This window comes from Micropterus salmoides, unplaced genomic scaffold (assembly GCF_014851395.1).
Source record: "Micropterus salmoides isolate LMB-PRFRI ecotype aquatic unplaced genomic scaffold, ASM1485139v1 Ms_hic_scaffold_3, whole genome shotgun sequence".
Taxonomy (NCBI): domain Eukaryota; kingdom Metazoa; phylum Chordata; class Actinopteri; order Centrarchiformes; family Centrarchidae; genus Micropterus; species Micropterus salmoides.
Window position 1 is genome coordinate 26,794,263 of NW_024042261.1, and position 121,896 is coordinate 26,916,158.

Below are 121,896 nucleotides of genomic sequence, written 5' to 3' on the forward strand. Positions count from 1 at the left end.
TCTTGTCTGCAAATCTAGATTTTATGTTTTTTGTTGTGGTGGCAGCCCGGCTGACGGTGAGTGTCCTCTGTTTTTTTGTACTTTTTATCAGTTTTTCTGCTTTTTTCCTTGGTTTTCTGTTCTTTGCCTGCCTCCCTGTGTTTTCTCCCCTGTGTGCTCTCTCTCCCTCTGCTCCTGAGCCCAGCCAACTACCTGTACCTGCATCCCATCAGCCACCTCGTCAGCCTGCCACACCTGCCAATAATCACCTCATGACTGCCTGTATTTCAACCCCGGTTCTCCACACCATCCTCGCTTGATCGTCGTTGCTCCATACCTGGTGCCACTTCCGTGTTCAGGCTTCCATGTTTCTTGTTTTTTCACATTTACCCTGTGCCTTGTAACTGTCTTCCCTAACCTTGTCTCTCTGTCTGTTTCCCTCCCAGGTATGCTCACCCTCGTCCTCCGTTCGGCTGGGCTCATCCACTGGCCCACTCGTCCTCGGACTTCCCTCACGGCGTCCTCCCTGTTCCCCCGCCTCTCCTCGCTTCCTCGGCCCCTGTGTTCCCTGGCCCCCTGTCTCCTTGGTTCCCCGTGCCTGTGCTTCCCCGACTTCCACCTCTCCCTCCACTCCAGTCCCTCTCACCCTTTTTCCCTCAATAAACCTCCTTCCCTCAGAGTGCTGCATTTGGGTCCTCTCTGTCCACACACCACACCTCGTAACAGTTTTTAACTGAATCATGGTTGCAAATGAATGACTATAGCCAGCTAGCTGAACTGTGTCCGCCTCAATATGATTGTTTTAGTCAACCGAGGGTCAGTGGTCATGGTGGTGGGCTAGTGAGCGTGTATAGGAAAAATTTAAAATGTCATCAAGCACGCTGTGATGAATTTAACTCCTTTGAAGTTCTCACTCTTAAACTTGGAGGGCTGCAACCTATCATATTTGTTATAATTTATCAGAACTTCCTGAATTTTTATCTACTCTGGTTTTAAATTATGACTCTACCACTATGTTCTTTGTGGCGATTTTAATATTCATGTTGACCCCACCAATGTTAATGCAACTGACTTTTTAAATATGGCCACTTCTTTTAACTTCAAACAACATGTCAAAGGGAAACCCATAACCGTGGTCATACACTGGACTTACTTTTTACCCTGGGTGTCAGCATTTCCTCGGTGAAATTAGTGGACATGACCATATCTGACCACAGATGTATTGTTTTTAGCTGCGATTCACCTGTTACTCATGCTGCCTCACCAAGCTCCGTGTGTTCTTGCATCTTTAATGAACAAAGTGTTTCAAAGTTTTGCGCATTCTTTCAGAGCCAAAGCCAACACCTGTCTGATTCCAACACCAACAATCTGGTCGATCACATCAATCATATCTGCTTGTCGTCACTAAATATTACTGCTCCTCTAAAGGTTAGGCCTACGTCTAAACCTAGTAAGCAACCCTGGATAAATGACAGCATTCGCAGCCTAAAAACGGAATGCAGGAAAGCAGAGTGCAGATGGAAAAAATCTAGTGTCCAAGTCCATTACCTCAGTCTGAAGGATTTATTAATTAACTACAATAACATGGTTAAAGATGCGAGAACAAACTATTTTTCTGAACTCATTACTACACATAAACACAATCCCAGGTGGATCAGCTGGTAAACCCAACCCCTCCTTGGGCCTCAACTGGAAGTAATGATGACTGTGAATTGTTTTTATCTTATTTTACCAATTAGGTGGTGTCAATCAGAGCCTCTATTACCCCCGCGGCCTCTTACTCAGAGGTTCCTCACCAGCAACAAGAGAGTTTTAACCAGTTTTATCCCATCGACTTGTCTGAGCTTTTAAAAACAGTACAAATGAGAGTTATAAAGTTTTTACTGAAAGTAATAGATTCTGTTGGGCCCCATTTGATCTTTATTTTCAACAGCTCCCTATCTACTGGTTGTGTCCCTGATTATTTTAAAACGGCTTGCGTGAACCCACTTTTAAAGAAACCTGGTTTAGATCCCTCCCTCCCACATAATTTTAGACCAATTTCAAAACTGCCTTTTATTGCAAAGATTCTAGAAAGAATTGTGTCCAAACAGCTGTTCACTGTACTGGAAAATAACAAAATATTTGAAAAGTTTCAATCTGGTTTCAGGAAGTACCACAGCACTGAGACTGCCCTGCTTAAAGTCACCAATGACCTTTTAATGTCTGCTGATGAAGGTATGTGCTCAGTCCTGATACTCCTGGACCTTAGCGCTGCTTTTGTCACCATTGATCACAACATCATGTTAGACAGACTGAGGCACTGGGTGGGGATCTCTGGTACTGCCCTAGAATGGTTTTCATCCTACCTTTCAAATAGGAAGTTTTGCGTGTCTGTAAACAACTATGTCTCTTCGTTCTGTCCAGTTAAATATGGGGTGCCTCAGGGATCGGTCTTAGGACCCATTTTGTTTTCCTTGTATCTGCTTCCCCTTGGACATATTATCCATAAACATGGCATTTCTTTTCATATTTATGCTGATGACACACAAATATACTTGCCCGTCAGATCCACAGACCCTGGAATGCTGAGTTCACTTAACAACTGCCTTTGTGAAGTTAAAAAATGGATGTCAAATAATTTCCTCCAGCTGAACTCAGACAAAACGGAAATCCTGGTCACTGGGTCCCAGCAGATGGCAAAACAAATACTGCCATCTGGTAATTTCAATTTCGAGCAGCACACCACAAAGATCAATCATGTTTTTATCAACTTAGAAATATATTAACTTTTAAGGACACCGAGACCATTTTACACGCCTTCATCTCATCACGCCTGGATTATTGCAACAGCCTTTTCACCTGTTTAACCCCAAAAATCTATTGATCGACTCCAGACTGTCCAGAACTCAGCTGCCAGGCTTTTAACCAGAACAAAGAAATATGACCACATTACTCCTATTTTAGCTTCATTACACTGGCTCCCAGTATGTTTTAGAATTGACTTTAAAATTCTATTGATCACTATTAAAGCTCTTCATGGCCTCTCGCCTTGTTATATTTCTGAACTTTTAGTCCCCTACACACCAGCACGTACCTTGAGATCCTCGGGCAGAGGTGTGTTGTCTGTTCCAGAGTCTCGACTGAAAACTAAAGGGGACAGAGCGTTTGCTTTCAGGGCCCCGAGGCTCTGGAACAGCCTGCCCGAGGATATCAGGTCAGCTGAGTCAGTGAACTCTTTTAAGTCCCTTCTTAAAACATACTTTTATAGGAGAGCCTTTCCCGATCTTATTTGACTTTATTTTATCCCTTTTATTTTATTCTATTTTACTAATTTTATATTTATCTTAAACGTGTATTTTAGTCTTTTCAATGTTTTCATGCTTTTATCTTGTATTATTTTTGTATTATTGTCTTTTGGGTATTATTGTCTTTACACTTGTTAAAGCACTTTGTAACTTGTTTTTGAAAAGTGCTCTACAAATAAAGATTATTATTATTATTAATCATGATTCATTCAATTCAAAGAGAATAAATTTGCACTGTTGTGATTTAGCCTACCAGTTTTTATGTAATTTTCATGTGGAACTTTGCTAACACGTCAGCCAATACGTGAGTGACTTGTGAGTTTTCAGTTAACTGCGTGTCCATGGCATGGCGCCAAAGTTCTATGCTTTGGTGTGACACAGGAAGTTGTTGTAACTTGACTGTACATGCTCAAATCTGTACCAAATTTGAGACATTTGATAAGAGTCCAGCCCTGAAAACATCTATATGCCAATATTCACTCAAAGTCATAGCGCCAGCTACTAAACCACCTCTTATATGTTGGCCATATCTACTTCAAAACTATCTCAGAAATCCCTTATAACTGTTATGTTATAAAGTTTCTGAGTTTTCTTTCAATGGCATGTCTGTGGCGAGGCTGCGAAGTTCCATGCTTCGCCATGAAACAGGAAGTTGTCATAACTTTACTGTACATGCTCAGATCTGTACCAAACTTTACGTGCACACCTTGACGTGCTACATGTGTGAGGGCCCACCCAACGTTGATTGTAGCTTTAACTTATTACACTTATCATAGTGGTTATATAATATTAAAAATGTGTACTGTACATAATACAGTACAGTACATGATGTCCCCACAATGCATACTGATTTAAAAGTACTTGTGTTGATTCTCAGAGAAAAGCTAAATCAGGCCATTTGTCTTCTTGCAAAATCAGTTTCTTGAAAGTGCAGTGAAAAACAAAAGAAGCTTCTGAAAATTGGGAGTGTGCTATGATTGGCTGATGATGTTTCTCTTATGGTAGATAAAGCTATAAAGGTCAGCTCCCCAATAAGAATTGCTTCAGTGAATGGGAGGGTGTCTCATGATGGGTTGGATCACCATTATCTTATTCATTCTGTTGGCAAGGACAAAGTCAGATAACCAAACATGCAAAGTGATCGGGCAGACAGGGTTCATGGAATTTTCAAAAGAAGGTGATCTTATTATAGGAGGAGTTTTCTCTATGAGTAATACACACACACTGATAGATAATGGCTACCAGGCGTTTCCATATACGTACTGCAAAAGGTGAGTGACTGTGCTTAAATATGTAAAAATGGTATGCTATGATAGAGGAAAATAGCTTTTTTTATGTACCGATCTGATGTGCTGCAACATAATCAGCTGTAATAACTTCATTTTAGTAATACATCAGAATGTATCACTGTGCATTTATCACTTTGCAGTTGGAATGACAGGGAATTGAAGTTTGCCCGGACAGTGATTTTCACTGTGGAGGAGATCAACAGAGATACTAGGCTCCTTCCTGGAGTGAGTTTGGGTTATAGGTTGTATGATGGCTGTGGTGATGAAAACATTATACGGGCAGCTGTAGAAGCTGTAAATGGAGAGGATTCAAAGGGCTGCAGTCATCAAGTCCAGGCTCTCTTAGGCCATTCATCCTCTGGACTGAGTAAAGACATAAACATCATACTAAGTCCACTATCCATTCCACAGGTGATAAGAAATGATTGGTGTCCAATAATCATTGTCCTTTTTGTGTATTTGTATATCTATCTTTAAAAAGTAGATAGATTTATTGAATTTAAAATGTTTTGTTTTTTTTAAGGTTAGTCATCTTTCAACCTGTGCTTGTTTAAGTGACAAAAGACTATACCCCACGTTCTTCAGAACTGTGCCAAGTGACCACTTCCAAATCATCGGCTTGGTGCAGTTTATGAAATACTTTGACTGGCGATGGGTGGGGATTATTCATGCTGAAGAATTGTACTCAAAGGAAAGTACAGCTGACTTCACTAAGGCAGCACTGAAAGAGAGCATATGTGTTGAATACACAATACCTTACTCTAAGACATCTGAAACAATCTCAAGAATGGATGCTATTGTAAAGAAACTAAGGAAATCCTCGTCAAAGGTGGTCCTGTTGTTTATGTCCCTGTCTTTAACTAAATCGTTTCTGTCAAAAATGGAGACTTATAACATAACTGGAAAGCAGTGGGTTGGCAGTGAGTCTTGGATCACTCAAGTAGACCTGGCTTCCATCAAGAGGAAGAGCATTTTACAGGGGGCAATGGGCTTTGCCCTTCCTCAGGCATCCATACCAGGTCTTGATGAATTCTTACTCAGCTTGAAACCTTCTGATGAGCCACAGAGTGCTATAGTTAAAGATTTCTGGGAGAAGGTATTTCACTGCAGCTTCTCGCCATCCAGTACCTCGACTATGTGTTCTGGCACAGAGGATCTCAGGACAGTCTCAAGTGCCTACACAGATGTAACACATTTCAGGGCTGAGAATAATGTGTACAAAGCTGTGTACTTGGTGGCAAATGCCATTCATGCACTATTGCAATGTAAAAATGGCTCAAATCCCACCACAGGAAAGCCCTGTGTGAACAAGAATGAAGTTCAGCCTAAGCTGGTTAATTCTGGTAAATTTATTCAGACACAATATAATTAGTGTTTCCATTTTGTGTGGTTAATGCAAAAAATAAAACATGAGTTATTAATTTAGGGTACCATTTTAATACTTAATGTCTTGATTGTTTCTCCATTGCTTGCAAGTTATGTCAATGTTAAAATGTGCCAATTATCTCTCAATAGGTGTTGGAACACATTAAGTATGTGAACACCCCAAGACAGAATGGGGCGAAGGTTTTCTTTGATGAAAATAGAGACTCAGTTGCCCAGTATGACTTAGTTAACTGGCAGATGAGAGAAGATGGCTCTGTTGAGATTGTGAATATCGGACAATATGATACATCTTTTCCAGAGGGGGAAAAATTCAAACTAAAAGACAACACCAAAATAGTTTGGGGAGGAAACAGTAATGAGGTAAAGTGAACAGAAGGTTGTATTTGTAACTCAGGTTCTTTGAGTGGAGAGACGGCACACTACCTATTACTATGTCCACAGGTAATATTTCTTAAAGAGTGTCAGTTGGCGCACATATGGAATATATAGGTTGGACAGGTAGTCTCAGCACACTACAGATTGTTATTTCATATGAACATTGTAAACATTGCAGTGTCAGTGACATAGATAACATTTTGTTGCATTGACCTTTTACATGCTGTGCTTTGCCTAATCAGGTGCCAAGGTCTGTCTGCAGAGAGCCGTGCCCACCAGGGACTCGTATGGCCATGAACAAGTTTAAGCCTGTGTGCTGCTTTGACTGCTTTGACTGCCCCGAGGGAACAATAAGTAATCAGTCAAGTGAGTAAGAATTTCCTAAATAAATAAATGTGTGTAGTGTAGTAAGGATACATGGAAAGAGTGACAAAATGATTAAAACTTCTATTTTACTTTAATGTAAAGATTGTATTTCTGTATGACTTCCTTTCTTTTGCAGATTCTCCTGACTGTTTGATCTGTCCCCCTGAATTTTGGCCAAATAAAAATAAAAATAAGTGTCTTCCAAAACCTACTGAATACCTTTCCTACAAAGAGATCATGGGGGCACTTTTAACTGGATTTTGCTGTGTTGGCGTATTTTTATCTCTTCTGACATCAATCATTTTTTTGACTCATAAGGAGACTCCCATTGTAAAAGCCAACAACTCTGAGCTGAGCTTCCTGCTGCTCTTCTCCTTGACTCTGTGTTTCCTGTGTTCTCTGACCTTCATAGGCCAGCCCTCTGAGTGGTCCTGCATGCTGAGACACACAGCATTTGGGATTACCTTTGTCCTCTGCATCTCTTGTGTTCTTGGGAAAACTATTGTGGTTTTAATGGCCTTCAGAGCCACACTTCCAGGCAGTAATATCATGAAATGGTTTGGTCCTATACAGCAGAGACTCAGTGTTCTGATTTTCACCCTCATTCAGGTTGTTATTTGCATACTTTGGCTAACAATCAATCCTCCATTCCCAAAGAAGAACATGAAGTACTATAAAGACAAGATAATCTTAGAATGTGCCCTGGGTTCAGCTGTTGGATTCTGGGCTGTGATGGGTTATATCGGACTTCTTGCTCTCTTGTGTTTTATGCTTGCTTTCCTTGCTAGGAAGCTGCCAGACAGGTTTAATGAAGCCAGACTGATCACCTTCAGCATGCTGATATTCTGTGCAGTCTGGATCACATTTATTCCAGCATATGTCAGCACTCCTGGAAAGTTCACTGTAGCTGTGGAGATATTTGCTATTCTGGCTTCCAGTTTTGGTTTGCTGGTATGCATTTTTGTCCCAAAATGCTATATTATTATCTTCAAGCCAAAACAAAACTCAAAAATTCATTTGATGAGGAAAATACCAGGGAGAACTCTTTAATCTGTAATTCAGTTTCCAAGTGTCCAACAAATTGGCTTAGAGTGACAACAAACTTTACTTTGTAGAACCATAAACATTGTAGAAACAAACCATTGTTGTAATTCATGACATTTTACTTGCTGTAACTTGTTGAATAGATTGAATATACGGACTCAGGTTTTTGTTTTTATTTTATCATAAATACTGTAGAGTATACTGTACAGTAGAATTTGTAACTGCATTATATAAATGTTGGAAAATGTTCTGTATTAGATGATATTAATGATTGTTTAGTGGATAACAGCACAGACTAGGACATAAGTAAAGAAGATAGGGAACACAAAACATTCTCCACCTTATCACCAACAGCCATTAAAGTGTCCTTTTGCAAGACAGTGGACCAGTATAGAAGATGTGCATAAGGTGCAAATATAAGAAAAAAAGATTGTAGAGGGAGAGAACATTTCTACAGAGCACCTCAAAAAAACACGTTTCCCTGTATATGTGTAGTTAGTCTTTACACTTCCGCATCCATCCACCCATCCATCGTCAACCGCTTATCCTGCATACAGGGGGCTGGAGCCAATCCCAGCTGACATCGGGCCAGTCCATTGCAGGGCCTGCACTTCCACAATTGTCAAAATATTACAGTTTATATTTATAGTGCAGTTTTCCATCCATCTATCCAACGTCAACCGCTTATCCTGTGTACAGGGTCGCGGGGAGGCTAGAGCCAATCCCAGCTGACATCGGGCGAAAGGCAGGGTACACCCTTGACAGGTCGTCCATTGCAGGGCCTGCACTTCCGCAATTGTCAAAATATTACAGTTTATATTTATAGTACAGTTTTCTTGATATTTAAGTGTATCAAAAATAATTGAAGGAGTGGGATGGTACATATGGTTCGCTGTATAATCTCATCAAACCACTCATGACCAGCCGTTTGAAGAGTTAAACAATTATACTGTACTAGGCCACAGTCAACCAAACCAAGATGTGTGTTTTTTGCCACATGTTTTTGGACATGTATGCACTGATGTCATGAAATCTTTTTTCTTTTTTTGATTATTGGCTAAAACATCAAAGATGACAGATGTTTTGAATCACTGTTTCACAAGGTGTCTGTTTTAATCTTTTCATAAATGTAGAATCAAGTATTGCCCTGCAGATGTCACCGTAACTGATAACTGTATCAAAGACATCAAAACAATGAACCTGTTTTAGTACAGTTCCTTCAGAATGACTCGGTAGTCTGGAAAGCTTTGTTTTGCCATCACTGCTGGATACATACAGTGTACAGGCAGCTGAAGCAGCCAACTGCTGTAAATGGGTTTGAATGAAAAGAGGAATTGTTTTGTTCATCTCTTGAGAAGTTAAACGTGAGTTACTGCTGACCAATCAGACAGCCTTGTCAGACTGTTGTTGGCCATTCACAACTGCTTTAGAACATTTAATATTACTCAAAAATATTTACTATAATTAATAAAGGCCATACACTAGTCATTTTAGCATGAACCCTCCTAAATGAATCGTACTTTATGCATTGGTTCATATTTTGATTAGTCATTAGTGCATGTGGGGTCCGGCATTAATGAATGCATTAAATGATAAGTCATTACCCTTCTAATAAAGCTGGTTGTTACCTCTCACTCTACCAGCTAACCTAACATTCACTGTTCTCAGGCCTCTTCCTTATAATCTATAAAACATATATATATATATATATATATATATATATATATATATATATATATATATATATATATATATCCGCCTCTAACCCCTTGCGGGGTGGTATGTCTCATCCTCAAGCTCGGGTCCTACCCCAAGGATGGACAGTCCTGATCATGAAGGATCCCCAGAAGGGAACAATCCCATCCAACTACCAGCCAATAACCTGCCTCTGCAAAACATGGAAGCTCCTGTCAGGCATCATAGCGGCTAAGATGAGTAGGCACATGGCTCAGTACATGGACAGGGCCCAGAAGGGAATGGGCAGTAACACCAGGGGAGCAAAGCACCAGCTACTGGTTGATAGAGCAGTCACTCAAGACTGCAAGATTGACTACAAGAAAGCCTATAAATGCCACTCAATGCCACATAAATGGATACTGGAATGCTTGGAAATGTACAAGATCAACAGGACACTAATAGCCTTCATCAAGAACTCAATGGGGCTGTGGAAAACAAGTCTGAAAGCCAACTCAAAGCTAATTGCACAAGTCACAATCAAGTGCGGCATATACCAAGGTGATGCACCATCCCCGCTGCTGTTCTGCATAGGCCTGAACCCCCTCAGCCAGATCATCACAAAGACTGGCTACAGATACCGGTTCTGAAGTGGAACAACCATCAGTCACCTCCTCTACATGGATGACATCAAGCTGTATGCCAGAAATGAGCAAGACATCGACTCACCGATCCCCACTACCAGGATCTACAGCAACGACAGTGGAATGTCGGACGGAATGGACAAGTGTGGCCACATTGTATCAAAAAGAGGGAAAATGATCAGAACTGAGGGGGTTGAACTACCAGAAGGCCACATTGCAGATGTTCAAGACAGCTACAAATACCTTGGGGTGGAAACCATGAGGAGGCAGCAAGGAAGTCCGCCACAGCCAAATATTGCACCTACAGAGAGTAAGGCTGGTCCTTAAAAGTCAGCTGAGTGGGAAGAACAAGATCAGAGCCATCAACACATACTGCCAGTCATCAGATACCCCGCTGGTATAGTAAACTGGCCAAAGGAGGAGATAGAGGCCACTGACATCAAGACAAGAAAGCTTCTCACAATGCATGGAGGGTTTCTCCCCAAATCCAGCGCCCTGAGACTGTACAATAAGCATAGCCAAGGTCTTGTGAGTGTCAAGACCACTGTCCAGGATGAAACGACAAAGATCCATGAGTACATCAGGAAGACGGCCATGAGTACATCAGGAAGACGGCCCCCAAAGATGAAGAGCTTAGTGAATACCTCAGGCAGCAGAAACCCGAGGGTGAGGACAAGGAAGACGAAGAACGTTCATGGAGAGACAAGCTGCTGCATGGCATGTACCACAGGCAAATTGAAGAAGTGGCTGATATCAAGAAATCCTACCAGTGGCTGGAAAAGGCTGGACTAAAGGACAGCACAGAAGCACTGATCATGGCGGCACAAAAACAGGCACTCAGTACAAGATCAATAGAGGCTGGGATTTACCACACCAGGCAGGACCCCAGGTGCAAACCCTGAGACAGTACAGCAGGGTGTAAGATGCAGGAAGGAAGAGCGTACATGGAATGCCATAACCACGTAGCTGGCATAGTGTACAGGAACATCTGCCATGAGTATGGGCTGGAAGTCCCAAGGTCAAAATGGAAGACACCTCCTAAGGTAGTTGAGAATGACCGAGCTAAGATCCTGTGGGACTTCAAGATCCAGACTGACAAGCTGGTGACGGCTAACCAACCAGACATCGTGTTGATCGACAAACAGCAGAAGAAGGCTGCAGTTATAGATGTGGCAATCCCAAGCGTCAGCGACATCAAGAAGAAGGAACACGAGAAGCTTGAGAAATACCAAGGGCTGAAAGAAGAGCTAGAAAAGATGTGGAAAGTAAGAGCAACAGTGGTGCCAGTGGTAATCGGAGCCCTGGGGGCTGTGACCCCCAAACTGGGAGAGTGGCTACAGCAGATTCCAGGTAAAACGTCAGAGGTCTCTGTCCAGAAGAGTGCAGTCCTAAGAACAGCTACGGTACTGCGCAGAACCCTCAAAGTCCCAAGCCTCTGGTAGAGGACCCGAGTTTGAGGATGAAACACACCATCCTGCAAGAGGTGAAAGGAGGATTTCAAAAAAAAAAATTATATAAATATAAAATATTTTTTGTCATTATGGCTTTTTAAACAATTTCACATTTAATAAAAGTACATAAAACAAGTACACACAAATAAACACTCAATGGGGTCTGTGGCTCAGGAGGAAGAGCAGGTTGACAGTTCGATCCCCGGCTCCGAAGTGTCGAAGTGTCCTTGGGTAAGATACTGAACCCCGATTTGCCCCCGATGTCGGATGTTCCATCTGTGTTATGAATGTGCGTGAATGGGTCAATACGATATAGTGTACAAGCGCTTTGAGTGGTTGGAAGATTAAAAAGGCACTATACATACAAAAAGGATCATTTACATTTCAATTAAAATGAACAAATCATCGCAAAAAGGTACTTGAACAGAAAATGAAGGAGCAAGATATGGGGACACCTCACCTGATGAGTGAGTGTTGGTGAACTGAATAACAGTGGTAAACCTCAAACAGTCAGTTTTATAGTTGAAACGTTTCCAGCATCACAGAATCAAAAATATGTCCAACTGATGAATTTGTTAGTGAATGCATCATTTTATCAGGACAATCCTGTCAGCAGCAGTTTGAGCAGCACAGAGCTGCCGGCTGTTAGGTGAGCTCTGATATTACAAGGAAACTGCTGGCAATAAAACTCTTTTAGATGGTTTCAAGTTAATGGGAATGCGTGAGCATTGCTGTGTTTCTGTCATTAATCACCATGTTATTAGCTGCAGAAGTGTCTTGAGTTGTGTAGTCCAAAACAGCACACTGAAAGAAGTGCAAAGCTACATAATCTTAGCTTTGAAAATACTTGACAGCAAACAGTTTGTTCAAACAGGGAAGCACGTTACCTAACACATCCATACCCACCCATCTAAGATTGCTGTGCCCTGTGGGAAATAAATCACCTTTTTAGGAAGAGAGCTTGTATACCTGTGTCTGATGCAGTTGCTATAAGAACTGTGGCCTCATCAAGAAATGCTTAGCAAACATGTATGACCTGCAGGGAGGTATTATCTTATCTCTGTTTGTTCTCTACCTGAGCACAGTTTCTGGCTGTGAGCTATTTGGTAAGTTTGACATGCCAAGTTTGTTTAAGCAGGGAGACATAATGATCGGGGGAATTTTCCCTGTTTTCAACAAAGAGATAAGTAGCACTTCTACATTCAAGACAAAGCCGCCTGGAGTGAAGTGTGCAAAGTAAGTATTAATATAGCTGACTTTTCTATACTTCATACATGTTTCTCTACTCTTGTCTTAGAAACTTACTATTGTATGTACATGTACAACCGCAGTTCTTTAATCTTACAACCTATTTCTATCACCAAAAACTTTTAGATTTGACCTGCGAGCTTTTCGGTGGACCCAAGTGATGATATTTGCAATTGAGGAAATCAACAAAGATCCTACTCTCCTGCCAAACATATCTCTTGGCTATAAGATCCTGAACTCTTGTTCATCTCCTACAAATACTTTACGTGCTGCACTCACACTGGCAAGTAGACCAGAGGAGATTGAATTGACATCCCCTTGTCCTCCAGCTATTTCTGCCCTTATTGCTGAGGCAGGATCATCTCAGTCTTTAGCTGTGGCTGGAACTTTTGGACCATTTCAACTGCCAATAGTAAGATATTGAATTAGTGTGGTGTGAAATTTGATGCTTTCATAAGGCTTTTTTCAAAGTTTTTTCTGTGTTCTTTTTATAGGTAAGTTACTTCTCAACATGTGCCTGCCTGAGTGATAGAACTAAATATCCTACATTTTTTCGGACAATCCCCAGCGACTACTTCCAGGCAAAAGCTTTGGCAGCTCTGGTCAAACGTTTCGGTTGGCAGTGGATTGGGGTCATACAGTCAGACAATGACTATGGACGGAATGGGATCCTGGCTTTTACTAATGAGGTGAAAAGGTTTGGGGTTTGTATTGCATTTGTTGGGACAGTTCTGCGTACATACACTATGGATAAAATACTGGATGTTGTGGAAATGATCAAACAGTCAACTGTCAAAGTCATTCTGGCTTTTGCTCCAGAGGGTGACTTTTACCCTTTGATGAAAGAGGTTGTGAAACAGAACATTACAGGAATTCAGTGGATTGCCAGTGAGGCCTGGATAACAGCAACTCAACCCTCCACACCTGAAATCTACCAAGCATTTGGTGGAGCCCTAGGATTTGTTGTGCAGAAGATGGCTATTCCAAATCTAAAACCATTTCTTTTGGGCATTAGCCCTTACACTGATCCAAGAGCAGCCTTTGTGAGGGATTTCTGGGAGATTATGGTCGGCTGTATACCTGTTTTACCTGGGGAACAGACAGGTACTGAGGCAACAAATAAAATATGCACAGGCAATGAGACATTAATGAATTCCCAGGATGAGTTCTTCAATGTCACACAGCTGAGAGAGGCCTATAATGTCTACAAAGCCGTTTATGCCATTGCCCATGCCCTACATCAGCTGGTATTTTGCCAACCGGTTGTAAAGAAAACAGTGAGGCCATGTTTGAATATATCAGATATTCAGCTCAAAGAGGTGAGAAATTGTTCAAGTAATATCCCTGTCTGCAAATATATTATGAACATATCTGTATATAAGTTATCCTGTTAATCTGCTCCTTTCTCAGGTCAGTGATTACCTACAAAGAGTGAATTTTAGGAATCAGTTTGGGGATGATGTGTTTTTTGATGTCAATGGTGACCCTCCTGCATCTTATGATATTATTAACTGGCAGCTCATAGATGGGCAGGTGCAACATGTCACACTGGGTCATTTTGCCTCTGCTGCTAACAGTGATTCTAAGCTCAGCATCCAGGAGAAAGAAGTTGTGTGGAGGACAGGGAAAATGGTAATTATGAGGACTTTTAACTGTTTACTGTTGGAACATAAAATCAACTGAATGTGCCTGCTCTATTATTTCATAGTTATTATTATTACATAGTTTACATAGTTTTTTAATTCTCAGGTTCCGACATCGGTGTGCTCTAATATTTGTCCAGTAGGAACCAGGAAAGCTCAAATAAAAGGAAAACCCACCTGCTGTTTTGACTGTATCCCATGTGCTGATGGAACTATAGCCAACTCCACAGGTATCAAAAGCATGTAGGCCATAGTAAACAACCATACACAATCCAATATCATATCATGTATTTAGTCTTCCATATAATTCTTGTTTAAAGTATTACTGCACCATATTGAATTTCCTTGCTTTACACTTCATTGCATTTTCTGCAGGCGTAACATCCAGACACAGAACATTTTTTCTGTCCATGTTTAACAGGTGCAGTAGACTGCACACCCTGTCCACAGGAATACTGGCCAAATGAGAGGAAAGATGAGTGCATCCCTAAAACAATTGAGTTCCTGACATATCACGAGCCAATGGGAATAGCTTTCACAGTTGTATCCCTGCTAGGGGTCTCCCTATCCCTGGCCACAATGATGGTCTTTATCCGCTACAGTGAAACTCCTGTGATAAAGGCCAGCAACTCGGAGCTGAGCTGTTTCCTGTTGATTTCTCTTGTTTTGTGTTTTCTCTGTCCCCTCACTTTCATGGGCAAGCCCACAATCTGGACATGCATGCTACGGCACACAGCTTTTGGTGTGACATTTGCACTTTGTATTTCCTGTGTCTTGGGAAAAACTATTGTTGTTGTTACAGCTTTCAAAGCTACATTTCCTGGCAGCAAATTTGCAGGAAAATTTGGCCCTGCTCAGCAAAGGATCATAGTTTGCTCCTGCACTTTGATTCAGATAGTGATATGTGTGCTGTGGCTCAAGTTAAAGCCACCTTTCCCAGACATGGTTTTCAAATACAGCAATAAAAAGATTGTTTTAGAATGTAACACAGGCTCTGAGGCTGCGTTCTATGCAGTGCTGGGGTACATAGGGTTCCTTGCAATAATATGTTTGGTCCTGGCATTTCTAGCAAGAAAGTTGCCTGATAACTTTAACGAAGCTAAATTGATTACATTCAGCATGCTGATTTTCTGTGCTGTCTGGATCACCTTCATTCCAGCATATGTAAGCTCTCCTGGAAAGTTCACTGTAGCTGTGGAAATTTTTGCAATTTTGTCTTCAGTATTTGGCTTATTCATTAGCATTTTTGCACCTAAATGTTATATAATATTGATCAAGCCAGAGAAAAATACAAAGAAACATGTCATGGGAAAAACTGTGAGTGCCGGTTAAAATCTTTACTGATAAGAAAATGAGTTAGCCTATATATTGGGACACTATTTAATGAATTAAATGTGCATATGAGTTTAACATACATAAGGGATAATGCTCTCTGCTGCATGTCAGACAGTTCTGGCCTCCCTGTTGTCCATTAATTCCTGATAATGGACACCTGGTTGGGCATTATCCCAATTATAGCATGGTCACTTGCCATAAGGAAAAACGATAAGAGAATATATTTGCAATTCAATTCTCAAGTTTTTCACAAGCCATAACCATTTCCCTGGTAACACATGAGGGTGTGAGTAATATCTGGTAATTATTACCATCCTTATACAATGAGAACGTTGTTCAGATCTACAGTTAATAGGACAAACATAGGACTGGAAATATTTCTAGTCTAATCAGCTCATATAATAGCCAGAAAGCTAACATTATCCTAGCAAGATTCAAAGTCAATAACACTACGAACGTTTGACAAGCAGGTAATATAATTTGACGGTATGTTCAACAATATGACTAGCTAGCTATCTAGCCATGTCATTGCCCTCAAATCAATATCATGATTTTCACAAACAAATGCGTACTGTTGGCCGCATCCAGAAGTAGCGATCTGAAGTATCAGTAAGAAACACAGCGATTTTCTCGGAGCCCATACAAGTCTGATATGCCAAACTACCTCAGCACATACAGTCCAACAGTACTTAACAGAACCGACAAAAATCAGGTGGATACGTCACACTTTCACAGAGTTATACAAAAGAAGCTGTTTTCAATCACGGAAAGTAAATTCACTCAAGCGATCATTTTTTTTGAATGACGAGTTGTGCTTATTGTTCCATGTGTCATGGTCATAATCACATGAAAGATTAGTTAGTACTTTAACACATCCTGAAGTTTTAAATGTCAAAGTTTTACAGTTTAGAAGCTAGTGAAGTTTAAACGTCAGGAGTCACTGTCGAGATGATTGAAACACCTGTTTCAATAGCCATGCTACCTTATTTAGATACAGCGGGAGGGGGGCAGAGTCCAATAGGCTGCAGACCATAAAGCCAAATAATAGGGTCTTCACAGTAGACCAGGAAAACAGGCTGCAGATGTACATAAAAAGGGCAGCCAATATCTAATCCAAACATGCATTAGCTGTTGGATATTCTAGTTTGCTAGCTAAGTTATATTTATACTATTTTTTATTAAGAAAAAGGACATAATGAGTTTGCAATTACGTATTAAGAAGGGCAATGTCAAGCTTTCTAAATAAAAACAAGAATAACATAAACTATTTAAATGTATATCGTTGTGTTTCTTACGTCCCACCCCTGTCTTTCATCCGTCCCGCACAGTAGGGACGAATGAAACTGCGCACCTTTCGTTCGCTCTTCAAAGTGAAATTATACTGAAGTTGTTCCACTTTTTAAGACAGCACCTAGTACTGATAGAACACACACATGAGTTGTTGATGACATCAACAAATGATTTCTGTCTGTAATGTTATATTTTACAATGACGTAAGTGTTTCAATCATCCAGGCTCTCCCCTACTTATTGCAGCTTCTGTCTTACATTCACCATACTATGGTGCACAAAAGATGAGACATTGAAGGACTACACTCAGACTGATACTATGTAGCCAGCACATTAATTTTTGAATGATAAACAGACAGTGTCATTGGAGTGACTTAGTAGGTGTCCTTAATCAGGAATTATTAGACAACCTGCAGCCAATCAGAACCGAGTATTCACCCAGACCATGGTATAGATACAAATAGTGGAAAATTCAATATAAAGTAATATTCATTAGTACAAAGACTTTTTGTCTAAAGTATGCTTGCTGAATAAAAGAAAAAATCCAATGTCTGGATCTGATAACGCTATTTATTTCCACATACATTTTAATTAAAAGTCTAATTATATGTGTACAGTTTTTGACTATTAAGTTTCAACATATTGTCATTAGTCCATTATTAGACAAACATTTTAAAGTGAGTATTTCAACACAACATACAGATATTTCATTAAAGTCACTTTCTTATACATTACATCTCTTCAACATTTGTTTATCTTTGCATCATGTTTTTCTTGCTGTTTTTTTCCGGTTTCAGAATTATGATATAGCACTTTGGAGCAAAAATGCAAAAAAGAAGACCAAAAGCTGAGGCTAAAATAGCAAAAATATGGACAGCCACTGTGTATTTCCCAGCTGTGCTCACATAAACTGGGATAAAAGTAATCCACACTGCAAAGAATATCAGCATGCTGAAGGTGATGAACTTTGCCTCGTTAAAATTATCAGGTAGCTTCCGGGCAAAAAAAGCCATTAGGAAGCACATGCAGGCCAAGAGGCCGATGTATCCAAGAACACACCAGAAGCCAACCTCCGAACCAGTAACACACTCGATGATGATGGTAGCACTGTGGAAATCTCTGTTGTTGTTGGCATGAGGTGGACTGGTGAGCAGCCAGATTAGACAGATTATTACCTGAACAGAGGGGCAAAACAGGATGTTAATTTTTAATGGGACACTGTTAGAGCTGACTTATAGACAGTGTTCTTACCTGGACAGCTGTTCCTAAAAGTGCACTGGCTCTCTGCTGGTTGGGTCCAAACCACTTCATGACATTACTTCCTGGCAGTGTGGACCTAAAAGCCATTAGGACCACTACTGTCTTGGCCAGGAGGCATGAAATGCAGAGGGCAAAACTAATCCCAAATGCTGGGTACCTGATACGGCAAAGCCAGTCTGAAGGCTCACCAATGAACAAAAGGCCCACAAGGAAACAGATAGCGAGAAACACCAAGAGGAGGAAGCTTAATTCCATGTTGTTGGCCCGAACCAGTGCTGTGTCTTTGTATGTGAAGAATATAGTGAGGAATGAGAGTGAAATACAAGCTCCGAGAACAGACACCACACACAGCACAATACCCATTAAGTCATGGTATGACAGGAACTCAATAATCTTTGGATTGCAGAGATTTCTGGCTTTATTGGGCCATGTGTCCTCTGAGCAGCGAGAGCACTCTAAAGAATCTGGAGATGGGGAGGGAGGAGAGCTTATTAGTTTAGAGGAGGTGCACTTAGATTTAAGCAGGTCAGTTTACATTACGAGAACACACCAAAGACAGAACACAACACACCATTCTTATTACTAACTTCTCCCTCAGCACAGGGGACACAGTCAAAACAGCAGATGGGTTCCCCCTTTCTCCTGGCGATGCGGGAACCCGGTGGACAGCTGTCGCTGCATACAGACCGGGAAGCCTGAGAGGCAAAGTTCACCCGCTGAGAAAGGCACTGATTTCAATCAATTGTGATTATCTATGGTTTTCTATTTCTGCTTTGTTATGCAGTGTTGACCTTGGTAGCCTCAGTTTCAGTGTATTACAACTAAAACAAAACACAGTTCTCCAAACAAGCCATTAGTGTGATAAATAATGGCTTATGGCAGGCAGAATTATGGAGGAGTAATAGTTTAACAATTCTATAACATGCATTTAATATTTATTTGAAGTTGACATTTTCTTCTGCTTCTTAAAATATAAAGCATATTGCATACTAATAAGAACAGATTAGCTGATCTGTTGATCAATAGTACTTCAAACAATGTAAGAGCTGAACATTGTCTCAAGCCTGTTTGCAGAGAACACACCTGGTTCCCAACAGGCCACTGAATCACTGAGCCATTTATGACTAGGCTTCGACCACCAGACGAGGAGGCGTCATAGAAACCTACTTTTACCAAATGTAGTGAACTGTCAGGCATCCTTTGCCAGTTCAAGAGATCGTAATAAGCATTGGGGTCACCGTTTTGATCAAAGTTGACTATCTCCCCCAGCGAAGAAAAATATGCACGCTTCATGTAGTGTATTAGCTGAGAGAGAAAGGAAAACAGGTTATTTGAACACAAACTATGGTGCATTTCTTTTTTTCTATTTTTACTTAAAGTGAAAATATTTAACCTGCAGTTACTCTCACCTGCCAAGGTTTAAAATTCTTTGGGTCTGCACAGGTGCCATTCAGGAAAGGCCCCAGTCCGACTGTGCAGTTACTCATATCTTGCAAGGCATGGGCCACCAGATACACTGCCTTGTAGACATTATAGGACACTCTTAGCTGTGTCACATCAGAATAAGGAGAGTAAATATCATTTAAATCCTCCGTCCCTTTACATGGCAGTCTGTCAAAGTTGCTATCAACCCTGTGAGAGTGCCTGTTCACTGACCCGTTCAGTTGGCAGTTAAACATTTCTTCCCAAAATTCTGCCAAGAAAGCAGATTCATGAATATAGGATGGTCTGAGACTAGTGAGGTGTTGTTTCAGCCCTGGAATCACGTCAGCTCTCCGGATTGCAAATCCTAGTGTTCCCATCAGGAGATCTCCAAACTTTTCCCAGAGTGATTTAGCAGTGGCCCAAGCCTCACTGGCGATCCACTGCAGGCCAGTTATATTCCTGTGTCGGATCTCTCTTAGAATACTCTGCATCTCTGACTCACTACAAAAGTTAATGATGACCTTTGAGGACGCCATCTAAACAGTGGAAATGTATATTTGGTTAATATTTAATACAATTTAAACAGTTTTATGAACCATAATTAATTAATTAACTAATGATCTAATACAAAAATACAACCACTGAACATCCACCATAGATTTTTACTGACTAAAACTATATTTCCTGTATGCGTTTTTTAAATTAATTTGAATGTATATTTTTCTTGTCCGTGGTTAGATGTAAATACAGCATTAATACTATTAATGAAACAAACTATTTTCAATGCAAACAAAGATTTAACATTGTAAGCTTCACAAAGGTAATATTCATTCGCAGGTGTTGATGTTAGTTTGTCTACCCTCTATATCTGTGAAAAATTCATATTCATCCATAGGTACCTGAATAACATCCAGAAGCTCATCTAGAGCCTGCTGATTTAAGACTACTGGGTAGAAGTGAGTGTAGGCAGCACACACACCGTATTGCACAGACTCCTGCAGAAAGAGCTGGATGGCAAAGCGAGCGTAATCTGACTCCAACCCAATGACTCCAACCCAGGTCCAGCCAAAATAGCTAACCAGCTGGGCTAGGGCTTTGATCTGGAAGGCATCACTAGGCATGGTTCGCATGAATGTGGGGAACTCCCTTTGGTTACTCAGACAGCTGCAGGATGCAAAATAACTCACCTGGTATTATAGAAAACAATAGTTAAATGTCTGCACACAATTAAAAGGCTGCTGAACAAGCAGGAAATTTCACCCAATAATACCACCGTCCTTACAAGCATTCAGTGGTGCAGACATTTCCCTGAACTTGAAATGACAAAGGGAGTTGCAGAGACTTAACTACTTAGTTGTAAAGATAGAAAATGAATTAATACTTATTTCAAAAGTTTAAATGTTTTACTTCTCAGGCTAAAAAACCATTACAAGTAAACCTCAATCCAAAAATGCATTATCAGAAAGCTGTAATGCAGTGGTTGACGTCAAACGTTGACTGAAGAAAAGTAGTTTTCACAGGACAGCAATGATTTGCAACTGTATGGCATCCCATTAACATGACTAAACCATAAAAGACTGAGTCAACATAGCAAGAATAAATATTAATAACATAGCAGCAGTGCTCAGACAGTCAAGTAGTCTCACCATGGGGATATGGAAAGAACCCAGGCTTCTTAGCAGAGCCATAGACACGCCAGAGGCAGCGTCTCCTATGATTACTGGAGATACTGTCATTTGTAGAGCAGCACAGCCTAAATTAGAGCTTATGTTACTTTCAGGACTGTCTTTGTCTCTGTTCACACTCTTGGCTCTGGAGCCACTCTCTGGCTGGCCGTTCACCAACAGCAAAGATGCTTTCAGAGACACAGGTATGTCATCACAGCTGTCACGGATGTGGAAACCCAGCTTGAGCTGTGGCAGGAGGTCGCTGCGCTGGTTGATCTCTTTGATTGCAAAAGTCATCGTCTGCATCCAGCGCAAGGCACGAGAGTTGAAACTGTACAGAAGTGAAAAACAGTTTGTCACACAGCACAAATATTCGTATATTAAAATATCCTAGACACAAACCTAATAAAATGAAATGTACTCTGTGCTACACAAGCCACTGACTATCAAATACATTAAAATATTAACTCACTACTTATACATATTAGCTGTTGGTTTTGTTTTGTACGTTGGAAGAGAAGACACAGGGCTGTAGTGTAGAGGGAATAAGCCCCCAATAACAACATCTCCATCTTCATACAGACTGTTTTTCTCTTCTTCCCCCAAGAAAACACAATTATCAAGAGCAACAGTTGAGATAGGTTTTCCCCAAAAGAGAGAAAGAAACATAAGAAGCTTTGCCGCCGGCATTGCCATAATGTAAAATATTTTTACTTCTGAATATATAACAATATCTGCCCTTTCTGGTCTCATACAAAGGACTGAGATTTTTCATGATGCAACTGATTTATATATTGTAAGTTAGGACACTGCCCAGATACAGTAGTTGTGACATCATTAAAGGTAACACCATGTGTTCCTAGGGTAGAGAGAATATACGGTGAAAACATTTCTTAATGACATATAATTTACTGTATGTGTATGTTTGTTCATTTTGTTTTATCAGTCATTATGCAAGTTGTATTTATACAGTATCATGTTGTAATACTGCAATCAGTTAAGCAAATTAAATAATCCTATTATGAGAATATGACATTGATTATTATTATTATTATTTCTTATTTTTTTTACTGTAATATTTTCCCAAACAAAGTCATGTAGTGTTGGTCTTCCTTGTCTACCCTGGTAATATAGAAAAAGCAACAAGTGCATCAGCGGTTTTTATCCTCCATCACTTTGTTTTGGCAGTGCACAAAGCCCAATACACAATAACAGTAAGTTTATGTGTAAAGGGGAAGAAAATGGGCTTGAAGCTTTGGATTGCAGTTGCACCAGTTATGTTGCGTGTGTATTAATTAATAAAAATTTGAATTGTTCTGTCTGATGTGGATGACTAAAAGACACACAGATAATGTAGATAGTGTGTAAGTAATGTGAAGTTTCCATTTTCTAGTTAGGCGGTCGCTGGAGTTTTATGTGTGTCCACGTGTATTATCTTAGTTACAGTGGGAAGTTTTATGTACGTCACAATGTGGGAGTGAGAACGTGTTTTAGTTTTCCAATTTACTGCTAACTAGCTCTACTAACTTGCTAGCCTAATACAGGACCGAACGTTATTTATCTGGTATCACAGAATTTTGGAATTAAAATGTTAACCTGCATGTCCTGAATGGTCTAACTATTATTTTAAACACCTCAGAGAAAAGCAATACAATTTAATAACATTACCACAAACTGCAACCTTCAAAAGGGCCATGAAGTTGATTCAACACCTTACAAAACTGTTTCATCCAGAATGCAAAATTATACCTTTCACAAAGGTAAGATGTATAGCATTAGATTCCATTAGTTTTTACTAATAAACTGACAAGTAAACGTGACATTCTATCTCTAATATGTCATGTTACTTAATTTACTATCTGTCATTCAGTCTGAATTAACCCACTGTGGAAAATAAGGCGGGACTGCTGATGTCCAATCCAGTGTCACTCTGTCATTGATAAGATGCAAGAATGAGAAGGTCTCAAACTGTATATAACTTGCCTAATTCCATGCTCGCTCTCTCACTTTTGGGTGTGTGTAACAACATGACTCAACTTGTCTTATTTCTCTTGCTTTGCACTGTCCATGTCCTCACTATACCTTATAACCCAATTTCCAGCTTCAACTTTCCATCCCCATCTGCAGCCAAAGTGTGCACACTTCAAAACAGCTTTCAACCAGGTTTTGTGGCCAAAGGCGACTATGTTATTGGGGGGATCTTCCCCCTTCACTTTAACCAGGAGATGCCAGACCTCAACTGCACCTACAGACCGCCATCAGTGAAGTGCAATGGGTGAGCTTAACAGATTGGATTGGAAATCAAATTAGGAGTATTTTACTTACTGTCTCCACCTAAAGGGTGTATGAGTTTGTAGAAAGTCATCTTTAATGAATGGATTATACATCATGTGAATGAATGTCAGAACAGTGATTATTTAATCTGACATGTAAGAACTGACTTACACTTTCAGAAAGTTCCAGAAAGGGACACAAAAAAGACATTGAAATGTTTTATTTCATGGGTGTATAATTTACTAATAGTTTCCCAGACATTTTCTGGAAAGAACTATGTAATTTGATACTATTTATATTTGTAAAGTAGGAATTTTCTCAGGCTTACACAAGCAACTACAGTAATTGGAATCAATGACATGGAAGTGCACCATTTGAAAAATGTATCCAACACACAGCAAAAAGAAATCATTAAGTTACTTCATCACAAGATAGATGCAAAAATGCTCTCAAAACATCTCTGCCTTTTATTTTACCTTTTCTCCATACTTCATGTGTTTAATATGTGTGTGCATCTGTGTCTGTTACGCTACAGCTTTGATCCCAGGGCTTTCCGCTGGGCTCAGACTATGAGGCTGGCAGTGGAGGAGATTAACCAGAGTACAGAGCTGTTGCACAATTACACCCTTGGGTACAAAATCTTTGATTCATGCTCATATCCACTGACCAGCCAGAGGGCTGCTCTGGCTATGTTGAATGGGTTGAGTGAGGATAACTCTCCCATGTGCAGTGGTGCCTCTCCACTCCTTGCTGTGATTGGGGAATCTGGTTCTGCTCAGTCCATCGTGTTGTCAAGAATCCTGCAACCATTCAGTATCCCAGTGGTAATAATGATTATTTTCCTCCGTACTCCCCAAAAAACATTAACTTGTTACCCTCCAAATCTGTTTTTCTGTACTCTTTATTTTTCTTTCTTTACACAGATCAGCTACTTTTCTTCATGTACATGTCTTTCTGACAGAAGAAATTATCCTAACTTCTTCAGAGTAATTCCTAATGATGACTATCAGGTGAGAGTTTGGCCTCAGATTTGAAAGGCTTTAATAAACTTATCATGCTGTAACAGTAACAAAATTATTCTGTGTTGTCTTGTGAATACCTTGTATCTCTTCAACTAAAAGATCAACTTAGCAGTACAGTAAACACATAATATAAAACAAAAAAATATATATAGTCATAGTAAAAAACATTTTAGTAATTTAAGTAAAGTTTTTTCAAAATGTCTGTGATTTGAGACCAAGTCAGTTTGCTCTCTTTTCTTTTGAACCCAGGTAAAGGCCATTGCTGAGCTGCTGGTACACTTCAACTGGACTTGGGTGGGGCTGGTGCGAGGCGACAGTGAATATGGGCGCTACGCCATGGAGGGTTTACTGCGAGAATTACAGGGTACCAAAGTGTGTGTAGCGTACCAAGAAATTATACCTCTGCTCTACAACCGCCAGAAGACACTGGAGATCATGCAGGTAGATACAAAGACATGTTATATAAAGTTAGAGCATTAGAGAGTTTTTATTTTACCTCAAGACCCATTCACAGTAGGTGCTAATTACGCATATTTGCCATAACAGCCTCTATGTGGGGATGTTTTTTTATTAGTTTGTCGTCACTGCAGTCCAATTATTTCAATGTCCTGTGAGAAGTCACAGGTAAATTAAAAAAAAAAAGTGGGTTTTATTTACCACAAAAATGAAAGAAAACCACTTTTAAAATTTGAAACAAAAACATGGGCCATATAAGAGGTCAGCTAAACTAAACTAAACTCAGGCTATGATACCTTAACATAATCTGAATGGAATGCAATCCCCAACTTCACAGCTAAGGGTCCTCTTTCCATGGTAAAAGAGCGGATGTCCTTGGGGGATAGCTTGCAACTGATCTAGACAAAGTGCTCCCTGCAGAAGCACAGCTCCAATACCTCTCTCAGATGCATCAGTTTGCAAGATGAAATCTTTAGTAAAATCTGGACTGTGGATAACTGTGTTCTTACTCAGGGATTGTTCCCAGAAAGCTGCCAATGCCTCCATTGTCTACTGGACTGGGCTGGGTCACCTGTACCCTGTCTTCTTTGGCGTTTTATAGTGGTTGGCATTACCGCTACCTACTGGATTAAACAGTGCTTTTTTATTTATTTATTTATTTTTCTATTTAATGCTTCAGCATCAGATTTAAAGCCGTGCTTCTTATACCAATACTGAAGCTCAGGATGACATGACAAGTATTCCATGATAATGATTTCACTAATTTGATATACAGCTCTTCTCAGATCACATATAGTTTCCTGGGGCTTGATCATATCCATATGAACGTAGGTACCTCTGCCCTTAATAGTTAGCAGTGGAATGAGATGGAATACCCAGTTAGACTTTGGGCACCAACACGCTGTTGCACTTCTCTCAAATGTAAAGAAAAACTGTTCAACATCATCACTTTGTCAGCAGTGGAAAACTCAAAAGAAATATGAACTTGAGCACATTTAGGTAAACTTTACTGAAGGCAAATCAAAGTAACAGTGCAGAAGGTAACAAATTTTGTGAGCACCACAAATAGAAACTAATGTACATCATCATTTATCAGTTTTGTAGGGTTTTAACCCTGTTTAAGTTGCTGGATAATATTGGGAACTACAGGACTCCTAAGAGTCTAGCCCATCACCTATTTTTAGCCTCCTTTACTTTTGCCTTCTCTCTCTTTCCTCCTTTGTCATCTGCCTCTCTGTAAAGGTGATGCGTAGCTCTTCAGCAAAAGTGGTGGTGGTGTTTTCAGACGAGGGGGAGATGACACCTTTCCTGAGAGATTACATGATGCTGAACATCACTGGAATCCAATGGGTGGCAAGCGAGGCATGGGTCACAGCATCTGTCTTTTCAGGACGCGAGTATTACCCCTACATAGGAGGCACCATTGGGTTTGGCATCAAAAAAGGTCATATATCCAGACTCAGTGAGTACCTGCAGAAAGTAAACCCACAGATGTATCCAAGTAGTCTTCTGGTCAAGGAGCTGTGGGAAGCTCTATATGGTTGCAATCCCTCTCAGCCCTCTAGCTCCCAGTTGCCTCCCTGCTCAGGGCAGGAGTCCTTGTTGGAGAAGCATTCAGCTTACATGAATACATCCAGCCCTAGAGTGGCCTATAATGTCTACAAGGCTGTTTATGCAATTGCTCATTCCCTCCACAACCTTCTTCTCTGTCAACCAGGCAGAGGGCCTTTCCAAAACAACTCATGCGCTCAAAGCAACAACATACACCCCTGGCAGGTATAATCCAGTATACTTATTGTTACAGTATAGCATTGAGATACTGAGTATTTTAATTATTTTAATTCATTTTATTTCATATTATAAATTGGATTTTCAAGCTCCAATACTACCTGCAGGAAGAGACATTTAACATTGGCGAAGAGGAGGTGAACTTTGATCTCAAGGGTGACTCCATACCCTATTACGATCTCATCAACTGGCAGAGAGGCACAGGCGGGAACATTGAGTTTGTCAATGTAGGATTGTTTGATGGAACGAAGCCTGCCAGAGAGGAGCTGGTAATCCAGGCAGACAGGATAATGTGGGCAGGACATCAGAGTGAGGCAAGCTGCTCACACTGTGTTTTTACCTTCATCAGACACCAGCTGTTTAAGTTGTGTAGGTTGAAGAGGAGAAAAATCAGATGGGCAGCACAAGCTTGATCTAATAGAAAAGTTTACTGATTTAATATTTCCCATTACTTTCCTTATGGTGGAAAAAAAAACATAAGCAATGTTTCATTTGAATGCTGATTACATGAAAATGAACCATCAATCTTGAATAGTTTTCTACAATCAACTTAAAGGTACCATAGAATACTCATTTTCAGGTTCATACTTGTATTTATGGTAAAATGTTTACATGCTTTAATGTTCAAAAAACACTGCTTCAGCACCTCTTTTCACCCTCATTCTGAACACTCTTTTTAGCTCCAGTCTCTTTAAGCCCCCTTACCTGAAAGCCCACTTGCTTCTGATTGGCCAACTTCACCGAGCAAAGCAGAAAAGCAGGACCTAGCTGCACAGCGCTAAATCAAGGCCTCCTATGCAATACTAAGCCTCACTGATTACTGTACAAAAACACAACTTTATAACCTCTTCCATTAACTACTTCTAACAGCAGCTACTGCTAGCTACTCAGTTAGCTGTGCTGCTAAGCTTCTCCACATTGGCTGCATTTTCTCACCAAATACTAGAAGCCTTTCAAATGTGGCAAATGATTATTACTTCATCATCAACATCATGATGATCAGATTTTTTTTCAATAAATCGTTGAGTTTAGTTTGAAATGTTCAAATGCCCATCAAAATATCATAGATTCTAAAGTGACATTGTTTGTTATATCCAATCAACAGTGCAAAATGCAAAGACATTCAATTTAGAGTTGAACAAAGAAAAGCATCGCATCCTCACATGTGAAGTACTGGAACCAGCAAATGTTGGAGTTTTTGCTTAACAAATGCCTTAAGCAATTATCAAAATCGTATTTGTTCAGACAATGGACTAATCAATTAATTGACTAATAATTTTAGCACACTCATTTCAGAGCTGAAAGCCATTATCTGCCCTATAGGTGCCAGTGTCTGTGTGCAGTGCCAGTTGTCTTCCAGGGTCCCGGAAGGCTGTCCGTCATGGAGAACCTGTTTGTTGCTTTGACTGTGTACCATGTGACAGTGGCAAAATTAGCAATCAGACAAGTGAGTTTACAACCAAACAATAACAATTACAACAATTCAAATGTAATAGATTATCTTACAACCAGATAATATTTGAATACTGAATATTTTAAAATGAGCTCTTTTTTGATCCTCTTCCCTTTAGATTCAATAGAGTGCACATTTTGTCCTGAGGACTTCTGGTCAAACAAAGACAGAACCGCCTGCATCCCCAAGATGGTGGAGTTCTTGGCCTATGATTCCTTGGGTATAGCCTTGACAGTGATCTCTGTAGTGGGCGCCTGCCTCACTACAGCTGTCTTTGCAGTCTTTTTCTATCATAGAAACACAGCCATCGTCCGTGTGAATAACTCTGAACTCAGCTTCTTCATCCTGTTTGCGCTGACTTTGTGTTTCCTGTGTTCCCTTGTGTTCATTGGGGAGCCAACATCTTGGTCCTGCATGCTGCGCCACACTACCTTTAGCATCACATTTTCACTTTGCATCTCCTGCATTCTGGGGAAGACACTAGTGGTGTTGGCTGCTTTCACTGCCACCAGACCAGGGGACAACATCATGAAGTGGCTGGGGCCCAAACAGCAGAGGCTCATTATCTTTATTTGCACTCTGGTTCAGGTGGTTATCTGCGCTGCCTGGCTCCTTGATGCTCCCCCTTTTCCATCCAGAAATACACAATATGAACGCTCAAAGATCATACTGGAGTGTAGTGTGGGCTCCAGCCTCGCATTCTGGTGTGTTCTAGGATATATTGGTCTGCAGGCCTTTCTGTGCTTTGTACTTGCTTTTCTGGCCCGTAAGTTGCCGGGCAACTTCAATGAGGCCAAGTTTATCACTTTTACAATGTTGATCTTCTGTGCTGTGTGGCTGGCATTCATCCCTGCTTATATCAGCTCCCCTGGGAAGTATGCAGATGCAGTGGAGTCATTTGCCATTCTGGCTTCCAGCTTTGGCTTGTTGTTCTGTCTGTTTGCTCCAAAGTGTTACATTATTTTACTAAAGCCAGAGAAAAATACAAAACAGTACCTTATGGGAAAAGAAAAGAAGTAACAGTTTTCTTTTCAATGTTCATGCAAACTTATAGGGGGGCATCCAAAATAATGATGTTTTTCACATTTGTATTTACTACACAGTAGAAGTTGTATGCAACTAATATTGTAGCATTGCAACTGAAGTACAATGTGAAAAGTAATAAGTAACTGTAGGAGTATTAGTAGGAGCTTAACTTTAATATATATTCATAATATTTATAATAATTTGAAGAAAGAGACTTATAGCAGTGAATGTTCTTTGTAGTATCTGAGGCTTCTGAAGGAATTTCTGCTGAACTTATAACCTGCTACACCTGTGAGCTTTATTTTTGAATTGATCCAAAGAGTTTAGAATGTTACACATTTCAATTCAATTCAATTCAGTTTTATTTATATAGCGCCAAATCACAACAACAGTTATCTCAGAGCGCTTTTCATAAAGAGTAGGTCTAGACCATACTCTGTGATGTTATTTACAGAAGCCCAAAAATTCCCACCAAGAGCAAGCACTAGGTGACAGAGGCAAGGACCTTTCACACCTGCCTCATTTAGTTCGGTTGTATTGCACAAGAGTTCGTTTTTCCCCTTGGTGCGGTTCATTTGGTGTGAATGCAGCAATCGCACTAGGGTGCGCACCAAAAGCGGACCAAACAAGCCTACCATGACCTCCTTGAAGAGGTGGCCAGGAAAAAGCTGTACAATTGTGCACGAAGATGACCATGATAAAAAGTGTGACTGACTGAAGTGAAAGTGTCAGCATCTTTCACCAAACTGTTGATGATTATTCTATAGGCAGGGCAGTCTTATCAGATTAGGCCAGATTACTTATAGTGTTTGTGTGAAACAGTTTAATTCTAGAGACAATCACCTCCATCCCTGTATATCCTGTCCTTGTGCTAAAGATTATGTGGTTGGTTCTGGTGTGGTACACTGACCGGAAATTTGGGTCAAAGTATCAATACAGTGACGATTGCTGAATTGATGTGGTTGAGTATGTTTTTTTTTTCTTCCTGGCATTCATTGGACACTCCTTTCATGTGTCACTGCTTTGCAATTTTTATCACTGATGAAGTTTAATTATTATTATTAGAATTAGAATTAGAATTTATATATAATTCCCTGAAGTTCTTACCAGATAGTTAGTGTCGAGAGACATTGTACATTAAAGGAAAAGTATCCACACACTCCAGTCAAAACATGGAACCATGATTCATGTGGCATTTTATTTAGTTTCACATTCAAATGTAATGTTTTATTTTGACTATGATAATGTATTTTCATTATTTCACATTAAAATGCGTATGTTTCTGTTTGCTTGATGGCCACTTACAATTATCACCTACACCATAAATGTTAAATTCATCTAAGATATTTTCCTGTCATGCCTTTCTTAATGTTTCTCTCAGGCCGCAGTATAATTATGTAACATTTGGGCACAAAAATACAGAGTAATAGTCCAAAACTGGAGGCTAATATAGCAAATACTTCCACAGCCACAGTGAACTTCCCTGGGGAGCTGACATAAGCTGGGATGAAAGAAATCCATACAGCCCAGAAGATTAGCATGCTGAATGTTATTAACTTTGCCTCATTGAACGTATCAGGTAGCTTGCGTCCAAGGAAAGCCAGGAGGAGGCAGAAGAAGGCCAGTAGGCCAATGTAGCCCAGGACCAGGTAGAATCCAGGAGGCCATGGCTCCTTACACTCCATAACAATCTAATTATGTCCAACAATACATGAATACACATCAATCAATACATAATGTAAAATTTGCACGAGGGTGTGAAATAACAAAATGTATATGAAACATTAAAGCCCCTATGTGTAGGATTTGAACATTTCTGACTTTGTTGGCAGTATCAAAAAAGACACTGGGGGACTGATGTTCTTACTTTTCCAGTTGAGGCTTGGAAGGTTGGGTTCCTGAATGGGAAGGGAGGCGCTCCCAACAGCCAACCAGCACAGAGGCAAACCTGACGGCAAGATAGGAAGGTAGGCATTTCTTTAAAAGAAAACACAAAAAAACTTGAAATAGCCACAAATTGAGGTGGTTCTGTAGCCCTCCCACCTGAGGAGCTGTGGTGCAGAGGATAAGAGTCCTCTGTTGAGAGGGACCAAAAAGCTTCAGAGCCCTGATACCAGGTGCATTAGCTCTGAAGGCCAAGAGCACCACAATGGTCTTCACGAGAAGGCAGGACAGACAGAGGACAAAGCTGATTCCAAATGCTGCCTGGCGAAGCCTACATGTCCACACAGATGGTTGGCCAATGAATGCCAACGAACACAAGAAGCAGAGCTTGAGTGACAGGAGAAGCAAGAAACTTATTTCTGAGTTGTTGGCCTTGACGATCGGTGTGGAACGGAAACGGTGAAAGATAGTAGTGATGATGGTTGTCAGCACAACACCCAGCAGTGTAAGTGTGACCAGGATGATGCCCATGGTGTCATAGAAAGACAGGAATTCTTCGACCCCGGCCACACATTTTACCTTGTCTTTGTCTGACCAGTAGTATTCAGGACATTTTGTGCACTCAGTGGAACCTTTGGGGACACATATAGTAGACAACAGTGTTGGGCAAGTTACTCAGAAATTGTAATAAGTTACTAGTTACACCTTTAAAAAGTAATAATATTACTTTACTTATTACTGTGGGATAAAAGTAAAAGTAACTAGTAACTACGTTACTCTACTCTATACAGCAACAGTTTGCATCCACACAACATGCCTTGACGGCCTTTTGCTTTTTACAGAAGATATTATATTAATAAATAAAATGTGTATGGACTACCAGTCTGGTTGCTGATCTCTCCATCTGCACAGGGTAAACAATCAAAGCAGCAGGGGGGCTCTCCTGGACGTCTGGCCTGTCGGCTGCCAGGCAAGCATTGAGCACTACATTCAGATACAGGCACCTGAACAAATAAAAAAACATGATTTTCTTTGATGCAGACTGAACAGAACAAATGTGTTTTTTTTACAGGAGAAAAATTATATCATGTATCCCAGGTCAGATTTAGTATTCTGTAGAAAGGTAAATCATTTTTAACACAAGTAGTCCATCAGTTCAGTAGACACCCACCTGTGTTTGCCCTTTTGTCCATACAATGGTGCTCTGCTCTATCTGCAATTGTTGTCCCAATGGAGCTGAACCATCATAGCTTCCCACTTTAACAAATCTAAACACAGCATTAATTTTTTAAAACCAAATAACAGGTCTTGCATCATAACCCATCTGAATGCTTCAATAGCCAAAATAAACATTTCAATGATCCTTCCCTAATTGTATTTTGGTGTCTTGAAGTATAATAATCCACCTAATTTCACCATTGCTGTCCTTCTTCCAGTTAATGATGTCATAGAGGGGGACTGGCTCTCCGCTAGAGTCAAAATATACCTTCTCCTGAAACTGGTTGGTGAAATTCACCATCTTCAGATGATGCAGCAACTGCATAAAAGGAGGAAGAAACAGACAAAGACCAGAGGAGAGAACAACAAAAACTCAAGGAAATATTATAGTAACCACAACATGCAAATACATAATTGATTTATGCATTTTGTAGTTGTTCAACTTACCTGACTAGAAGTAAATGATTTATTTTTGTCACATATCCCCTTATTTTTTCCAGTAGAATTGCAGATCAGTAAAGAATGCAGAGCATGAGCGATGGCATACACAGCTTTATACACATTATAGGATATTATGTCCTGAGATACATCACTATAACTGCTGTCAGTGTACCTCAGATCCTCTGAACCAGTGCATACAGGCTTTTCAGCAGCACCTGTATAGTTTTCATCAGCTGACGCCCTGAATGTGCGTGGTTTCTCTACAATAGGCCTGACTGAGGACCCAGAATTGTTTTGAGAGTCTAATCTGTAACCAAAATCATCCAATCCCACAAAGTTATCCATGGTATCTGCTTCATTTTCTTTCTCTCCTCTGAACTCTAGCCTACAGCCGAACAGCTCTTCCCATAACATGTTAACAAATTCCATCCCAGGTATGGGAGAGGGTCGGATATTCAACAGAAACTCTTTCAAGTCAGGGATCCTGACTCCAGGGAAGGAGAAGCCCAGAGTGCCCTCTAAGAGAAGGTGGAAGCGGGGTGAGGTCAGCAGGCTAGCGGTCACCCAGGCTTCACTGGCTACCCACTGGATTCCTGTCACATTTCTCTGAGCCAGCTGAAGAAATAAAGCATACTTAAAAATATTTGATGATGAAAGCAAAGAGATCACCATGAGCACCAACGTACTTTTGATATTCAGAATTCTCATATTATTGAGTTGCGCAATATACATTAGTGAGATGTAGAGTGCTTACCTCTAAAAGCAGATCCAGCAGCTGTCCCTCTGTGGCAAAGACCACCACTACTTGTGCAGTTGAACTCTGCAGCCTGTCAGCCATTTCATGTATTTCAGCAGGCGTGGGTGATTTGGGGATAGTCAAATGAAATGCCAGACACCCACCTTGTTGTCTAAACTGATTAGAGAATGCTTGGATGCCATAGTGACTGTAGTCATCCTGAAATATGTGGAAAAAATGTTTTATAACTCATGTTGCTGTGTTTAACTGACTAACTGTAGGGTAAAAAAATTAACTTTTTCTCACCGTGGTCCCTATTGTGCCCACCCAGAGCCAGCCTAAGAATGTGACCAGCTGAACAAGACCTCTAACTTGAAAGAGATCACTCGGCACGGTCCGCAAGAATGATGGGTACATATGCTTGTCAGTAAGACAGGTACAAGTTGCAAAATAACTCACCTATAGGGAGATAAAGTTAATTTTATCTTTATCAAGACAAAATAGAGACCAATAACAAAAAAATATTACACAGTTACTGTAAATGATCCTGCCTTTTCATTCTTTTCTTACCAGTGGGATGTTAAAAGGACCAAGAATGTGAGCTGCAGCTCTTGTAGGGGATGAGGATGCAAGGCCGATCACAGCAGGCACAGGAGAATCAGCCAGACATGAGGGCAAAGTTTCAGATTGTGTACTATCCATTCGCCTCTCTGTCAAATTGTCCTTTCTGTATTTTCTATTGTTTTTAAGACTAATTTCAGTGAGTAATCTTTTTTCAGTTTCCTCCAGTTGTTTCACCTCACTCATCACAGCTTTGGAGTGACTGACTAAAGCGAAAAGAGCTTGCAGGCTGGTGTGGACATGGTCACAGCTGTCCATGATCCGGTAGCCTAGTTTAACACCCGGTAACAGATTTGAATTACAGTTAATTTCCTCCACTGCAAACACCATGGTCATCATCCAGCGGAAGGCTCTGTGGTCAAAGCTGCAGAAAATTAAACACAATTGATTGCAGTCTATGTGATTCATCATGAGACAGAAAACACAGTATCACAGCACAATATACATCACAACAAGTAAATAATGTAGGAGCAACATAGAGATCTAAGCACAGCAAGAGGAAATTATTTCAGTCACTTATTTTGTTGAATAATGTGGGACAGATATCAAGAGTATTCGCACCTGCTGCAAGGTGTGAGCTGAGGTTTGCTGCTGTAGCTGTGCTGTATAGTAGGGGCCACATAGTGCAGAGGGAATAACCCCCCAATCACAACATCCCCTTCCGACTGCAGGGCTAGAGGCTCACTGTCTGCCAATTTCACACACTGAGGTAAGCTAGAAGCAGAGCCGCTCACTCCCTCTATTCCCAAACCACTCTGTTTTTCTGTTATAGTCTGTTCTTCTTTCAACACACCTCGATCTAAACTTAGTTCTTTGCTTTCATTTACACGTTTAGGAACATCACAGAACACTGGAAAAAGAAGGTTAAGTAATGCCCAAAGAATCAGCCAAGTTGAAGCCCATACAAGGGTTGAATGCAGTATGCACATTGACCCCATAAAGACTGTGTGTATGCTGGAGACAATGGCTCTCCAACATAGTCTCTGAAAGGCTAATGAAGTAGACAATTTAAAAACTTTAATGCTTGCTTCATTTCATAAGTCATATGAGTCATCACCAGAACAACCAATCACAATCAAAAAGTAAAGGGACAGAAAAGAGGAAGTCATGCTCTTTCCCTCCTCCCTGTCATAATAAACACACAAAGGAAATTAAAGAGGTTTTGATTTGTTAGTGCCACTTTGTGTGATTAGGCCTAGGAATAATAAAATCCTAAAAGCTAAAACTGGAACAACTCCATGTTACTATGGAATATTTAAATTACAGTATGACAAAAATGTAGTTGCCAGAAGTATGAGGTTTCAGTTCCTGGGAACAAATAAAATCATTTTGAATAATTACATTTTAGACTGTACACAGATTTTATACTGACTCTTAGATCAAACAATAACATAAAGAGGAAATATTAAATGCTAATAGAAATTAATCTTGATATTTTGATAATGTTGAAAACAAATCCTGCTATAGCTAAAATGTCATTTTGTATGAATGTTTTTTACCCTTCCCAAAATTTGAAACATCAGAAAATGGCCTTGTATACTGCTACCACCTATTGGACATCATATAGTAAAGCTAGTGTGCGTGTTATATTTGCATCAATGCTTATGTCTGATTTACAGCTGTGCATTGCTAATGTTGTTTTTGGTCTACCATCCCCAATAAAGGATAATTTGCCCTCCAGATAAGAAAGATTATCTAATTAAGAAATATGAGATTATTCAGTCACTGACTTGTGTATTAAAGTAATCTCTGTTACTGTTTCTAAATGTAGCACTTTAAGTAGTTCAACATATTTGATAAAGTTGGTGTACTACAGTACCTATATGTTGCTTTGGATAAAGCATTGGCTAAATAAAACTAACGTCCAGTGAACAATGATGTGCTTATTAGCCCATAATCACATAGCAGATCACATATATAGACAGATACCAGATCATCTACAGCTTTAAAAAGAAGCAGTGAAATCTTAAAATCTGTTCTGAAACTGATAGGAATCAGTGAGGGGCAGCAAGCATTGGTGTGATGTGGTTAATTTTTCTTGACTGTCAGTAGCATCGCATAAAAGTTGCAGCCTTTTTCGTTTCGCCTGCTGATACCATAATTAGGTGCATGATAATCATCAAGTCTGGAGGAGATAAAAGCACGGATACCCTTTTCTAGATCTGCAGATTAAAGGAATGACCTGATCTTGGTTTAATGTCTCAGCTGCACAAAGCTGGACTCCACCACTTTAGGGATCTAAGCATCAAATAAACAACTCAGACTCAAAAACAACACCTAGGTTACAGAAAGCATAAAGTTAGATAAAGCACCCAGATAACTATTTTTCACTCCTCCCTGCATCCAGCAGTGCCGGCAACCATACCAATGTAAACCCTGCTGAAATGGTGCTAAATGGCTGCCGTGCATCACCCAGGTGGGTGCTACACATTGGTAGTGGTTGAGGTGATTTTAATCAACATTGTGAAGTCTGTCTGTGAAGATTCTCAATCATCCAGGTCATAGTTATCCAACGAAGGTTAAAGTCAAGGGCAACTGGACTTGGTGAAGTCTGTGTTCACAGCATTAGCGCTATACTGCATGTTGAATGGCAGTGGTGGCAGCAGGCTTGGGAAAAAAACTGTTTTTGGGACAGCCCAGCTGACTGCGAGTATCCTGGTTTCCCTTTTTTTTTCTTGATTTATTTCACCCATTGTTTTGCTCTGCCTGCCTCCCTGTGTTCTCCTCCTCTCTCCCTTGGCTCCTGAGCCCAGCCAACTACCCGCACCTGCACCTCGTCAGCCTGCCACACCTGCCAGTAATCAACCTCATCCCTGCCTGTATTTTAACCCCGGTTCTCCACACTATCCTCGCTTGATCGTCGTTGCTCCATACCTGGTGCCACCTCTACATTCAGACTCTCATGTTTCTTGTTTTCTCTCATTTTCCCTGTACTTTGTCGCTCCAGTCACTAACCCTGTCATTCTGTCTGTTTTCCCTCCCAGGTTCACTCACCCTCGTCATCCGTTCTGTCTGCTGGGCTCCTCCCCGCTCCTCGCCTCACCACCTGCGCCTCACCTGCTCCTTGGTCCTCCGTGCCCGCGTCCCCGGCATCCACCTCTCCTCCCTCACCTCTTCCCTAGCCCCCTCCCTCAATAAAACCTCCTTCCCTCTGAGCGTTGCGTTTGGGTCATTTCTGTCCCGTCTCCCAACAGTAACCTATATGTCCTTTTGCCTTGCCACATCTTCCAGCTCTTCCTGATCCAAGACATACAGCTGCAACGTCAATCATCAACCTTTCGGCTAAGATGTTCCGGTACCAAACACACAGATGAACCACCTCCTTATGCTTGAGCATGGTGTATGTTATGGGCAATCCATGACTAGCACAACAGTCCAAAAACAAGATACCACTAAAGGGTAGCTGAACTCACAGGATCTCTAAAACCAAAGGAAAAAGTACCACTGACCTTTTTAGAACTGATAACAACACAGCCACAACCCTCTTAAACGCTCATCTCTTTCTCATGTGGCTGCAGAAATATGTCCCAAAGATGCCTTAAAGCTCGCTTTAGGCCCTGAATGGCCTGTTTCAGTAATGCACTATAGTACTGCACTATAAACCTGTGATAGACTGTTACCGTTGCTCTTATTGAAGGATATATGGTCACATTTTGCTGGCATACCATCATGTTGGCCTACCATTACATAAACAATTTTTCTGTAAAAGTGCTTATGCTTATAAATCCTACTAAAAATAGTTATCATTGACTATAGTAAATGTAAATGAGATAGGGGTTAGGGTATATACCCCGTCACACTTTAAGTGTAAGAAATATCACTTCCTACAAATCAAATGTGTTCTTAATTGAGAGTTATTATTAGTAAAATTAATTACATTATGTTGGAAAGTAAACAATTAAATCAGTTCTCATATTTTACATTTGCTGCAGTTCACATCTTATGAAGATTTATTTTGGTGACGTGACAGGAGTTAGCAAACATTGTTGCAAAACTATGTCAGTAGAACCAGCTTTTCTTTTGATTTGTATGTAATATGCTATGACCTCCAAACATTTTGCTTAAAACTTGCAACCATTTAAACAGAGTTTTAGTCCAAGAGAAATATTATTCAAACCGCAATGATTTTCTCAAAATATAGAGACAGAACCCAGTTATGAATTTAGAATTTATTCAGCACATGATACAATAATTTGAAAATAAGACAATAACATATTAAAAGGACATCCCAAAAACACAAAAATAAAGAAAATTCTTTACTGTGGAAAAAAGACTGTTCAATGTGCACAGCATAAGCTCTATACTGTATATTTCCATCTTAATTTTTGCAAAACTTCAGATGTCTTAGGATTTATTTTTGTTCATTAAATGCTTCTTGGTGTTCTTCTCTGGCTGAAACAATATGATGAAACACTTTGGAGCAAATATACACAGTATTAGTCCAAAACTGGAGGCCAGAATGGCAAATATCTCCACAGCCACAGTAAATTTCCCAGGAGAGCTGACATATGCTGGGATAAAGGTAATCCAGACTGCACAGAATATCAGCATGCTGAAGGTGATGAGCTTGGCTTCATTAAAATTATCAGGTAGTTTCCGGGCTAGGACAGCCAACACAAAGCAAAGGACAGCCAGTAGGCCTATGTAACCGAGCACAGCCCAGAACCCAATAGCTGAGCCTAATGCACACTCCAGGATGATTCTCTCCTTGTATAATGTTAGATTTTTCATTGGAAAAGGAGGACTAACAACCAACCAAATAGTACATATTAAAACTTGAATGAACGTGAATGACACTACAGTCATTCTTTGCTGTAGAGGACCAAACCATTTCATGATGTTACTACCTGGGAGTGTAGCTTTGAAGGCCATTAACACTACTATAGTTTTTGCGAGAACACAAGAGATGCAGAGTACAAAGATGATCCCAAACGCTGTGTGGCGCAGAATGCAGGACCACTCAGAGGGTGCTCCAATGAAAGTTAATGAACATAAGAAACATAGAGTCAGGGAGAAGAGCAGCAGGAAGCTCAGCTCAGAGTTATTGGCCCTGACAATCGGAGATGTCCTGTGACGAAAGAAGACAGCTGCTGTTACAATGGCAAGGCAGGCACCACCAACTGAGAACGCAGCCAGGATCATTCCAAGGACCTCGTCGAATGACAGAAACTCTACAGGCTTGGAAAGACAGGTGTCTCGTTCTGCATTAGGCCAAAAGTCCTTGGAGCAAGAGAAGCAATCAGGGGAATCTGAGAAAAAAAATCAAAAAGGTTTTTTAGCGGTTTTACTTTTGATGTTGTATATATATGTAGCCGAGTTAAAATGCTATACATTGTGTTTAACTGATAAAAAGCATATAAAGCATGTGATCTAGTTAAAAACAAATTCATTGTTGTTAAAATTGTGGTTTACAAGCTATTTCATAAAAGATTAAAAAGCTACAGTGTAATAAATACGTTAGTAATATGTGCAGTTATGAGTGTTTTATTTTGAAGAGTTCTGTCTAGTAAAGAGGAAGTGGTATGTAAGATGTGGGGGGTTCAGAGGTGCACAGGAAGAGAGAGTAAGAATGTAGAAAAAAAAAACAGTGGGAGCTTGACTACGAACGATGCGAAGTGTGTGAAGTTCATGCAAAGCAGTAAGTTGGTGTTTTAGACTGCCCACTCGACAGTCTTACCACAGAATACCATCCTGTGTACTTTTGTGAGAAGTTAGACATTTCTTACCGAAATGTATCGTACAGTTATTCACGTGTGTATCATAGCTCGTCTGCACACAGTGTTTTGTGTTAGCATTCATTAGCAAAGTGAATGGACTCTTAGCCAGTATAGCTAACTCAGCTGTATACTATTGCACTAGTTCATGGGTTTCGACGTGAAAATCCTGAAGAGTTATCTGAAAGCTACAACTGCGTTGTCAAAGCTCTGAGTTCTTTAGAAGGAGGGACACCGACCACGCCAGTTTGGACACATGCTCGCACCCCTGTTCGACACCAGAGACCGAGAGACGACAGCGGCAGAGCGCGGGACAGACCACGCCATCTTTGCTTGCCCTTGTTTTGCTGGAGACCGGGAAAGACTGTTGAACTCTGCACAGTGGATTGAACTGTTGCCTAAGGTAAAAACTCTTTCATTCTGTTGCTCCATTGAGTGAAGTGGACCAATAGTTTAAATTTCGTCGCTCTCAAGCATCGCAACAGGCCTGCAACGAAGTTTGGGGTTTTAATTTATTTTATATGCCGGCTTGTGTGTGTGCGTGTGCGTGCTTGGTGAATGTGGACCCACTGAGTTAACATTAGAGTTGAATTTGAACTGAAGGTAACTGAAAAGTTGTTATAGTGTGTTTACACCAGTAACAGGGTATTAATATTATTGTGTTACCCTGGTATTCAAGAAAAGGGATATTCCAAAGAGACTGAAAATATATTTATTTTATTGTTTATGTTAAAATTGCCAAAGTAAAATGGGGATTTATTATTTCTAAACTAACCCTGATGTGCTGCATTGTTATTACTTTTACCAAAGGTATATTCAACACATAAGGTAAATGTCTGTGTTTGTTGACAAGGTGGTACATTTATTTTATTGCAGCATGCTAGTTACTCTAATGTAGGTTCCGTGTGACTTTACAGAGCTAATAGATGTTAGATGAACCTAGCTTAGTGACAGTGGTGTTGCAAATCATTTGAGATAAATACAGAAAGCGAAGACAATTAAAGTGTATAGAGACCAAAGATAAAAGGAACCTTGTTTCAAGTATTCAGTTAGTTTGATTTAAGAACTCAGGGCCCCACCCTGCTTAAGATAGGGAAAGGTGGGCTACACACACATATATATATTTGGAAAAAGAAAATTACCTGTAGCATTACTAATCTCTCCTTCAGGACACGGTATACAATCATAACAGCAGACGGGCTTTCCTTTCTGCAGCACTTTACGAGTTCCTGGAGGACAGCTATCAGTGCACACTGACACAGGGACCTGGCACATAGATACAAACAAACTCACACATATTCAGGTGTGCTACGCAGCCCTTAGGACTAAAATATAGGTTCACATATTTCCAAATCTGTCATCCAAACAATACTTAAATGTCAAAATGTGTATTGAAAGTGTTATTTGACACTGTACCATTAATTCTGTTAATAATAGCTTTGAACTGTAACTCATTTAATGCACACATATGGTCCCCTTTAAGATCACCAAATTTGAAAGTTGATTATGTAAAATATAGCTTGTGGGGTCCTTACTTGTGTCCGGCCCTCCACCCAGATGAGGTTCCTGTTGATACGGAACTCTTGGCCCACTGGCAGTGACGCATCGTAGTGTCCTGCTGTCACCAACACAATTCTTCCACTTTCACTTTTTTGCCAGTTAACCAGCTCGTATCTGGCCACAGGATCTCCATTGGCATCAAACGACACATCATAACCATTCTGGGAAAAATTTACTTTCTTCAGCTGAGTAAGAACCTGTGAGGATGAAGGAAGACCATGAAAGAGAGAAAGGAAAGAATGTAAAAAAAAATTCATTTCATAAAAGGCATATCATAGCAACCTGTTTGGACTCTATACTTGTGAATTTGTCACACAGAGTTGTAGAATTTGTGTCCTGACACACAGCATTATGAATGGCATGTGCTATTGCATAAACAGCCTTGTACACCATGTTAGTTATTCTGAGCTGAGATGTGTCGGTGTACTGGCTCTGGAGCATCTGTATGTCTTCAGTTCCATCACATACTCTCTTTTCTATAGCTGTACCTAAAAACACACAGAGACAGAGGCGTGTGCTTTTTAGCCTTGTTAATGGTTTAAAATATTATTCTTTCTTGCTTTATTTGTTTTATTTCAACTGCCAAATGTGCCTTATAGAAACTACAAATCAATCTTCACACAATGGTCACACTTATAAGACAAAAAATGCTTGTTTCAATGTGTTTGAAATAAATAAATAATTTGATATTACTGTGCAATAATAGCCTAATTAGAACCAACTGTTACTGACAGTTTACAGAACAACACAATTTCAAGGGCACAACTGAAAGTATCACCTATATTAAAAATCAACAAAGCTTTCTCACTTTTTTCCAGCCTGCAGTTGAATGCATCCTCCCAAAACTCAGTAAGCACTGGAGAGGCAGCCACTTTAGTGGGAGAGAGATCCAGCAAGAACTCTCTCAGACCTGGGATGACAGATTTCTCAATGCCAAATCCGATGGCTCCAGCACAGAAGCTGAACCTCAGCATGTCTGAGTCAGTTACCCAAGATTCACTGCCTATCCACTGGCGAGGTGGAGAAGGCTCACGCGACAGCTCCTCCAGCAGGATCCTCATGTCTCCAGAAGCTACAAATGCCACAACAACCATAGCTGTCGACCTGGAGAGACATTAGAGTGCATTATGTTATACCAGTATAAAAATGAAAATAATATTTTCATCAAGATAGTTAACACAAAAAAAACCCCCATAAGAGATACTATACTTTTTGGTGTGAATGAACAGTATTGGTCTCTACAGTATTGGTCTCACTGATTTTGCTTTTGTAACAATATCATTAATAAACATATGAGAAATAAACGTTATAAAAGCATTATATGATATAGTCAGTCGGTGTCAGCACAGGGAACAAGTGATGTAGAAACCTGCGGATAACGTCAGCCACTCTCTGGATCCTGCTACGTGGGTGGGTCCGATAGAAAGACTCTGAATATTCCACACAGATCCCCTCTTTCTGCGCTGCGTGAAGGAAAGATGCCATGCCATTATTTCCATAGTCTGAATCTGAGCGGACAGCACCTATCCAAGTCCAGCCAAAGTATTTTACAAGTTTGGCCAGCGCTTCAGCCTGGAACTGGTCACTAGGGATTGTTCTGAAGAAACTCGGGTACTGTCGCTTATCGGACAGGCATGCACAAGTGGCAAAGTGGCTCACCTAAAGGAAAACAGAGTTGTTGCTTTTTAAGGAACAGAAAATGAGCACTGGCCTATATCAACACCAAGAGTTTTACTTCAACATTAAAAGGGACACATATCAAGCATGGGGTATGGGGATCCTCCCACAAAGCATTAAACACTTAATTTTTTTCTTTCTGGTTATTTTTTCTCTACCAGTTTCTGCCTCTTCTGTATCATTTTACAGTAGGAGTGCCATAATTTATAAAAGGTTCAACACAAAATTCAGGTGGCTGGTGATAATTCAAAATATAAAATTATATTGGAATATAATGACTCTGAGGGATTCTGCATTGGTTTCAAACATGTATTCTCCTGTAGTTCAATTCATCTCATTTAATATAATCCTGCTGTATTTACACATATAGGTATGATTTAGTCTTCACTCCTATTTTGTTAGTTTGTAACCAATTTAAATGTGCTGTGCATTAGCCTACATGTCCGCTCTGATGATAGCCTATCCCATTCCGACCGTTTCACAGACATATCCCAGACACTGCGCGCACTGAGACAATTGCGATGCTCCTCATCGTAGGTGAAAAACCAAAACCAACTGAAAATACTTCTGATCAGGCATAAAACAACACAAATCCAGAAAAAGTTTAACATCACATCAATTGCATGAAGCATCCTGGAGCAGTGAGGGAGTCCTAAACAGAGCGAGGGAGACGCACAGACAACAGCGATACAGAGCCACCGATCAGAGGGAAGACGCCACACTGCAGTCCAAACTTTTACAAGTCTAAATAACTGGGCTGCCAAGAAATACTAAAACATGCACATATGACTCAAATCAGCCTATTATATATTGTGCCTCATAATATTATGATTGAAATCTTGAAATCTCAGATTAGGGTATAATTTTTTTTCTAACATGGCCCTAATACTCCGTCTCAGTTGGCAGACAACAATCTCGCATTTCGGTTTATGTTATTTATGCGGCTGGCTGTTAACGGTTTGTGTAGCCTACCAAATACAGACACTTACAGACAAGAGTGGTTGTATATACTTTTTAAATGACTAGGCTACTTGGGGCAATATCATTCTACACACATCATTTGACAGAAATTTTAAAAAATTACTTGAGGAATGTTGAAGGGCCCGATGACGCGCGACATGCTGATGGATGGCGTAGACCCAGACTCAGCAACGACAGCCATCACCATACCAAATTGAGAGCAATTATCGCCGGTGTAAAACACAGGGTCAAGGCCGTTTGAAAGCTGGAATGCCACATGCACCGCTACGGGCACTGAGGCGCACGAATCATGGATCTGATAACCGAGCTTGATGCCTGGCAGCAGCTCCGTGTTGTTGTTTATCTCCTCGATGGCGAAGACCATTGCGCGGGAGAAGCGCAGTTCACGGGAGTCAATGCTGCACACAAACATTAGTGTCACTGTTCAAATTTACATAATAACTTTACCAGAGAAACCACAATAACACATAATAACCATTTCGGGAAAAAAAAATTATGGAGGGTAACTGATAAACTGCACTGCCACCAAAATTCCAAATACTTAATGCAGGGATTAAGTATAGTGATTTAAAGATTTAATTGGTTTTATCCTGTGAAAACTGTTGTATAAATACGCCAGTATTTTCAGTTAAGAAACATAGTTTTAAATAGTCACATTATAATATTTAATTTATATGGCCAACTAATGATTTTACACTCAATGTTAAAAAATAGGTTTTTCTTCAATACCACATAAAAGCTTTGCAACAGGATTGTAACCACTCATATAAATCAAAACATTTCTATCCCCACACAGTCTAACATCATCTTATCCCCCACTTCTTCTTACTAACCTCCCTGTGCACTTTAATGGCTCAGGCATGGTGGTGAAGTTATGCTTCACTGTATGCATGTAGTTATGTATGGAGAAAACACCCCCAATAACGTAGTCCCCATCCATTGAGAATGCAGGCAGACGAGCGGAACCCTGGAGTTTACAATTCACAGATGTGGCCTCAGTTGTAACTCCAGCACCAGTCCTGTCATCTGTAAAACCAGTCTTTTGTTTTAGACCATCTCCAGAACCATTCAAGGCAAGAAATGAGTTCAGCTCACACAAACCCAGAGACAGGATCAGGCCAATAAAGAGAGCTGAGATCTCCATCCCTCAAGTGTCTGTATGTGGGTATACTGTGTGTGTGTGTGTGTGTGTGTGTCTTCTCTAGTTTATATAGATTTTTAAACAAAACTTCCCTCCTACGTCAGCTTAGGATACATCAGAGAGAGGATGCCCTTACCCAGTGGTCCTTGTCTAAGTATTTTCAATGGACTGCATCATGTAGTGACCCTGTTCACATTCGTTTATGCTTTAGTAGGATGTTTTTTGCAGTTTAAACCTGTTTTAAATTAATCACAAGATTATAAGTATTGTTCCACTATGAAAAAAAAAACTATCCTCCTGTGAGTTCCCTTAGATCAGCTGCTCTATGATCTGAACAACTTCAAATAATCAAATAAGTCTTAAAAAGCTGAGAATTATTTTTTATTACTACTCCCTGATATAGAGGAAGCAGTAAATATTTAGTTTGGTTAGGTTTAGGCACCAAAACTTTTGGTTTAGGGAAACATTGTGGTTTGGGTTAAAATATGTACAATAACTAAGTAGCATAACTTTACTTAGTTACATAAATTACGTACCTGAAGTAATACCTGTACTTAGGTATACCAGTAGTTTACTTACGTTACATAGCTTATCTTCACTTAAAAAGAAATCTGTGTTGACTTAGTTTCACACCGGAAACAAACACTGCTCTCAAGAGTGAAAGTTCTCAGTTTGTTTATCCACCAGTCCTATTTTTGTGAACTTTGTCACTCTTTATACTAATTAACCAGATATTGATCTGTCATATAATGTTTGCAGTGTTAAAAAATTATGCTAAAGGGGTACCAGGTGGGTTAAAAAGTGATGACAAGGGGTCTTGACCAAACGTTCATGTGTGATTACTTGAGAGTGAGAACAAGTTGGGTAATTTTGGGAAAGCTGAAGAATACTTTATAATAATAGAACCAAAAAATAATTGATAGCTATAGGTGATCGGGTATATATTTGGATGGCGTCTGTTACATTCCTTATGTTGTTTAATTTCTCTCACCTAAAGTCGGGATCAAGTGTCATTTGATGTAAATGGCCATGCCTTACAGATATACAATGGAATGAACTGGCTGTGGCTCCCTGATGGAACGACAAAGATTCAGAATGCAGTTTAAAGAGTGAAAGGTGAAGAATTCACATTTCATGAAGACACAATTTTCTGAAACTTTGAGAAGGTTACTTCTTCTTATTTATATTAAAGAACAGGCATATGAAGTTCAACAAAGTCATAAAACATCACTTATCAAAACATCACTGTCAAGATGTAAAACAAAAGAATTCAGGGGGCCCATTAACCCCACTGTGTATAACTATACCAAATGTCATCAAATATTAATTTCAAATGTCAAAAAATATTAGTTTTTTTTCTTCTTATGTCCTTCTGCCTAGCCATGTCCTTCAGCTTTTCCTGTCTGCTGTTATAGTGCACCAGATCAAAGACATACATATGCAGAGCTGATGAAATGACTACAAAATTCATTAATTTTGGCCTGGTGTACTGGTACCAGGAATATAAAGGAACAAACTTATGCTTAAACATGATGTTTGTTATGGACAATCTTTGACTAGCACAGAAGTCCGATTACAAGACACCAAATCTGTTCAGATTTGGCACGTTATTCTCCCCAGTCATAGATCCTCCAGGTTTCTCCGCCATTCTCCCATGTGAGCATTGAAGTCCCCCATTAGAAATATTGAATCCCCAGGCAGCACAGTCTTCAGGACCCCACCCAGAGAATCCCAAGAAGTCTCGCATAAGCACTTGACACAGACCCTTGCCTTTGCTCTTTACTATAGGTATAGGGTCACACTTTTGCTGGTCTACCATCATGTTGGCCTGCCCTCACATAAACAATTCTCTTCAATTAATGTTGGTGTCTTGATAGGAGCTTGCAAACATTGTTACAAAAACATTTACATAAATATAACCAGCCTTTCTTTTGTTTATACTGTATGTAATATGCTCTGAGTTCCCTCAGTCTGCATCAAACTTTAAATAGTTTTTTAGTCAAACATAAATATTATTCAAATATCAGAACACAGCACAATGCATCATTATAATTGATTTAGAATTTAATTAGAACATGATAAAAATATTGTAAAATAAAACAATAACATTAAAATTACATTATAAAAACTACACTAAAATTCAGCAAATGATTAACATGAAAAACCTTGGAAATATTTAACCCAACTTTCTGAAGACTGTTAAATGTGCACAGCATAAGCTTTATGCTATGTATTGCCATCTAAACTATTTCAAAACTTCAGATGTTTTAGGATTGGTTTTTGTACATTAAATGTTTCTTGGTGTTCTTCTCTGGCTGAAACAATATGATGAAACACTTTGGAGCAAATATACACAGTATTAGTCCAAAACTGGAGGCCAGAATGGCAAATATTTCTACAGCCACAGTAAATTTCCCAGGAGAGCTGACATATGCTGGGATAAAAGTAATCCAGACTGCACAGAATATCAGCATGCTGAAGGTGATGAGCTTGGCTTCATTAAAATTATCAGGTAGTTTCCGGGCTAGGACAGCCAACACAAAGCAAAGGACAGCCAGTAGGCTTATGTAACCGAGCACAGCCCAGAACCCAATAGCTGAGCCTAATGCACACTCCAGGATGATTCTCTCCTTGTATAATGTTAGATTTTTCATTGGAAAAGGAGGACTAACAACCAACCAAATAGTACATATTAAAACTTGAATGAACGTGAATGACACTACAGTCATTCTTTGCTGTGGAGGACCAAACCATTTCATGACCTTACTACCTGGGAGTGTAGCTTTGAAGGCCATTAACACTACTATAGTTTTTCCAAGAACACAAGAGATACAGAGGACGAAGGTGATCCCAAACGCTGTGTGGCGCAGCATGCAGGACCACTCAGAGGGTGCTCCAATGAAAGTTAATGAACATAAGAAACATAGAGTCAGGGAGAAGAGCAGCAGGAAGCTCAGCTCAGAGTTGTTGGCCCTGACAATCGGAGATGTCCTGTGACGAAAGAAGACAGCTGCTGTTACAATGGCAAGGCAGGCACCACCAACTGAGAACACAGCCAGGATCATTCCTAGGACCTCGTCGAAAGACAGAAACTCTACAGGCTTGGAAAGACAGGTGTCTCGTTCTGCATTAGGCCAAAAGTCCTTGGAGCAAGAGAAGCAATCAGGGGAATCTGAGAAAAAAAATCAAAAAGGCTTTTTAGCAGTTTTAAATTTGATGTTGTATATATACATTAGGAAAAAAATTACCTGTAGCATTACTAATCTCTCCTTCAGGACACGGTATACAATCATTACAGCAGATGGGTTTTCCTTTCTGCAGCACTTTTCGAGTTCCTGGAGGACAGCTATCAGTGCACACTGACACAGGCACCTGGCACATAGATACAAACAAACTCACACATATTCAGGTGTGCTACGCAGCCCTTAGAAGTAGAACACAGGTTCACATTTTTTTTTAAATCTGTCTTAAAACAATACTCACATGTCAATCTGTGTATTCAAAGTGTTATTACTCACTTTAACTATTGCTCTTGTTCATATTGTCCAGGAAGGGAACCCTTTCCAAAGCCATTTCAGTGTAAACGCTGGGGTAAAAACTCCACGGTAATCGTTTTGCATACAAATGCATACAAAAACTTCAACAGTCTCAGTTGTCATTGTACAGTTACATATGTATATGTATTAAGACAGCCAGTATGGACAGGAGGAACAATTATAGTGGCCAGAAACTCTTTTGATACACATTTAAGATCACCAAATTTGTCCAAATGTAAAGTTAAATTATTCCTTTTGGGGTCCTTACTTGTGTTCGGCCCTCCACCCAGGTGAGGTTCCTGTTGATACGGAACTCCTGGCCCACTGGCAATGATGCATCGTAGTGTCCTACTGTCACAAACTCAATTCTGCCACTCTCATTTTTTTGCCAGTTAACCAGCTCATATCTTGCCACAGGATCCCCACTGGCATCAAATGACACATCATAACCATTTCGGGAAAAATTTACCTTCCTCAGCTGTATAAGAACCTGTCAGGATTAATTAAAATAAGACAGTGGGGGAAATAAATAAAAATAATGTAAAACTAAATAAAAATTTAATTTGACATTATAGCAAAAAAAAGGTAATAGGTAATTTCACCTAACCTGTTTGGGCTCTATCCTGATAAATTTGTTACACTGAGTCGTAGAATTTGTGTCCTGACACGCTGCATTGTGAATGGCATGTGCTATTGCATAAACAGCCTTGTACACCATGTTTGTGATTCGGAGCTGAGATGTGTCAGTGTACTGGCTCTGGAGTGTCTGTATGTCTTCAGTTCCATCACACACACTCTTGCCTAGGGCTTCACCTAAAAACATACAGAGACAGAGGCAGGTGCTTGTTAACCTTGACAATGATTTTACATTATTCTGTTTCTTAAACATTTTTTATTTTTATTAATTTATTGTTTATACCAGACAATTACTCACATTTATAAACGTTTTCAACTGCCAAATGTGCCTTATATATCTACATTCTTCTTACGTGTTTATTATCTTTATTGATTTATTATTTATGTATACCAATTAATGTTAACACAAATCGCTCATCGGACTATTACACACATTTATGAAACGCAACTTGTGTCCCCAACTTTTCCTTTAACTCACTTGATCTGTTTTAATGTGTTTAAAATAAATAAATCTATAGCTGTCAATATAATAGCCTTATTAGACCTACATTTATACTGCTACCAGTACATGCTAGAATGTACTATTTTTTTTATCATTGATGTGCTTGGTGGCCTGGAGACTGTCTAAATAATGTGTGCTTGTGTTCAGCCTTCAGTGTTGGCATTGTTAAAACCACTGAAGTCAAGTTCATGCAACATTTTCATGACAGCGGAGTGCCTAAACTTGACCTGAAGGATTATTAAGGATTATCAAGTGAAATTATTCACAGAGATGCACTTTATGTCTTATATGAGCCTTTGTTCATCTATCATTAGAAGCCTGGTGTTTTGTCTTAATGTAGCTGTGGACTTTTTAACAAAGGAGCCTCCAATAAAAAAAGCAACACAACTAAAGGGGACCAAACAGTGAGTATCACATATATGAAAACCCAACTGAGTTTCTCACTTTTTTCCAGCCTGCAGTTGAATGCATCCTCCCAGAACTCAGTAAGCACTGGAGAGGCAGCCACTTTGATGGGAGAGAGATCAAGCAAGAACTCTCTCAGACCTGGGATGACAGATTTCTGAATGGCAAATCCAATGGCTCCAGCACAGAAGCTGAACCTCAGCATGTCTGGGTTTGTTACCCAGGACTCACTGCCTATCCACTGGCGAGGTGGAGAAGGCTCCCGCGACAGCTCCTCCAACAGGATTCTTATGTCTCCAGAGGCTACAAATGCCACAACAACCATAGCTGTGGACCTGGAGAGGCAATACAGTGTATTATACTAGTGTGTGTAATATACTACACATACAATTACTGTTTTTAAATACATATCAAGATAGTTAACACAAACATGAGATAGATTTAGTTTTTGGGTGTTGAATGTAAGGTATTTCATCTTTATAACAATATCATTAATACATATCACATAAATAAACCTGATGAAAAAAAGATACATTTCCAACTTGCCACCCAAATAAAAACACTCTTTTATCTTATAAAAGATAATTGTGAACAAAAGCACAAGTGCCTGTAGTGATGTAGAAACCTGCGGATAACGTCAGCCACTCTCTGGATCCTGCTACGTGGGTGGGTCCGATAGAAAGATTCAGAGTATTCCACACAGATCCCCTCTTTCTGCGCTGCGTCCAGGAAAGACGCCATGCCATTATTTCCATAGTCTGAATCTGAGCGGACAGCACCTATCCAAGTCCAGCCAAAGTGTTTTACAAGCTTGGCCAGCGCTTCAGCCTGGAACTGGTCACTAGGGATTGTTCTGAAGAAACTCGGGTACTGTCGCTTATCGGACAGGCATGCACAAGTGGCAAAGTGGCTCACCTAAAGGAAAAAACAGTAATTATTTGTGGGAAGAACAAAAATTAAGCACTGTCCGATATTAAACACATAATTTGTCAGAAATTCAAAATATTTACTTGAGGAATGTTAAAGGAACCGATGACACGCGACATGCTGATCGATGGCGTAGACCCAGACTCACCAACGACAGCCATCACCATACCGGATTGCAAGCAATTGTTGCCGGTGTAAAACACAGGGTCAATGCCATTTGAAAGCTGGAATGCCGCATGCAACGCCACGGGCACTGAGCCGCACGAGTCGTGGATCTGATAACCGAGCCTGATGCCTGGCAGCAGCTCCGTGCTGTTGTTTATCTCCTCGATGGCGAAGACCATTGTTCGCGAGAAGCGCAGTTCACGGGAGTCAATGCTGCACACATACAGACACTCACAGATCAAAATTACATATGATAAGAACAATTTATATTTATGGACAAGTTGCACTGCATCTGTGAACCAAATGTGGTATATACATCAAAGAATTGCCCGACCACCAAAATTCAAAACACATGATTATATATCAGCCCAAACTTCGGGCATGAGTAAAAGTCAACTACATATAAGGTCATAATTTATTTTTATTCTATTAAAAGCTATAGGTCAGTTGTTAAACACACCTATATTTTCAGTTTTTAAAAAAAAATGTCATATAGTCATACTGCTAATTTTGTGAACATCATCTGCAATTAATTTGGCTAAATACTTATTTGACACTTAATGTAAAGAAATATATATTTTAGCTCTAAATACGGCACAAAAGCTCTATAACACAATTGTAAGCACATTTTACAAAGCAAAACTTTTCTTTCCCTACACAGTCCAACATCCTCTTATGCCCCACTTCTTCCTCTTACTAACCTTCCTTTGCACTTTAATGGCTCAGGCATGGTGGTGAAGTTATGCTTCGCTGTATGCATGTAGTTGTGTATAGAGAAAACACCACCAATAACGTAGTCACCATCCATTGAGAATGCAGGCAGACGAACGGTACCCTGGAGTTTACAATTCACAGATGTGGCCTCAGTTGTAACTCCAGCAACAGTCCTGTCATTTATTAGCCCAGCTTTTTGCTTCAGACCATCTCCAGAACCATTCAAGGCAAGAAATGAGTTCAGCTCACACAAACCCAGAGACAGGATCAGGCCAATAAAGAGAGCTGAGATCTCCATCTCTCAAGTGTCTGTATGTGGGTATGCCGTAAGTGTGTCTTCTCTAGTTTATATAGATTTCTAAACAAAAGCTTCCCTCCTTCTACTGTACGTCAGCTTAGTATACATCAGAGAAAGCCCGTTCCCAGTGGTCTTTGTCTAAGGGCCCATCCACACTACTCCGTTTTAGAATTCAACAACAAATACGATCTCTGTCCACACCAGTGTTTTAGCTGCGTTTTAGTGTTGATCTTTGTATACATTAAAATGACTGAAAATGCACATCTGATGGCCGTTCATGTACACTTGGCATGCGCATGCCAGTGTAAACATGAAGCAGATGGTCTATTCCATAGTTACAGAAGATTTGGCGAAAGAATAAAGTAAAGCAGATGAAGAATCAGAACAGATTTCTTTTGCATGGATCAATAACAAGCTGGGACTTTTACTGAATGTAAGACAGGAGTCTTCGTTTCTAAATTTCTCCATTTTTGCCCGTCTTCACTAAAATGCCCTGTTGTGAAAATAATTTCCACTAAAATCTATACTAATGCTGTCCAGTGAGTTTCCTTAGAAGAAGCATTAAGTATTTAGCCTAACGTGGTGTATTTGAATTTTTTTTTTTTAAGTACTGTTACTGTTAAACTAAGCCAAACACAGCTGCTACGCCTTGAGGTACCAACTGAAAGTAGTTTATCAGTAGCACTATTATTTTAAAAAATGAAGACCTTTTCTTACTATGACATCAATAAATAGGCATTCTAAAGTGAGAAACAAATTCGTTGGAGATTTATATTTTATGACAGTGACAATCAGGCAAAACAGCCTGAAATTAATGGTGTGTGACTGAATGTGATTACATTTTGAAAGGTTAATTTGTTCTACAACTACTTAACACCCCCTGAAAATCTTGTTTTTGCTGAGCTCTAGTGGTTTAACTTTTCACCTGGCTATGGTGAAGTGCAAATGGACTCCATGACCCTGTGACATCACTGTTGGGTGTGTTTAAAGGTTCAATTAGTGATGATGAGTGTGATCAAAGGTGAAACAGACTTGAAACTTCCAACCAGAGAGGTTACTACGTAGATTTAAATTGATTAAAAGGGATTAGCTTGTCTAATTTTTTAAGTCCATTAAGAGAGATTAAGATTGTAAGATAGTTCCACTTGTGTGTAGCATAGTATTTAAGAAAGTTTCCTAGTTTCACTATTAACATGATGATGGCACTGTTCGAACCAAATGTTAGAAAATCCTACCACAAAGTCAGAAAACATCCAAGATGTAAAACAAAACAACTGAGGGGGCCCATTAACCCCACTGAGTATAACTATACCAAATTTCATGTTTCTTTTCTTGGCATGTCAGTAAGTTAGTTTTTTTACAGATCATATTCATCTGTCCACATATCCATTTTTCATTTCTTTTCCAGGTTATAATGGCAACACACAAGGTAGCCTATATGTCCTTCTGCCTAGCCACGTGCTTCAGCTCTTCCCATCTGCTGCTATAGAAGCCCAAGACATACAACTGCAGATCTGATGAAATTACCACAAAATTCCTCATCGACCTCTGGCCTAAGGTGTTCTGGTACCACATATACGCCATGAACCATACTGTGCCACTTCTCCCTTGTCTCTCTGCCCTACAGAGGTTAGCAGGCAGGCGAGAACGGGAACAGGTGAGCGTCACGTAGCACCCAGAGAACCTGATATGGAGAGGTCAGAGGAGTGTACCGGCAGCTTGGGAGAAGTTAAATGTCGAGGTGCCGGTACTGTGTACTGGTGCGTTCCGGCCCACTTCAAGCACTGATCCCGACTTCCCGCGGCTCTCAGGCCTCATCCCCTCAGCAAGCAAGATCAAGCTCTAGATAGACCGATTGACAGTTTGTTAACTTTCTCATCAACGGTTTCACACACGGTTTCCATCCAGGTATAGAAGTCCTCCCAGACACTATGCACGCCTGCCACAACCTCCAGTCTGCTCTCACAGAACCCCACACAGTCGACTCTTTATTAGCTAAAGAAGTGAAAGAGGGATTCATGATAGGCCCTTTGGCTTTCCAAAGCAGATATCACCATATATCCCCAAGTCTATCTATACCCGTGATATTCAGACAGCCTCCTCTGTCTCTGTTTGCTCAACCCACCCTCCCTTTCCCTTCCCTTCATCCACTCCTCCCTTTACCCACTCATCCCTTCATCCCTCTCCCCCTCACCCCTTCATCCCTTCATCCCCTCCTCCCTTCCTATTCAACCTACATACAACTCTCTTATGTCTCATCTAGGTACCGTCTGGGGGCTCAGTAAATCAATAGGCGAAACCACTACCTGTCACGACGCCACAGGCATGGAGGTGACAGGGGGTGTGTTGTGGGTTTTTGAGTTTATTTTTTCCTTTTGAGCAAGCGAGTGGTGCTCGCAACCTCGCGAGGTGCACCTCACGCTATGAGTCCAGACAGTTTTGACGAGTGGTTACGTAAGTGGTAGGGTTTTGCAATATAAACTTCTAAAAACTGAGACGCAGCATTGCTCTGTTTGGGGCCGTGAGCTGCACTTTATCAGAGGTGCTGAAGTTAACATGTGTGCATTTATGCCGGAGAACATTGTGCGAGAGATTCTGAGTGTGTAGAAAGTTTTGAACATGAGCAGAAAACCTGCTGAAACACAGGAACTATTAAAGTCCAGGGGTCTCATTTATAAAACTGTGCATAGAATCCTCACTAAAAGTGTATGTACGCCCAAAAATGGCGTAAGCCAAAAAAATATTCGGACTTATAAAACCGCGCATATGCACATCTGTAAATCTGGTGCTTTATCTTTAAGCAGCTGTGGTCTTTTTAACGCAGGAATCCCCACTCAGAAAAAAAAAAACACAACCAGGGACCAGAATGTGATCATCAACTATATTGAAAATCTGCTAAACCTTCTCACTTTTTTTCAACCTGCAGTTGAATGCATCCTCCCAGAACTCAGTAAGCACTGGAGAAGCAGCCACTTTAGTGGGAGAGAGATCCAGCAAAGAAATCTCTCAGACCTGGGATGACAGATTTCTGAATGCCAATTCCGATGGCACCAGCACAGAAGCTGAACCTCAGCATGTCTTGGTTTGTTACCCAAGACTCACTGCCTATCCACTGCCGAGGTGGAGAAGGCTCCCGCGACAGCTCCTCCAGCAGGATTCTTATGTCTCCATAAGATACAAATGCCACAACAACTATAGCTGTGGACCTGGAGAGACATTACAGTGCATTATTATACAAAGACGTATGAAGATCGTTAACACAAACAAACATGAACATGAAACATGAAATATACTTTTTTGTGTGTTGAAGGTAAGGTAATGGTCTCACTAATTGTATCTTTATAAGAATCTCTATAGATTCTCTAGTTTATATAGATTTTCAAACAAAAGCTTCCCCCCTTCTACTGTACGTCAGCTTAGTATACAGAGAGAGAGCCTGCCCTTACCCAGTCGTCTTTCTAGGGGCTTTATGTACAAAATAATGTCAATTATGTATCCCTGTCTCTTTTGTTCTCTTGTAGAGTTGTCAACACTAGACATCTTCCTAGTTTGGTCCTACCCACTTTTCTTTTTTTGTTTTTGCACACTTTAATAGGTTGTTTGTGTGTATACAAATATAACTGCTACACCTTGAGGTACCAACTGAATATAGTTCATCAGTAGCAATATAATTTTGAAAAATTAATACCTTATCTTACTTTGACATAAAATAAAATAAACTGAAAGGCCTCCTACAGTGAAAATATTGATTCAGAGGAGTTTTCCATTATATTTTGTGACAGTGATACTAGACCAATGGAAATCAAGCAATCAGACAAAATATTGCAGCATGTCTAAACTAGCTATTTTAATAAATTTATGAGAATTAATACCCAATTATGAATTTTAATATTCAAAAATACATTAATCCATCAAAAACTCTCGTTTAGAAAAAGAAGGGGCACCACCGGAGTTGTTTTTCTCCTAGAGTCTCCTCTAGGTAGCTTTTAATAATTATACAATTATTCACCAGTGATCAGTTAGTTAATAATCGCTCAATTATCTTAAATCAGTCAGTCAGTCTCATATCTAAAGGGTCAATTCTCTTGGCAGGGACGTGGAAATAGGCAACACACACAATTCCTTGGTTACAGTGAATTTATTAACTAACTAAGGTGAAAAAAGGTGGTTAAATACATCAGGGAAAACAAGCAATGGCTAAACAATGAGAATGGAAGTTCAATTGTGGGAAGCATTTGACTCATACGGCAACTAACGAATGCAATTAGATGATAACTCGGTTAAATTTGTCTAGGGGTATAAAGATTCCATATGCTGGACTAAAGAAAAATGGATTAGCAACTATTGGACATCACTGACCACAGAATGTCGGGTTTTGGTCTTACTGCTTGCGTTTCTTCCCGCCAGGTTGATGGTAAACGGCTTCACACTGGCAGAGTCCGTGCGTTCTCGGTTAGGACAACTTAAAGCCAGTCGCTTTCTCTGCCAGGGAATTTCTCCGGGGTCCGTCTCTGGAAGGCTTATGGAAGAAACTTGCAGTGGGGGCCTTCCCGACCCTGTCTCGGGTCAGGTTTAAGTCGTCCTTTGTGGTTGCTGGCGAGCCACGTGGCGTCGTCCGACCTCCGTGGGCTTAGCTCGACGTATAGAGCTTAAAAAGAACTGGGTCGTTCTTGAATTAACTAGTGTAACTCAACGGACTGATAACTTTTAACAAATGAAAAGAAAGAAAATAAAAACAAGTAAAGTTGCTGTTAAACGAGGGAAAAATCGATGTCGCGGCACTTCGCGTGTGTAGCTTCAAGCGAAACAAAGACTTCGTTGCACTGGTCGAATTCTTAGGGCATTCGCCCATGTGTCAGTGATGTAGTGAGCAGTTACCGAAATGTCCACAGGTCAGTTGTTAGCGACACACTCTGGTCTTTCATTTCCTTCACCATATTTTCCTGCAGGCTGTCCTATTGGTGTTTAATAGTATTCCAGTGTGCTGTAAGATGGGACAATGTAGCAAGGTTAAAAATAACGCAGTACTTAGTTCTCTGCAGATTTCTCCATGTACTGCAGCTAAAGGTCTTATATCTTTGACTATGAAATTCACCAGCAAATTGGTGATTTTCAGCCGTCTTTTCTCTGTCTGAAAAAAAGGGCTTGTTTTACAGAGGATAGCAGGGCATTTAGTGAAGCCACTAACTGACTGCTGTCGAGGGAATTTGGATTTTTCCTCAGCTATCATTAGCGGATGCATTTTCAGATGAATGTGCATGACACTTTTATATTGCAGGACGGACTTGCATATTTTGCAAGTGACAGTAGTACCTGTTTCATCTTTAGTGAAGTATTTCCACACACATGAAGCACTGCTGCTGGTTTTCTGCCATGACGCACCAGGCTCCTTACCAGTAGTTGAGGCATCCATGTTGTTGTATCATAATCACATGATCAGAGACTATTCAAAGTCAAGCTCAAAGCATCCTTTGGTCCTCGCTTTTGTTTTCTCCAAGCAATGTCCAGTTTAGTCTGGTTTTAATACAAATATGAAGTAGTAGTCCCACAGATCTCTGGGTGCCTACTGATGCTAACAGTGGAACTGGAAAAACACGGCAGCTCACTGGTGAGTAGCACAAGTGAAGATAAATCAACATTTCAATCCAAAAAATTTAAGTTAAAAGATAATTTAATACAAGCTTTTAACTCTGAGCTCTTCCCGCAGGTAAAGGTTTAGGTGTTTATATGTCCAACAACTGCAGCACTGCCCCGGCTCTGTCCTCAAAAACTGCCTGTAGCTCAGCAGCTGTCTGTCGACCAAAGAGACCCTCTCCCTCCGCTCTGCCTGGTCCTCTCCAAACAATGCTTTAAAGCTATCGGTGAAGTCCAGACAATCTCAACACTCGCGCAAATACCTTTGTGTCGCCAGCAGCAGGTCCTCCTCGTCTTTGCATTGACTTTGTATGTAAACGTACCGCCCCAAACCCTCATTTCGCGTTTGGTCTGAATGCACATTGAGAGCAATCTCTTTTTTACAAGGGTGCCCTGATTGAAGTACAAATAAAACAATAAAGGCACACAAAAGTTGTAGATTACATCTACAAATTAAATAACAAACAGTCCAAGGACATCAACATAAAGGACAACATAAATGCAAAAAAACACATACATTTCCATGTGTAACCTCACCAAGAGAATCCAAGAAGTCTTAAATAAGCACTTGCGGTAGACCCCTGCCTTTGCTCTTTACTATAAAGTGTAGGGTCGCATTTTTGTCAGTAGGGTCACATTTTTGTCATCATGTTGAACTGCCCTCACATTAACAATTTCTCTTTAAATTAAGTTGAAACCTCATGCTCTCATGGCATTTCAATTCCATTAAAGATTGTTATAACTGTATATTCTACAGAGGAGCAGACACATTTTACAGTAGGAATGTATTATATTAATACCTGATTCTACACCCTATTACCCTTCATCAGTGTAATGAGCAAAATTGTCTTTTGAGACCTATTACATCAGTAAAATGAATTATCATTGTTATTTTATAAAAAGAACATTCAATCGTGCATTCTCATATTTTACTTACACATATTTTAGTTAATTGCTGCAGTTCAATTCCTATGGAAATTCTTTTGGTGACATGAAAGGAGCTTGCAAAAATTGTTGTGAAACACTTAAAAAATATAACCTTTTCTTTTGTTTATACTGTATGTAATGGTGGTGGTGGTGGTGTTGAGACTTAGACATATGCCTTTGGTGTGAGAGACCAATATTCAATTTCCCACTGTAATACGCCTAACAATGTGTCCCTGAGCAAGACACTTAACCCCTAGTTGCTCCAGGGGTGTGAGACCTCTGACATATATAGAAATTGTAAGTTGCTTTGGATAAAAGCGTCAGCTAAAATGAATAAATGTAAATGTAATATGCTCTAATTGAGTTCTCTCAATCTGCATCACACTTGCAACTATTTAAATTGTTTTTTAGTCAAACATAGATATCACTCAAATAGTAATAATTTTCTAAAATTATTGAAACAGAACAGGACAGCGCATTGTTGTAAAGAAGAAATTTATTATTATTATTATTTATTTATTTTTTTTAAATTAAGAATTTTTTTTAAAACAACTCTGAAATCAAGAAAATACTTATGGTGAAAGAACTAAACTTTGAAATAAACTTTGTGAAAACTATGTTTAATGTGCACAGCATAAGCTCTACACTGTATATTGCCATCAAAACTTCAGATGTCTTAATATTGAGTTAATATTTGTTCATTAAATGTTTCTTGGTGTTCTTCTCTGGCTTAAACAATATGATGAAACACTTTGGAGCAAATATACACAGTATTAGTCCAAAACTGGAGGCCAGAATGGCAAATATCTCCACAGCCACAGTAAATTTCCCAGGAGAGCTGACATATGCTGGGATAAAGGTAATCCAGACTGCACAGAATATCAGCATGCTGAAGGTGATGAGCTTGGCTTCGTTAAAATTATCAGGTAGTTTCCGGGCTAGGACAGCCAACACAAAGCAAAGGACAGCCAGTAGGCCTATGTAACCGAGCACAGCCCAGAACCCAATAGCTGAGCCTAATGCACACTCCAGGATGATTCTCTCTTTGTATATGGTTAGATTTTTCTTTGGAAAAGGAGGACTAACAACCAACCAAATAGTACATATTAAAACTTGAATGAACGTGAATGACACTACAGTCATTCTTTGCTGTGGAGGACCAAACCATTTCATGACCTTACTACCTGGGAGTGTAGCTTTGAAGGCCATTAACACTACTATAGTTTTTCCAAGAACACAAGAAATACAGAGGACGAAGGTGATCCCAAACGCTGTGTGGCGCAGCATGCAGGACCACTCAGAGGGTGCTCCAATGAAAGTTAATGAACATAAGAAACATAGAGTCAGGGAGAAGAGCAGCAGGAAGCTCAGCTCAGAGTTGTTGGCCCTGACAATCGGAGATGTCCTGTTACGAAAAAAGACAGCCGCTGTTACAATGGCAAGGCAGGCACCACCAACTGAGAATGCAGCCAGGATCATTCCAAGGACCTCGTCGAAAGACAGAAACTCTACAGGCTTGGAGAGACAAGTGTCTCCCTCTACATTAGGCCAAAACTCCTTAGGGCAAGGAAAGCAATCAGGGGAATCTGAGAAAACAAATCCAAAACGGTGTTCAGTAGTCATACATTTTATGTTGTAGGTAGGCATTTGAAAAACAAATTACCTGTAGCATTGCTAATCTCTGCCTCCGGACATGGTAAACAATCATAACAGCAGATGGGTTTTCCTTTCTGCAGCACTTTACGAGTTCCTGGAGGACAGCTGTCAGTGCACACTGACACAGGGACCTGGCACATAGATACAAACAAACTCACACATATTCAGGTGTGTCATGCCCCAGAGGAAACCTTTGCTGCTCACAATAGTCTTGTCACCTCAGAAATAAATCATCTCTTTTTTGGAGCTTATTGAATTCTGATCTTTTTCTCCTAACCAACACTTTAGGAGGAATAAAGAGCAAAATAATAAATCAATCTAAGACAAATTGTCCTATCCAGTTTGTAAAAAAACAGTTGAAACACAAGAAAGGCCTGACCTCTTTTGCTGTGACCTCAATTTGATCACTGAGACAAATGTCTGATATTATTTATATGTTTTCTTTTGGATTTTACTGTTATCTCATGTACAGATTTTTTCAGCCAAATAAAGATCAGCGCGGTGAGAAAAAAGGAGCATTTTAAGATGAGACAGGATGAAGACATTTTCTCTTGAGCTGAATCTTAAATGTATGAGAAAATGGTTAAGTGGCAGTCCCTAAGATTTAAGTCCTGGTGGATTTTTGCCGACACAAAGTTACTGGTAGTAACAGCAGTTTAACACTATAGGTGCCAGAATTCTGGGGACAGCAAAACAAGCTATTGTCGTTTTCCATCATTCTGTGAGGAACCATGATCTGATCTGATACTGCACATGGCATGAGTCTGTGAACAACAAGGCACAACGAAAGAAGTTGTTTACTTCCCTGAAAAGTTGGAGGTGCAGTCTAGATTTCCTTTCCTCTGAGGCATCGCTTAGGGTTAAACGAAAGGTTCACATTTGTTCAAACACTCACATGCCAGAAATGTGTATTGAAAGTGGTATTAGTAACTCTAACCATTCATCCTGTTCATACTGGCAGTGAAGAAATCCCTTCCTAAAGCCATTTCAAACTGCTGATGGACAGTTGTTCAAATGAGGGGTTTCCCCTTCATGAGGCTCCAGCAGTCTGAGTTAGACAATTCAAGTGGTTGTCTTACAAACTTACGTTCCTTTAGTACAAATTCCTTCTTTATGTTACTATCCCTCTGCCGCAGCTCAGCAAAGCAACACTTTCTTGAAAAATCCAAAATGGGGAATTTCATGAAAATACTGGGATTTTGCAATATATTTTTGGACTGGGATTGTATTAGGAGGGGATCTCGTCACAGCCAGTATGAACAAGAGGAGCAGTTACACCGACAGAAAATCTTTCAGTTTACACATTGTAGGCTTTAAGATCACCAAATTTGACATTTTACTATGTTAAATTATTGCTTGTCTTGTATTGATTGCCTTACCTGTGTTCGCCCCTCCAACCAAATGAGGTTCCTGCTGATACGCAGCTCTTGGCCCACCGGCAGTGATGCAACGTAGTGTCCTACTGTCACAAACTCAATACTGCCACTCGCACTTTTTTGCCAGTTAACCAGCTCATATCTGGCTACAGGATCTCCGTTGGCATCAAATGACACATCATAACCATTTCGGGAAAAATTTACTTTCTTCAGCTGAGTAATCACCTATGAGGATGAAGGAAAGTAAGACAGAAAAAAAATAATGGACTATTAATAATAAAACCTACCTTATAGCAAGAAGGGGCATTGGGGTGTTCATTTATTCATTTTGACTGACCTGTTTCAAGTCTATCCTTGTGAATTTGTCACATTGAGTTGTAGAATTTGTGTCCTGACACACAGCATTATGAATGGCATGTGCTATTGCATAAACAGCCTTGTACACCATGTTAGAAATTCGGAGCTGAGATGTGTCAGTGTATGGGCTCTGAAGCGTCTGTATGTCTTCAGTTCCATCACACAAACTCTTGTCAATGGCTGTACCTAAAAACACACAGAGACAGAGACAGGTGCTTTTTAACCAAGGCAATGATTTTACAATATTATCATTTCTTGCTTTCTTTTTTTATTTCAAATATGGCCTGCAGAAACTGATTGTTATATCAGAATCAGAATCAGCTTTTATTGCCAGGTATGTGTACACATACGAGGAATTTGATTCAGGATTGTGCATTGCTCACAATGTGCTTACTCATACAAAAATACAAAAACACAATAATAAAAATAAAATAAAATCAGACACAGACTTCAGTGTAGACAACACAAATATACACACTATGAACAAAATATAGACATATTGACAAATAGTGCAGTGAGCAGAGTGCAAAGGATGCAGGAGTATGTACATGTCGTAGGTGGATCATAATAATATACATAAAAAATGCTTATTTTACATGGTATCTTAAAGCAGACATGATTTATATAGTTTCTTAAATCGTCAGAAAATGAGTCACATTTAATAAAGACAAAAGGTGTCCACAACTAGTCATTCACCATCTGACTTGACCTGTATGTATTTAAAATACACAAAAGATTTTAAATTACTGTCAGACATAGCCTAGACCTACATACATACTTGCACATATACTGCCAGTAATACATGTAAGTACAAATGTTTATCATTATTTAGCTTTGTGGTCTGGAGACTGTCTATATATCCTGTGCTTGTGTTCAGGACTTGTGTTATTGTGAAGCCACTGAAATCAAGTTCAGCAGAGTGCATAAACTTGACCTAAGAGATGTGAGATTATTCAGAGTTGGACCTTATGTTCACCACATGTCTTTGTTTAATATCAATAGATTTCCCTCTCTATAGAAATTCTGGGTCTGGTCCTGAAGCACCTGGTGACATTTTATCAGAGGAATCTCCACCCAGACAGACAATCAACATAACACAGCCACAAGGACCCAACTGTAAGTATACCACATGTTAAAAACAATTCTCACTTTTTCCCAGACTGCAGTTGAATGCATCCTCCCAGAACTCAGTAAGCACTGGAGAGGCAGCCACTTTAGTGGGAGTGAGATCAAGCAAGAAGTCTCGCAGACCCGGGATGACAGATTTCTGAATGGCAAATCCAATGGCTCCAGTGCAGAAGCTGAACCTCAGCATGTCTGGGTCAGTTACCCAAGCCTCGCTGCCTATCCACTGGCGAGGTGGAGAAGGCTCCCGCAACAGCTCCTCCAGCAGGATCCTCAGGTCTCCAGAGGCTGCAAATGCCACAACAACCATAGCTGTGGACCTGGAGAGATATTACAGTGCATTATGTTATACCAGTATAAACATGACACTGATGTTTTTAAATATGTATCAAGATAGTTAACACAAATAAACATGAGAGATACTTTAGTTCTTTGGTGTGTTGAGTGTACAGTATATTGGTCTCACTGATTCTGTTTTTATAACAGTATCATTAATAAATATGAAAGAGATAATAGTGAATTTGACACTATAAGGTAATAGGACAATCATGAATCTTCTATTTGAATATACATTTTTGGGTTTTTTTGCGTGAAAATCAAAAGCACAATCAGTGATGTAGAAACCTGCGGATAACGTCAGCCACTCTCTGGATCCTGCTACGTGGGTGGGTCCGATAGAAAGACTCAGAATATTCCACACAGATCCCCTCTTTCTGCGCTGCGTCCAGGAAAGACGCCATGCCATTATTTCCGTAGTCCGAATCCGAGCGGACAGCACCTATCCAAGTCCAGCCAAAGTGTTTTTACAAGCTTGGCCAGCGCTTCAGCCTGGAACTGGTCACTAGGGATTGTTCTGAAGAAACTCGGGTACTGTCGCTTATCGGACAGGCATGCACAAGTGGCAAAGTGGCTCACCTAAAGGGGGGGAAATTATTTAACGGGCAGAACAAAAATTCAACAGAGACCTTTATACTAATAATTGGTCAGAATTTTAGGCCTACTTGAGGAATGTTAAAGGAACCGATGACGCGCGACATGCTGATGGATGGCGTAGACCCAGACTCACCAACGACAGCCATCACAATACCAGATTGCGAGCAATTGTCGCCGGTGTAAAACACAGGGTCAATGCCATTTAAAAGCTGGAATGCGGCATGCACCGTCACGGGCACTGAGCCGCACGAGTCGTGCATCTGATAACCGAGCTTGATGCCTGGCAGCAGCTCCGTGCTGTTGTTTATCTCCTCTATGGCGAAGACCATTGTTTGTGAGAGGCGCAGTTCACGGGAGTCAATGCTGCACACATACACTAATTGTTCAAATTTACATATGATAAGGACAATTCATAATTTCAACAGAAAACACAATAAAGGAGATCTCCACTTATGGACAATAACTGATAGAATGTACACAGTTACCTCAAAACAGGATTAGATATCAGTCTATTAATATGTGTATTAACAGATTTTAAAAAGTCAGTTAAATCTAAAGTCTCAATTTGTTTTTATCCTGTTAAAAGTAGATTTTTTTGTTTTTAATACACAAAATCTTTGCAACATCATGTAAGCACATCATACAAATCATTTATATTGACACTGTCTAACATCCTCATATCCCCCACTTCTCCCACTTACTAACCTCCCTGTGCACTTTAATGGCTCAGGCATGGTGGTGAAGTTATGCTTCACTGTATGCATGTAGTGGTGTATGGAGAAAACACCCCCAATAACGTAGTCCCCATCCATTGAGAATGCAGGTAGACGAACGGTACCCTGGAGTTTACATTTTATAGATGTTGCCTCAGTTCTAACTCCAGCACCAGTCCTATCATCTCTTGGCCCAGCCTTTGGTTTCAGATCACCTCCAGAACCATTCAAGGCAAGAAATGAGTTCAGTTCACACAAACTCAGAAACAGGATCAGGCCAATAAAGAGAGCTGAGATCTCCATCCCTCAAGTGTCTGTAGCTTGTGGGTATACTTTATGTGTGTTGTCACTGGTTTATATAGATTTTCAAACAAAAGCTTGCCTCCTTCTACTGTACGTCAGTTTACTATACCTCAGAGATAAGATACCCAAATGGGCTTAGGGGTAGAAGGGGTAAAATCAGAAGGTCACTGGTTCAATACTGGCTCCGAATAATTGGTTTCTTTCTGATGAGCAGGTGGCACTGTGCTTGGTGGCGTAAGTGCAGATGTGACATGTGTAGTGTAAAGTGGTTTGAAGACTAGAAAGCCCTCTAGTCTTCAAACCATCAAGTCCAAGTTTTTCTTTGGGCAGCATTTATTTAATTATAAATATAACATAATCAATCCCTACCTCTTTTGTCCTCTTGCAAAATTATCATTGTCCTATCCTGACATATTGTTTTAGCTCATAATACAGTTAAGCCTAATAAATGCAGAATGGTTGATTCACACTTGTATTTTTAAGCAAAAGTTGAGCTTTTGTAAGCACTGAAAATTTAGCCTCACATAGTATATCTGATTTTGAAAAAGATGCATGCTAAGCCAAACACAGCTTCCATACTTTGAGTTTCTAACTGAATGTAGTTTAAACATGTCTTTGAGACAGATTACCATTAAATTGTCCCAATGGTGAAATATAAATGACATTTATATTTTGAAAGGTTATTTGTACAACAAAAGAGCAATTGATCACCCCTAAATAAATCTTGTTTTTGCTGAGCTCCTGTGGTTTAACTTTTCACCTGGCTACGGTGAAGTGCAGGTGGACTCCAGGACCCTCTGACATCACTGTGATCCGAGGTAAAACAAACTTGAAACTTTCAAGTGAAGCAAAGCATTGTTTTTCAATTCAATTTTATTATTAATTGCAGTTTTCGACCGTACTCTTTTTGGCATTATTTACAGAGACCAAACAAATGCCCACCATGAGCTGGCTGTGGCTCCCTGTTGGAACAACAAAGATTGAGAATGTTGGTGCAGTTAAAGGGTTACCCAAAAGGTCAAGAAATCACACGTGATACAAACATTTTTTGTATTAATCCAAACAGGTTCCTCATGCCTATTGCTTTTGATGTTTGTTTACTGATGACTGAACAGCATGAAATGGTGTAGAACAATTATAACTCTTACAAAGCTTATATCCACCCTGGTCAGTTGACTGTGAGAGCTGTCCACCACTTACTTGCATGGCCAGAAAGGGCAACCTGTGTCCTGTTTTGAGAGCATCTCTTCTTCTGGGAAAGTACTTAAATAGCTCCGGTGTTTCAGCAGGTGTTCTGCTCATGTTCATAACATTCTGCACATTCAGAATCTATCCCACATAGGTATCTTTGTTCTCTGAAATGTGAGAAAAAAGTCGTACTATTACAAGACTAATGTCATCATTTTATTCAAATTCATAATATTTTTTCCACGAAAAGCTACTCTGTGCATTAGCCTGCGTTATTGCTTGGCTGATACAGTCACACCGTCTTACAAACACAGAACTGGATGAGACAAGTAGGTGAAAAACTATGGGGAAGAAATGAAAATCAAAACTAACAGAAAACACTTGTGATCAGGCCGAAATCTCACCACACAAATGTTAACTTCAGCACTTCCAATAAAGTAAAGCTCACAGTCCCAAACAGACCAAGTTTGTGCATCACTTTTTTACATTTTTCTATTGCAAAACAAGCAGCTACCTTACTAATCTGTCACAATCTGTTTTTTATTTGGTGACATGGTAGGACAGGAGTTTGAAAACATTGGCAATATTACTACTTAATATGCAATAACTGAGCTCAAACATTCTGCATCAAACTTGCATTCCCACCATTATAGTTTAGGGTTACTGAAATAATATTCAAATAGCAATAATTGTATAAAAAAATGCTGTAAACTCAGTACCACACATTTTTGTTGTGATTTTTAACTTTATTTATTCACTTTTTTATATATTTTCAGCACATGGTGTTATTTGGAAAATAAATCAAGAAAATAAAATTGGTACATGTCAATATTTAAGTTAACTAGGTTAAGACTGTGTTGAATGTGCACAGCAAGCTCTATAGTGTATGTTGCCATCTTAACCATTTCCAAAATTCAGAAGTCTTAGGATTGATGTTTGTTCATTAAATGTTTCTTGGTGTTCTTCTCTGGCTGAAACAATATGATGAAACACTTTGGAGCAAATATACACAGTATTAGTCCAAAACTGGAGGCCAGAATGGCAAATATCTCCACAGCCACAGTAAATTTCCCAGGAGAGCTGACATATGCTGGGATAAAGGTAATCCAGACTGCACAGAATATCAGCATGCTGAAGGTGATGAGCTTGGCTTCATTAAAATTATCAGGTAGTTTCCGGGCTAGGACAGCCAACACAAAGCAAAAGACAGCCAGTAGGCCTATGTAACCGAGCACAGCCCAGAACCCAACAGCTGAGCCTAATGCACACTCCAGGATGATTCTCTCCTTGTATAATGTTAGATTTTTCATTGGAAAAGGAGGACTAACAACCAACCAAATAGTACATATTAAAACTTGAATGAACGTGAATGACACTACAGTCATTCTTTGCTGTGGAGGACCAAACCATTTCATGACCTTACTACCTGGGAGTGTAGCTTTGAAGGCCATTAACACTACTATAGTTTTTCCAAGAACGCAAGAAATGCAGAGGACAAAGGTGATCCCAAACGCTGTGTGGCGCAGCATGCAGGACCACTCAGAGGGTGCTCCAATGAAAGTTAATGAACATAAGAAACATAGAGTCAGGGAGAAGAGCAGCAGGAAGCTCAGCTCAGAGTTGTTGGCCCTGACAATCGGAGATGTCCTGTGACGAAAGAAGACAGCTGCTGTTACAATGGCAAGGCAGGCACCACCAACTGAGAACGCAGCCAGGATCATTCCAAGGACCTCATCGAAAGACAGAAACTCTACAGGCTTTGAGAGACAAGTATCTCTCTCTTCATTAGGCCAGAACTCCTTGGGGCAAGGGAAACAAAAGGGGGAATCTGAAAAAAAGAATCAAAAGGGCTTTTAGTAGTCATGTATTTTATTTTGTAAATACACAGTAGGCTACTTTACAAAAGAAAATACCTGTTGCATTGCTAATCTCTCCCTCAGGACACTGTAAACAATCATAACAGCAGATGGGCTTTCCTTTCTGCAGCACTTTACGGGTTCCTGGGGGACAGCTGTCAGTGCACACTGACACAGGGACCTGGCATATAGATACAACACACACACTCACACATATTTAGGTGTGTTATGCAGCTCTTATGATTAAGACAGGTTCACATTCTGTCTCAGACTGCTGAATTTGTCATTGTCTTTGTCAGTAATTATACTTGGCTGAACTTTGGATGGCATTTAAACAGACTGTGGATTTTGTCCCCCACCTCTTAGAGTGAAATTGTATAAGGAGTGGAGCTCTTCACAGACAGAATGCACAGGAGGAACAAATACAGCGAATAAAAAACGCTTACCTGTGTTCGGCCCTCCACCAAGGTGAGGTTCCTGTTTATACGGAACTCCTGGCCCACTGGTAGTGATGCATCGTAGTGCCCTACTGTCACAAACTCAATTCTGCCACTCGCACTTTTTTGCCAGTTAACCAGCTCGTATCTGGCTACAGGATCTCCATTGGCATCAAATGACACATAATAACCATTTCGGGAAAAATTTACTTTCTTCAGATGAGAAATCACCTATGAGGAAGGAGAAAATAAGACCGTGAATGAGAGAAAGGAAATAATGTGAAAAAAATTAAGTTTTCATTTCATAAAAGCAACATTATAGCAAAAATAAGGCATGGGCATTAGGCTGTTCACTTCTTCGTTTTGACTGACCTGTTTGGACTCTAACCTGATGAATCTGTCACACTGAGTTGTAGAATTTGTGTCCTGACACACAGCATTATGAATGGCATGTGCTATTGCATAAACAGCCTTGTACACCATATTAGTTATTCGGAGCTGAGATGTGTCAGTGTACTGGGTGTGGAGCGTCTGTATGTCTTCAGTTCCATCACACAAACTCTTGTCAATGGCTGTACCTAAAAACACACAGAGACAGAGGCAGGTGCTTTTTAACCAAGGCAATGATTTTACAATATTATCATTTCTTGCTTTCTTTTTTTATTTCAAATATGGCCTGCAGAAACTGATTGTTATATCAGAATCAGAATCAGCTTTTATTGCCAGGTATGTGTACACACACGAGGAATTTGACTCAGGATTGTGCATTGCTCACAATGTGCTTACTCATACAAAAATACAAAAACACAATAATAAAAATAAAATAAAATCAGACACAGACTTCAGTGTAGACAACACAAATATACACACTATGAACAAAATATAGACATATTGACAAATAGTGCAGTGAGCAGAGTGCAAAGGATGCAGGAGTATATACATGTCGTAGGTGGATCATATATCATTATATCATAATATACATAAAAAATGCTTATTTTACATGGTATCTTAAAGCAGACATGATTTATATAGTTTCTTAAATCATCAGAAATTGAGTCACATTTGTCTATGGCTGCACCTAAAAACACACAGACAGAGGCATGTACTTTTTGCCGATATTGTTATTTTTCTTCCTTGCTTTATTTTTGTTCTATTTCAACTGCAATAAACAATAATAACAACAATAAACAAATGTCTCATAACTGTCAGCATACACCTTATTAGATCTGCATCGATACTTACACGTGTACTGCTACTAATATTTAGTTTGGTGTCCTGGAGACTGTCCATACCGTGTGCTGGTGTTAAGGCTAAAGTGTTGGCATTGTCAAAACCACTTAAGGCAAGTTCTTACAAAATATTCTCCAAGACAGCAAAGTGCCTTAACTTGACCTAAGACATAATGGAGTGAGATTATTATCAGAGAAGGACCTTATTACCACCTCATATCTGTCTGTGTGGAAGCTCCACACTGTGAGTATCACCTACTGTATATTAAGGAGTTATCAGCACAACTCACTTTTTTCCAGCCTGCAGTTGAATGCACCCTCCCAGAACTCAGTAAGCACTGGAGAGGCAGCCACTTTAGTGGGAGTGAGATCAAGCAAGAAGTCTCTCAGACCTGGGATGACAGATTTCTCAATGCCAAATCCGATGGCTCCAGCACAGAAGCTGAACCTCAGCATGTCTGTGTCGGTTACCCAAGCCTCACTGCCTATCCACTGGCGAGGTGGAGAAGGCTCACGCGACAGCTCCTCCAGCAGGATCCTCATGTCTCCAGAGGCTGCAAATGCCACAACAACCATAGCTGTGGACCTAGTTAGACATTACAGTGCATTATGTTATACCAGTATAAACATGAAACTAACGTTTTTAAATATGTATCAAGATAGTTAACACAAACAAACATGAGAGATACTTTAGTTTTTTGGTGTGTTGAATGTACAGTTTTGGTCTCACTGATTCTGTTTTTATAACAGTATCATTAATAAATATGTAACAAATAAACGTGATAGGAAAAAAAGATCAATTTTCAATATGACAAAACATTGCTGTGGTTTTGCTTGCAGAAGGTCAGTGTTAGCACAGGAAGCAAAAGCACAATCAGTGATGTAGAAACCTGCGGATAACGTCAGCCACTCTCTGGATCCTGCTACGTGGGTGGGTCCGATAGAAAGACTCAGAATATTCCACACAGATCCCCTCTTTCTGTGCTGCGTCCAGGAAAGACGCCATGCCATTATTTCCGTAGTCCGAATCCGAGCGGACAGCACCTATCCAAGTCCAGCCAAAGTGTTTTACAAGCTTGGCCAGCGCTTCAGCCTGGAACTGGTCACTAGGGATTGTTCTGAAGAAACTCGGGTACTGTCGCTTATCGGACAGGCATGCACATGTGGCATAGTGGCTCACCTAAAGGGGAAAATGGATGAACGGGAATGACAAAAAATCAGCAAAGACCTTTATACAAATAATTTGTCAGAAATTCTAAATATTTACTTGAGGAATGTTAAAGGACCCGATGACGCGCGACATGCTGATGGATGGCGTAGACCCAGACTCACCAACGACAGCCATCACAATACCAGATTGCGAGCAATTGTCGCCGGTGTAAAACACGGGGTCAATGCCATTTAAAAGCTGGAATGCGGCATGCACCGTCACGGGCACTGAGGCGCACGAGTCGTGGATCTGATAACCGAGCTTGATGCCTGGCAGCAGCTCTGTGTTGTTGTTAATCTCCTCTATGGCGAAGACCATTGCGCGCGAGAAGCGCAGTTCACGGGAGTCAATGCTGCACACACACAGACACTCACTGTTTTAAATTTACATAAGGACAATTAACAATTTCAACAAAAACACACTAAAGTGAAACTGACACCACAGGGTTACCGGACACTGGACACCAAAATTTAAAACACAGGGATTGATATCAGTACAAAATTCACCAAAATTGTAGCCTGCATCTCAGTAGTTTTTCTCATGTTAAATATTTACAAAATGGGTTTAAACACAGCTATATTTTCAAAAATACAAAAATGCTTTTTTGTAATATAGTCACATTCAACTATTTTTGTGAAAACAATACTTGTATTTTATACCAAACTTTTTTTTAAGTTTTCAATAGCCTACACAAAAGACTTGCAACATGTTGTAAACATTTCTATCCCCACACAGTCTAACATCCTCTTATGCCCGGCATCTCTCCCTTACTAACCTCCCTGTGCACCTTAGTGGTTCAGGCATGGTCGTGTAATTATGCTTGACTGTGTGCATGTAGTAGTGTATGGAGAAAACTCCTCCAACAACGTAGTCACCATCCATTGAGAATGCAGGTAGACGACCAGTACCCTGGAGTTTACATTTTACAGATGAGTCCTTAGTGCTGACTCCAGGACAAGTCCTCTTCTCTGTAAGACCAGACCTTTGTTTCAGACCATATCCAGAACGATCCAAGGCAAGAACTGTGTTTAGCTCACACAAACTCAGAGACAGGATCTGGCCAATAAAGAGAGCTGAGATCTCCATCCCTCAAGTTGGTACACTGTATTTGTATCTTCTCTGGTTTATATAGATTTTCATACAAAAGCTTCCCTCCTTCTGCTGTACGTCAGCTTAGTATTCAGAGAGAGGATGTCCTTATGCCTTTTCCTATGAGCTGTATTTATATAATAAATAATCTACTTTATCTTTTACTACTCTATCTGTTTTCTTTTCTTCTCTTATCATTGTCATTGTAAAACTAATTTGGTTCCCAATTTTATCTTACCCATACACCTTTCTTCCTTGGTTTTAGCTCATATTACAGTTGAGCCTAAAACATTCATACCTTAAATGTGTTGTTTGTGTGGTTTAATCTTTTCTTAAATAAATCACAAGATGTTTTGTTCCACTGTGATATATTTAAAAATAATATATAGAGAAACGATAGAGTAAAACATGTAACAACACTGTTATAAAAGTCAGTTCAGCTGCTCCATAGTCTGGTTTAACTGCAAATATGAGTTTAACAGTTGAGAATGCCTGTTATACACTTGCAGTTCTAAACAAACCATCTTCTGACAAATTATATTTGTTAGTCTGAGCAATAGGAGAAGCATTGAGTATTTAGCCTGACATGTTAAAACAGCACTGATGAGTCTGATGGATGTTAAACAAGGCCATGACAAAGCCATGCAGTTTATAATGATTATAGGAAAGCCTAATCCTAGATTATAGGAACACCTAATTCTGAAAGCAACGTGCCACCTACAAAAAATACCTACAAAACAACCGTTGAAGGAAGATACAAATACAGTGCTGATTTAAAGGCTTACTCTACTACCAGTTCCAATACTTTTTTCTATACCAATTTTATAATTAAAAAAAAATTACATTACACATTATGCAATTAATCATGGTACAATTACTCACTTCAAAGTTACTTTGCACACTTATCTCAATCTGGATAACTTGAGTAAAATTAAGAAACTGATGAAATATTTGCACAGTACTGGACTAAATAAATCGAAAATATATAACTGTCAAAAATAACATTTTCATACTCACCAGCATGTTTAGATCTTGGTAGAAGAATGTTGTATGCTTATTGGCTCACTGATAGTGATGAGACTTAATCTTTAGGTATTGGAATTTGGAACCCAGTGACAAGGCTGTGCAAGGGACTTTTTTCGATACTCGATATTATCGAAGCAATTTGGTCGGTGCCATAAAAGTATCGCAGTCTGGTACCCAGCCTTAAACATTAATCATAACAGTTTTAAATACATAAAAAATAACAAAAATAAAACTTACCAAAGTATATATGAAAAAGAAGAATGGACAATGAAGGCAACACATTGTACATGTAGCTCTAGTTTAATGAGAACAGAGGATCCATTGATTTGACCACTCTCAAGCACATTCAGCCATCACTTTGATGAACAGCTGATTTCTGACTCACAGTGTCAGGAACAATTCCTGTGCAATAACCCATTAACTCTGTCTCTAATCAGCACCTGTTTACTGGTTTCCACTTATTATTTATTTATTCACCATTCTCTATTTCAGTGCTGTTCATACTATGTTCATACTATGTCATATTGTATATACTGTATACCAATACGCCTACCTCAGGTCACAAGGTCATAGGTCTTATTTATTTTTTCCAGCATCCTCTGCACTATGCTCCATCACACTGTGTACATTTATGCATGAATGCAGTGGCTCAGGAGGTAGAGTGTGTTGGCTGTTAATCGGAAGGTAGGTGGTTCAATCCCTGGCTCCCCCTGGTTACATGTCGAAGTGTCCTTGGGCGAGATGCTGAACCCTGAACCACCCCTGGTGGCTGTTCCGCCAGTGAATGGTTTCTGTTTGAGCACTTAGGTTTTTCTCTTATCGTGTGGTGTAAAAGCGCTTTGAGTGGTTGAAAAGACTAGAAAGGCGCTATACAAATACGGAGAATTTACATTTGCGTGTATGTGTACCTGGATATCATATCCACCTTCAACATGTATATAATGAGAATAGTTTACTCTTGCATCCTTTGCACTCTGATTACTGCACTATTTGTCAATATGTCTATAATGTTTTGTTCATAGTGTGTATATTAGTGTTGTCTACTCTGTAGTTTGTGTCTAATTTTATTTTATTATTATTATATTATTATTTTATTATTGTATAAGTAAGCACATCGTGAGCAATGTACAATCCTGAGTCAAATTCCTCGTATGTGTACACATACCTGGCAATAAAACTGATTCTGATTCTGATTCTGATTCCACTCCACACCATGTGGGGATCAGTGGGATAATATACTGCTTGATTGCTTGCATTCTTTGGTCTCCTCTGTCTTTATGGTGGGCTCAACACAGCTGTTCATCCATAAACCATTCTTTTAAAAATAAACCAACCATCTCATATTCAAGTATTTTTGATGAGACACAAATGCATCCCAATATACCTGCTCAAAAAATGCACATATACATACATATACTGAACTTGAGTACTTTTAACAGAATTTGACACATTTATTTAAATGTTCCAAAACTGGATTAAATTTTTTTTGTCTTTTTTGTCGTAATTGTCTTTCTTATTTTTTATGTTTTTATTTTACTATTTAAATATATTCAAGTATTTAGTAAAATAATTATTTAAGTATAAATAAAGTTAATTCCATGAACTTCAAGATTCTTTATCTTATTGACATTTAAGGGCTAGGAATGGGCTTTGATTTTCACATAAAAAAAAAAACAGGACCTAATGATTATAGTAGTTTACAAAATACACGTAATATGGTTTATTGTTTATATCTGAAATATTTGTTGATATTGCATACCAATTAAACTATTATTTAATATATGTTATTGTTTAATCCTGACGCATCTGTACAGAAATCGGTGTATTTTTTCCTGCCCACACTACTGGCCATGCCCTGATGGGTGGTGTGAAAGACAATGACGAAAAGGACACAGAGAGGATGACATAGTACTGCATATAAAAGAGCTAACCATGCATCAAGATTACAAACAGGGTTAAGGGACAAGGGCAGTTATGGGGACATTTTTTGACATATACTTTTGTGTCTACTTGGTCTTGCTTTTGTTCTCTTGTTCTTTTTTCTACCCCATGTCTTCCTCTCTTTCCTCATCTTGTAAATTACGGAGACGGTTTCATCTCAATGGGTTACATAAGGCTGGGGATGTGATTCTCGGTGGGCTGTTTGAGGTCCACTACACCTCAGTCTTCCCTGAGTGGACCTTCACTTCAGAGCCAAATCAGCCCACCTGCAAAGGGTATGTCTCACATACATACAGCAAACAGCATACATCTTTTAAGAATAATCTTGTCTGTTCAGAGTATTCAAAATATTAAGAAAGTAACATAAAAGATCTGTGTTGAGATTTGTGTCATGTATTTTAAAATGGATCTTGATCAGATATCAAGCTATTTTTACTTCTAAGTTTAAATTAATTATCTATACCAGATGTTTTGATAAAGTAGTAATGTGGATAAGATAGTTATATACTATACTTTATACTGTTCTGACAACATTTGTAGTGGTTAATAGAGACATTTTGTGTGTTAGCTTTGACACTCAAGGGTTCAGGCATGCCATGACAATGGTCTTTGCTGTTGATGAGATCAACAAGAACCCCAACTTGCTACCTAATGTGACTCTGGGATACAGTCTCTATGATAACTGCGGTGCACTTGTTATTGGATTCCGTGCTGCTTTGGTGTTGTCCAGTGGTCAGGATGAGCAGTTTCTGCTGCAGGAGAACTGTATGGGGACCCCTCCAGTTATGGGGATTGTGGGTGATTCCTACTCAACATTTTCTATTGCCACCTCCAATGTGCTAGGTTTGTTCAGACTGCCCATGGTGAGCTTACATTTCCTCTGTGTTTATCAATTAATTTCATATTAAATATTTATCAATTATTGAATTGGGTTAACTATTTGAAATGGATGAGTTGTGTGATAGGCTACTCTACACAGTGCAAACTGTATGTCTATTTTCAGGTGAGTCATTTTGCCACATGTTCCTGCCTGAGTGATCGGAAACGGTTTCCATCCTTCTTTAGAACAATCCCAAGTGATGCTTTCCAGGTGAAACTATTAACAAAATAAAAACCGCAAAAAAGGTTTTACAGGAACTATAGTAAACTTAAAAAATAAGTCTCCTCAATGAAACAAAGGATGTTTGGGGCATCAGGGAATATGTATTTTGAGCAGCATTAATGAAAATACATAGAATGAGATGACTAATGCTTAAATCATTCAAATATGAATCTTACAATTACTCAAAAACACATTCTTTGTCCAAATTAGGTGCGTGCTATGATTCAGATTCTAAAACGCTTTGGCTGGACTTGGGTAGGCCTTCTGGTTAGTGATGATGACTATGGGTTACATGTTGCCCGATCCTTCCAATCTGACCTGTTTCGTTCTGGTGGAGGTTGTCTGGCCTACTCAGAGGTTTTGCCCTGGGGCAGTGACACAGCTGAACTGAGGAGGATTGTGGATGTGATGAAGAAATCAACAGCTCGCGTGGTCATGGTCTTTGCACATGAAATACACCTTTATCGACTAATGGAGGAGGTTGGGTTCAAAGATTTATAAACATATGTTTTGTTTTTTTAAAGTTTAGATTTCAACGTTTCAAAACTTTTTTCTAAACATATGCACACCAGTTTTCACATTAACAAGGTTTCAAACCTGGAAAACAAACTAATACACAAGGAGAACAGTGACAAATTTGAAACTGTAACATTATGCAAGCCTTCAAAACTTAGTTTCAATCTTGCAAAACCTTTTAAATTAGATTGCAAGCTTTTATATGTGACGCTTGACCAAGTCACATATGGACTCTTGGTCAAGTTCCAACCTATCGTTTTTTATTTTTTATTATAAAAATGTGACATTACATTGATCCCATTTATTTGTGCCTTAGTTGTCTGAAAAAAATATTTGTTTATAATGCATATGCAGGTGGTGAGGCAAAATGTGACAGGTCTTCAGTGGATGGCCAGTGAAGCTTGGGCATCAGTTGATGTCCTCCAGACGCCCAGCTTCATGCCATACCTGGGTGGCACGCTGGGCATTGCCATCCGCCGAGGAGAAATAGCGGGGTTTAAGGACTTCCTGTTAGGAATACACCCTAACCAACACCATATCATCTATGGAAATAGTATAGTGAGAGCTGAATCTTAAATATGACCTGAAATTGCAGCAATAATATATTAATTATTTCTGTTAACACTGAATTTTTTATCACATTTCAGGTAAAACAGTTTTGGGAAGACATATTTGAGTGTAAATTTCCACCACCTCCAGCAGGTTGGGTGGAGGCTGGGGGGGCACTATGTACTGGACAGGAGGATCTGCATGATGTGGAGAGTGAGTTGTTTGATGTTTCAAACCTAAGGCCAGAGTACAATGTGTACAAGGCTGTGTATGCTCTGGCGTATGCCCTTGATGACATGCTGCGCTGTGTGCCAGGGAGAGGGCCTTTCAGCGGGCACAGCTGTGCCAGTTTGGAGCCATGGCAGGTGTAGTATCAGTTTACACTCATTTGCACCTGTGAGGTTTCAAATACAGCTAACTGAATGTAGTTCATCAGAGGGACTTTTTGAATAAAGACACTGTCTTAGTATGACATCAATAAACAGGCATCCTAAAAAGAAAGATTTTAATGTTAATTTATTCTGTGTTCTTTATTTAAGGAGAAACCTAACACCCCATTTATTTATATAGCACCTTTCACACAAACATGCAGCCCAAAGTGCTTCACGTAGCAAGATAAAACATCAAAAATAAAACCAAAAATAGACAAAAATAGATCTAGTTTTGCAAGACTGAAAATTACAACAATGAAACAATAAAATGTTGAAAATAATGTAAAAAACAACAATTAAAACCTTAAAACAACGTCATAACATTGTTCCAAACTAAAGGACAGATTTAGGTATTTCATTTCATTTTAATATCCAGAGGCAATGTGTTCCACCAACACAGTCTCACTCCCGACTTGTCACATATGGACCCTTGCCAAGACTCCTTGGCATCGCCTTTAACGCCTGGGTGGAAAAGATTTTAAGCAATTTAAAAACCAAACTGCGTTGAATTATCACGCTGTGGGGATCCCCAGTACATTACAAACTGATGCCGACAGGTTTTGACCATGCGTCTATAAATGACAAGTTTGAAGTGAGAAAGTGTTGCCACCGTTTAGCGGCATAAAAAAAGTATTTTTATGGGACACATAAGGAAGATTTAAAAGAAAAGCGGTGGATGACCTTAGTGATCTGGCTTGAACATTACATGAATGAAGATCTCTGATGTTGGTCATTTAAGACAAGTAAAATAACTTTGAAATTATTTTAAAAATACAAATTTTATAAAAATACAAGTAGCCAGTGCAGTGTCTTAAGCTGTGGAGTAACTATGTAATTTAACTATTATTTTAAATCTCCATGTGAACTTGCATTGTGATACTGTATGTTCTCTTTCCTCCTGTTCTCTCTCTCTCGTAACCCTACCGGTATAGGCAAATGGCCGCCCACCCAGGGTCTGGTACTGCCTGAGGTTCCTTCCTGTTAAAAGGAAGTTTTTTCTTGCCACTCTTACCAAATGCCTATTCATAGCGGGAATTGTTGGGTCTCTGAAAAATTATATTATAAAGAGTACAGTCTAGAACTGCTCTATGTGAAAAGTGCCCTGAGATGTTATGATTTGGCATATATAAATGAAACTGAAGTGAATTTCTCTTACCCCTCTGAAGCTGGTGTATTATTTGGATGCAGTCAATTTCACCACAACATTTGGGGATGAGGTATCATTTGATATGAATGGTGATGCCTTACCAATCTATGACATCATGAACTGGCTGTGGCTGCCTGATGGAAGAACAAAGATTCAGAATGTAGGCGATGTTAAAGAGTCAGCCAAAGGTGAAGAACTCAAACTTGAGGAGGATAAAATTTTTTGGAACTTTGAATCCAAACAGGTTACTTCTGCTTAATAATTTTATTGACTTTTGCCCAATGATGACTTACATAACAGCAAGAAATGTTGTAGAACAATGATATCTCTTACAATCCCTAAAGCCACCACAGTCAGTGTGCAGTGAGAGCTGCCCACCAGGTACTCGCATGGCCAGAAAGAAGGGGCAACCTGTTTGCTGTTTTGACTGCATCTCTTGTTCTGAGGGAAAGATCAGCAATGAAACAGGTTGGTATCATCTATAAAACAATGTAATTTATCAATTTGCTATTAATTTGAAGAAAAACAAACAAAAAAAACAGTTTTTTTTGCTAGTGCCCTAACATATATAATCAGTAGTGTTTGCAGGTGAGAGGCATAATGGTTTTGTTGCTAAAATAGCGACTCCTACTGGTTTGTAGCTGGTTAAGCCCCTTACTGTTTGGTGGAAAAGAAGCAGTTGGCAGGAGTCCATGTGCGTTAGAGGTGACATATGGCTGTTTACTCCCTCCCCCAAGATAATAGTAGGAACTAACAATGACAAGGACTGTTGAGTGTTGGAAAATATCAATCCCTTGTAACAAATTTGAGGTACATTTCAGTCTTGTCAGTGTATCTTATAAAGCACCCTAGGTTTCCTTTATGTATATAATATAGATCTGTATCTTAATAGTTTTTCTCTTTTTGTCAGACTCCATGGAGTGCACTACTTGTCCAGAGGACTTTTGGTCAAATGTCCAGCGCGACCACTGTGTTCCGAAGAAAACAGAGTTCCTCTCCTACCAAGAGCCTCTAGGCATCTGCTTGACAGCCACCTCATTGCTGGGCACATTTATCTGTGCTGTTGTCCTGGTCATCTTCACCTATTATCGCAGCACACCCATGGTACGCGCCAACAATTCAGAACTGAGTTTCCTGCTCTTGGTGTCACTTAAACTATGTTTCCTGTGCTCACTGCTGTTTATTGGACGTCCCAGGCTGTGGACATGCCAGCTGAGACATGCAGCATTTGGGATCAGCTTTGTGCTTTGTGTCTCATGTATTCTTGTGAAAACCATGGTGGTTCTGGCTGTGTTCAAGGCCTCCAAGCCAGGAGGTGGAGCAAGTCTGAAGTGGTTTGGTGCTGTGCAGCAGAGAGGGACAGTTATGGTTCTTACTTCTATTCAAGGAGCAATTTGCACTGCCTGGCTTGTCTCTTCCTCACCAGTTCCTCATAAAAACACTCAATACTACAATGACAAGATAGTTTATGAGTGTGTTGTAGGTTCCACAGTTGGTTTTGCAGTGTTACTGGGTTACATTGGCTTCCTGGCTATCCTTAGCTTCTTGTTGGCATTTCTGGCAAGGAATCTTCCAGACAACTTCAATGAGGCCAAGCTCATCACTTTCAGCATGCTGATCTTCTGTGCTGTGTGGGTGGCCTTTGTCCCTGCTTATGTCAACTCTCCAGGCAAATATGCAGATGCAGTGGAGGTATTTGCCATCCTGGCCTCCAGTTTCGGCCTCTTGGTGGCACTGTTTGGACCCAAATGTTACATAATCCTGCTTCGACCAGACAGGAACACAAAGAAAGCTATCATGGGTCGAGCCACACCCAAGACATAAGGCAGCACTTATGATACTGTATGTATTTTAGGTTAATTTAAGAATGATCTGCTCTTAACGGACCCACATTATAAGTAACTTTCTTTTCGACGTTAAAACTTTACATGAAAGAAAATAAACCAGGCTGAGATGAAACAGAATGAAGCTGTTAATAAAGAACTGAATCTTACATCATTTTATTGCCTGATTTCTCTTTTATTGTTTACTTGTAAAATTTCAACTGTGTTCAACTGTCTGACCAGTAACTCACTTACCTTTTGATTCATCATTTACTTCAGCATACTCCTGGGGAAATGAACAAAAAATCTATTTAATTGACAGTTAATGAGATTTTGACAGCACACTCCAAATCCATTGAGGAAAATTATTAATGCAATTTCTGTATAGTGATACAGTATAATGAACATCCAATCATACATATGAAGACGCTACAGTAGCCTATTCTACAGTCAGAGTAGAAACCTTACCAGAAGCTCACATTGCAACAGTCCATTTAGCTGACAGGGTCTGTCTCTCGAAATTGCTTTTCTATTTTCTTTCTATGTACTACTTTTAAAAGCCAACAATGAGTAAACAGGACTATTTTAGTTGGACCACAGTAGGTGCACCACTGCTTAAAGTTAGTCAAGCAGTGTGAAGATCAATAATAAATGATTACCCATTGGTTTACTTAATAGTCATCAAGTGAAATGGACAACCAGCATATTTTCATTATTCCAATTAACTAATTTGGTAACTGACAGAGAGAAACATTCACACTGATAATAACATTACACTACAATCAGATCTCTTTTTATAATAGCTCAAATACGTGGTATTCTTAAGCACAATAACCAAATGTTCTATTTTAAGCCTCGTTCAGTATCCCACTATGGGAGATATGGCCCAATCCCAAATTGTATGTTCCCAAGCCTATAATGAATCAACTCAAGAGGGCAGATACAATCTCTACAGGCTTATATATGTCTATACCCACACTGAAGACTGACCAAATTGTCCAAGCTGTAAAACAAAAGAATTGTTTTTGGATTTAAATAAATGCTCCTAAAGAGGGCCCATGAAGTAATCATACCCCTGGCAGAATGTGTTTGCAGGCCTCCTGGAGAGCCCATAGCTTTTATAAGCCAGTACAATAGCCTCCACTACCCAATGGGAAAGATGCTGGCGCAAAAGGGGCTCTATGCCGCTGGTTGCTATTCCTATGTCATTAAGACCTGTCCAAATGTGCAAGCTTTGATGAAAAACCTGGCCTGCCCGAAGTGAACTTTGTCTGCTGGCCACTAAGAGTTTGACACATTCCCTCGTCCCTCTTAACTGAACCCATAGGGCACAAAGAGTGGTAAACGAAATTGGGAAACTTGTACTACTCCACAAATGTGAACTAGATAAACATAGCGGGTCATAACACAGAACTGAAAGGGACTTGGCAGAAAGTATTAACCTGTTCTCCTTCTGGCAGGGGGAGCAAGCTACCACAAGGAGGCTCAGGACAGTGATCCCTCTGAAGACTCCCTGCGGAACAGCTTATGCCCCTGGAGTCCTTGCTGATGGGTGGCCAACTACTTTGGCACATACTATATCTGGGACCTTTAAAGTTCCCACTATGGCCGCTTGCCATCATAGTAGTGAAGCCATGGTGCAAGGAATGGGTGGAGCGATTACTTGATGAACTGTGTTTTATGGGTAGACATATGATGAAACTTTTTCTCATGTCACAACTGTAGCTTCCCACATAGAGGTAACTCCCAAAAGAATCCCATAGCCCACAATATATTTCCTCCCAAACAGTGTGGGAGAACCATAATCCAAAGGTTGTGCCATTTGCAGGGATCAGGGTAACCATGTTCAGATTTTTAATGGACTGGGCCAATGTGATAAAGTTTTTGATACACGATGGCTTTAAAATGCTTAATTTTAGCTGGGACGGCACACCCAGCTAAGGGAATCAGCAAATAGGCTAGCATGTTGCACTATTGATTTATATACAGTATTTATTATACAGTAGCCCTGTACTGTTAACTGGCAGGGTTACTGTAATCCATATTACAGCATTTTTAATTTAACAGATTTTTAGAATCCACTCTCCAAAGGAGTTTATTATGGTTAGTAAAAAATTCCCCACTCAACACTGCATACACATCAAAACATACAGTTAAAAGAAACATGATATTGTCACAATTTCAAAGAATTGCTTAAATTTTACAAAATGTTGTCATAGTAAATAGAATTGTTCTGTAGGTTTTGCTGTATTGCTTTGATCTTGTTTATCTTTAATCCACTCCACTGTACATTTATAGTTTTCCCCTTGATGTGTATTTGAGAAAAAAGGACGATTAATCATTCCATTCAACATAATTCCCATATCTCATGTGTTTGAGGAAAATCAACTGAAGATGAGTGCCGAGTTCACAATGGTAAAATAATTAAACATTGAAGTGATGAACACAAAATACAGCACATAAAAGATGTCATCATGACATTTTGTGTCTGTAGAGCTTATTTGTTATGTGTATGCCCTGCCCCTACACAACTGCCCATTCCCTGATGGGTGGTGTAAAACTATGACGATAACCACTACTGGAGATTATATTTCACCCTGCATATAAATTAAATAACTATGCACGAAGATAAGAAACAGGGGTGTAGGTAGGAGGGCAGTTATGGGAGCATTTCTGTGTTTGTATGTCTACCGGATCTTGATTTTGTTTCCTTCATTTTTCTTGTCAGAGTCTACCTCTCATTTCTCATCTTGTAAATTAAGGAGACAGTTTTTTCTTAATGGGATGCACAAGCCTGGTGATGTGATTCTGGGTGGGATGTTTGAAATCCATTACACCTCTGTCTTCCCTGAGCTCACATTCACCTCAGAGCCAAATCAGCTAATCTGCCAAGGGTAAGCATTACATCAGACAGCATAAATCTGTGCCGATTAGTAAATAGAATATAGTACTTCTTAGTGGTTAATTGTGACATTTTTGTGCTAGCTTTGACCCTCCAGGGTTCAGGCATGCTATGACTATGGCCTTTGCTATTGATGAGATTAACAAAAATTCCAATCTGCTACCTAATGTGACTCTGGGATACAGTCTTTATGACAACTGTGGCACACTTGTAATTGGATTCAGTGCTGCACTGACATTGGCCAGTGGTCGAGAGGAGACATTTCTTCTTCAAGAGAACTGTTTGGGGACCCCACCCGTCCTGGGGATTGTGGGCGATTCCTTCTCGACATTTTCTATTGCCACCTCTGATGTGATCGGTTTATTCAAATTGCCCATTGTAAGTTTCCTTCCTCCAGTCTTAGCTGTGCTTTTGATGTGCTGTATTTGATGAATTTCAAATTTTAAAATGATAGAACAGGACATATACATTAAATCTCAGCTCCACTTTCTCCAGCAAGACATTATTTGGTAAGCAGTATTCTTTTTATTTTAGATTTTAAAATGATGAATTGTTAAGTAGGTGAAATAATTTGAATGTTTAATGAGAAGCAAGACTGTACTGTGTACTGTATGTTTCTTTATAGGTGAGTTATTTTGCAACCTGTTCCTGCCTGACTGATCGCCAGAGGTTTCCATCCTTCTTTAGAACAATACCAAGTGATGCTTTCCAGGTGAAACGCTGTTCTTGGAATAACAAATGCTAAATATGTTTAACAAGGAGTGTAATTATCTTAAAATAACGTTCCCCCAATCAAGCACATTTTTTATATTGTTCTGAAAAGTTCTGTATTTGCTTTGTGCATCAGTGATGAAACCACATGGATTTAGAAGACAGGAAACTGTGATTTTGTTGTGATACATGAAAAGATATGTTTCCACCGAAAGATTATTTAAACTTGTACACTAAACCCTCCACTCTGTATTCAATTAGGTGCGTGCTATGATTCAGATTCTGAAACGCTTTGGCTGGACCTGGGCAGGTCTGCTGGTTAGTGATGATGATTATGGACTCCATGTTGCCCGATCCTTCCAATCGGACTTGGCTCAATCTGGTGGAGGTTGCCTAGCCTACTCAGAGATTTTACCCTGGGGTGACAACCCAGCTGAACTAAAAAGGATTGTGGAAGTGATGAAGAAATCCACAGCTCGTGTGGTCATTGTGTTTGCACATCAGATCCACATGATTCAACTAATGGGAGAGGTATCTATCTATCTATCTATCTATCTATCTATCTAGTTTAGTGCACTCAAAATGGGCCAATATTAATGTTAACCAGTATGAATATTACTTTGTATAACTTATCAATTACAAATCATTAATTTGATTTAGCTCTGAGATACTGTGCATCTAAGCCAACCCCATGCAGAGAGAGAGAGAGAGAGAGAGAGAGAGAAAGAGAGAAAGAAAGCCCAGTACTGCTTCAAAGATAGTGACTCACCACTTTTTTTTGTCTCTCTTGAATGAATGAAAAATATTTCGATTGTTACCATAAAATTAATTGAACGATTGAGTAGTGGAGAATCTAATCGATTTTACAATATATAGCATGTCCATATTGACAAAAGTTTAAACATTTATATTTGTATGTGTGATCAAAGCAGCTTAGAACTAGCTCATAATGCCTGTGTCTATTTTTCAAAATAGCCACACAAGGACAGTTTAAGGAAAAGGCATCTAACTGGGACTGTGCTTTTTTATTGAGGTTCTAAGGTATATTTCTTACGCATTAATCTGAAAATATAAATTCAATAAAATGCAATGAATAGGTGGTGAGTCAGAATGTGACAGGACTGCAGTGGATGGCCAGTGAAGCCTGGACAGCCGCTGCTGTGCTCCAGACACCTCACCTCATGCCGTACCTGGGTGGCACACTGGGTATTGCCATCCGCCGAGGAGAAATACCAGGGCTTAGGGACTTTCTGTTAAGAATACATCTTCACCTATATGACAGCTATAGTGACAATAGCATGGTAAGATTTTAACCTACAGTCAGATCAATTATAATAATGAAATATTGTGATTTTTGATAAGACTTTGATTTAAATACATTGCAGGTTAGGCAGTTTTGGGAATTCACATTTCAGTGTAGATTTCACCCGCCTCCAGCAGGCTGGATGGAAGCTGGAGGAGCATTATGCACTGGAAATGAAGACCTAGAGAATGTGGAGTCTGAGTTTCTGGATGTTTCTAACCTCAGGCCAGAGTACAATATTTACAAGGCTGTGTACGCTCTGGCGTATGCTCTCGATGACATGCTGTGCTGTGTGCCAGGGAGAGGGCCTTTCAGCGGGCACAGCTGTGCCACTTTGCAAACACTGGAGCCATGGCAGGTGTGGTATCAATTTACACTCCAACTCTTTAGTTTTTAAGCAGCTACTACATCTTGAGATGTTTCCTGTAATAGATTGTGGGAAACGAAAACATTAATAACGATGGCATTAGTAGGCAAGTTTAAATCTCCAGGTTGTCTTTGAGTAGAAGACAAGACAGAATAACATTCCCTTCACTTGCTGTGAAAAAGATAATTAATGGTAACAGATCATAGTTGATCAGATTTAGACAACTTTTCATGTTTTAAGTGCACTGCATTTGAACACTAGCATGATTCAATCTAGCTAAACTTTCCTATAGAACATCTGAACGGATATGCCCAATCAAGAGTACAATATTTTTTTGAGTCTCCTTGTCAAACTGTTGATTTGTATTGTACCCTTTTGTAGCTTATGCATTACTTGGAAAAGGTAAACTTCACTACACCATTTGGCGATCAAGTGTCATTTGATGAGAATGGTGATGCCTTACCAATATATGATATCATGAACTGGCAGTGGCTCCCTGATGGAAGAATTAAGGTTCAGAGTGTGGGGGTTGTTAAGAAGTCGACCTCGAAAGGTGAAGAACTCACACTTGATGAAGACAAAATCTTCTGGAACTTTGACTCAAAACAGGTTTCTTCTGTTTATTTTTGTTTTTACTTTAGTACTGTATAACACACAATGACAGAATCAATCAGTGTAGAATAACCATCGCTTTGAATAAAAGAGTCTGCCAAATGAGTAAATGTAAATATAAATGTAAATAACTGTGATATAACTCTTATAATCCCTACAGCCACCCCAGTCAGTGTGCAGTGAGAGCTGTCTTCCAGGTACCCGCTTGGTAGGCAAAAAGGGGAAGCCTGTGTGTTGTTTTGACTGTGTCCCTTGTTCTGAGGGAAAGATCAGCAATGAAACAGGTTGGTATTATTATAAAACTATATGTTATATCACGTATATGGCTATATAAATTTTTATTAGGAATCTTCCATTTTTTTATGGTCAGGTAAAATACACAAAAACCTGCAGAATCACGAGTACAGTTCAAGGCATCAGTGGCCCATCCAACTGCTGTCAGTTTTCACATGTGGCAGGGACAATGTATTTGGTTCTGCACAAGCAACTAGTTAACGTGGCTGTATGGAGGGAATACGCAAGAAAGTTTGTGTCTGTTATGCCTGTCTACACTCTCCCCAGGCTAACGGTTAAAGTTAGTAGGAACAAGGGCCACAAAAAATAGAAAATTGTCCTTGCTGTGAAAAAAGGTAACAATTGTAAAGAAAAAAATAATAATCTTCCCTTTTTTGTCAGACTCCATGGAGTGCATCAGTTGTCCAGAGAACTTCTGGTCCAGCCCCCAGCGTGACCATTGTGTTCCTAAGAAAACAGAGTTCCTCTCCTACCATGAGCCTCTGGGTATCTGCTTGACAACTGCCTCATTGCTGGGCACATTTATCTGTGCTGCTGTCCTGTGCATCTTTACCTATTATCGTAACACACCCATGGTACGCGCCAACAATTCAGAACTGAGTTTCCTGCTCTTGGTGTCACTTAAACTATGTTTCCTTTGCTCACTGCTGTTTATTGGACGTCCCAGGCTGTGGACATGCCAGCTGAGACATGCAGCATTTGGGATCAGCTTTGTGCTTTGTGTCTCATGTATTCTTGTGAAAACCATGGTGGTTCTGGCTGTGTTCAAGGCATCCAAGCCAGGCGGTGGAGCCATTCTGAAGTGGTTTGGTGCTGTGCAGCAGAGAGGGACTGTGCTAGGTCTTACATCAGTTCAAGCAGCAATCTGCACTGCCTGGATTGTCTCTTCCTCACCAGCTCCTCATAAAAACACTCAATACCACAATGACAAGATAGTTTATGAGTGTGCTGTAGGGTCCACAATTGGTTTTGCAGTGTTACTGGGTTACATTGGCTTCCTGGCTATCCTTAGCTTCTTGTTGGCATTTCTGGCAAGGAATCTTCCAGATAACTTCAATGAGGCCAAACTCATCACTTTCAGCATGCTGATCTTCTGTGCTGTGTGGGTGGCCTTTGTCCCTGCTTATGTAAACTCTCCAGGCAAATATGCAGACGCAGTGGAGGTATTTGCCATCTTGGCCTCCAGTTTTGGCCTCTTGGTAGCCTTGTTTGGACCGAAATGTTACATAATCCTGCTGAGACCAGAGAGGAACACAAAGAAAGCTATCATGGGTAGGGGAACCACCAAGACATAAAAAGTAACTCTAGTAAATATAAATTAATTTTATTCAGCTTGTATTTTAAAGCAACATTATGTAAGATTTGGTGTTTTCTGTGATTTGGCGCCCCTACCCTTTGATTTAATTCAGTGCCGTTGTAAATACAGACAGCTGCACATGTGAATTTGTTATGATTGCAAGACTTATAGGGTGGCGCAGTGGTGCAGTGGTTAGTACTGTTGCCTCATAGCAAGAAGGTTGTGGGTTCAAACCCTGGTTGCCCCAGCCTTTCTGTGTGGAGTTTGCATGCTGTCCGCGTGGGTACTCTGGCTTTCTCCCACCATGCAGGGTATGTTAATTGGTGTCTCCAAAATTCCTTTTGCCCAATTTTTGTTTGATCATAAGTGATGTCCATCCATCCGTCCATCGTCAACCGCTTATCCCGCGTACAGGGTCGCAGGGGGCTGGAGCCAAACCCAGCTGGAAAGGCGTGGTACACCCTGGACGGGGTACACCGTAGACAGGTCGCCAATCCATCGCAGAGCCACTCATAGACAAAAAACAGTCACACTCACACTCAAGGACAATTTAGTCTGCATGTCTTTGGATGGTGGGAGGAAACCAAGCACCCAGAGAGAATGAAGGTTACGATATGGTAACCCTAGTTCTATAAGCACAGGCAGAGCTGTCTACTGGACTCTATGGGTACTACCTCCTCCAATCACATGCAAGCACTTGCCCACTGAAATTTTATCGTGCAGGTAGCCGACCAATGCGCGACGTATAAATAGCAGTGTCCCTACTGCCTCAGCAGCCGGCTCATCGGTAGAGGGTCCTGTAGCACGGGCTGGACAGCCGTCTAGCAAGGAGGAAGCCCAGGTCCTACTAACGTCTCGCTCGGACGCCACCAGGAGAGCGACCTGGGACATGGGCTTCTGTCCCAGTGGTTTGAATAGCACAGCAAAGACCCAGGCCCTCCCACTGTCTCTCTAGAGCTTAGCAAGGAGAGCAGTGTGGGCCGTAGGTGGGGAGGAGAATGCTCTTTAGGAATGTACTGTATTTAATCAGTTGAACATTCACAGCATTTTCAGTGTGTACACAAGCAGCACATGAAACACAAATAAATGCATGCTGGACACGGATGGAGGAGGTCTGGTGGTGTGCATCAGCCTCTGTCCCTCTATCACCAATTTAAATTATTATTTTTTTAATAAATAATAAGGCTTTTTCCAAGGGCTGCAATCAAAAAGGCCGACTGGGCCTTGAACGCACCACAGCCGGTGTGACTGTGGTTGACACATCACCCAGTGTTGACGTCAGCCTCAAGCTCACAGCTTCCATGGGAAGCAGCGGCAGGGTAGACAGCCTCGCCTGCTGCAACAGGCGCCACGAGCCGCTCGTGGAGGAAACAAAACCAACCGAAGCAGCGAGCGATCTCTTTCGTCCTGCTATACAGAGAGAGACCTGACTTTGGCTGTCTCTCTGTGGCTATAGCGGACTAGCCTAGCTGCGCTGTGACTGCTCGGTGAAAGAGATGTTGGCAGGGCGGTGTGTCTGTTTATGTAACACACTTTCACCGCCGGTGAGCTAGCAACGCGCCCGTGCGAGTCCTCATGGGCGCGCTGGGAATGCAGAGTTACAGTAGACTGCTGCATTGCCAAGTTTCCACAGTAAGAACAGCTTGTTTCTCGGCTGTCACGTCGTGGAAGCGGACCATTATGGCCGCGCGGACTTGGCGGACAGGCTAGCGAAGTGGACGCCCAGGCCTCACCCACCCTCTCACTCAGTTCTGACCGGGAGAGCGGCCTGGGCTGCGGGGCGAACCGTTAGCTTAGCGTCGGTGAGCGCAGCGGCGCGTTCAACATGGCTAGCTCAATGGGATGGGGTTGGTGGTGGGGAATTAGCACTTTTAAGAATGTAATGTGTTTCTAATAAGCAGTTTAACATTCACAAGCATCACCACAGTGTACACAAGCAGCACATGTTAGAACAGTGGCTTCGTGAACACAAGGCCGCAGGGCAAACCCTTAGCCTCAGCCCAGGAGTTAACGTTAGCTCTTTGATGAGAGAAGTTAACTTAGCTCTATGAGGAATGTAATTAACATGTTTTACTCAAAAAACGGTTTCCACATTCTCAAAAGCCTTACCATAGTTTTATACAAGCAGCACATGTAAAACAATGGCGTCTTGAACACCAGACGGGGGATTGTGGCAGTGTCAGGAGGCCTCGCTCCCTCCATAATGATCACGTGGCCAGTTGCTCCCTTCCCCAGTCGGCTGGCGGGGTGTGGGGGCCTGGACTCGTCCGGGCAGGACATGCAAAGATAATTTTCTAGAAGTGGCGACTCCATCCATGGAGGTGGTGAGTTCAGTGAGCAGTTCGCCAGTTGCTGAAGAGAAAAGGATGCTGAGGCAGTAGGGACACTGCTATTTATACATCACGCACGTATCGGTAGCGACGTCCTATTGGTCGGCTACGTGCACGATAAAATTTCAGTGGGCAAGTGCGTGCGTGTGATTGGAGGAGGTAGTACCCATAGAGTCCACTAGAGGGCGGAGCCTGTGTGAGAACCCACACACAAAGCACAAAACACAGCAACATCAATTCCAACAGAAAGAATGTCAGCAGGCCTCTGTCATGCTGCCTTTTATTTCACAAAGCTCTTGGCAACATCTGGCAGTATCATGCTCGGACACTGTCTTTTTTATTTCTTAACTTCCTCTGTCAACGTCCTCTTTGGTTGCTTTGCCTCTGCCGTTAGCTAACGTTATGTACACAGAGGCTGCTGAGACCAGATATGGTGCCCACTCACTCAGCTCTGGCATGACACCAGCTGTTATTTTATGGTACAAAAGTTACATAATGTTGCGTAAAACTTAGGTGGCAAGCTAGCCAACACAGCTAACTTTAGATGTCTGATGTTGTCTTTGGTCTCTGCAGCCTCTACCATGATAAAATACTGAGGTAGCTTCTTTTTTATAGCTAGCTTGCTGAAAAGTCTTGTAGGTGTGTGACATGGTCCTTCAAATGATTCAAATGATTCAAATGCTACATAGTGCAATATCAGAGTGGCAATGAAAAAGAACACCATTCTTCCTATAACAAGTCTGGGTATCGTAAAAATTATTTTGAAGCTGTTCAAGATTTCCTTAAATAGAGGATTAATGAAAATAGCCGATATAACATTTACACATTTACATTAACACATAATACTGTAAACATTCATCCAAAACTTTTCCAAAAATTCTGAACGACATTAAAAAGAGTCTGTGGCTTGCTTGACACACCTCTGAAATAGCCATTAGGAAAATAAGTGAAATTTTCTCTAACTGGAGATACTGAGGAAATGAAAAGGTGTCCGTAGGTTGATGGATGCGGATGCGGATGAATGCACACACTGCAGCGCATGCTTAATGTAAGCATGTTAAACAATCGCTTCATGATCAATTCGTTGAAGAGGGGAAAAAATGTATTCTCTCGAACACGCAACGTTCTAGGTGAGAGCCGTGCGTTTTACCGATCTAATGGATAAAAAACATTGCTCTGATGCAAATCTTATTTGCCGACCCCTGCTGTATATTATTACTTCTTCTTATTCAAACGTACATATTTAACGTAGTGATGAGCATTTACACTGTCGAAATTCAACAAGAAGGAAAACGTAGTGTCAAAAACGCACTTTGTAGAGCAGTTTGTCTGTTTTCAGCTACTGTAGAAATATGGCGGCGCAACATGGCGAACCTCCATGTAAGGGGACCCGCAGTTATGTAGATAGAAATGGGTCATTCTGAGGTACTAATACTTTTAAGAAATTCAATAGTAGCTTGTTGTTTACTGGCTCTTGAAATACAGCAAGTTAGTGTTTAATAAAATATTCTACTATGGTAAGAATTCATTGTACTGTGCCTTTCCCACGGCATTTATTATCTTATTTATAATTTTATCAATTTATTTTAAAGAAACATTGTTCAGCATTAATTTTTATGTGGCTTGTTAGAGTTTACATTTTTGTTGATATTTAAGTAAGATGCTTTTCTCGTTTGTTCACAAGAATAAATATTTGATGAAAACTGTCAATAGAAATTTTTTATGTATAATTACTTGTCTTGTCTTTGGTAAAAGTTGTTCTTTAATGTTTATTTTATATTAGTTTTTCTCACCTTCTTCTATCCATTTCCTTTTGGATCTGACAAAGGCCACTTTTGTTGACAGATAACATCTAGCTCCCTCTGTAAGTTTATCAGGACAGTACTCTAGATTGCATTTGTCCCCTTAAAAATCTGCAAACTTATTTAAATATTTAACAGTACCCAATACCTACCAAATGTATTATGAATGTAGGCCTCGTGTTTTCAATAAATTAATTAAATGTCTTAGAAACAAAGAAGAATTGTACAAAAGAGTTGAGTTTCCAGTGGCTTGCATTTACAGCTAAATTGAGTGCTACCATTATGGTTTAACTGTTTATTGTTTTATTTGCTGTTATTGATTTCTGTTTCTTTAATTTACACTTCCACTGTAATAAGTATTTTACCTGCAGCATGCGTCTGAGGTATAAATCACAATTGTCATATTAACAATCATTAATGCAAAGATTTCTTTTAGAGAGATTCACAATGCTATTGATTCTCAAAGCAAAAGACTAAGAACATTAAAGTGATTTACTAAATATGTATTATGGTAAAATACACACTTATGTGCCATAGATGTGGCACAATTATTTTGAAATGAGGAATATGCCCATCGTCCCATGCGCAGATGGGTGGAGTAAACAATTAAACAATGACGAAAGGGGATGACATAGCCCTACATATAAAATTACACATCCATCCATGAAAATTAGATCCAGGGATGAAGGGAGGAGGGCAGTGATGGGGTGCTTTCTTACCAAATATTTGTTATTGTGTGCTTATCTGTTCTTAATTTGTTCCTCTTTTTTCTTTTCTGAGTCTTCCTCTCTTTCCCCATCTTGTAAGTTACGGAGGCGGTTTAACCTTAATGGGATGCACAAGGCTGGCGATGTGATCCTTGGTGGGCTGTTTGAAGTCCACTATAGCTCTATTTTCCCTGAGCTGACATTCACCTCAGAGCCACATCAGCCCAACTGCCAAGGGTAAGTTTCACACTCATGTAATAGACAACATGAGGCAATTATTATACTGTATTATTATACTGTGGTACTCTTTAGTGGTTAATAGTGATATTTTGTGTGTTAGCTTTGACACTCCAGGGTTCAGGCATGCCATGACCATGGCCTTTGCTGTTGATGAGATCAACAAGAACTCCAATCTGCTACCTAATGTGACCCTGGGATACATTCTTTATGACAACTGTGCTACACTTGGTATTGGGTTCAGTGCTGCGTTGTCATTGGCCAGTGGTCAAGAGGAGCAGTTTCTGCTTCAGGAGGACTGTTTAGGAAACCCTCCAGTTGTCGGTATTGTGGGCGATCCCTTCTCAACGCTTTCTATTGCCACCTCTAATGTTCTAGGTTTATTCAAACTGCCTATTGTAAGTTTCTTGTATTTAATGTCTTGTGTGGTTCTGACTTGCTGTGTTTGAATTATAAATTGTAAAAATTAATTAAATATTCTCTGCTACATTGCACGACATGCACAACATGTGTGCATTACATTTGTTTCTTTATAGGTGAGTTATTTTGCCACATGTTCCTGCCTGAGTGATCGGCGAAGATTTCCATCCTTTTTCAGAACAATCCCAAGTGATGCTTTCCAGGTGAAACACGATTAGCAAAATAATTACTGTATGTCTAAGTAAAGTCTTTCAAATTTGAGATTAGTCTTGCCAAAATCTTCTGTGCCATTTCGAGCATCATTCAATTTCTGACCATCATTAATGAAATTATATGTGTTTATGTAAAAAAGCTGTTAAAAGTTTTTTTAAATAGCTATGATTCCAGTATGATGCATGTATAAACAAATTTCCACTAAAATAATATTTCAGCCTATACATTAATCATTCCACTCTGTATTCAATTAGGTGCGTGCTATGATTCTGATTCTAAAACACTTTGGCTGGACCTGGGTAGGTCTGCTGGTCAGTGATGATGACTATGGACTTCATGTTTCCAGATCCTTTCAATATGACTTGGCTAGGTCTGGTGGAGGTTGCCTGGCCTACTCAGAGATTTTGCCTTGGGGCAATGATCCAAATGAATACAAGAGGATTGTGGGCGTGATGACAAAATCCACAGCTAACGTTGTCATTGTGTTTGCACATCAGCTGCACATGATTCAACTCATGGAAGAGGTTGGGGGCTGAAAATACAGTGATATTTATGAATCCATAGCATGACTCCATAAAATATTTTTTATTTTACTCTAAATTTACCCATTCACTCCTATCTGTGAATTCATTTTTAATTAACCAAATTCACATTAAAAATCTAAACTCACAAGACTGGATTATGGATTTGAGAAAATTGGTGTGAAAATGATGTATTCTTGCCCATAATTTACATGCAACATATATGCTCATATTTATGGCTGTCTCTATACTGTGTTCTACATTTAAATCTGTTATTTATGCTTTAATTCTTTTTCTATAACTCAGCTGTTTTTGAATTAAAATATGCAGACAATGATTTAAATGAATCCCCTTGCTCTGAATAATTTAATTACATCTGTGCTTTTATCACTAAAGGAAACAATTACACCAGAGACTTATTGTGTAGTTTTCATGTAATTTATTACACACTACAAAGTAGACTGTAATTGTTTATACAATTCTGAAAAAAACATTGATTGAATGCAGGTGGTAAAGCAGAATATGACAGGCCTGCAGTGGATTGCCAGTGAAGCTTGGACATTAGTTGATGGGCTCCATACCCCTGCCTTCATGCCATACCTGGGTGGCACACTGGGCATCGCTATCCGTCGTGGGAAAATACCACGACTCAGGGACTTTCTGTCAAGAATTAATCCTCACCAACAACACCACAACAGCTATGAAAATAGCATGGTGAGTTGTGCCTCACATGTTGGGAGTTTAACCTTACAATCTGATGACAAGAATAATTTTGTTTCTGTTAACATACATTTTTAATGCATTTCAGGAGAAGCAGTTTTGGGAATACACATTTCAGTGTAGATTTGCACCACCTCCAGCAGGTTGGGTGGAAGCTGGAGGAGCATTATGCACTGGACAGGAAGATCTAGAGAATGTGGAGACTGAGTTTTTGGATGTGTCAGAACTCAGGCCTGAGTACAATGTTTACAAGGCTGTATATGCTCTGGCATATGCCCTTGATGACATACAGCAGTGTGAGCCAGGGAGAGGGCCTTTCAGTGGGCACAGCTGTGCCACTTTGCAAAGACTGGAGCCATGGCAGGTGTGTTATCAATTTATACACCACCTGTTTGAATACAGCTGCTACACCTTGAAGTACTTACTGAATGTCATTTTGTGAGAGCAGAATATTATGGGAAATTGATTTCAGTATGCCTGATTTTTTTAAGACATGAAATAGCAAAAAAGTGGATTGTCTTTGTTTATTTTGACTGTTGTCACACAGTAACTAACCTCTGGTAATATAATGATCAAACAAGCAAATGACACATTAAGGGTGCCTTAATGCTTATTGTAGATCACATTTCTGATGTCTTCTGTACACTTCATTTGAACACTAGAATGACTAATTCCAGCAAGCCTCGGACAAAAAAACATTACCCAATACAGAACTTTGTACATTTTAAGCCTGGTGTATCTCTCCCATGTGTAGCTTATGTATTACTTGGAAAAGGTCAACTTTACTACACCATTTGGTGATCAAGTGTCATTTGATGAGAATGGTGATGCCTTACCAATATATGATATCATGAACTGGCTGTGGCTCCCTGATGGAAGAACTAAGGTTCAGAGTGTGGGTGTGGTTAAAAAGTCGGCTTCCAAAGGTGAAGAACTCACACTTGATGAAGAGAAAATCTTCTGGAAATTTGACTCCAATAAGGTTACGTTTGTTTATTGGTGTTTTTTTCTTAGTGCTGTATCACACAACATAATCAAATGGTTTAGAATAACTATGACATAACTCTCACAGCCACCCAGGTCAGTTTGCAGCGAGAGCTGCCCCCCAGGTACCCGCATGGCCAGGAAGAGGGGACAACCTATATGCTGTTTCGACTGCATCCCGTGTTCTGAGGGCATGATCAGCAATGAAACTGGTTGGTATCAATTTAAAACTATTGAATTTGTTGTAGAGTATTAATTTGTGATCAGGAATGTGTCCCCCAAAATACTCCCTCTGACTGATCAATCTGTGCCAGTCAGACTCCTTTAAGTGGGCTCCAAACGGGTTTACATTTTGGGTATCCAGTTGGATAGCAACTTGAAGAACATATTTACTTAACTTTAACTTAACTACACTGTGCTAAAAAAAAAACTAATTTGGCAGTCAGCTGTATTAAAATGATCATTTTAGTACTACTACTATTTTAGTACTACTTTAAATCACTCCCCATCCATCTTCCCAATAGTACCTTTAAAGCTTTTAATACAAACATAAGTGAATTCACCTGGAATCGCAAAGTACCCAGGGTGAGATTGGAGAAATTATCATGTGACTACAAGATGGGGGACTACCGACTCCCTAAGACAGCTGTCTCTTGATTTGAGTTAAAGAGTTTGAACATTACTCAGAATGTAAAGACAGAATTGCAATATGAAAATCTTACAGCTGTGTTTTCCTCTGCTGTCGTTACTGGAGTCATCTGCTGCGTTGGCTGAATTGGTCTGTGTGGCTGTGGGACAAGAGGGCTCTGTGTTTAAACGTTTAAGCACATTTTCAATACACCATCAATTTTCGTAAAACTGCAAATATTCTAAATCTACACAGTTGATTTATTAAGAAATAACATACGAGACATTCTGTTGCTGGCCCACTCAGGCCAGCGCAATGATGATGCAGTGAATAGTGATGATTCTCTCTGACCAATCATTAGTGTGCTGTATTTTCACGTCACATATAGTATTGCCTCAGCTCAACTCAGCTGGCTTGAAACCTTGACGAAGGTACACGTACAACTTTTCCCTGATGGAAAACCAATAAAGGTAAGTAGAGTCAAGGCTAGCTGGTACCATGCGGTGGAAAAAGGGCATAATTTAAAATTTTACTATTGGGCATCAAAAGTGAGATTTCTGTCATCTTTGTTTGTACGTCGCTACTGATACGTGCGTGATGTATGAATAGCAGTGTCCCTACTGCCTCAAAAACTGACCGCCTCTTCAGCAGACGGCGTCAGAGTGGTAGGGCTTATCGTTAGAGGGCTCCGCCTTTGCTTATAGAACTAGGGTTACCATATCGTAACCTTCGTTCTATCTCACACAGGCTCCGCCCTCTACTGGACTCTATGGGTACAGTGGGTGGAGCCCGATGACTTTCCGCCCTAGCCACCACAAGCCAAAGTCACAGGCTGGCCAAAGTCACAAGCCAGCCAAATCACCTAGTGACAGAATGGACCGATAGGGGCTTGGCCTGACCATTAACACCTGCACTGCCCTGACTTCTCACTGAAACATCAGGCACTGCCAGTGTATGTTCCCCCTCTACACCCAGTAGTCACCAGATCCTCACTTTTCAGATCCTAGGTCGCACTTGCGAGCTGGATCCCGAGTAGGAGAAATCCAAGAGATAGAAACGCACAAACGGTCACAGTAAGAGCCAAGATGCCATTGTGCAGATCTCTTCGACACATACCCTGCTCAAAAAGGGTCGTAGACACTTCCACACTTCTGAGTGGAATGTGCATGCACCGCTAAGGGTGGGTCTGTTCCCACCCGTGTACAGGCTTGGAAGATTTAATCACAAAGCCAGCTGGCCAGGCTCTTCTTGGACAGGGTTTTACTGACTGTACTATCACTGAAACAGACGAACAGCTGACCAGTGCATCGAATGGGGGCTGTGTGCTCTACATAGGACGTTAGCCTAGCACACATGGACACAACAGATGGACTCTCACCTCCCTGCACCTTAAGTGGGGTAGGGGGGTAGAAAGCATCCAGATTTATTGTCCTGGACCTGAACATGCTCCTTATGTTCTTAAGAACAAAGGAGGTGTGTTGTCTCAATCCAGCTGCACTGTGCACACTAAGAACCAGCATGCACCTGGGGTGAACCGACAGGCACACAGCTCACTCACCTTCTTAGCAGAGGTGAGAGCAAGGTGCAGGGCTGTTCAAGAGATCGCATTTTCAATGAGGACTGCTCCAGGGGCTCATAAGGTGCAGATATTAGAGCCACCAACACAAGCAGCAAGTCCTACTGAGGCTCTGGGAGACACGACACCGGTCGCTGTCTTCTCACACCCTGCAGATAGCGCAGGGTTGCTCTCTCTCTAGGTGGCTGGCGGGGGCGCGGCTGGACTCGTCCGGGCAGGACATGGGTCACCTCGCCCGGGCCAGAGCATGAAACATGCGAGGACCCTATTGGAAGTGAAGGAAATATTTTAATTTTTTCTGCAAATGAATTGCATTTTTGACAGCCTAAACATGCTCAAAAACTCACCAAACTTTGCACACAGGCAGGCACACAACAGGAAGTCTGCCATTTTGGATTTAATGGTCATTTTTGGCGATTTACAGGCTCCATACTTTAGAGAATTGGTCTGATTGAATTCAAATTTACGCTGTGCAGTCTAATCCCATTGACGATTAAAATTTGTACAACAGGGCTCTATGCTAAGCTTTTTCTCAAGGAGCACATGTGCTCCCGTTAGGTGAGGCGGAAACGGTTGTCTGCCATTCTGGTAGAAGTGACACAGCTGATGGTGACAGAGCCCTGACCTGTACTTCTGGTCTGGGGGGCTCTGCCACACGGTGAGGCATCATATGCGCGATGCTAGTGTTGGACCAGCCTCTCCAGGTCTGGCTCCTGAAAGGGAGAGGCAGACACAGGATGGTCAATCTACTGAGGTCGTACAGACCATCCAAGCAGCGAGGGCAGTCTCCACCATGTCTTGCTAAAAAGCTAAGTGGTTGGGCTTTCAGCGCTGATGCATGCATTGAGAGGGAGAAGGATCTGTCTGCCTGTTCGGTGGGATCTGTTCTCTCCTTCCTGCAAGGTCTGATGGAGAAGAGGCAGTCGCACTCAACCATCAAGGTGTACAAAGCAGCCATTTCGTCCTATCACAAGGGATTTGCCCACCCCCTCATTTTTATTGAATACATCGAAACATTACCTCTATCAACTGTGGATAAAATATTTTTTTTAAAAGTCATCTATCCCCCTGTGGGTATCCAGGTGGAAATCAAATGCCCACTACTAAAGAAACAATTGCACATCAGTGGTAGTGTTCATAGTTGGAATGGATGATCTCCTTGTTGCTGTGATAGATATTCCTTGTAGTTGAAATAGAGAAAAGAAGGGGTGAAATGTAGGAAAAAATGCAAATAATACACTTGTTTCAGATTCCATGGAGTGCATCAGTTGCCCAGAGGACTTCTGGTCGAGCCCCCAGCGTGACCACTGTGTTCCTAAGAAAACAGAGTTCCTCTCCTACCATGAGCCTCTGGGTATCTGCTTGACAACCGCCTCATTGCTGGGCACACTTATCTGTGTTGTTGTGCTGGTCATCTTTACCTACCATCGCAGCACACCCATGGTACGCGCCAACAATTCAGAACTGAGTTTCCTGCTCTTGGTGTCACTTAAACTTTGTTTCCTGTGCTCACTGCTATTTATTGGACGTCCCAGGCTGTGGACATGCCAGCTGAGACATGCAGCATTTGGGATCAGCTTTGTGCTTTGTGTTTCATGCATTCTCGTGAAAACCATGGTGGTTCTGGCTGTGTTCAAGGCCTCTAAGCCAGGAGGTGGAGCCAGTCTGAAGTGGTTTGGTGCTATGCAGCAGAGAGGGACTGTGTTGGGTCTTACATCAATCCAAGCAGCAATCTGCACTGCCTGGATTGTCTCCTTCTCACCAGCTCCTCATAAAAACACTCAATACCACAATGACAGGATAGTTTATGAGTGTGCTGTAGGGTCCACACTTGGTTTTGCAGTGTTACTGGGTTACATTGGCCTCCTGGCTCTCCTTAGCTTCCTGTTAGCATTTCTGGCAAGGAATCTTCCAGACAACTTCAATGAAGCCAAACTCATCACATTCAGCATGCTGATCTTCTGTGCTGTGTGGGTGGCCTTTGTCCCTGCATATGTCAACTCTCCAGGCAAATATGCAGACGCAGTGGAGGTATTTGCCATCCTGGCTTCCAGTTTTGGTCTCTTGGTGGCACTGTTTGGACCCAAATGTTATATAATCCTGTTGAGACCAGAGAGAAACACAAAGAAAGCCATCATGGGTCGAGGCACCACCAAGTGACAAAAGTAGCAGTGAAATGATCAGCTAGTGTGAACCAATATGTATTTCATATTCATTCAGTAGAGATCTCCCCTTAAAAGGTAGCTTGGGAATTTTTAAAACCTTTTTTCCCTTGTTTTTGTGTCAGCAAAACAGGACTGCAAAGTAATCCTTGCGGGACATTGGGCCTCACGGAAGTGCTTGATTTTTCCAGGAAGGCCCACATTGTTTGTCTGACAACATCCCTGCAGAAATAGTCCGATTGTAAAAAAATAAGATTTCTCTTTGTTTAACATGAGACAGCCTTACATCACTCTGTTCAAAGCCACTAGACTCCCTTGAAAAAAAAGTAAATAAAAAAAAAAGGTTCATACCCTTTAACCCCTTGATGCCTGAATTTATTTACAATAAAAAATAAATTAGGTATGATGCAAATTAGCGACAACAGACATAAACGAAAAACCAGTGCTTGCAAAAGGTTCCCAGGTACGTATTGAATATGCACAAACAGGCATTGGGGGAATACATACGCTATCTGAGCTGCATTCTGAAAGGAAGAGGTTTGATGCGAATTTGTGACAATCAGCATTAAGGGGTGCTGCCACTGTCTATAACTGAACTACCTGGAGAAATATAGTCTAAGTTTTGGAACAATTAAATTCACTATTACAATCAATAAAAAGCGAAAGCAGTTAGCCTATACAACTTTACATTAAGTCGTAGGTTAGCTAGCATTAGCTAACTTACAATACATAAGAAACAATTTTTAAGAAAGGTTTTTGGAAATGGAATAAATCATACTTCTCCTTTCAACCTGTCTGGGTAGTGATTGTCACTGTTACAAGTGCCCCAGGAACAGCATTTGACCTCAGTTAGAACCAGTCCTATACTGTGCTGTGATTGGCCAGCTTGCATATTCAGGGTGTTGCTTAGCGAAGGGTGAATTGCCACAAGGATTACTTTGCAGCTAACTGCAGTGTACTTGCTCAATTTTGGACCAATTTCAAAAATTTGTTGTCGCCATTAGAAACTTAGACACAAAGCATGGGAAAGTAGGGACTATGTTGAAAAATATCAAAGTTACCATTAAAAATGGCCAATGTACAAAAAAAGTAACCTGCTTTTTAAATCCATAAATGTCTTTATTGTAAAGAGTACATTTAGAAGAAGATGGGAACAATAAAGAAATGTTATGTAAAACAGATTCTTATTTTTTATTGTCTTTTTTGCCTGATCACATTTGTTAGGATTTGAGGATAAGGTTTCGCCTGACTAAACTTCAAACATGAAATTAACCACTTTTTGTGTGACTTAAAAGTTGTTCGAACAGCTTCCCCACAAAGGAATTCTAAACAGCTACTATCCCAAAATAAGACAAACAACAGTGGGCAGCATCAGAACAAGCTTGTGCTTTTAAGAATTGTTCCTTTTTGATTTAGTGTGAAACATTTATGGAAACTTGTAAATATCCAATTGCAACTTGCCAATCTTTTTTAATGCAGTTATCTCGTTATAAGAATGAATTATTCCGCTATCCCAAGATAACAAAGCTTGTTTTGGCACCGGGTCAATATATCTCACTATCTCAAGAAAACAAAAGGGCTATTTCTCATATAATTATAGCCTACTAATAAAGTTAACAATCTCAGCAGCATCACTGAAGTGTACTCATCTGTGAAATTTCAGCCGGGCTAGTCTTCTCCTTAAATGACTGGGACTAACCTGAATTATTAACAGACACAATGCAATTTCTGCCTGTGTAAGACCTTGATTAGTTATTTTCAGCTTACATCAGTCACAACAGTTGTAAAAATGCTGTCTTTCAAGCTGGCATGGCACCCTCCATATCTGATAAATATAATAATAAGAGGAAATGACCAGGGTTTAATTTGTGCTGAATCCTGCTGGAACAGGAATTGGAACCTCCCAGATTGAGCACCTATTTGATTTTATCTGGACCTCCTTTGTTACTATCAAAAATCTATGTTTGATCATGATATGATAAATATATAATAACTGTAAGCCCCACCACTAAGCAAGTGAGTGTTTGTGCTGTGAACTGCTGAAGTGAGTATGTGTGTAGGTGCTGTGCTGCCCATAGCACTGAAATGAAGCAGAGGAAATGACCTTATGCTTTCTTGAGATAACGAAATAACTAATGTAGCAGACCTCGGCTACGTAAAATTTTAATACAGTTATGAAAAGTAATATTTCCGGGAATATTAGGCGCACCACCTAAAGATTTGCTTGTCCGCCCAAGGCTTTAGGTCCTTGAGTATAACCTGAGAATTATACCAAGACTTTCTTATGGGTCTGCTAGTCTTCAAACATCACTAAAGGATAACAACAGGGTTATTACTTACTAAACTCAGAGGCAAACACCGCTGCTCACTTAGCAAGGTTATTATTTAAACAGAATAAACACAGTTATAATGGAACCTTGCTTGGTTCGAGAAACAGGGGTTTTTATGGTCTCTCTTCTCTGCATTCCTGGCTTATCGCACCGGTTATCAGAGAATGAAATGGTGGTTTATGGCTCAGCCGTTCTGTGGAGAGAAAAGAGTCAGGTTGAGGCTGGAGGTGACCTGCTGGAGGGAGAAGGGGTCAGATCGCCCCCTTTCCTGTCCTGTGGACTGTCTTTAGTGACACCTTTACGGTTCACTAAGACTCTTTGAATACACAATCCTTAAGCGATTCATTGTCTGATTGAGTCTCTTTCGGTCCTTACCAAACACCAGGCGATGTCTCTGGGTTTTACATGTGAAAAGGTCAACTCTCGGGGAGGGAAACTTCCCTCCCTCTTTTGACACCATCTGACCTTCTTTGAAGTGCGTCTGGTTGAGTTCACAACACTAACTTAATTATAATTGCAAACACACCCGCTCAGCTTCCATGACAAACAACTAGAAGACAGTTTAAATTGAGATACCATTGTTTTGCCGAATTGCCCTGTGCCGAATTACAGGGTACGTGTGTACGTGCTGTGCTGTCCATAGCACTGAAACGAAGCACCATAAATTACCTTATGCTTTCCTTAGATAACGAAATAACTAACTCAATTATAATTGCAAACACAGCTGCTCAGCTTCCACAAAAAACAACTAGAAGACTAAATTGAGATACCATTGTTATAAGCCAAGAACCATGACTTTTTTTTGCAGGTTGCAGTTCTTGCATTTGAGACAACCAACAAAACATCATCAGCATATAATGTGATTTTGAGGATTTTTGTGTTACCATGTTGATGACTATCATTGAGGTTCTGCAAGTGGCTCATTTGCATGAGCAAACAGTAATGGTGGGATGGGACAACCTTTTGAAGGTATCTCATTAACTACCATCACCATTGTTGTAAATTAGAAAAGACTGAAGCACCTGCTAAAATCCTCTCAAACCCAAAATTTCTAATCATAGGGTATTTGGTAAGTATTTTCAGTCATATTTTTTCGGTGTTAAGAAAAATATGATTTCTCTGATGGGGCACATCTAGCTTAATGTTATATTAATAAGGGTCTCATCAGTGTTTCCCATTAATTAACGAGACTATGGCGGCCCACCATAGTCTAATTTGTTCCGTCCTAGTTTCAAAATGAACCTAAAATATTTTTAAACATCTCTTTAATATTACAGACCTCTAACGTTGTGGTTTGTGGGAACTGCTCCGCCTTGCTTTAAGCTCGCATGCTCACACACTTTGGCATCTGACTCGCAACCACTTTTCTTTTGAGGTAACTACGGTAACGTTAACGGTCTGTACCTGTCACTGGTTTGTGAGAAGGCGATTAAGCTAGCTGCACCTAAATTTGGAGCACACACGTATTAAAGCCTTTATGGAAAAGTCAATGAAATGGACCAGTGCAAGTTGACAGGCAGGTTAGCGATTTTATCCTGTCAGTTTCTCACTTTACAAAGATAAGTGTTGCGGTATGAGAGTCCTACCGAGGATATGAAGTCTTCATGCTATGCAACACGAGAACCACATATAACATTATTTATCAAATTGGGTCGGACTAGATGAATTTAATGCGAGGAGGGTCCACATTTTTTCAATATAAGGTGTCTATACAGTATGGAAATAAGATTAATTGGATTATATAAAACATGTTACATATGTCCATTAAAAGCGAAAAAAACAACAACGATAAAATGTTTTTTTTATGTTATTTAATTTCTTTTTCTATTTTCTATTTATGTGATTTATGGTTGCTGGAAAAACCTTAAATAAATTTGTTGAAAAACTGCTCATAATTAAACAACATTAACTTGAGAGAGCGCTTTAAGGCTGCCTCAACAAGTTGAAAAAATATGTTTGATAAACACATATTAAAATTAGAAAATATTACACTCACAGTATCACCTTTTCAATCATAAGAGGCAATCATATGGACTGGACAGTCTGTTGGACTACAGCAATTTTGGTATACTGCCTCTTCTGTGAAGCAACTACCTGTTTACATTATGTGATTGAAACTTTAACCTTTAACTGAAGTATCTACACCAGCGGCTCCGAAACCTTGTAGGCAACACACCCCCTTCTACATCTTGACCAGGTTACTAAACCCAAATCCCCTCTCTCTCTAGGTTTTCTTATATATATCTATATCTATATATCTATATATAGATATATATATCTAATATAGATATATATATATATACAGTATCTCACAAAAGTGAGTACACCCCTCGCATTATTTAAAATATTTGTAAGAGTAGTGAGTGTACAGTATAACAGTGTAAATTTGCTGTCCCCTCAAAATAACACATCACACAGCCATTACTGTCTAAACCGCTGGCAACAAAAGTGAGTACACCCGTAAGTGAAAATGTCCAAATTGGGCCCAATTAGCCATTTTCCCTCCCCAGTGTCATGTGACTCGTTAGTGTTACAAGGTCTCGTGTGAACGGGGAGCAGGTGTGTAAAATTTGGTGTTATTGCTCTCACACTCCCTCATACTGGTCACTGGAAGTTCAACATGGTACCCCATGGCAAAGAACTCTCTGAGGATCAACAGGTTCCACTCAGAACAGGCCTCGCCATGGTCAACCAAAGACGTTGAGTGCACATGCTCAGCGTCATATCCAGAGGTTGTCTTTGGGAAAAAGACGTATGAGTGCTGCCAGCATTGCTGCAGAGGTTGAAGGGGTGGGGGGTCAGCCTGTCAGTGCTAAGCCCATACGCCACACACGGCATCAAACTGGTCTGCATGTCTGTCGTCTCAGAAGGAAGCCTTTTCTAAAGATGATGCACAAGAAAGCCCGAACAGTTTGCTGAAGATAAGCAGACTAAGGACATGGATTACTGGAACTATGTCCAGTGGTCTGAAGAGACCAAGACAAACTTATTTGGTTCGGATGGTGTCAAGCTTGTGTGGCAGCAAGCTGTGTCTTGCCTACAGTCAAGCATGGTGGTGGGAGTGTCATGGTCTGGGGTTGCATGAGTGCTGCTGGCACTGGGGAGGTACACTTCATTGAGGAAACCATGAATGCCAACATGTACTGTGACATACTGAAGTGGAGCATGATCTAGGTCTCCAGACCTAAACCCTATTGAGCATCTGTGGGGCATCCTCAAATGGAAGGTGGAGGAGCGCAAGGTCTCTAACATCCACCAGCTCCGTGATGTCGTCATGGAGGAGTGGAAGAGGACTCCAGTGGCAACCTGTGAAGCTCTGGTGAACTCCATGCCCAAGAGGGTTAAGGCAGTGCTGGAAAATAATGGTGGACTTAAAATATTGACACTTCAGGCCCAATTTGGACATTTTCACTTAGGGGTGTACTCACTTTTGTTGCCAGCGGTTTAGACATTAATGGCTATCTGATGTGTTATTTTGTGGGGACAGCAAATTTACACTGTTATAAAAGCTGTGCACTCACTACTTGTGTGTACTCACTTTTGTGAGATACTGTATATTGCTATCTGATTGGTTACCCGTCACGAGCAGTGGAGCTGTGTGTTAAAGAGATGGCAGCCTATATTGAAGGTGCAATAAACATCAAAATTTGATGATTCGTTGATGTGTGTTGTGTCGTTCAAGGAATGTTTCGTTCATTTGACCTAATCTTGTATATGACTCAGAAGGAACGAGTAGTCTGAGGGAGTAATTCATTCATTTTCACGCATGCATAAATAGTCTTGGACTCTTACGTTCACTCATCACACGGCAGCTGCATGGGCTCCGTCAGCACAGAAAGAGGTATTGATTAGTTCACGACTCTCAACTGAGGGTCTCTAGGATTTAGTCGTTCATTTGTCACGTGACTGCTCTTGTGGAACAGGAATGAACTAATCGTTTATCACTCACATGGGTCCTCCTCAGTCTTTCGTTCATTTAGCAGGCTGAGTTACTGCCAGCGCCAGAGAATGAAAGGCAAGTCGGTTGTCAGGTAACAGTCACTGGAATGACATTTTATATATCTATTTTGTTAGTTATGTTATATTTAATAAAGCATAACGTTATTACAGCGCAGTGAAATTGTGCTATAGTTTTAGCACAGCTATACCGTAACTTTAGTCCTGCTAGTGTTTACAGCTAACAGCTGATGAAAGTTGTTCTGGGTCCGCTCCACTTCAGTTCCCTGACGGAGGTTCTACCAGGCGCCGAATTACCTCCGAGGTAGTCTCCTCTCCAAAACAAACAAGCTGGTCATTTAAACATTAAAACACAGCCACATAGCAACATTAGCGTTAGCTCTGTGGTGTGTTTACAGCTAACAGATCCGGGTCCACCAGAGAACGCAACAAAACTTTTCCTTTTTATTTATCAACAGAACCATGCTGTTGTTACACAGCCCTTGACTGTTGAACAACCTGGCAGTGTTTGAGAGCGATGTGCGCATGTTTGTTTCTCTCTGTCTGCAGAATCCGGACCTGATGTGGCCCATTATGCGTCCAGACCTGCCGAACCTGCTATGTTTATTTCTTTGTTCCTCTCTCTGTGCTGGAGTTCTTTTGAGAACTTGGTGACTTTATCCAGATTATTATTAAATTGGTTGAAATTTATTAAGTGTGTTTTATTCAAGCTTATTAAGCCTTGAATATACTAAGGAGCGGATGCGGACACGGACAGCTGCGGACTGCTTCTGTTTATACTACTTTCTGCAGTCAGCTTGGTGAACACATTCTACACATGTGCAGTAGATCGGTTGGTGCTCTGGTAGTGCTAGTTGGTGCACAGACCATGAGGCACGTGGACATCTGCACAGATGCTAGGTGTACCCCCTCTGATGACGATTTTTTCGTCACGCAGACCCTCGCGGACGCGGAAAGTATAATCCTTGCCTTACTTAAATATTTTCCCTGCAAATCTGATGTTAATATATAGATTTTACTCATGGATAGGGATGTTAGGCTACTGTATGAATGAACACGTTAGAGATATAATGATAGTAATTATAATTATATACATATATAGCTGGTCTGGTTGCATACTCAGGAAAGATTGTGAAAATGGACAGATTTAGCCGGAGTAGTGGCGACTGAATATTGACAACATATTTCTGTGGTTTTTACATGGTTTGAATTTGGTTGTGGCCCCATGGGGCTTTAGAGAAAGATCAAGAGGTGAATTTGTGCATTATACTTTGTCAATTAAAGCAAGTCAGGCAGCCTTCCGAGTCTGTTTTTTAATCGCCCACTAGAGGGCTGCAGCGCCGCAATAACCAGCCTAGTTCAAATGAACGAAATGACACAAAAAAAGATTAGTTCATTTTAATGAACGAGATTTGATGACTCGAGTCTGTCAAAAGAGTGACTTATATAGTGAGCAGGACTTATATTGACAGTGACAGTGCAAAATGATATACATGTTAAACTGTAAAAATATAATATACAATGTAACTAAGTGGATGTTTTGGTGTTAGAGTGTTTATTGACACTGGATGACTGATTTAAGTGTTTCAACCACCATCTGGCTCTAAAACATGCCGTCTACGATGCAGTGACCTGCTGTTGAATGCATCTAATACTACATGACTGTCTACAACTAGTACTTGCAACTTTGAGATTTACTATAAATACAACTTTTCGCATTTTAAAGAAGAGCTAGATAACTTTGTTTGGCAGGAAGCAGTGTTAGATTCTTGTTCAGTGCACGTTTACTTACATGTCCCCTCTGCTTTAATCATTTCCGACACGTTGACTGTAACTACAAACTAACGCCTTGCAGATATATTTTAGAATATGTTAAACGCTTTAGTTTAACTGTTCATTACAACGTTAGCTCCTCCACTGACAAACATGGCGTTAACTTTGTGGCTAATTTAGCAACGGGCAGTGTTAGCAGCTGAAAGTGATGTTAGAAAGAAGTGATGAACTGGAGAGTAATGATAGGACTGTTCGCTAGTACTGCCACACTGTTTCAGAAATAAATCTACAATCAAGTCTATCAACAGCGTAGTCTCCATGTGTTATATTAACATAATTAAGTAAATGTGTGTATTATGTCCTGCCCCCATGGTCTCTGCCCTCAGGATTAGTATCAGAAAGTATGCAAAGGGGATGACATAGCCCTGCATATGAAATTAAGTAACCTTGAAGAATGAAGAATAGACACAGTTGTGAAGGGAGGACTGCAGTCATGGGAGCTTTTCTTAACACATATTTCCTCTGGTGTGTGTATCATATCTTGTTGTTTTTCTCTTCCTCCTCTTTATTCTCTGCATCTTCCTCTCTTTTCTCATCTTGTAAATTACGGAGAAAGTTTAATCTTAATGAAATGCACAAGCCTGGTGATGTAGTTATGGGTGGGATGTTTGAGGTCCACTTCACCTCTGTCTTCCCAGAGCAGACATTTACCTCAGAGCCACAACAGCCCAGCTGCACAGGGTAAGTTTCAGCATGGATCTATGCTATTTATGCTGGATGTAATACCACTTTTCATGACAGCTTTAGTGATACAAAAATTGCATATAAAAAGTATATTATTGCAACTGTGTAATATGTTAATGGTTTAATTCTCATAGTGCCATATTTCTTTTAGTGGTTAATAGTGATATTTTGTGTGTTAGCTTTGACACTCTAGGATTCAGACAAACCATGACCATGGCCTTTGCTATAGATGAGATCAACAAGAACTCCAATCTGCTACCTAATGTGACTCTGGGATACAGTCTTTATGATAACTGTGGTGCACTTGTTATTGGATTCAGTGGTGCATTATCACTGGCAAGTGGTCGGGAGGAGCAGTTTCTTCTTCAGGAGAACTGCTTAGGGATCCCACCAGTCCTGGGGATTGTGGGTGATTCCTACTCTACATTTTCTATTGCCACCTCCAATGTACTAGGTTTATACAAAATGCCCATTGTAAGTTTCTCTATACTGTGTATGAATAATGTCATCTTTCAAAGTGATACATTGTTGAAATATGTAACTATTTTAACTGGGTCAGACATGCATGAGATGGTTAACTTGAATTTAAACTGTATGTTTCTCTATAGGTAAGTTACTTTTCCACATGTTCCTGCCTGAGTGACCGACAACGGTTTCCATCCTTCTTTAGAACAATCCCAAGTGATGCTTTCCAGGTGAATCACTATTACCAAGTTGACAACTGCAATTTTTCAGGCAGTACAACCAGCTTGTAAAAATTGTCCCTGGTGAAACAACTTTTATCTTTTTTCTTAATGGGATTATTAATTGAGATTCCTTTGTGAACATATGTATATAATATGATAAGATGTTATAACTGAAGTTAGTTGTATATGTAATTTTAAAAGAATGTACTTGTCTGTCCACTAATCCCTTCAGACCAATATATCCATTTAGGTGCGTGCTATTATTCAGATTCTAAAACACTTTGGCTGGACTTGGGTAGGCCTTCTGGTCAGTGATGATGACTATGGAAACCATGTTGCCCAATCCTTCCAATCTGACCTGGCTCAGTCTGGTGGAGGTTGTCTGGCCTACTTAGAGGTTTTGCCCTGGCACAGTGACCCAAATGAACTCAGGAGGATTGTGCATTTGATAAAGACATCAACAGCTCGTGTGGTCATGGTGTTTGCACATGAATTCCACATGATTCATCTAATGGATGAGGTTGGAATTAAAATATATTATTATTTAGAAATCCATGATTTTAAGAAACATAAGATGATGAAGTTGTAATTTTCATGATTCAATCAAACAAAATGATCTACAGCAGCAAATTTCAGGTCCAGCTGGCTCGTCATCAGGTCGAATTGTTTGATAACGTTAACTGTCTATGTGTCAAAGATTTCAACCTGTAAATGATTCAGCTGGATGATAACTGCTTGAAATATTTGAATACAATTGTGGGTTTCCATCAGTGTACAGGCACAAAATGACTGCTACCTAACAGTGAAAGGAACAATAAATTATTCTAATAAATCGATTATATTTCTTAGGGAAGCATACAAAAAAACGAAAGCCTATAAAAAGTAGTTGTGCATTTTGAAAGAGCTCAAAATCACTTTGTAGTAACTGTCCCTTTTTAAAATAGATTTTAATATACAGACCCTAGACAGAGGAATTGTTGTTGAAAAATCAATATATACAGTATAATGTAATGTACAGGTGGTGAGGCAAAATGTGACTGGCCAGCAGTGGATTGCAAGCGAAGCTTGGACAGCAGCTGCTGTGCTCCAGACACCACGCCTCATGCCGTACCTGAGCGGCACACTGGGCATTGCTATCCGTCGAGGAGAAATTCCAGGGTTCAGGGAATTCCTCTTACAAATACACCCTGACCATAATGGCAATGACAGCTATGGGAATAACATGGTAAGAGTTTAATCTTACAATGTGATCTACACTAGATAATAATAATAATAATAATATATTTCTGACAATCTTATACTGTATTTCAGGTGCGGCAGTTTTGGGAATCCACATTTCAGTGTATATTTGCACCACCTCCAGCAGGATGGGTGGAAGCTGGGGGAGCACTATGCACTGGACAGGAAGATCTAGAGAATGTGGAGACTGAGTTTTTTGATCTTTCTAACCTCAGGCCTGAGTACAATATTTACAAGGCAGTTTATGCTCTGGCACATGCCCTTGATGACATGCTGCAGTGTAAGCCAGGTAGAGGGCCTTTCAGTGGGCACAGCTGTGCCACTTTGCAAAGACTGGAGCCATGGCAGGTGTGATATCAGTTTACACTCCACCTGTTTATGTTTTGAAAACAGCTGCTACACCATGAGTATAATACTTAATGAATGCAGTTTGAGTAGAGAATATTATGAAAAATGTATGTGGGTATTTATTATATCTACAAACGTAAAACACGTCACACTAGAAATAGCCAGAAAAAAACCATTATGTTAAAAAAAAATTAATGACTGACTAATGCTATTAAACCAGTTAGAAAAAAACAACAGCCTGCATTTCAGGGTGTAAATACTTAGATAAAGATTTACAAAGATAGTCATTGTTTTGTTGCAAATCATCTGACAGTCTTTCAAACTTGTAAGACAACATTGAACTTAGAAAGATAAAAATGTCACAATCTTGTTGCAAGTTATTTAGCAATATAACCCTCTGGTTTGACAGCATCTTTAACACCAGTAATTTGTGTATTTTTGTCTTATCATTTGTAGCTTGTGCATTATTTGCAAAAGGTCAACTTCACAACAGCATTTGGTGATCAAGTGTCGTTTGATGAGAATGGTGATGCCTTACCAATCTATGATATCATTAACTGGCTGTGGCTCCATGATGGAAGAACTAAAGTTCAGAATGTGGGTGTGGTTAAGCGGTCGGCCTTCAAAGTTGAAGAACTCACAATTAATGAAGACAAAATCTTCTGGAACTTTGAATCGAACAAGGTTATTATTGCTTTTCAGACACAATCCCCTCTTTTGGACTATAAATCCTAGCAATAATATTCAATTCAATTCAATTTTATTTATATAGCACCAAATCACAACAACAGATATCTCACAGCGCTTTTCATAAAATAGCAGGTCGGAAGGGTGAAGGAGAGAGGGAGAGAGAGGGCAAGAGAGGAACAAAGAGAGAGAGGGATGGAAGGTGAGAGAGAGGGGAGGGAGGCAGCCTACACAATATACACACAGAGGTACAGACAGTAAAGGTGATGTTGCTAAAGACTAAATGAAAAATGGTACAGATATATACAGTAATGTTTATGATAATAATCGTAATGTTAATGATTATAATAACAATAGGACTAGTAACAATAATTGTAGCAGAGGGTGTCGAGCAGGAACACAGGGAAAGTCTTAAGCCTAGTCTTAAATGTGGAGATGGTGTCTGCCTCCTGAACCCAAACTGGAACCTGGTTCCACAGGAGAGGAGCTTGATAGCTGAACGCTCTGGCTCCCATTCTACTTTTGGAGACTCTAAGAACCACAAGTAACTCTGCATTCTGGGAGCGCAGTGCTCTGGTGGGGTAGTAAGGTACTATGAGCTCTTTAAGATAAGATGGTGCCTGACCATTAAGAGCTTTGTAGGTAAGAAAAATGATTTTAAATTCTATTCTGAATTTTACTGGAAGCCAATGCAGAGAAGCTAAAACAGGAGAAACGTGATCTCTTTTCCTGGTTCCTGTCAGAACACGTGCTGCTGCATTCTGAATCAGCTGAAGAGTCTTAATGGACTTTTTCGAGCAGCCTGATAATAAGGAATTGCAGTAATCCAGCCTAGAAGTAACAAATGCATGGACTACTTTTTCTGCATCATTTTTAGACAGTATGTTCCTGATTTTCGCAATATTACGTAGGTAAAAAAGGCGGTCCTTGAAATTTGCTTAATGTGAGACTTAAACGACATTTCCTGATCAAAGATAACTCCAAGATTCCTCACAGTGGTGCTGGAGGCCAGGGCGATGCCATCAAGGGAAACTATATCTTTAGATAATGCGTCACGGAGGTGCTTAGGCCCCAGAGCAATAACTTCAGTTTTATCTGAGTTTAACATGAGAAAATTACCGGTCATCCAGGTTTTAACATCCTGAAGGCACATTTGAAGTTTAGCTAACTGATTAGTTTCATCTGGCTTGATCAATAGATATAACTATCATCTGCATAACAATGAAAGTTTATGGAATATTTCCTGATAATATTGCCTAAAGGAAGCATATTTAAAGTGAACAGGATTGGTCCGAGGACAGATCCTTGTGGAACTCCATGACTAACTTTGGCATGCATGGAGGACTCATCGTTAGCATGAACAAACTGAAATCGATCTGATAAATAAGACTTAAACCAGCTTAGAGCGGTTCCTTTAATGCCATTGAAATGTTCCAGTCTGTGTAATAGGATCTGATGGTCAATGGTATCAAATGCAGCACTAAGATCTAATAAAACCAGTACATTAACTCCTTTATCTGTTGCAATTAGGAGGTCATTAGCAATTTTCACCAGTGCTGTCTCTGTGCTATGATGAACTCTAAATCCTGACTGAAAATCCTCAAATAAACTGTTGCTATGTAGAAAGTCACACAGCTGTTTAGCAACTGCTTTCTCCAGGACCTTAGAGAGAAATGGAACATTAGATATAGGTCTATAGTTGGCTAAAACATCTGGATCAAGTTTGGGCTTTTTCAGAAGAGGTTTAATTACAGCTACTTTAAAGTACTGTGGTACATAGCCTATTGATAAAGATAGATTGATCATATCTAGTATAGAAGTGCTGACTAGGGGTAAAACTTCTTTAAGCAGCCTGGTCGGGATGGGATCTAAGAGGCAGGTTGATGGTTTAGATGAAGAAATTATTGAAGTTAGATAGTAAAGATTGAGAGAAGCAAAACAGTCTAAACATATATCTGGTTTTACAGCTGTTCCTAAGGTTCCTGAGTTTAGAGATAAGTTGGTGTCAGTTGAGGGAAGGTCTTGGTGAATTTTGTTTCTAATAGTTAGAATTTTATCATTAAAGAAGCTCATGAAGTCGTAACTACTGAGAGCTATGGGAATACTTGGCTCAATAGAGCTGTGACTCTCTGTCAGCCTGGCTACAGTGCTGAAAAGAAACCTGGGGTTGTTCCTATTTTCCTATATTAATGACGAGTAGTACGCTGCTCTGGCATTACGGAGGGCCTTCCTATAAGTTTTAAGACTATCTTGCCAGATTAAACGAGAATTTTCCAGTTTGGTGGAACGCCAATTCCTCTCAAGTTTCCGCGATATTTGCTTTAATTTGCAAGCTTACTTGCTGTCTTTGTTTTAGTATTTTATTTTTTAGAGGTGCTACAGAGTCGAGTGTCATTCGCAGCGAGCCTGCAGCACTATCAACAAGATGATCAACTTGGGAGGGACTGAAATTAGAATAGGAGCCCTCCGTTACTTTGTGATCTGATAATGAATTTTAGAACAACAGATTTCTTTTCTCCCTATAGCCACCCCGGTCAGTGTGCAGTGAGAGCTGTCCTCCAGGTACCCGCATAGCCAGAAAGAAGGGGGAACCTGTGTGCTGCTTTGACTGCATCCCTTGTTCTGAGGGAAAGATCAGCAATAAGACTGGTGGGTGTTCATGTTGCAAAACGTTTTTCTCTTTATGGATAATATATACTGTACAGGAAGAATGTATCTCACCATCTTTCCCTTTTTGTCAGACTCCATGGAGTGCACCAGTTGTCCAGAGGAATTCTGGTCAAGCTCCCAGCGTGACCACTGTGTTCCTAAGAAAACAGAGTTCCTGTCCTACCATGAGCCTCTCGGTATCTGCTTGACAACTGCCTCACTGCTGGGCACATTAATCTGTCTTGTTGTCCTGGGCATCTTTACCTACCATCGCAGGACTCCCATGGTACGAGCCAACAATTCAGAACTGAGTTTCCTGCTCTTGGGGTCACTAAAACTATGTTTCCTTTGCTCACTGCTGTTTATCGGACATCCCAGGTTGTGGACATGCCAACTGAGACATGCAGCATTTGGGATCAGCTTTGTACTTTGCGTGTCATGTATTCTCGTGAAAACCATGGTGGTTCTGGCTGTGTTCAAGGCCTCCAAGCCAGGAGGTGGAGCAAGTCTGAAGTGGTTTGGTGCTATGCAGCAGAGAGGGACAGTTATGTTTCTTACTTTAATCCAGGCAGCGATCTGCACTGCCTGGCTTGTCTCTTCCTCACCAGCTCCTCATAAAAACACTCAATACCACAATGACAAGATAGTTTATGAGTGTGTTGTAGGGTCCACAGTTGGTTTTGCAGTGTTACTTGGTTACATTGGCCTCCTGGCTCTCCTTAGCTTCCTGTTAGCATTTCTGGCAAGAAATCTTCCAGACAACTTTAATGAAGCCAAACTTATCACTTTCAGCATGCTGATCTTCTGTGCTGTGTGGGTGGCCTTTGTCCCAGCTTATGTAAACTCTCCAGGCAAATATGCAGATGCTGTGGAGGTATTTGCCATCCTGGCCTCCAGTTTTGGTCTCTTGGTGGCATTGTTTGGACCGAAATGTTACATAATCCTAATGAGACCAGAGAGAAACACAAAGAAAGCTATCATGGGTCGAGGCACCACCAAGTGATAAAAGTAGCAGTAATAGTAAATTAGTTCAACTAGTGTGAACCAATATATATATATCACACACACACATATATATATATAAAAATAACAACAGTTGTGTCATAGCGCTTTTCATTTAAAGCAGGTCTAGACTGTAATCTTTGTGCTATTATTAACAGATAGAGACCCAACAATTCCCACCATGAGCAAGCACTTGGCCACACAGGCAAGGAAAAACTTCCTTTTAAGAGGCAGAAACCTTGAGTGGAACCATGACTCAGGGTGAGCGGCCATCTGCCTTGACTGGTTGGGGTTGAGAGAGAGAGAGCGAGAAAGAGGCAGAGAGGGCTACGGGGGTAGGGAGGAGCAGCCAACACAATATCCACACAGCAGTATAGACAGTAAAGGTAATAGTGGTACAGACTGAAAATTAATAATGGTACAGATATTTATAGTAATGTTAATGATAATAATAACAGTAGGGTTAGTTTCTGTCTGTGTTCCTGACCTCTGGATTATATATATATTTTACTGGATTACACTCAATGACTGAACAGCTCTGTCTTTTTCTCCTTTTTTATTCTTGCAGATTCAGTACTTAATTTTTATATTGAGTTACATAAGTGCAAATCATCATCAGTTATTTTACATTTGCCTTTAGCCATTAGGTGAAAAACCTTTAAATAAACAAAGAAAAGAAGCACATTGGTTGGTTCCATTCAATCTGCTTTCTAAATATTCAGTCTGTCAGTGAATGCTTAATATGGATTTATTTAATCTTGATCTATTTTCTCTCCCCTTGAGACCCGCGACATTTTAACTCTAGTTTGACTTAACAGTAAATTAACTTTTGTTTTCTTGACAAAGCGAAACAATTAACTTGTGATCTTTAGATAATGGGATTAAAAAAATAATTGCAAGCATTATAAGACTAGAAGATAGCTTAAATTGAGATACCATTGTATAAGCCAAGAACCATGAATATTTAGGCTGCAGTTTTTGCATTTGAAACAAACAGCAAAATACCATCTGATTATAATGTGATTTTGTGATGAATATCCTTAAGTTACTGCTTTTTCAAGTGGCTCATGAGCAAACAGTAATGAACAGGTGGGACAAACGTCTTTCCAGGGAGACAGCTTTGAAGGTCTCCCAAAAACAACTACCCTCACCCTTGTTGTAGATTACTAAAGTCTGAAGCACCCACTAAAACCCAAACTTTGTAATCAGATAGTATTTGGTTAGTATTTTCACTTACTACTATCAAATGTTTTTTCAGTTTCTAGCTTAGTGTTGTATTAATTAAGGGTCTCATATCTAGACAGCCTTGGCTGATGAGAAAAAGTTACACTCTGTATCACCTTTTCAAACATAAGAGATCATATACGTATATGTATGGCAATTTTGGTATACTGCCTTGTCTGTGAAGGAAGTAACCTTTTACTCTTTGTGATTCTCACTATTAACTGAAGTAACTACACCATATCATGCCACTATGTAGTGTCAGAAGAATGCTAAAACAGGGTTAAAGTCGCGGTGACAGCCCGGCTGTTGGTGAGTGTCCTGTTTCTCCTTTCCCTCGCATTCTGGTTTCTCCTGTGCCTTCTCTCTCTCTCTGTGTGTGTGCTCTCTCCCTCTCTGCTCCGGAGCCCGGCTGGCTACCCACACCTGCACCTCGTTAACCTCCATCCCCGGCCGCCGCACCTGCCAGCCATCAGCCTCATCACGACCAGTATTTCTACCCCGGCTTTCCACTCCATCCTCGCTCGATCGTCGCAGCTCCTGATTTGGTGTTGCCGCTTCATTCTGGCTCTTTTTTAAATTTCCCTTTGCTTCACGTCCCAGTTACCTACTAACCCTGTCTGTCTGTTTCCTCCTGCCAGGTTCACTCACCTCTGCCTCCCAGTTCGGCCAGCCGGGCTTGCTCGCCAGCCTCCTCCTCCTCTCGCCGCCTTGGCTTCCCCCCTTGCACCCCGCCTGGTCCCCAGTCACCGCGTCCTCTCCTCCCCGTCTGCCAGCCTCCCTCACACCTCCAGCCTAAGCACCTTCCGCTCCTCCAGCTTCTCGGTCCCCCGCGTCCTCGTCTGCCTCTCCCCCTCTTTCCTCCCGTCCCTCCTCGTCCCCCTTTTTCCTCAATAAACCTCTTTTTCAAACCCTCAGCGTTGCGTTTGGGTCCGTTCTGTCTCCTACCGTTACAGTTAAAAACAGTATGATCCACGCCTTTAAGCATTACAAAAAGGCATTGTCAATGTGACGCCTACAAATGTATAATCACAATTGTTAAGTTGTTTTGTGTAGCCTGTAAAAAAGGCACAATTTGAATTTATTGTTACCAGAGACTGATTAAAAGAAATGGACTGTCAATGTGACATCACCCATTGGTTTGTGAACTACCATTTGGAAACCAAGAGTTTGGCATTTGGGCTGTCGCAATCTTGATTTTTTGCTACCAGGCAAAACGGTGGAGCTAGCTTGGTTAGCAAGGTGCATCAGTAATTCACGTTAACTGCGATTTTAACCAGGATGCTAATTTTAGCTAGCAAAAAACAGGCTTAAAACAAAATGTACTTACTGGACAAAATGAACAGCTGACTCCTAATAAGCTTTTAAGCTGGTTAAATTTTTAAATATATATTTAAACATAGAAACATATTTTTCTTTATTCAAATGATTGTTTAACTGTAACCTTTCTGTCAACTGTGTTGACAACCCTATAAATGCACACTCACATCCACGTATGTCTGTAAGTTGTAAACAATACAAATAGTGCAAAGAAAAATATATATGTCTATATATAGTATACACCGTGCAGGATTTATATTGACAGTGACAGTACATGATGATATGTCAAACTGTCTATATATCCATAATGTAAGTAAGTGGATGTTTTGCTGTATGACCAATTTAAGTGTTTATCAGAGTGATGGCCAGTGGGACAAAACTGTTCTTGTGTCTGGTTGTTTTGGTGTACAGTGTTTTGTAGTGTTTACCAGTTTACCAGATCTTAACTTTCTAACCTCATGCCCTAAGTATAAAACATTAAACAGAGAAACACTTTGCAAACATTTCCCAAATATACCCCAAATTCGAATTTATTTCGGACACCCAGAAACCCTAATTATTGAGAGAAATGCCAGAATGTCAAATCATTGCAGTAAAATATATCTCCTCATGCCACGAACTGAGGACACCAGTGGAAACTCAGACTAGCCTGATAAATAAATTAAATAATTGTACTGTAAAATTTTCAAATTATTATTTTATCATTGTTTGTTATTTTAGTAATTGTTCCTTGGAAAAATGATTTTTTATTACTATTTAATTTTTAAATTCAATACACACACACACACACACACACACTTTTACTGTTTTATTTATTTTTATTTAATGAACTATATGAAATGAATTGTTCTTTTGTATTATATTTTAAGCTTATTGCAATATTGTTGTTTGACATTCATGCCAATAAATCTGAATTGGGTTGAAAAATAGAGAGAGAGAGAGAGAGAGAGAGATGTGAGAACAATTCCTGATCCTGACATATTTTCATCATTCTAGGTTGTTGCCAGTAGCATTAAAAAGAAGTGCTGCGAGGTGTGTGCACCCAAGATGGACAGAAAGACAAAGTATACATGCATCCAGTGCAAGAAATACATATGTTTTTTAGACTGACAAATTGTTGGCCAGAAAGAAAGAGGAACCTGTGTGCTGTTTTGACTGCATCCCTTTTTCTGAGGGAAAGATCAGCAATACGACTGGTGGGTGTTCATGTTTCAATACTTTTTTCGTATTATGGATATTAAATACTGTACAAGAAGAATGTAGCTCACAATCTTCCCCTTTTTATCAGACTCTGAGGAGTGCACCAATTGTCCAGTGGAGCTCCTAACATGACCACTGTGTTCCTGAAAGAAAACAGAGTTCCCCTTCGAGGGAACTCGAACTGCATCGGTGACGACACTATGGACGTGGCAGGGCTGAAATCATGAATGAAACTACTCCAATCCTATTGGCGTTGCTAGAACGGTAGCGTATGATGGCGTAACTGGAGGTATATATAAGCACGCCGGCACACCGGACACATTAGCTTTTTTCTGTTCAGCAGGCATTCTGGCATGTTTGAGAGTACTCAGAAGAAAGCTACTACAAGTCGAAATTACCTGGAAGGAGAAGCAGAAGAGATGGCTGGTGAGCAGTTCAGGCAGTGTGTCTTTCCATGCCCGCGCTACATCATGGCTGGGGACACTCATGCCCTGTGTGTTTTCTGTCTGGGGATGCCGCATGCCCAGGCAGCTCTCGAGGGGGCTGCTTGCGGCCATTGCGAGGCCCTGCCCCTGAGGGTGCTGATGTCTCGTGCGGCTCACTTTTCCGAAGACGGCTGGATGCGCTCTCCCCGTGGTATGATGCCCGGCGGCCGCTGAGGCGGCATGGCGGCTTTGGTCATGGGGCGCCCAGCGCTACATCTCCGAGGACATCGGGACTGCCGAAGCTTTTTCCCGGTCCTCATCTGCTGACTCCGCCTCCTCTCTTCCCCGTTCGGGAGTCCGCTTCTCCCGCCCGAGGTATGAGTTTGGAGAGGCTTGCACAGTCTGATTCTGAGGAGCTAGACGTGCGTAGCATCATGGAGGATGACTTCCGGGAGCCGGGCCGACATCATCAGACCTCGCCCAGCTATGAGAGGCGGGGCAGGAACCGCGGGCCGGCAGTAACCTCTATGAGCTTTTCTGCAGCCCACCACCGCGTTCTTTCCTGATTTGCACAATGAGTTATGTAAATTATGGAACAGACAAAAAAAAAAAAACTACAGCAGCATGACAGAAACTAAGCAGCACGGCTACGGAACGATGCCTTGGGGGGAGGAAGCGCTCGCGAGCTATCTTTCTCCCACCCTCGCTTCGTTCCTTCAGATGTCGGCGCTCCCCACCAAGCTGTGTCGGACGAAACATCCGCTTTGGTGGGCAAGGCCTACATGGCAGCGGGTCGAGCTGGTGCAAGCCTGCACACTATGGTCATCTTGCAGGCGTACCAGGCCGATCTTCTCAAGACTATGACCTAGGGGGAGGTCCCTCTGAGGAGGACCTGAGTGAGCTCCGTAGAGCTACGGACTTAAACGCTCCGTGTTACCAAGCATTGGCTGCTCCATGGCAGCATTGGTGGCTACAGAGCGCCATCTGTGGCATCCAGGGGAAGGAGAAGGCTTTTCTCCTGGATGTGCCCCTCTCTCCTACTGTTCTGTTTGGTGATGCGGTGGATGCTGTCGTTTGAGCAATATCTCCCCCGCCGGTCTGGGTCCAGGACGGCAACGGCTGAAGAGAGACGAGCTCAGCCCTCGTCTAGCTCCTACCGCCGGAGCCAGAAGCGAAGCGTCGCTTCCTGTAGTCCCCCTCAACAAAACCGGGACGCGAGGCGGCGCTTTCGCCCACAGCCCCCCGAGAGGCTGACCGAGGTCCCCTCCCTTGTGGCGGCTCAGGCATCAGGCGCTGTTTTCCCGCCGTCTTGGCACTCGGGACATGCTAACCGCCAGCGAGCTCTCACCAGTCTGCCCACCTTGAGGGGTTGCAGCTGGAAAACGATCGGGCTCACACACCGTGGGTCGCCGGCGAGTTTCCCT

The 121,896-nt window shown here is 40.4% G+C and overlaps 10 protein-coding genes, 1 long non-coding RNA gene and 1 pseudogene across 11 annotated transcripts; 6 read left to right on the forward strand and 6 right to left on the reverse strand.

The window, feature by feature from the left end:
- The first annotated feature begins 4,472 nt into the window (after nt 1-4,472).
- Nucleotides 4,473-7,732, forward strand: LOC119882448 (extracellular calcium-sensing receptor-like). The gene is made up of 6 exons (XM_038692492.1): nt 4,473-4,537; nt 4,696-4,966; nt 5,079-5,888; nt 6,071-6,301; nt 6,559-6,682; nt 6,819-7,732. The coding sequence occupies exons 1-6, from the start codon at nt 4,473-4,475 to the stop codon at nt 7,730-7,732; spliced, it is 2,415 nt and encodes an 804-aa protein (XP_038548420.1).
- Nucleotides 7,733-12,630: 4,898 nt separating this feature from the next.
- Nucleotides 12,631-15,718, forward strand: LOC119882449 (extracellular calcium-sensing receptor-like). Its single transcript, XM_038692493.1, has 6 exons — nt 12,631-12,731; nt 12,870-13,155; nt 13,238-14,062; nt 14,154-14,375; nt 14,493-14,616; nt 14,808-15,718. The coding sequence occupies exons 1-6, from the start codon at nt 12,643-12,645 to the stop codon at nt 15,716-15,718; spliced, it is 2,457 nt and encodes an 818-aa protein (XP_038548421.1). The 5' UTR covers nt 12,631-12,642.
- A 2,044-nt stretch (nt 15,719-17,762) lies between these two features.
- On the reverse strand, nt 17,763-21,860 carry LOC119883542 (extracellular calcium-sensing receptor-like). The gene is made up of 9 exons (XM_038694243.1): nt 21,835-21,860; nt 21,500-21,693; nt 21,342-21,448; nt 20,595-20,882; nt 19,680-20,231; nt 19,354-19,575; nt 18,842-18,965; nt 18,262-18,734; nt 17,763-18,185 (listed from the first exon to the last, which is right to left on the reverse strand). Exons 1-9 carry the CDS (start codon nt 21,843-21,845, stop codon nt 17,763-17,765), a joined length of 2,394 nt encoding a protein of 797 aa, XP_038550171.1. The 5' UTR covers nt 21,846-21,860.
- Nucleotides 21,861-23,572: 1,712 nt separating this feature from the next.
- On the forward strand, nt 23,573-29,375 carry LOC119883541 (extracellular calcium-sensing receptor-like). The gene is made up of 8 exons (XM_038694242.1): nt 23,573-23,637; nt 24,172-24,460; nt 24,560-24,646; nt 24,908-25,099; nt 26,357-26,890; nt 26,992-27,216; nt 28,226-28,349; nt 28,474-29,375. The coding sequence occupies exons 1-8, from the start codon at nt 23,588-23,590 to the stop codon at nt 29,373-29,375; spliced, it is 2,403 nt and encodes an 800-aa protein (XP_038550170.1). The 5' UTR covers nt 23,573-23,587.
- A 1,227-nt stretch (nt 29,376-30,602) lies between these two features.
- On the reverse strand, nt 30,603-37,204 carry LOC119882450 (extracellular calcium-sensing receptor). Its single transcript, XM_038692494.1, has 12 exons — nt 37,156-37,204; nt 34,843-34,969; nt 34,231-34,645; nt 33,967-34,119; nt 33,679-33,879; nt 32,931-33,539; nt 32,672-32,802; nt 32,437-32,533; nt 32,146-32,269; nt 31,425-31,897; nt 31,249-31,329; nt 30,603-31,072 (listed from the first exon to the last, which is right to left on the reverse strand). Exons 1-12 carry the CDS (start codon nt 37,202-37,204, stop codon nt 30,716-30,718), a joined length of 2,817 nt encoding a protein of 938 aa, XP_038548422.1. The 3' UTR covers nt 30,603-30,715.
- Nucleotides 37,205-38,520: 1,316 nt separating this feature from the next.
- LOC119883590 (extracellular calcium-sensing receptor-like) lies at nt 38,521-44,577 on the reverse strand. The gene is made up of 7 exons (XM_038694319.1): nt 44,317-44,577; nt 42,925-43,214; nt 42,364-42,659; nt 41,838-42,043; nt 41,531-41,752; nt 41,138-41,261; nt 38,521-39,530 (listed from the first exon to the last, which is right to left on the reverse strand). Exons 1-7 carry the CDS (start codon nt 44,575-44,577, stop codon nt 38,626-38,628), a joined length of 2,304 nt encoding a protein of 767 aa, XP_038550247.1. The 3' UTR covers nt 38,521-38,625.
- Nucleotides 39,875-43,365, forward strand: LOC119883591. Its single transcript, XR_005440688.1, has 2 exons — nt 39,875-40,398; nt 42,374-43,365. It is a non-coding gene; the product is annotated as an uncharacterized LOC119883591 (long non-coding RNA).
- A 2,866-nt stretch (nt 44,578-47,443) lies between the features above and the next one.
- LOC119882976 (extracellular calcium-sensing receptor-like) lies at nt 47,444-51,731 on the reverse strand. The gene is made up of 7 exons (XM_038693401.1): nt 51,444-51,731; nt 51,059-51,348; nt 50,473-50,768; nt 49,498-49,703; nt 49,159-49,380; nt 48,603-48,726; nt 47,444-48,526 (listed from the first exon to the last, which is right to left on the reverse strand). The coding sequence occupies exons 1-7, from the start codon at nt 51,702-51,704 to the stop codon at nt 47,622-47,624; spliced, it is 2,304 nt and encodes a 767-aa protein (XP_038549329.1). The 5' UTR covers nt 51,705-51,731; the 3' UTR covers nt 47,444-47,621.
- A 7,950-nt stretch (nt 51,732-59,681) lies between these two features.
- Nucleotides 59,682-65,587, reverse strand: LOC119882975 (annotated as a pseudogene).
- Nucleotides 65,588-67,529: 1,942 nt separating this feature from the next.
- LOC119882978 (extracellular calcium-sensing receptor-like) lies at nt 67,530-71,818 on the reverse strand. The gene is made up of 7 exons (XM_038693402.1): nt 71,539-71,818; nt 71,162-71,451; nt 70,562-70,857; nt 69,415-69,620; nt 69,052-69,273; nt 68,663-68,786; nt 67,530-68,577 (listed from the first exon to the last, which is right to left on the reverse strand). Exons 1-7 carry the CDS (start codon nt 71,797-71,799, stop codon nt 67,673-67,675), a joined length of 2,304 nt encoding a protein of 767 aa, XP_038549330.1. The 5' UTR covers nt 71,800-71,818; the 3' UTR covers nt 67,530-67,672.
- A 3,824-nt stretch (nt 71,819-75,642) lies between these two features.
- Nucleotides 75,643-88,589, forward strand: LOC119882451 (extracellular calcium-sensing receptor-like). Its single transcript, XM_038692495.1, has 15 exons — nt 75,643-75,812; nt 76,106-76,400; nt 76,541-76,627; nt 76,850-77,119; nt 77,510-77,713; nt 77,803-78,069; nt 79,302-79,526; nt 79,627-79,750; nt 80,193-80,386; nt 84,633-84,719; nt 85,816-86,019; nt 86,104-86,379; nt 86,770-86,997; nt 87,161-87,284; nt 87,676-88,589. Exons 1-15 carry the CDS (start codon nt 75,646-75,648, stop codon nt 88,587-88,589), a joined length of 3,666 nt encoding a protein of 1,221 aa, XP_038548423.1. The 5' UTR covers nt 75,643-75,645.
- Nucleotides 88,590-92,331: 3,742 nt separating this feature from the next.
- LOC119882452 (extracellular calcium-sensing receptor-like) lies at nt 92,332-116,371 on the forward strand. Its single transcript, XM_038692497.1, has 16 exons — nt 92,332-92,346; nt 93,504-93,667; nt 93,771-94,065; nt 94,204-94,290; nt 94,555-94,824; nt 95,329-95,535; nt 95,630-95,905; nt 96,296-96,523; nt 96,614-96,737; nt 99,979-100,172; nt 110,304-110,390; nt 111,400-111,606; nt 111,693-111,968; nt 112,425-112,652; nt 115,181-115,304; nt 115,397-116,371. Exons 1-16 carry the CDS (start codon nt 92,332-92,334, stop codon nt 116,305-116,307), a joined length of 3,693 nt encoding a protein of 1,230 aa, XP_038548425.1. The 3' UTR covers nt 116,308-116,371.
- Nucleotides 116,372-121,896: the final 5,525 nt, after the last annotated feature.

Bases quoted from the DNA above. Each gene is read 5' to 3' on its own strand.
- LOC119882448 (XM_038692492.1), top strand. From the start codon at position 4,473: ATGAGTAATACACACACACTGATAGATAATGGCTACCAGGCGTTTCCA. The intron at 4,538-4,695 runs GTGAGTGACTGT...ATCACTTTGCAG, and splicing joins CCATATACGTACTGCAAAAG to TTGGAATGACAGGGAATTGA. The intron at 4,967-5,078 runs GTGATAAGAAAT...GTTTTTTTTAAG, and splicing joins GTCCACTATCCATTCCACAG to GTTAGTCATCTTTCAACCTG.
- LOC119883541 (XM_038694242.1), top strand. From the start codon at position 23,588: ATGCCAGACCTCAACTGCACCTACAGACCGCCATCAGTGAAGTGCAAT. The intron at 24,647-24,907 runs GTGAGAGTTTGG...TTTTGAACCCAG, and splicing joins TTCCTAATGATGACTATCAG to GTAAAGGCCATTGCTGAGCT. The intron at 28,350-28,473 runs GTGAGTTTACAA...TCTTCCCTTTAG, and splicing joins CAAAATTAGCAATCAGACAA to ATTCAATAGAGTGCACATTT.
- LOC119883590 (XM_038694319.1), bottom strand. From the start codon at position 44,577: ATGGTCTTCGCCATCGAGGAGATAAACAACAACACGGAGCTGCTGCCA. The intron at 42,660-42,924 runs GTTTCTACATCA...ATGTCTCTCCAG, and splicing joins GTGGCTGACGTTATCCGCAG to GTCGACAGCTATGGTTGTTG. The intron at 41,753-41,837 runs GTTGCTATGATA...TCATCCTCACAG, and splicing joins CAAGTATAGAGTCCAAACAG to GTTCTTACTCAGCTGAAGAA.
- LOC119882452 (XM_038692497.1), top strand. The intron at 94,066-94,203 runs GTAAGTTTCTTG...GTTTCTTTATAG, and splicing joins GTTTATTCAAACTGCCTATT to GTGAGTTATTTTGCCACATG. The intron at 96,738-99,978 runs GTTGGTATCAAT...CACTTGTTTCAG, and splicing joins CATGATCAGCAATGAAACTG to ATTCCATGGAGTGCATCAGT.
- LOC119883542 (XM_038694243.1), bottom strand. The intron at 21,449-21,499 runs GTGTGAACAGAG...GCTCTAATTTAG, and splicing joins GAGTGGCTCCAGAGCCAAGA to GCTGTGCTGCTCTACAAATG. The intron at 19,576-19,679 runs GTGAGAGTAACT...TTTCTCTCTCAG, and splicing joins AGAATTTTAAACCTTGGCAG to CTAATACACTACATGAAGCG.
- LOC119882451 (XM_038692495.1), top strand. From the start codon at position 75,646: ATGTCTTCCTCTCTTTCCTCATCTTGTAAATTACGGAGACGGTTTCAT. The intron at 79,527-79,626 runs GTTACTTCTGCT...CAATCCCTAAAG, and splicing joins GGAACTTTGAATCCAAACAG to CCACCACAGTCAGTGTGCAG. The intron at 86,020-86,103 runs GTAAGATTTTAA...AATACATTGCAG, and splicing joins GCTATAGTGACAATAGCATG to GTTAGGCAGTTTTGGGAATT.
- LOC119882978 (XM_038693402.1), bottom strand. From the start codon at position 71,799: ATGGTCTTCGCCATAGAGGAGATTAACAACAACACAGAGCTGCTGCCA. The intron at 69,621-70,561 runs GTGAGTTGTGCT...GTGTGTTTTTAG, and splicing joins CAACTGCAGGCTGGAAAAAA to GTACAGCCATTGACAAGAGT. The intron at 68,787-69,051 runs GTAAGCGTTTTT...TCTATATGCCAG, and splicing joins TGGTGGAGGGCCGAACACAG to GTCCCTGTGTCAGTGTGCAC.
- LOC119882450 (XM_038692494.1), bottom strand. From the start codon at position 37,204: ATGAGAGAAAACAAGAAACATGAGAGTCTGAATGTAGAGGTGGCACCA. The intron at 34,120-34,230 runs GTAAGAAAAGAA...ATCTCCCTATAG, and splicing joins GTCCTTTTAACATCCCACTG to GTGAGTTATTTTGCAACTTG. The intron at 32,270-32,436 runs GTGGGTGTCTAC...TTATTTGTTCAG, and splicing joins GGACAAAAGGGCAAACACAG to GTGCCTGTATCTGAATGTAG.
- LOC119882976 (XM_038693401.1), bottom strand. From the start codon at position 51,704: ATGGTCTTCGCCATCGAGGAGATAAACAACAGCACGGAGCTGCTGCCA. The intron at 49,704-50,472 runs GTGAGAAACTCA...GTATGTTTTTAG, and splicing joins CAACTGCAGGCTGGAAAAAA to GTGAAGCCCTAGGCAAGAGT. The intron at 49,381-49,497 runs GTTAGGTGAAAT...TAATCCTGACAG, and splicing joins TCAGGATAGAGCCCAAACAG to GTTCTTATACAGCTGAGGAA.
- LOC119882449 (XM_038692493.1), top strand. From the start codon at position 12,643: ATGATCGGGGGAATTTTCCCTGTTTTCAACAAAGAGATAAGTAGCACT. The intron at 14,063-14,153 runs GTGAGAAATTGT...CTCCTTTCTCAG, and splicing joins CAGATATTCAGCTCAAAGAG to GTCAGTGATTACCTACAAAG. The intron at 14,617-14,807 runs GTATCAAAAGCA...CATGTTTAACAG, and splicing joins AACTATAGCCAACTCCACAG to GTGCAGTAGACTGCACACCC.